The sequence below is a fragment of the Aulostomus chinensis genome, chromosome 17 (genome assembly GCF_037954235.1).
Source record: "Aulostomus chinensis isolate RoL2024-O1b breed Wild chromosome 17, RoL_Achi_v1.0, whole genome shotgun sequence".
In the NCBI taxonomy this organism is placed as follows: domain Eukaryota; kingdom Metazoa; phylum Chordata; class Actinopteri; order Syngnathiformes; family Aulostomidae; genus Aulostomus; species Aulostomus chinensis.
In genome coordinates this window covers 21,426,164-21,570,342 of record NC_141336.1, presented here as the reverse complement: position 1 = coordinate 21,570,342, position 144,179 = coordinate 21,426,164, and the positions used below count along the sequence as shown (strand labels likewise).

General features: G+C 41.5%; 4 protein-coding genes across 7 annotated transcripts in view; 2 read left to right on the top strand and 2 right to left on the bottom strand.

Annotated features, from left to right (window-relative positions):
* nkx2.2a (NK2 homeobox 2a) overlaps positions 1-57,527 on the top strand; it is a 69,193-nt gene extending 11,666 nt beyond the window's left edge. The window contains exons 2-5 of one of the 2 annotated variants that reach the window (XM_086182391.1): positions 7,675-7,796; positions 11,644-11,717; positions 55,755-56,106; positions 56,881-57,527. In XM_086182391.1, the coding sequence (XP_086038517.1) occupies positions 55,842-56,106; positions 56,881-57,437 (822 nt within the window). In that variant the 5' untranslated portion in view covers positions 7,675-7,796; positions 11,644-11,717; positions 55,755-55,841 and the 3' untranslated portion in view covers positions 57,438-57,527. Of the gene's footprint in view, positions 1-7,674; positions 7,797-11,641; positions 11,718-55,754; positions 56,107-56,880 lie in introns of those variants that run through there. The other variant, XM_086182392.1, reaches the window with a different exon arrangement.
* On the bottom strand, positions 14,814-19,369 carry pax1a (paired box 1a). The gene is made up of 5 exons (XM_086183035.1): positions 19,055-19,369; positions 17,662-18,291; positions 16,738-16,871; positions 15,957-16,173; positions 14,814-15,572 (listed from the first exon to the last, which is right to left on the bottom strand). The coding sequence occupies exons 1-5, from the start codon at positions 19,056-19,058 to the stop codon at positions 15,457-15,459; spliced, it is 1,101 nt and encodes a 366-aa protein (XP_086039161.1). The 5' UTR covers positions 19,059-19,369; the 3' UTR covers positions 14,814-15,456.
* Positions 57,528-70,283: 12,756 nt separating the features above from the next.
* Positions 70,284-130,939, bottom strand: kiz (kizuna centrosomal protein). 2 transcript variants are annotated; one of them, XM_086182576.1, is made up of 17 exons: positions 130,807-130,939; positions 130,329-130,391; positions 129,763-129,925; positions 128,826-128,900; positions 126,938-127,535; positions 126,549-126,807; positions 123,802-123,921; positions 122,909-123,073; positions 121,248-121,398; positions 118,725-118,884; positions 117,406-117,468; positions 116,066-116,167; positions 115,636-115,705; positions 108,790-108,836; positions 103,616-106,167; positions 88,776-88,883; positions 70,284-70,745 (listed from the first exon to the last, which is right to left on the bottom strand). In XM_086182576.1, exons 1-15 carry the CDS (start codon positions 130,878-130,880, stop codon positions 106,064-106,066), a joined length of 2,214 nt encoding a protein of 737 aa, XP_086038702.1. In that variant the 5' UTR covers positions 130,881-130,939; the 3' UTR covers positions 70,284-70,745; positions 88,776-88,883; positions 103,616-106,063. The 2 variants fall into 2 exon arrangements, with proteins under 2 accessions (XP_086038702.1, XP_086038701.1); XM_086182575.1 differs by lacking the exon at positions 88,776-88,883.
* nkx2.4a (NK2 homeobox 4a) lies at positions 79,475-81,212 on the top strand. Of its 2 annotated transcripts, none has more exons than XM_086182444.1 (2): positions 79,475-79,925; positions 80,476-81,212. In XM_086182444.1, exons 1-2 carry the CDS (start codon positions 79,556-79,558, stop codon positions 81,135-81,137), a joined length of 1,032 nt encoding a protein of 343 aa, XP_086038570.1. In that variant the 5' UTR covers positions 79,475-79,555; the 3' UTR covers positions 81,138-81,212. The 2 variants fall into 2 exon arrangements, with proteins under 2 accessions (XP_086038570.1, XP_086038569.1); XM_086182443.1 differs by having other exon boundaries at positions 80,449-81,212.
* Positions 130,940-144,179: the final 13,240 nt, after the last annotated feature.

Genomic DNA, 144,179 nt, shown 5'->3' with positions numbered 1-144,179 from the left:
TGTGTATATATATGTATGTGTATATATATGTATGTATGTGTATGTATATGTATGTGTATATATGTATGTGTATATATGTATGTATGTGTATATATGTATGTGTATATATGTATGTGTATATATGTATGTGTGTATATATATATATATGTATGTGTGTGTATATATATATGTATGTGTGTGTATATATGTATATATACATATATGTATATATATATGTGTATATATGTGTGTGTGTGTATATATATGTGTGTGTGTGTGTATATATATGTGTGTGTGTATATATATGTGTGTGTGTATATATATATATATGTATGTATGTGTATATATGTATATATATGTGTGTATATATGTATATATATGTGTGTATATATGTGTATATATATGTATATATATATGTGTATATATATGTGTATATATATGTATATATGTGTATGTTTTATGATCATTTCTAAAAGAGCAATAAAAACATCCAACTTATACCTTGGTACAACAAAAACATGTGCAGGCAAATTAATCTTAGGCCTGCTTTAACAACACATTATTCTGTAAAGGATGAGTGCTTAAGACAGATTTACTGGCAAGATCGATTGCTGCGATGACAACATCAGTCAGGATTACAGTGATAAATCTCTGTCTCAAATCATCAGTCTTTTTTTAGGTGAGGTGAGCATCGAAATTAGTAGAGACGAGGCTGTTACAACACCCTGTATTACGCCTGACAGCCTGTCAAAATGAGACTAATTACAGTTCTCATCTACCCTGAGGGGAAATGAAATGGCTGTAACCTCGTGTTGCCGGTTCTGATTTCTTTGACATGAAGGGATGAACAACCTTATTGCCAAGTATCCCAGATATCAGTCAGGTATGACAGCAGACGCCTGCTGACTGAGGCTTGGACTTTACTTTTGTGCGGGGGCGTGTTTTCTTTCCTGCAAGCAAATGTCTCCGCTACTGGTTATCAAAGACCACAAACGTACATTATGAAGCTTAATTGGACCTCAACAGCTATTAAACCTCATTTGCTGTATCAGTGTAGTATTTTGCAAATTATACACAGTCTCCCCTGGATCTTGCAGACGATAAGAACTCTCCCTCGAGATTGGGAAAATGAGTCAATTTGGGCTTTTCAGACGCACTCACAGGGAGGTGTGCTTGTGCCTTCAGTCGCCAGCCTCGTCATCGCGCCTTTTTATAGGGCGGTTAGCCGTGCCGTATCTCCACCTGAGATCAGAACACTCAAACAAAAAGTCAGGGTTCATATCGACAGATAGATCCTTGGGCTGGAGTTGGGTGAGAATGCCTCGTCAGTGCCAAGTTTTATTTTGGTGTAGGTCCATTGCAAGATCTCAGAGTGTGTGGCATTATGGAGGGCATCCAAATGGTTAAGATGGAATTCCCTGATTGTTATTGAGACCTGAACCCCACCGTTCCTGACATGATTTCTATCAGCCAGCTCTCCTTGAAGCACACAGCTATTCATTAAAGATGGTTATCGACGGGTCTCAGGCGAGAGCAGGGCTTTCGGGGGCAAATCGCTCGGTAGCATCTAAGACTGGCTGAGCTCGACGTTTTTCTGCGTGTTCTTTCACAATTAAATCAACTTCAAACAATCTTGATGTGTATCCTTTTAGCCTCTTTAGATGTCAGTTAGAAAAAAAGAGAGGCTAATGAGTTTGCACACATAAAGCCCACTCACAGGAATCCCACATTGCTCACTGTCCCCTGACAATAAACAAAATACCTCACAGATGCAACAAAAGATCAAGGCAGCGTTGCTAGAAGTTTGACATGTTCAAGTCCCTTTGTCTTCAGCGCAGCGTGAAACAGCTATTATCTCTGAGAATGCATACCTAGATCTTATATTTTCCATTTACTGAGTAGTCTGTGTTTGAACTGATTTGTTGAGAAACTCATGTGTCTGACTGGTTTCACTTGTTACATTCATGGCTGACTCAGTGAGTCTTTTATTTATCTTGAATGTTTTCCAAAATGTCCTTTTTGAAATCACTCTTATTACCTCATTCTTTAAAAAAACAAAACAAAACAAAACGCTCGCATATTCTTCTTGTGAAAAAGTTCTGATTTCCGAGCAGTTGATGTGCCCTTCCTGAACTACTGAAACATCTCCTGGTGCACGTCAAGACCAGCTTGTGTTCCGAGGTGCCTGGTGGCAGCACTCAGCAGCAGAGGGCTCCCTTTCCCCTCTCCTCTTTATCAGTTTGACACAGGTTGCCTCCAAAAGAAAAATCCTGCAAGTAAATCAACCTGCCGTGGGAACCTTTTAGTCCATCAATAATTGCTTCTTCATTTTCTATCTAAAATGTAGGTCGAGTTAAAAGACCAGATTCTGTAAAGAGCCAGCTCCTTCAAATGGCACGTGTAAAAGAATTGTAACAACACAGTAATCTCATTCATTTCCAGTACAAAAGAGGAAGAATTCTGCTGCACTCTTGTATTTGAGAACCTTTTTTGCACACTGGGCTATCTGTTTTGAATGAGCGGGATATTTGCCACATAGGAGTTTCCCTGCCATTAATCTTGCTGTGGGCCTGAGTGACAGGCTGGATTATCAACTAAAACTTTCAGCCACTTGAGACGGCTACTGATGTTTGGCTTTCAAGAAGAAGAAAGAGTGGGGATCCATTCTTTTGGTAGAAAAAAAGCAGTCGCTGGTGTAACCTAAGCATTGTGGAACCCCTCGGCAGCCTGTAGCATTATCTGGACAAACTAATATTTACTCCAGCACAGAGCAAACAACTGTGGCTTTATTCAGCGCCATGGCATTGTTGATGGATTAACTCTAATGATGTAATCTAACCTATGCTCAGCTCCGGCTGATCTAAAGGCTTCATTTCGGCGAGAGCGCCGTGCTTCAGTCCCACGTAAATGGAAATTAGATGTGAAGAATTAAATACCGGAAAGCAGAAAAGAATGTTAACGTTGCCGAGTTGTGTAAAACTTGGCCTTTGCTTACAAATCGGTGATCAGCTGCTTCGCCATCAATGTGCACGTTATTAAGAAGTCAAGCCTCCCACAAAGATGGAAACAAAATCAACAACCGTCTGTTTCTTTTTTTCAGCTGTGTTCAGAGGGATTGGAGATTTGCAGCAGTCTGAACATGAAAAAGGCAAATAATGACTAGGTTTGAAGTCTGACCACAGTGCGGTGAATCTCTGTTTGAGTCAGGTCTGCTTTGAATAAAAACTGATTTGCTCCCCCCCTAAATTTAGTCTCCAAAATTACACACTCTTCAGAACATTGTTGGAATGGACGAGACTTAAAGGTCCTCCTTCTCACCAGAGTGTAATGAGAAACTGCTTGTCGAGGACGCTGGTCATAAAGGCAAACACCTGCAATGGTGAGACTGAGGGAATTCATCTTCCTTTATCCCCCCATCAACACCAAAAAAAGAGGAACTAGATTGCCAGGACCTACCCGTTAGCGTCATGTGATGAAAGTAGGCTGTTATAGCCATGAGGATGGATGGATGGATGGATGTGGGGAGGACCTAGGACTCGGAAAAAGACAGAAACGAATACCAAAGACAAAAACAGCACATGCAAAGTTTATGAGCGCAAATGTAGGTCATTTATTTAACGCTGAAGTTCTCATTTAGCCACAGTTTGAGGTCTGCAGGTATAAAGATGTCCTACTTAAGAACAGTTGAGCCACTTTAAGATCCTCTGAGGTGCACATTGAATTCAAATGCTGGCGTCGCTCCACAGTTTTGGTGTTGACGATAACTTCATCTTGGATTCAGCCCAATCTCATGAGCTGTAGATGAAAATCTGTAACTCACAGAAGCTTTCATGTAAAAAAAAAAGAAAAAAGAAAAAAAAGAAAAGTTTTTCTTAGATGTGCAGTCGCTGCATAAACCAATTTTGAACAAATTTTCTCAATTTGGTTGAAAGATAGGAATTAATAGGAACAAGAAATTAGGTTTTGGAAGGGATGTGGATCCAATTGTAGATTCTTGATCCTGAAGTGATCCTCGTCCCTGGCTGGCTGGAGCTCTGTAGCATGTCTGAACATGACATAAATGAATTCAAACTCATTGAGTCCGTGTGAAATGGCTCAACATGGGTGACCCAGAAAACTTATTTTGGATGTAATGGTCGATGTTTGTGAAAATCTTGAATTTGTTGTCGTCGTTCCATTTGTCATGGTGTTGCAGGTAACGTTCTTAAACGTATGTGTGTTTCTGGTATTTTTGGCAGAAGAAACACATAATTTCCAGAATGAAATCCTTTTAAATTCCATTAAAAATGACAGATTGTATGACTATGCAATTGCTTTTCATTTCACACGTTTAACTGCTGAACACGATTTCTCAAAATTCTCTATTTAGACTTTTTTCACCGTTTAATCACTCGAGGCTTCAAATTCACTTTCTGCACAGCCGTAATTAATTCAGGAATATTTTTCACAAATCGTGTTCATAGTCCTGCCTCTTGAAAATCGGATTTTCATTTAGTGTATGTATACTTTTGTCGATAAAGTAGCAACTGCCTTTCAGAATCAGACCCTGCATTTGTACTGCATCACTGTACCCAGTGAAGTTAATACTAAAACTGTATGACAAAGATTAAAAACACATTTTGACTGGAGAGGAACAAAAAGACTTAAAATGAAATGGCTTCAACAACCCGGTAGTTTTTGATCAGTGAAATTCAGCATCATGAATATTGTTTTATTTGGAAAATAAGTGTATATTTTTGATGTTCTGCTCGACCTCCACCGCACGCCGCTGTGATTTTGGAGTAGTGTGACTCTGAGGATTTAACAGACACTCAGATGGATGTTTTTCCATCGACCAGTCAGACTGCCAGGAACCATCTTGTCTTGACTGAGTGAAACATAAGCTTTCCTTCAAGAATTTCCCTGTTTGCATTTGCAGGTGGACCCAAGATGGCACGATGGCACATTTTTAATGGACAAAGAATGCATTCTTTCACATTCACTGTCCTCCCGTAAAACCTCGACAAACTCATGTGTGTTTATTTGTTTTTTCCGTCAATGTGACAGACGGACAGCCTTGGGTTTCACTTATAAAGTCACTCAGACCTTGTTAACTCAGTAATGGATAGCCCTGGTGCACACGGAGGCATCCTCTTCATTCTAGCACCACTGAGAGCAGGAAGGAGGAGACAAGCACTTCCTCTATCACTCTGACAGTCCCCCTTTGTCTGTCTGAGTAAGCAAGGCAGCAACAGTCTGAATAATGGGGGTCGTTAATGGCCTTTCTTCGCCATTTCCCATGTCAAGATGCGAAAAGGAAGCCTCTTTGCTTTATCTTAAGATGCTCCAGAGTAAGCAAGAATGACACATCTTACTGTATATAACAATACATTTTAAAAGAATTGTAGCGCAAAACTGTAATTTTACCACAGTTATGGTTAGAAATCGATGTAAAATATCAACTTGGACGCTTAAACCCTTGCAAAAATGCTCCGGTCTACACAGATTTCACATGAGAAGCACTCGAGCTGCTTTTGACTGGGTTTTGCCAAAAACATACTACTGAAATACTCCTCAACCACAGAACAAAAAAAAAAAAGATTTTGTCTCACATTAGGGTTTCAGAGCACTGACAGACAGCACTGAAGCTGAAAGACACAAGACTCATTTGACAATTGAATGCAGTTTAAGCATTTCTGCGGGGGCCCATCTTGCTATTGTTGCCTGAAGTGTGACTAGTGGTTGACTCAGTCGGCAGCCGAGGGTGACGATTGAAAAGATCTCTAGTCAAAGAGCAGCCAGCAAAACGGCTTTGTATCTTGTCAGCAAAGGAATCCTGGACTTTTCATACAGAAATGCGTCACTTTTGTTGACCGTGTTTTCTCGCACTGGCTCATTATTGTCTCTTGTTTTGTGTGTTTAATCTATAATTTCTCCATTTAAGTAAGCATAATAATTTCAACTACACCACTTAAATTTACAGCGAAGGTGTTTTGCTTTTATTCTTGCATTATTGGATTAATTTAATCAAGCTGGCTTGCTCTCCCTGCCTCCCCTACCAGAAGCTTCCTTCTTCAACTGTTAACATTTCCGTGTTCCCCACATTTTGCATTGTAAACTGTTTTCTTGTCTGTAACAACATCTCCTGCACGTCTGTCCGTCCTGGGTGAGGGATCCCTCCTCTGTTGCTCACCCTGAGGTTTCTCAGATTTTTCCCTGTTAAAAGGGTTTTCTATGGAGTTTTTCCTCAGTCGATGTGAGGGTCTGAGGGCAGAGGATGTTGTTATGATGCCATGTGAAGCCCTTTGAGACAAACTGGTGGTGAAAACGGGCTCTACAAATAAAATTGCCTTGCCTTGCCATTTAAAATGCGTTTTTAACGGGTGTTAAATTAAGGTGAAACATTTGGCAATGGGAAGTTGTCGAAGGGAAGTTTTCAGTTTTCAAAAACTGATATTCATACACAATGTGACACTTTTTTTTTTTTTTTTGCACTGAAGTATTACTTAAGACCCCTTTTTATACCACAGACAAACCAGGAACCTTGGATGAACTACCTTCGTACTGACCGCAGGAACCAAGGTTTAAACTTAGGTCCAGGAACATTGTTTTACCCCCCAAATAGTCATTTTTTCCATTGAGCATTTCTGATTTGCTCTGTATTTACTGAAAGTCCGCAAACCAACTGTGATTGTTGTTGCTATACAACAATGACATCATGGAGCAGAATAAGACGAAAGCTTCTGGACGTTGGATCGGTGACGTGTTAGCGGCCTCACTAGCTGGTTCTGCTGGAGACAACATCCAGAGGCAATTAGAAATGACTCACAGTGTCAACTAGGTCTTTTTCATACATGTGCTGACTAATTGGCTTAGTCCTGCAGGTCTGTACTTTGTTCTTTGCTTTGGTTCAACGATGATCAGCAAAAATAAAAAAAACACAAGCAAAACTTTAGGTGGAAAAGTGGCTGTTGGACCAGAAATCACCCCTCACCTGTACACTCTCACTGTCGTCAGTGACGTGACAGGGAATGTCATTAAGAGGGCGATGATTGATTTGATATATTGATGCAGAATTTTAATTTTATGCAAAAGCAAACCTTGAAATCACTGTAGTTATGTGTTTATTTGTGAAATGTAACGTAAACCTCCCATTCCATACGAGTATTTCGAGGAAAGACCCTTCTGTAGGTGAAAAGACATTCACATGACCATGCACATGATTTTAAGTTAAGCTCTACTAAACCCAAAAAGTGCTCACAAAGTAGTTTTCACTTTTATTCATATCATGTACTTCCAGAATGCAGAAAGAGCCAGCGAGGTTCTTGGAAAGTGCCAACATTCCAATGACCTTTGATCTTTGTGAAAGATACTGGCAAGTGGCCTTGAGAAAATCTTTGAAGGTTGACGCCGGCGTAGAGCACCAGCGACCTTTCCAAGGTTTAGCGGAGAAAGAGAGAGGATCAGAGGACAGCACAGCATTGATGACACCGTTGTCTTGACACGTGCACCATCTCTTCTATGCTACTCTGGATATCAAAAAGGTGTAGAGTTGACCCCCAGCCTTGCAGACTGTCACTGTAATGCAAAGGGCGCATTTTTTTTTTTTTGCATCTATGTTTGACGACAAAGTGTCATCCTGAAGTGCCGCGCTTACGACTTACATTGGTTATGCAGTGCAGGTTTTCCTCTAACTCTGTCTTTCTTTTCTTCCAGCACCAAACTTCGGGGAATGTCCTCAGTCTCTTCGGGCGAGGCGTTTTGAGAACGACCCGTGAGTCCGCCTTCGTCGCTACGCAACACCGAGAGGAGGCTACGGTCCGTCTTGGCTTTCATCGGTTGGTATCACTGGTATACTTTACTGGCTGTACTGAACCTAAAACTATTACTTTCAAGCCCAACAAAGAAAAGGTCGAACACCTTTTTCGTGTAACACTTGACTATAAATTACAAAGAAACTCTACACGCTTACCAAGGAGGTGCAGTTAATTAATTTCCTTCTAAGTAAAGTGATGGACACAAACTAGTCCTTCATAAATTCATGATTATCTTCATCCGTAACAATCCCAGACAGCATGCTGTTTTTGGTAATCGTATCTAGACAACATTATCCATTCATGTGGTGTGAATGATGCTGGCACCTGACATAAATCTAATCACCAGATTTTCGTCTTCTTGGTTCAAGCTTAAAATTTGACAAAGGAGCCTTGCAAAGAGGCAATAAACAAAGAAGAAGTGCTTTTACTGTGTTGAGTATTTTCATATTTATAAATATAATCTGTTCATTGGCAATACACCGATGTTAGTTGGAATTGAACTTGTCTTCACTCGCCCAACAACATCTGTCAATCATAACACCTAGTATTCTCTTTCATTCTCGCCAGTGACGTGAAGCCTTTCTTTTATTTTGGTATTGGTGTGATGTCTTTTTTTTTTTTTTTTTTTTTGTCTGGCTTGTGCAGCTGTACTCCCTCCCAGTGGAGTGGCTACATTAGACCCTTCATTCAGTTTCAACCCATGTTTTCGCCATGCCAAATTAACCGCCACCCTTTGGGTCAATGCTGCGTGCGAGTGCTGAGATGGGAGAGGCGTGTCTGAGTGAAAAGCACCAATAAGAGCAACATGCATGGTTCTCCGCAACTGGCTGCACTCTGGATTCTTCAAAGGACGGAGGTCTTTTTCTCCCTCTCTTACTACGAGCTAGTTGGCAGCGCTTGTCAACTTCAGACAGATTGGGCTTCCTGGGCCTCGCTGCTCACGAACAGACCAAACAAAAATATTAAGCCTGATGACACTGTCAATATGGGAAAGGTCAGACAGTTATATGTATGTTTTATTTCATCCCGGATGTTTCTTAAGTCAATAGGTCATGTGCGTTTGTGTTGATTTAAACATGAGCTCTTCCTGGTTATTGGCCGGTTCCTTTAAAATACTGTATGACAGCGGATAGGGGCTGGCTGGCACCACTGTCACAAATGTCCATGGGGAGTGGCAGCAGCAAAACAGCTTCAAAAGGTTGATTAATGACAGTCAGCGCTGTGTACCTTTCACCTTTTGTTGCGTTATCTCTTCCATTCCCTCCTGGTACACTGCAACAACAGAGCAACAGGTTTAACGTGCTTTGGAAATGTCTGGCCAAGCAGCGTTCTCTACTTCCCGTTGTCTGAGGCGATGCCACTCGTTAAACAAAAAACAAAAACTCACCAGGCTTTATCGTTTACCTGCATTAGCAAGCAAAAATAACCCTTGTTAATGTTTTGGTTTTTTTAAGGATTCAGGCTTTACTGAGTCAGAGCTCCTCTGTAGGATCTGTAGTGCTTTTGCAAGAGTGAGCTGGGAGTAAGATTTATAAAAACAATACCACAAATACACCAATCCAAAACAAATAAATCAGAAATATAATGTTAAAAAAAACAATGTTGTGTAAAATACAAATGATGATCTCAGAAGGAAAATATTTGCATTTGTTTTGTTACACAATATGATGTTCAATGAAAGTGTGTGTGTGTGTGTGTGTGTGTGTTTCCCACAGTTGCTTTCGTTAAAAAAAAAAGAAAAAAAGAAAAACATGTCAATTCTGACAGAGCTACCAACTGTTAACATTCACAGTATTTTCTTTCATCGGTGCTTAAATTGCCACTAAACGTGGCCGTCGTACTTCCGGGACGTGGACTTTAATGTAAGAAAACAAATCTAATAACTGTAATTAAAATGATGATTTCCAGAAAAGAAATGTAACTTGCAGCCGAGTAGAAATTGAAAAAGATCTATATGAGAATAGTGGAAGTGATTCAAGTGAAAAGCTAGTGATTATTTAATATGGAGGAAAAAAATACTGCGTCGTCAAAACCAAGTACAATCATTCTGGATAAAAATGGTTTACTACATGAACATATTGCGTGGATATTTCCTCTTAATACCAGAACGTGCATTTGCTCGTTTAAGGGATCCAACTGAGTTTCAGACAGGATTTTCCTCCCCAATCCAACAGACAGTATAGTGGTTTACCACTCACATATTTGTGCGAAGCGTCATCATCTTATTATCACCTAATAAGAATCTGAGCCAAAATGAACTTGAAGGCAGCCCTAAAATCCAGCTCTGCAGAGCGTTTCGCTGGTAGCATGCGGCTTGTGTGTGGCAACGTTTAGCACAGTATATATTTCAACAAACCTTAAATAAATCACAGATGGGCAGTCGGGCAGAACATTAATTCTATAGTCTCCAGGAATTAAATAGGATCTCCTACAATGAGGACTGTCTCTCTGTCTGTGCCCAGATCTCCACTGAAAAATGCCTCTTCTACACAACTGCTGAAAAAAATGTTCCATAATTAAAGTCTGTATTTTTATATTCCATTAAAAGGCAGCACACTCCTTTTTAAATGTTGATATTTACATACTCATTACTGCAAAGAAACACAAATTACAAGCATTCTTTTAGTTTTTACGGAAATTCCTGCTTTCATGGCAGTTTTCAAAGAGCATTTTAATTGTCTTCGAAAACATAATTTCATGCTCTTTTTGTCATCTGTATATAATAATCAAAGCTGGGCTCTGCAATTCAACGTGATCCTGCGGTTGTTCTCTTAATTGCTGTATTGCTGTATCCTCCGAGGACCAAAAACAGCACCGGAATCTCCTGAGATCAAATGTAAAATGACACGTTTTCATTTGGAAAGCCAAATGTCATCATGTCATGTCTCTGCCCCGTTGCTTTTAGAGCATCTGGTTGATGTGGTGAGCTGGCAGAGCAAGTAAGAACATAGCAAAGAGACATTTATCATCCTCTAGACTACAGAACTGTAACTCTGCCTGCTTGGAAATCTTGTGGACAGTCAGCGGTGAAAAAAATTCAACGCTGATTGCATTACATGGTTGACATCGTCGCGTACCCGCTGCTTGGTGTTTCAGTTTTGGGTGGTAAAAACTAGATTCAGCACACGCAGCTTCATCCAATATCAATGTTGATGTTCTGGTCCTCTTTGTGTCATTGTGAACGCCTTGCTGACACCTGTGCAATACAACTGCCATGACTTCTATGTTTTTTACAGAGCTTCTAGCGTTTCAGCTTTTGTTGACGCTGCCAGACAGTAAAAGTCTGATAAATGAAACGGGTTCTTTCATACTTCTTGTTACATGCATGTGTAAATGCGGTGGTCAAAATATTAGAACAACACCCCTGCAAACCACAACCCCGGTAACCAACATGCAGTTGGAACATGACCATCTAGCTGAAGAGAGGATTTGAAGCAGGGCTGTTGTTTTGGGTCACATCAGACCAAATGAAGTGGCCTGAGAGTGTGCAATTATCTCGGCAGTTGCACTGTTTCACTTTCTCTTGCACATCTTTACGTGTTCTCTGAATGGAACACATTCTGTCATGAAAGGTAAACACTTGGCTGCCAGCGATGACCAGGATTTTTAACGTATTGCTTCTTCTCTCACACACTTGTCAAAAACTGTGCCAAGCACGGAGTATGTTCCAGCACGGTGCATGATTGCATGCACAGTGTTTCCATGGTGAGTCAATTCATTAAAAATTTCAGACATGAGAAGTGCTGACACCGGACTTCTTTTCAGAATTTGACACTTTGCCAGCTTGCCTCTCTCTCCTTCTCTCTCTTTTTAAAAAAAAAAAAGAGAGAGATTTCTCATGTCTTTCTCTGCTCTCTTTTTTTCCAAGACCTGTCTGGCTTGCCATGTCGCCTGTCCCGAGATGCTCTGTTGTTGACTTTGAGCGGCGCAAAGGGAAGAGTGGTGAGTGAGTGAGTGACTCCTGGCCAACCTGGAGTTGTTTTGCGTCCCTCAACACAAAAAGTAGAGATACTATAAAATGTCTAAAACCATACCCTGCGAAGCTTGAAATACATAAAGCGAAACCCTGTACACATGGTAGACGTTGATGAATCGCCAGATATGCTCATGCTTGTCACCGTTTCTCTCTGCTGTTTGGACTATTAATAGAGCTTGAATTCAAATCCATTAGGGTCAAGGAGGGCAAGTCTGTCCTTCTGTCTAAGGATTTGTTTAAGCGCGAGCTATTTGACAATCCCTCCAAGTTCGAGTTGAGTGGGTAACTCTCAGGATCTGGGAGATCAGAGCATGTTGAGTGTTTAAGTCTGGACGTCTGCACAATTTATAGTTTCGCTGGTGTGTTACAGCCGAAAAGGAAGAATTTTAATGTCCCTTTTAACCAAACTGAAGGTTCAAGAATATTTAAAAATGCAAATGACAAAAAGGAGAGTAACATTTTGAAATGTAAACATCATAAAGCCAGTTGATACGATGATTCAGGGCTTTGTTTATCTGTGTAAAACTGCCAGAAAAATAGAGAGAATTTCACACACTGAACACCAACAGCATCTCAAACGGTCATCCAAGACCAAACAAAGCAGGCTGAAAAGTAGTGTCGTATTTTTCTAAGCTTTTTCAGTACACGCACACTCAGATATTACAGAAATATTCCTCTGTGGTGCTTTGTACCAAGAGGAAACATCCATCTCAATCCAGCCCACCTGCTGCCCTTCTAACACAGAGGGTCTGCACAGGACGTGGTGGGGGGTATCACTTTGCTGTCCTGATTGATGATCATGGGTCCAGCAGGAGTTAACCCCGCCACCATGAAGGCGTGTTTTCTGAACCCCAAGTGGTATCCGGGAAAACATGAGGGACTCCAGTCAGGGAGCGTGTGTACTCATCGGCCATTTTAATGTTTGGATTTAGTGAGTCGCTTTGGGGTTTTGCCGCAAAAGAGAAAAGAAGTCAGCGGCTGCAGAAAAGAGCAGAGAGGTCAGCGGAATTGTAGGATGTGCTCCTCCATCTGTTATGAAGACCGATCGGTGAGACTGTTAATACAGAAATACATCCTCGTAGAACTGGAGAATTTGGATGGACTACTCCCCTTTCCAAAGCCCGCAGATATTTTCCTGAGCAATCCAGATTATATTAACATGTCTTTCCTTTTTAAATGTGCAGAATATTTGGGCTTTAAAAGCTGAGATGAGCAAGAATATACGTTTCTATTTCTTACAGAGAAATGTATTTGATTTATAAAGTTTTAAAAGCGGGTTTATTTCCTTTCTACTCCTCTGTTTCTTGGTGTTGCCACCATCAAGATGATTATGAAGCTTTTCCAAATAAATCCACGTCAGTCAAAGAAGTCGTGAACGACATTTGCATATTCTTCAAATAAACTTGCTCTCGATTTAGAAGGAACGGAAGTAGTATTCAGCCGAAGTAGAAATATTACACTCGGAGCAGGGCTCGTCCGAGGACTGCTTGTCAATATCACATCGAGACTCGGTCACTTGAACACCTCACGTATTCTTCAGTCAGCTTAGTGATTTAAAAACCTTCAACCAGATTCAAGTGATCAGGTTAATTACCGTGAAAACAGATGCAATCAATCAAGGTGAATTCTGCCTCATTTCAGTGGAAACCCAAAATACTGTTTATCTCCATCGGCCCACGCATGCAAACTCCAAAGCCATGTGTTTAAGGGATACGTACTTAATTAAAAAAAAAAAAAAAAAATCCAGGAGCACGACATGTCAATAAAGCAGCATTTGTATTATGTCCTGTTAAATAATGAGCCTTCGATCATTTTCAGTGGCATAAAAACGCCACCATTAAACTCCCTGATTGGGTTCTCTCTGAGGGTGATGATGCTGCACATCTTCTATGACCAAATTAACCTGAACTCATCACCACGGCAACTGTGCTCCACACACTCCTCTGTCCATTCACAATCAGGTTTTTGCAGGATCTGATCCAGTTAACTTGATTCAAGTGAGAGCCGCCTGAGTTTCAACAAAAATAGATAAATATGTAAAAAAAAAAAAAAAAAAATTGTTTTATTTTATTTTTATTTTTTGAAGCATAAATATATCATGGTATTTTTGTTTGCAGTAAGGTCTAAAAAAAAACAAACAACCTCCATTGACTAATAAGTTAAATAGAAAAAAGAAAGAAAATCAGTTAACATATTGTTGATAGCAGCTAAAGTAATAAATATATTTCCACCTTCTAAATTAACTATGAACTTAATTTTGTCAAATGAACTCCAACCTGTTTTCCAGAGATTTAAATCCTGAGGTTAATTTGTTCATTTTAGCTTGTAGTGCAATATCGTTCTGGACAAGACGTCAGTGTGACACGTCACAGGGGGACCTTTTTTTCCCTAAACTGATTAAGAAAAACAACCTCTAATAACAATAATATAACACCTTACCAATATATAAAAAAAAACTTCATTATGAAGCAGTTTACCATTATTACTGGAAAAAGCATCATTAAGAGACTAAATAAGACCTGGTCACCAAAAATAGGCCCATTACAGAAACGAGCTAAACGAGCTCAGACAACAGGCTCACATAAATGTCGAGGCAGTCTATTAAGGAAAGATGTGAGAAGGCTTTGAGTCCAGGGAGCAAACAAGCCACAGGAATAAACAGTTTAGGAGGGGGGGGGGGGGCAGAGAGAGAGGGGGGGAGAGAGAGGGAGAGCGCCTACAGGCCTTTATAGAAAAATGCTCGTAATTTATATACTGGAAAACATATTCCCGAGGCCTGATGTGGGTGGATTTAGACTGTCATCTGCTCTACTGAAGGCTACACACACACACACACACACACACACACACACACACACACACCCACCCCACTAACTGATCAAACCACTGATTTCCATCACGGCAGGTATCAATTACACACCAGATAGCATCAGCAGAGGCGCCCAGCAGGTTACACTCGAGTAAAGAGAGCAGCTCTCACTGCAGTGAGCCGCGCTGCTGGAGCTCCGGACGCGCACCCGCGCACCCGCGCTTGGCCAAACGTGGCCTGGAAATAGCCGCCATATAACTAATTAAACTCAAATTAAACATGCCACTTGGTCATTAGCCTCAGCCAGAATTAAAACTAATATAAAAAACAGAGCTGAATCTTCATCTTTCAAGCAACAATTTCTCTAAACGTGCCTGGAAAACTACAGTTTATCTCCCATTTACCAAATAATCCACTTATTACTTTTTTATGCATTCCTGCAGAAATGATATGAACTACAACACCGTGTGGCATTTAAGATAGCCTTTATTTTTTGAATATTTACAATGAAATTATAAAAATATATACTGTAATTAAAGCTTTGGCAAATATTTAACATTTAGACATTTTTTTCTCTTTGTTCACATCGTGGAGTCACAAGACGGTTCTTTTATGGTAACAGATAGGAGAGGACAACAACAACAAAAGAGGGTGTTGATGGTGATGGTAGAATATTTCAATTGAGAAAGTTTTTTTTTAAAAATGAAAACGATCAACCAATGGAGGGGAAACACCGATACATCCATGCAAGCGTACATTCATAAGGCCATAACCACTGATAACGCTGTATTTAATGCGTGTGAGGGGGTGGGGGGGGGGTGGGGGGGTGAGCCGTTCAGACTTACGGTTGGAGTTGTTGAAATGGGTTCAATTAAACGGTAAATAATAAGTCCCGGTTATGATGACGAGGTAGGAAGACTGAGTCCATGCACACTGTTCAAGTCTTCGTGTTGCTGCTGCTGCTGCTGCTGCTGCTGCTGCTTGCTCAGCGGACTGGGCGGTTTCCTTTCTCCTGAGCAACACACACACACACACACACACGCACACACGCACACAAACACAGAGAGAGTTTCAGAGGGCCTGTGAATGCAGCACCTTGTGAGATTTGTGTCAATGCAGCAAAGGTGAATTATTCCTTCAGAGCGGTGATTGTCCACCATTCTTCTTCTTCTTCTTCTTCTTCTTCTTCTTCTTGTGCAGATTTTTTTTTCTTGTCAAAGAGTACAGCAGCTTGAAGGCCTGACCGGTATTTAGTAACGGCATGTAATTAGGCCTGCTGTAGGATGCGGGCAGCCACGGGAGATTGTCTCCCGTGGGTCGGTACAGGACAAAGCCTCGCGTTAAATAAACCGCCGAGTCCAGGATCAAAGAAGTGACGTTTACTGTTGGTACGTACCTTCTCTGGCCTGGTGCTTGAAGGCGATGGGCGAGTGGATCTCCCCTGCATGCATGCTCATCCCGCTGCCTGGGTGGGACAGGGCCGGGCTCTGCGGCTGCCAGTGGTGGTGGCCCGGGGCCACGTAGCCGCCTGCTGGCCCGCTGTACACCCCACCGTACTGGTTGGTGGGGGAGTAGGCGCACGCTGAGACGTAGCTGGACAGTGTCGAGGAGGGCTGCGGGGAAAACGAGAATAAAACGCGGGACAACGTGAGTTCCAAAAACTCCCCAGACGCGCAGCATCTGACTGTCCCGCAAGGCCCGCAGCAGCTCCTCCTCTGAATCACTTCAGTATATTGAGGAGGAAGCACGTTGAGGATTAATCCCATTACGATTTAATCCATCAGAATGAAGCATAATTTGAGTTTATATATAAATATACGCTCAACTGCTTCCCTCATGCCTGTCATTTCAGTCCAGGAACAGACGCAAACATGTAACCAGCAGTAATAAATCCTTCAGGGGTGATTTTTTTTTATTTGTTTGTTTTTAATTAGAAATAGTCTGTGTGGTTTTTTTTTTCTTCGAGGGTTCCAGAGATGGAAACCTGACTTTCACGACTCTGTCACAGGCCAGGCCTCCCTCGCGAGACCACAATTTATTAAAAGGCCTGTTTCATTTTTACACTCCGTGTTTGGGTTGTTTCCCGCGGTGCTGATGCAGCAGCACACAACAAACTGTAGAACCTGTGTAGATATGTTGATATTTCATGAATCATTCGTATACAAGCGCATATTCACCTGCCCATATTTGATATCCGCGTCAATGGCCGACTTGTCAATCCCGTTGACCGTGTGAGCAGCAGGGAAAGCTGCTCTGTTCACGCTACTCCACTCCTCCATTTTTGTTGGGTATCCCTCGGTCCCAGCGATGGCTGATGTAGAAGCAGTAACACCAGTCAGAAAAACCCAGCAAGCATTAGCAGGGCGAAGCAGCAAATCAGGATTTATTATGTCCATATTCTAAAAGCGTCAGTCCAGCTGATACACACAAATATAATGAAAAACAGCACAGCTGTAACATTCTGCAGTCAGTAGTTGGTTTGCTAAACATACCCTTTTCATGCCATATTAAATAATATCATAATTGAATGATAAATATAATTTATACATAGATATATTAATTTTTAAGGAGTACAGCAGTTCCTATTATTTGAGGGAGGGATTCATTCCTCAGAAATAAGAAAAACCATCAAAAACACACGTAAAGAGTATATGTTATAATCACCTGGAGCCTACTCGAAGTTAGGATTATTCTGGAAAAATACATCTAGCAAATAGATTTGTCATAATAAATAATCAGATGTTTTAAGAAAAATGAATGTTGGCTATAATGCATGAAAAAAATGCACCGAGGGATTACAAAGTGAATGGAAACACTGGCTGGAGGACTGTGGAGGGAGGGAAACAAATGTGTGTCGTGACTCCTGGGGGGATTAAGGGGGATCGAGCAGGTGAGCAAGGTGTTTGCACACGCGTCATCCCATGAAAAGGCCCCGCGAGTGGCCTGACTGCTCCCTGGCTGACTGGCTAAATGAAGGGCCTGCAGGAACAGGTTGGGCAGAGTGATGAGGCCATGAATCAGCCGGAGCTACACACGCTCTCCTAGCAGCAATGCTAAAGGGGCCTGAGCTCCCGTGTCCTACCCGGTGGTGCTCTCCTCACCTGCGGGATCCATGAAGGCTCGTATACCCAGGATGTTGCTGACGGTGTGTGCAGACGGCCAGGCCCTGGATATGCTCATATGTCCAGCCGTCACCGGTACTCCAGGAGGGGTGCCCATTTTCGTGCCAGTGGGCGACATGGTGTTGGAGTAGGAATAGGGGTAAATGTGGTTGTAAGAGAGGCCGGCCTGCGCCGAGGCTTGCTTGCTGCTCTCATACTGGTTTGGCTGGGACAGATTTCCAATCTTGTTGCGTAAAATCCTGCTAATGGAGCTCACCGACGGGACATTGTACTTGTCACAAACTCCATCCGCCAAAAGCCTGTCACGGATCTCCCACGCAAAGATCCCGGGGTCGTTTTGTTTGTATTCCCTGATATTTTTCACCACGTTAGGCGTCGTGACGCGTGGTTTGCTTCCTCCAATGGCACCGGGTAAGATGGAGCCCGTCTCGTTGTACCTCGCCAGAATCTTGCTCACGCAGCCGTGAGAGACTCGCAGCTGTCGGCTAATGTCGCAGGGTCGGATCCCGAGCTGAGCGAGCTCCACTATTCTCAAGCGTATGGCGTTGGGCAGGGGTCTGCCGTTGACGAACACGCCGCCTAACTGGTTGACCTCTCCATAGGTTTGCTCTGCGGGAGAACACACACACACACACACACACACACACACACACACACACACACACGCGTCACACACCGGCACTGCTTTGTCTGACAGACAATAATAGAAATGATCATTTCCCCTGGCGCGTCGTCAAACTAATCGAATGTCACAAATATTTAAAAAACAAGAACAACGATAATATGTTGGGTTTTTTTTGTTATCCAAAGACAAAACCACATCAAACGTCTGCGTTCGTTTGATCCGTGCCAGCTCCTGTAATTTGAACCACAAATTGAGGTTATAAAGTTGTATATCATGTGCCTGCCAGAGGCTGATCAGCTCTGCTTGGTAACCTCTATTTTCTAACTTAACAAGTGTGTAAACCCTTTGGTTGCGTTTAACCTCCACCTCCAGCTCTTTATTTGTTGTTGTTGTTCAAAACAAAACAAAACCCCCTTTTTTAAAAAAAAAAAGCGTTAAAATGGCGAATTGACACGGGAGAGCCACGCTCGAGAGGTCATCCAAGAAAACGCGTTTTCATAGAATAATTGTTGGTGCTGCTGAATTAAAACATTTAAACACGCAACGATGCCAATCTGGAAAAAAGATTCTTGAAACAAACTGGACTAAGGCTTGATTCCCTCAATTGCACTTTTACTGAACTTGGAGGGGGAAAAAAAGAAAGAAGAAGCAAATGCTGACTTCTGTCTTTACGCAGGCGTGGTGAGTCTGGATACGCTCCCGTAAGCTCCCTGCCACTGAAGCATGCAGATGCTAACTCAAGCTTACCCATTTGCTTATATGTTTCGGGATGCTGGGAAATATAGGTGCCCCCTCAACAGGCTCAAAAGGTCCGAGCGAAGGCAGAGAGTGAAGGGGGGAAACTGGAGGAAGCAGCGCCAGAAGAGGGGGAAAAGTCGAGCTCTTGAAACCTCCTCCCGACCGCGGCAGTAACCCCCGTCTCGCTGGAAGCGGCCAGTGACTGCAAGGTACAATGGCAACAAAGTGATCTTCATCCGATAAAAGCAAATTGAAGTTATCCCGGGGAGTCCGGACTTTGCTGGAATTAATTTGACGCGTCCTCCACGTCAATCTTGGCTGATATACGCCGAGCCTCTGCTTTGGTTTCATTGGTCGTCCTGAGCTGGAAAAGCTGTCAGCCAATACAAACCCCATCCGGTTGCAGCCGTGCAGCCTCCTGAATATTTTGCATAGGGGAAGTGGCAGAAGGGGAAGCGTTTCATCCAGCATGCAGCCTCCGGGTAAGGGCTTACACATTTACGCGCGGAGGTGACAGCGGAGGCTAAACCTCAAGGGGTTTTGCGGCTCTAAAATAAAGTTCCAACTCTTCCAGGGTCCAAATATCTGCGAGGTGTATTTAGTGTCCAAATCTGACAGGTAGCAAGATCGATTTGATTCATGAGTTTAAAGAAAAACCCTGTATGAATAATAAGCTGCATTAATCAACCAAGTTAAAAATCCATCTTGTTTTTCCTTTGCAGGTTGGATCATTTTATGAACTCGTATTTTTGATTCACCTGAAATATGAATGAACTCGTGGCTTGTTCACTTGTGCGATGCAATGATTTTCAAACTCCTGCAGTATTAATATATTAATGAGAACTACATGAGCTCGTTTTTGCACGAAAGTAATACCAATACTAGTAGAAGTATCCACCTGGATGAGACTACTATTTTATATAAAGTCAATATTTGTAGCCACTGATTTATTTTAATAGTGATTTTCCTTCATAAACGTCTACATGTGATTAATTGTCCTAATAATTAGTGAGCGTGTGTGATTTTTGTCAGACGTGGACACCGTGATCACGTGATCACGGGAGCATCAGCGCAAAGGTGGACTCGCTCTCCGGGAGTCTGAGGGCTTTATTAGCCAGAGTTGGAGCATCAAACGCTGGACGGGTCTCGTGTAATCGATACGTCTGGAGGTCGCGGCGCTGCCAGACTGGCGGATCCCCGGATTCCTCAGACCTGCGTGATCTCAGCGTGTTCCCCAGCTTTCCTCTGCGAGTTTAGAAGCGATCGTTTATGTGCTCGCAAAACGTTACCCGTAAAAATCTTAACAGTCGACCCAATGGTAACAAGGTGCAGTGTACTCATCCCCCATACCCCCACCCCCTCCAACCCCTCCTTCCATGCACCTCCACCTCATCCCGGCCAAATCAGGGTCCACATCTGGGAGCAGGACACATGGAAAACATCAGGGTGGGTCAGAGGAGCGAAGTCTGGATGCTGCTGGACAAGATCAACCGAGATTTTGGTGACTTTATTCTTTAAATAATCCTTCCTCGGTGGGATTATATCACTTGCATAATCCCTGCAGGCTGCTCTCTCTCTCTCTCTCTCTCTCTCTCTCTCTCTCTCTCTCTCTCTCTCTCTGTCTCTCTCTCTCCTACCGCTGCTGTTATGGATTAATTACATTTCTTTAACGATTGTGGTTAAATTCCTGCTCAGTAGTTTCCAGTCTCAGGCTCTCCTCCGGTCTCGAGGTCCCGCTCTGTAGTCCTCCTCGCGCGGCCGGCAGGACTCCCCTCGTCTGGACAACAGAGGAACTGCAGGGTTTGCAGGTCTTCAGAGTGTCGTGGGTTGATGTTCAGATTCTCGTCGGCTCCCCCGCTGGTTGCACGTTTTAATCTCACAAAAAAATACCATTTATCCTGCTTCATCGTGGCCCTGGAAACAGATCCTGATTCATTCTTTATTGTCCTCATATTTGTCTCAGCAAATTAATTTTTTCGGAGTATCAAAAGGATATTTTGCACATCTATGTTTTATTATTTTTCTGTCCGTGTTGATTTATATAGTAAATTGAGTACCATCGTATGAGTTGTCGGGTTTTTTTTGTTGTTTTTTTTTTGTTTTTACCAAAACAATTCATACGAATCATTTCACATCAATCTGTTACGTGTCGAATATGTTGGCCTGGAATCCTGCTCATTTGGGTATAAAGATAAACACCCAAAAAAATTGTATTTGCTTCGAGGGGGTTTTCCTTCGTTTTTTTCTTTTGTTTTTTATTATTCTTATTTTTTTTCTAATTTCGGTTGGTGAATTTTGAGCGATTGATGGATTATTGATGGATTAATGGTGAAACCTGTTGTGGGTTTTTATTTCTAAACCTCAGGTGGTTTCAATGATATCCACAAAAAAACAAAAAACAAAAGTGCGCGGCTTTGCAGGTTGAATACAAATTGTGACCCAAGTCGAAGGTCTGGTTTCTATCCACCGGATTTTTTTGATTTTTTTTTTTTTTTGGTGAAAATTCTTTTCTTTTTTTTCTGTGCCTTTTTATATGATAAACGCACGAAGGTGTGCAGGTATAAAATAACGCATTCAATGGTGAAGGAAAAGGGCCCATAAAAAGAATCTCCAGGCAGACTCTGCTGTCGTTGGGGCGGTTATGAATTCTGCTTTGCAAACGTCTTTTTGAATTTTTTCATGTGTGACAAAACAAAAGCACCTTTGAACGGCTCCCCCTCAATCGCAAGGGATTCAGAGTGTGTTCATAAAATCTACCCACATAAATACATAAAGCGAAAACAAAAAACACTAAATATTCTCCTTTTTAAAATTGTCGTTTTCATGACTGCACTATATATATATATATATATATATATATATATATATATATATATATATATATATATATTTCTTTTTTTTCTTTCCCTGTTTAGCCTGATCTGTAGTTTCATCTGGACTGACGTGGTCATAATGAGGACTACAAAAACCTGGGGTCAAATTTCTGGGAGTAGAAACGATTAAGTTTTTGTATCACACCGATGAAGTGGACATCCTGGTTTGATTACAAGTGTAATTAGATAATTAAATTGTTGGAGTCGCCACCTGGGCGACTCATATTTGTGACAGATTTCTCCGGTTCAGGCGCAGATCATCACAAAGACACCAGGGTTGATTTGAGTGTCGGTATTTGTGGCGCAGAACAGTGCGCCTCATGAGCCTCCTGGAATACTTCAATTTAAAAGTGATAATCCTGCGCTCACGAGCCGGCCACAGTTCTTCACCATGTCGCAGAAAGGTGCCAGAGGCCAGCAGGTCTCGTTTGAGCCCTCGCTCCTCACCAGTGCTCCTGTGTTACGCTGAACTACTTTTTCCCTCTCCCTTAAATGGGATTTGATTCCTCTTTTTTTAAACTTTTTTATTTTTTGATTGTGTGTTCAGTTGCGCGTATAAGAAATCGAACGATGCTTAAATAGAAGGGCCCTTTAGATCAGACACGAGTAAAGTCATCCGATCAGCACCTGACGCCCGCAAGGTGCAACGACACCCCCCCCACACACACACACACACACACACGCAGACCCCCCCCCCCCCATCAGTAAATATTGATGTTGGTTTTAAGTGTCCTCAAAGGATTCACTCACTTCCTCCAGAGGGCTTTTGTTTTTAGACCAATTGCAAGTTCTATTAATCTTGGTGTGTGTGTGTGTGTGTGTGTGTGTGTGTGTCTCTCAGATACAAATACACTTTGTCATATTTATATAAACATAAAACATGATATTGTGGCTATACATAGATATCTATAGATATATATGTGTGTGTATGTATATATATATATATATATAAATATATATATAAATAGATAGATATGGATGTATATATTTTTATATATACTTATTTTTATCTATATGTAGATATATATATATATATCTATATTTATAGATATCTATAGCTATAGAAATATCTATAGATTTATAATGATAGGTCTATAGAGACAGATATTGTCAATGTCTTCACTTACCAACACCCTTTCAAATGTGGATTCTTTTTTTCTTTTTTGTGACTGGAAATGTACTTTTTTGGGTTGAGTTGAAGGGGAAACTGGCTAATTGGCTTGGCTAATGGGGATTAATTATGTCAGTGGGGGCCCTCTCAATGATACCAATGCAAACAGGCGTGCTTGTGAACCTAACCTTGGAGTGAGAAAACATTGCAGCTGTGATGCACAAAGCTTCAATTAGGGCAAATGGTGTGCAGCCCTGAGGCGTCACACTGTGCAACACCGTCTGAAGTTGAAAGTGTATTTGTAGGTTTGAGTATTTGTTCATGGTCTACATTTTGTAAAAGAGCCTTTTGTTTGTGTGTGTGCGTGTGTGAGAGATCTCACTTCATGGGCAACACGAGGTTGTACCTTTTTAAAACAAAGGGTGAAATCCCGTTGCTCTTGGTATCGCCATGACAACACCCTTACAGCTGTAGAGGGGGTGAAATCTTAACATGGAAGCTGCTGCCGTCCCTTCATGTTTTCTCTGCTGCCAACACATTTAACACCCGAACATTTACAGCAGCCGTGTTAAACTAAATATATTAAACCTTAACGTGCCCCGTTCAGTTTAATGGTGAATTCACCCTTGATGCTGGGAATCAATGTTCATCCTGTTAAGAAGCAACCAAGCCCAGCCTGTAAAGATCCACGCACCGATTCCTCAGTGGCGCAGCCCCCTCCTCTGAAGGCCTGCTATCTGATCTAGAGGTGGTGATGTGAAGTTTCTTTGTGCGCCTGCTGGTGAGGTTCTGCTAAATTGAGGCTTGGGAGACAGCGTGCTCAGTTCTTTTATAGCCACAAGACCCACTCTGGGCTGTCGAACACGCCTAATGAGGGCGTGCAGCGGTGCCATGTGAGACATGCCAGCTTTTACCAGGCTGGGTAATTGCCTGTGACCTTCAATAAACACGTCTCATGTGTCTTCGTGTCCCGAGCTTATATGTCTAATTGTTACAGGAGGGTAGATCTGGAATATACGCGCTTTTGGGAGAAAAAAGTAAAGGGCAAATAATCAAACCTGCGCTGAATTTTGTGGCAGACTGAATCTAATTTTCAGAGTATTTGTTTGTTTTTATATGTAGTTGCATGAAGAAAATGACCTTAACAGAACATACTGTGACCACATCTCAAAGATGATTTCACGTTAATGCCATTAAAATGTTTTAACAAGGCATCTCTCTGTTACTTACCCGTTACATAAGTATGCCATTCAACAAAAACTGCTCCATCTGGATGGCTGTTTTCAGTTTGTTTCAATTTATACCGTTGGCTCTCCTTGGGAATCCATAACAACTTTGTTGTGTGTTGGGGACCAGTCTGGTTTTGATTTAAGGTGGAAACATATCAGGAAAATACTAAGAATAAAGTTTTTCTCTCTGTTGCTGTGATAAAGAAATGAGGAAAATAAGCCCTAATTCAAATCTGAGTGCAGACCTCAGTCCTGGTATTTACAAGATGATTACTAATTGATCATCTTGTAAATAAATAAACGTGATTTTTCTGATTTCTAAAAGTGTCTTTCCCCAGGAGATCAGTTGCTCTCAAACTTCGTTCGGTGCTGTAATCATGTTGACCTCTAAGCGCTCTTCCTTACCGTAAACAAACATTCGTCATCGTGCACCGAGGAGGGGTTTCTTTGAATCGTGCTCGTGGTTGTTCAGGGGAAGCGATGGTGCAGGAATGAGCCCTCAAACCCAGAAGTCAGAAATGTGCGGTTCCCTCGACACAAAGTCAGTCCGTTGTTTTTTGTTTTTTTGGGGGGGGTCGTAAATACCTGAAATAAAGTCAGTGGTTCAGAGATGTTTTTTAAGTTGAGTGAGGTGACACGTGTCAGGAAATACCGCACTTGTTGTGAATTTTGAAGTTGCTTAAAAGCAGCGGTTGCCAACAAGTGACTAAACGAGACTACAGGGGTTGTCGCAGACTTTGTGGTGACCTCATTCATCTGCTGTGTTGTTGAATCTCTAACCAATGGATTCACGCTTGAAGAATTGTAAGTGGTTTAAATTAAAGTGGGGGGGGGGGCATGGCTCAGAGGTGGAGTGGCTGTCTAGCGACTGAAGGGTTGCCGGTTCGATCCTCACTTTACCCGGTGGCCTTGGGGACTGGTGACCCATCAAGGGTGAACCCCGCCTCACGCCCAATGTCAGCTAGGATAGGCTCCACCCCCCAACCCTTGACAGATAAGCAGTAGGAAAGGATGGGTGAATAAATTAAAGTGGCTATCATTTGTGAAGAGTCCCTACAGAACAAAATGTGTAAGTTTCATTAACTTGAATGAATCCGATGAGGAGGTCCCACTGGCTCCTCGTCGAGGGAACCCATGACGATGCTGCACTCTCCTGTGGTTTCACAGTCCGTAGTTACAGATTCTGCAAAAATAAAAATCTGGACTCTCTGGCTAATCCAGAAGTACATCAACAACAGACTGAAGAGACGCTGCCGTCCTTTCAAACGTACCATACTTTCTTCTCGGAAAACATGCGTCTTTTGTGCGTGCTGAGGAAATTACTGACTAGGTGTCGTGAAAGTTACTCCAAAGTTTGCAATCTCAACGTAGTCGACCCTCTTTTCTCATCAAATTGAAATGAGGCCACTCAGGAAGCCTGAAACATGTTTTGTTTCCATTTGATAATTTTTTGATTGCTCGAGAATGGTTTGTTTTTGTCTTCATTTATAAGGACCAGGACCATAATGTCGTTTTCCATAACGGCTCCAAAACTGACAAAGAAGCTCTCAACAGATATAGAATATTCACCCAAATATAAAGAGAGAGCTTACTGAGCAGAGAGGGATTTTGTGAAAATATAAAAGACTTCTGATGCATGTCAAACTACAGTAAATTGCGTAACTTTCCCCTTTTTTTTTTCCTGCTCTAAAAGTAACCCACACACTTGCTCAACCCAACCAAAGCAACACATTTTTGCAAGCGTGACGCCCCTAGATTCATTTTTACTGTTTCAGTTTGAGTCCAAACAAATTTTCCAGAGCTTTAACGGTTGCGAATTTATGTGTGAATTTATTTTTGTGTTGTCAAGGGTTTGAAACTACGACACCGGCTGTTTGAGCTCAGCTGGGGGGGGGTGGGGGGGGGTGGGATAAGGAAGAAAACTTGTATGAAATTTCGATTTCAGTGTGACTGAGCTTTTGCAACGTGCTATCATTAGCACTTGATGTTGCAGCCAGTCTGTAGAGCCAGAGAGCCTTGCTCGGCATTATCATGGTTACTTGTTGTTTGGTGGTGGAACTTTGCAAGGCTGAGTCTGTTGTCAATTAGGAGGAGGAACCTTAATTCCTTTTGGAGCACTTGAGACTCCATCCAGGGCTGCTGCTGATTCATGCTTGTCCTGCTTGGATATCAGCCCAGCGAGTTAGAAACAATGGGTCACATGTGGATCCTGACATAAACCTTGTACTTCCAATTCATAATTCTGCTGTAATGTTTATGATTAACTTCTAGCTTTGAACTTTACTTTTTCTAAATCTCATTCGCAGTGTTAGTCTCTCACATAAAACCTCACTTGGCCTTCAATTAAACTTTGACACCTGTAGTGATAATTTTTCCTTCAATGACCCTTTTTTGAATCCAGTTGTGTTTTGTGAATGTTTTTTTTTTATGGCATCTACAGTGTAATTCTCTGCTTCTAAGTTTAAGAATGCCAGATCCATTATGGAAAAGTCTGGAAAGGGCCATTCAAGGCCTTCTTTCGGAGGCAGTGTGATATTGTTTTCCGCCAAACCAGAAATCAAGGCCTTGGACAAGCCTTTTTTATGTCAGGGATAGGGGTGCTGTATTTTCTCTGACAGTTGCGCCTTTTAAGATTAATGGACTTATGAAAACCGTGTGTCTTCTTCCAAAAACCCCAAGCTCAATATCAGTCAATGTTACCAGCATGATCGTGCCGTCCTGACAAAGAACTCCATGAGACGGATTGAATATTGATGTCACAACACAGGAGAATCAGGATCAGTGTTTGCGTGTGTGTCTGTGTTTGCACAGGACTCGGAGGGCTGGTAGCCATACTGGATTTAATTTCTTACTTCTGAGACCCAAAAAAAAAAAAACCAAAACACGCCAGCTAACTAATTCAATGCTGCTTTTACACAAAGACTTTCATATTTGCAAAGTTACAAAATTATACCTTTTTATTCAACAAAGAGAATTCAGTGATTAGCCCGATGGAGAAAAAGCTTGTGATTCTTTATCAGTGCTGTGACCTTCCTGAACCAGATGCTCATAAATACGTTCCCTTGTTTCTCCCCTTGTGTGGTTGCCAGTTGGGCCGAGAAGTGGGTTTGTTTTGGGTGTCCTCAGTATATTCCAACCAAAGCCATGCTTTCTCATAAGGGGGCTGTGCAGACGTTCTCAAATGCATATGTATTCCCGCTTGTGGTCTTCTGTCACGGTGGTGTTCTGTTGAAAGCTGCATAGCCCGGGTCCAGTGTCTGCATAATGGACACTTGTTTGTCCCAGCAGCGCTGGATTAATTAACAGGACGTGTCTCCTGTTCTGTACGCGTCCAGATTCAACAGTGTAACCCTGAAAACCGACTGTTAACTGAGCGCTTCAGCCTGAGCCGACTGATGTCTCAACCCACATGATTATTTTTTGGTCAAATCTGGACACGTTGCCTTCCAGCTCTCAAAACACACATCTGTGTTTTACAGTTTGCACATATTTCAGAAATCCCTCATTTCTCTCATCACTGTTCCTTTTTTTAGTAAGAATAAGTTCATGCCTTTTAAAAGCTAATTAAGTGGCATTAATGAATCCCATGTATTGAGCACAATTCAGGCTTACACTCTTTAACCTACAGCAAAGGTATGGGGGAGCTGAGCTCACTCATGCTGGTGGTGAAATGTCTGACATGTTTGCGCTGAGTAGGGACAGACAGGCCTGCAACCAAGCCTGGACTTGCTGGCCAAGAAAAAGCCCCCTCATAGCTCCCCGGTTTTCCTTAGTATGTCCCTTCCTGAATGAACACACATGTCTGACTTTGCTTATTGGGTCCACGATAATTAACAAGTGTGTTAAAATATATTTATGTTTGTATAAATTCTATATATATATATATACACGTGAAAATGTGCTGTCTGTTGTTTGTACAGTCACTTTCTGTACTCGTGAGGACGCTCCAGCGAGGCAGGTAGTATTGTGTGTGTATTGGAGGGAGAATAGAGAAGGAGGTCAAACTGAAAGCGCGTGTCATTACAGTACAGTCATAAACATGAGAGATTAGACTCCACCAAGAACTGAACATATTTCAATACATGCCTCCTGCTTTGGTCAGAAAACGCCTTTGCAGTATATGTACATGTTGAAGTTCTCTGACGAGTCCATTCGGAAGTACCAACTACCTTCTCTAGGTTTGCGTCACTTCAGTGCTGCTTTAGCGCCATCTACCTGCGTCGGTGATCCTGATTTGTTCCAGCTGTATTGGGAATTGATCAAATTCAAGGTAACAAGCAGGGTCAGTCTGGTGCCTGATACTTCTAATACGTGATTGAAGGATATGATTTATGATCTATGGGCTCAGAAATAAAGCAAACCGTTTTTGTGGGTCTTTCGTTGTTAACAAAACAATTATGTAATCCTGCTTTTAATCCACGTGATGTCGACATCAGTATAAGCTTATCCAATATTCACAAAATATCCAAAGCTGTGCGTTGGTAGCAGCGAGCATCATTGCTCTTCTAGATTTGTTTGATATATTGTGCAAAACTAGTGAATTATTGTTTGAGATATCAGAACATTTTAATAATCTCACAGACACCAGAGCCCAAGGTCTTCGATATCAGTGAATCAAATGCGTTAAAGTTGTCGTGATGAGAGGAAAAATGAAAAATAACATGCAGCGTACGGGGCACCCTAACAATCAGGGTTTCCTGGCACTGAATTCTGTGTTTTGCGTTCTGTCTTTTGCATTCCCTTGGAATAGTTTTGCCCTCTCATGATCAAACGTCAGCTCTATTTTCAAAGTTCCACCTCTGGAGATGTCTGAAGCCTCTCCAGGATCGTAATCAGGTTCATCTTTTCTTACTCGTCGACCATCCTCCCTTCATTTAGAATACGTCCATCTGTCCCTGAGCAGTTGTCCCGAGTAACTCGTCAGTAACACCACTGACAGATGTCTGCTCTCCCCTGGAAGGAACTCTTGAAGGATTCGGTTTTTTGTTGTTGTTGTTTTTTTAATTTCATTTGTTTGTTACATAATCAAGCCCATGACAGTCGTGTTATAGCTGCCGTCTGAATGTCCAGTTCAGACTGCGAACGTGTTCATGCTAGTGCTGCATCAGAAGGCTTATAGTTCGTTTTAGCTCAAATTAAAGTGTTTGTGGATTACTGAAATGAATGAAGGGGTGTGTGTGTGTGTGTGTGTGTGTGTGTGTGTGTGTGTGAGTGTGAGTGACAGAGAGAGAGAGAGAGAGAGAGAGAGAGAGAGAGAGCGAGTGTTAGCTGCAGCTAAATATAAATAGCTGGCTTTTCCTGCATTCTGGAGTCACGACCCAAGATACCCATTTGTGACTCTTGAAAAGAAAAATAAAGAATCACTTTAAGTATGTAGTACTTCAGTAATACTGTCCTAACCCTGTCTCAGTGTTTTTAATGCTTGAACCGAATTAGATGTACACACCTTCTATCCTACTAATGACTACAATTAACATGGCGGTGATAACAAAAATGAAAATGGCTACTCAGTGTACTGATAACATCTGAAGCTTTATTACTTTTGGCAAGACTTACAAGCAAAATCATGACTCGTGGTATTACTCAGCTTTTATAAAGATGATGTATGGCTGAGCCCAGCGTGTGATTACATTCTGTGCTGGACCGTCTTATAAAAGTGTAAAATAAAAACCCAGAAGTGCTCAGTGTTGGAGGGTTGCTGTGTTATAAAAGGTCGAGGAGTTTTCCAACATCCGGTTTAATAGGACGGCGTTCCGAGCCACGAGTGAATTTCGCAACTTACGGAAATTATTCTGCCACCGCTGCTCTAAGACTTTCTTTTCATTAACTCATTACACCAAGACGATTTTCCCCAGATGATGAATGAAGTGTCATTTTATGCTGCTCCATGTTACGTTAAAAGCTTATCACGGCCGATATTCCTGTGGAAAGTCTGAAGGGGTGGAAACTTGTTGTCAACAAGTGTGTTGATAAATCAAAGCCTCTAATTCATGGTACAATTATCTCAAAGGAGAATCTTTTGTGGAGGTTTTAAAGTGAGCCCATATGCTGCAGACCACAACCTGCTGCCACATCTCCAAAACATTTACAGAGATGGAACTCTGCACTCGAGTGTTTTCCCCTACAGAAACCCATGTCTCAGATGGACCTCCTGTCCAAGACAGAGAAACAATTACAACATCAAATAGAAAGAGTGTGGCACACTTCCCAGGATCAGAGGGCTGAGTCTTTCCTTGGCAGCGAGCAGGGATTCTGCCTGAGAGCTCCTTCACTCAAACCAAGGCAAGGAGTTCCCCAGGACTTAGGTGGATGAGGCCAGTTATTGACTGAAAACGTGGGAATTCCACTTCTTTGTCATTGAAACTATAATTATTGAATAACTTATGGATATATTCCGTCTCCCCCAATTGATTCATTTTTACTTTAGCTTGCCAGATTCCTGACTTCTCTTCCCTAAAGGGAACATTACAAGTGCCTGAATTCAAGCATCGGTCCATCTAAAACCACGTTGTTCCTCAAGAAGTGATAGTGAGTCACTGGTGAAAATGAGAAATGCCTCTATTATTTCTCCCCGGAGCACTTCACATAACGACAGCTGCAGCTGGAAGAGACCCACACCTATAGAACCTGGAGCAGCGCGACTTAACTAGATCTCTCTGCAGAACTCTTCCCTCAGCAGTACTGAGACACTGCAGCAGCTCAGCACGGCCGCCTTACCCGACTTAACGTGTGTCCACAAGCACATTCCTTCAGTTACTACCCAAAGCTGGTGACCAAGCGCTCAAGAACTTGGCATTTCTGTGTTTTTCTCAGTAGGAGTGGGGCTGGAATGAGCTCTTTAACCAGTAAAAGATTGTTGAACCTCTGATTCCTTTGTCAGTAAGTCAGTGGGTTGTGGCTTAAATGTCTGAAGTACAGTAAAGTCCGTGGTTAACAGAACCTCGAGATAACTTAATGTTTTCTACTGGTCAGTAAATGCCACATTTTTGAATATCAAAGCTTCTAAATGTCTTTAAAAAGACCATCGGTAGCAAATGGCTAAACGCATCGGCAGGCTGTTGAGGTCATTAAATGTGATGTGACTTTAGCGTTTCATCTCTGATGATTTCATTGACACTTGTATGGAGGCGGTGTTCATTTGTGACAGCACCTCGTGTGAATGTGTACTTGATGATAATTATTGATCACACTCTTATGTTCGTGGCGGCGGAGGGAACCTACTGTGATACTAACTCCCCGGTCGGCTTTCAAAAACAGAAATAGGAAGAATTGTTTTTTTCCCAGTCATTTCCAGTGCTATATTACGCTAACCATCACACGTATTTTTTAGGAGAAAAATCTTACGAGATGACTTGAGACTCTTCGAGGAAGTGTTCAACCTCCAGAAAACAGGAAAAGCAAGCTTGGCTTAATCTTCTGACGAGGCTGGCAGAGCTGTTCTTATTGTCAACAAACTTCTAAGTCAACTATGTGATGGTCCATCACCCCGAAGCGTTTGCCTTCCCTGCCCTCTACTGCAGATGTTAGTCTGTAAAATGTACTGTACTTCTGCACTTGCTTTGTCTCTATTGTCTGGTGCCAGTAGTACGTTTGCCACGGACTATTAAGACCAGCACGCTCAGACGCTTCTGCGTGCCACTGAAGGAGGGAGCTAATATAAACTACAGGGCAGGTGCTGCTTGCGAGTTCTCATATTTACGTTATTAAGTTATAATAAGTAATATTTCTGCAATAAAAAAAACGAGCTATGTTTTGTACGTTAGCCGAGTTTAGCGCTCACAGTGTCTCAGATGATCCCAGCCATGTTGAAACGCTGAGTCAGTAGTTAGTCGTTTTAATCCGTAGGTTTTTAATTTGATTGGCCGTCAGTGTCGTATCGTATCTCCTGAACAGCCAGAATTTGCTCCAGCAAGCACAGAAGTCTACCACAGCTGGATTCATGGAATAATTAATAAGGTCAGGTCCACATATAGCAAAAACCTCCATGTACTTATGTATTTAAACCATTTCTAACATTGTCTTTGAAAATGCAACAATTTGAAATACTGACATTCATACAAAGCAGTACAAATATTTGTTTCTAAATGTATAATACGTCACTTTTTAAATACGTTAATTTACGTGTATATTATATAAACCATATGTACATGCAAAATATATGATGTATCTCACTGAACCATCAGCTATATATACACACACTCACTGTAGTTGATCACATTATGGTGGCTGTATATAGTTGCAGTATATAAATTACACATACATGCAACAGAAACAGTTGAGCAAATACTGTCTGTCGTATCTATCTATAAAAACTTGTAGTAGTGACATGATGTATGTCAAAGGCAGCATGTACAAAATATGTCTGCGTATTGGACTTGTAGAAATACACAGACAGTGTGTTGTATGTACAGTATCAGCACTTCTAGGTGATATGTACAACATACGTTACGCATGCATGTTATCAATGCAAAGGCTTGAATGTCAGCAGATTCCCCACACTCAGTCTGAACAGTTGCGCCTTCGGCCGACCTGCTTTATTGTTATTGGCAAACTTTTCTCAAGCATGTTGACAGGAGCCAGTGTTGCTACCGTCCATGACCCAGGAAGCAGTACTCTTGTTGATTTTAATCTGAAGTACAGGGAGGAGCTAAGGTATTGACTCATGGCTGGAAATATGAGTTCTACTCAAAGAGTACCATCTGATCCCCCCCCCCCCCCCCCCCCCCCCAGAACTTCAGCTCAACCCCCAACCCTGTACCACTTTACTGTATTGTGTGTTGACACTGGGGATACTGGTGTCAGTTGTGTTTCTTCAGCAGTGCCGCGACCTGTCAACAAAAAAGCAAACCGTCTGAAAGTGATACTCGCCTTTCAGAGGCCGCTTGACTCGACCAAGCGAGACGATATTAGCATTCTGGAGCTAAAATGTTTGAGTTAGAGCTAAAAATGGATTTGTCACTGTCTCCTTGTTTTTAAATAATTCACTCCAAGCTGTTCTCTGGCCTCTTTCTCTTCTTCTTCCTTGAGCCAAGACAAGTGCAAGCAAGTCCTGGAGGACAGGTTTGATGGGCTCCTTTTAATAGTTTTCTACACACACACACACACCCACACACACACACACACACACACACACACACACCATGAAGATAGACGATAAAAAATTCCCCCTTTGCAAATTAAGTGGATTTGATTTTTTTTGTCCAAAATACTTTTATCAATTTCATTGTACATTTAGTCACCTTAATATTTAACAGAGAAACTCAAGAGGGATTTGAACGCAGGAATTAACACTGCATTTTGGCACACACGCACAACCCGCCACTTCTTTCTTTGCTGCGTAGCACTCTGGGTCATATCAAGTTCTCAGGCAGATTGCTGACATAGTGATAGCATCGACAAGATGGTGCGAAGTGATGACAAGCGTGCAGAATCAGCCTGTCTAACAAGGCAGAGGACATGGGTGATTGGGAAAAACGTAGTTTGTTAGTCATGCCAAGGAGCCGAGGGTTAGTTACCTACACGAAGGAGGTTGTGTTTCCGTTGCTGTCTGTAAGTTAGTTTGTCTGTAATCAGTCTGTAACGGCACAATACTCATTGTTTTCACGAAACTGGGTGGAGCACCGCGCCAGAAAACACAACTGGTCGGAAACAATCATTCGGCTGAATTTCTCAGGAAATATGATGTGGACCTCTTGTGGGAAATAAAAAAAAAAAAAAAAAAAATCCAGGAAATACACACGACAAATATTTTCACTTCCTGAAGTTTTGTTTCTGGGGGATGATGATGATAATAATGATGATGATGATGAATGGGTTTTAAAGAAAAATGACCTCATATTTCGAATTGAAATGACTGATTTGAACTCATTGCGGTCGGCTATCAGGTCTCCATCATTTAAACAAGACAAAACCAAACCGGTATATTTGTTCAGCTCCTTGTAGACCTTTCAGGTTTGCTGGTGTCACTCCACATATTTGTGTATGTTCTCTCAGATCACTTTGTGAACTTATTTTAACTCGGGTTTTTTGTTGTTGTTTTTTTTTCATTTTAAACATGAACTACAAGCTTTGACACATCGGACCAATCACACTTCATGTTTAAAGTCTCTCAGTGATTTGTCGAGTTTACAGAAAACACAATTTTGCAGTAACGTGAGAGGACCAAGTTTGGATGTGATACTCTAGGTTTGTGGTTTCTGTAATGAAGTAGAAACTTTACAGTAATAGATTTACATGATTGATAGGTCGAGAGGAGGGTTGTTGTTGTTTTTTAGCCACCTTGGATCAAAACTATGAAGAGCACGTGTGTGAATATGCTTTAGAAGGACTTTGAGCCTCTTCTTCTTTTTCCCTTCACACACACACGCGCGCACACACACACACACACACACACACAGATGGTGCAGCATTAGCGAGAGCACGAGTGCGCTCTGTCGCCAGGCTGACGGAACCGAGACCTCGGAGTGAACTGTGTCTTATTCTTGGGAGTTTACATATAAACACCTTCAACATGCAGGTGGAAATATGGGCCAGTAGTTGTAAATAAATATTCCAGACCTGGAGTTCAGGACGTTTTGCAAACAGTGGAATTTTTTTGGACAAACTTGGGCTTGAATGACTTCGAACACTGAATCATCATGACTTTTGTACTTCGATGATTAAAATATTTCTGCTCCAATCACAATGGGAATTTTCGAATGTATCTCAGCGATAAAATGGAAAACAAAATTAAACTCTGAAGTTGATTTCAGCCTTGTTGTTCAACCGTGGCGTACATTCCTGAGCGTCTTGCCCTACCTGGTGCAAACACGCCACCATCAGGACTAACTTGGACATTGCTCACTTGACTGTTCACCTGGAAAAGCCAGTCACCTTGTTAGACTCTCTCGAACACTCTGACCCGGACCTGTCAGGGATGAAATCATCGGGGGGGAGGAAGAAAATGACATGAAGCATTTTAATTCAACCAGATTTTAAAGCTATGTGTGAATCTCTGAGAGGGGAAAAAAAATCAGCATCAGGAAACAGAAAATATTTTTGAGAAGTGATGGTGACATTTTCCTGAACTTTTGATTCGTAAAATGTGATTTCAAGCGATGAACTGGGACCAAAAAAAAAAAACCTCTCATGTGGGCTTGGACTTTTAAAAATTCAGTGCAAAGGGACAGTCAAACTACACATTTAATCTGTTGCCCACTAGATGGCAGCATAGGCTCACAGAAATAAACATGTAACTGCAACGAAAGAGAGTTTCATATTGGTTCCTTGTTGTCTCATTTCCTTTTTTTCAAATTGTTTTTCACGGGGGAAATGAAAAGAACCTTCCCAATCCAAGGTGGGTTTGGATAATTTGGTCAAACGGGGTTTTAAATGTTCTGACAAACCCAACACAGGAACTTTTACAGGGAAGGCTGCTCAGTGTGTGAGGTTACCAGAGGGTGGCAGTCTTTACCCATGATTCTTAGAGGTTTATCATCCATCATCATCATCATCACCTGTTCATAGGAGGAAAAACTCCAAATATCAAACACCTGATTTTCTATTTTAATTGCCTCTTGATATTGATAACTTTGCCAGGTGACACCTTCTATCATCCAGAATGTGTTTAATATACTTTACCTGTGTGTGTGTGTGTGTGTGTGTGTGTGTGTGTCTAAATAATTGTTTTCTTTGGAATACTAAGACAGTATTAATAATGATGACTAGCAATATGAATATTTAATCACTATTTTTGCTTGGATACATTAAAACAGTTCGTATTATTGTTCGGGTATCTCTATTATTATTGCTGATATTATTGCCCAGCCTACCCCTAACCCTGTTAACAGACAGTCCTTAAACATTTACGGTTATAGAGCGGCTCAGTTAAGAATGCGCCATGAGGTAACCTTTGTGTTGATTTGGAACTATATTAAATTTAATTGACTAATAATGCATTGATAATGCAAATAAATACTCTAGGCTTTTAGATTCCGCAACATTGCGGCTGTCTTGATTCTTATGTGTAGTTGCGACAGAGACGGTTCCTGCTGCGAAGGTCCTCCTCCGGTTAGACGTGATAATTCAGTGAAACGGTGTCATTGTCATTGCTGAGTTCGGGGGGGGGGGGGGGGGGGAGTCATATCTTCAGTTTGTGCACAACCGCACCAAGAAGTTGAAAAGACACCCCTTGATTGATGTGACACTTTATGAAAAAAAAATATTGACAGCGAGGCCCACATTCCTCATCGGGTTCAGCAGCGTCGGCTTCCTTTTCTCTTCATCCTTCATCCGCTCAGCCCCGTCCCCTCCACGATGAAAGTCGAACAAATCTGCTGACATTGATCCTGTCTCCACGGCTGGCCTAATTTCATTCCAGCCAGAGAGACATGGCTATCTCTAAAGATCTTGACAGACAATTGTATTTACTATTTTCTTTTCACGGGCCAATAAAGGGGGAGCAGTTATTGCATCAGATTATATGAAAAACCGTTTAATGATTCCAATTTATAACTCTAGACTGAATAATGATACAGTTAAGAGCTGACAGGCCATGATAAATGAAGGCTCATATAAAACATATTTAGTGTGAAGAATGGCTGGAGATGAATTGCACAGTGATACAAACTCATGATAAAGAACAGTAAGAGCCACTAGAAGACTTAATAATGTGCTATTCATTTTGAAGTGATTTTGCTGGTTAATAAAAGAGCACAAATTAAAAATATATTTATTGTAGAAAGACATCTGGGAATATTGCCCCCGTGTCTCCACAGGCCCATCCTCACACAATCTAACCGCTTGCTGAGATTGAACCCTCCAAGCCCTTCGCCTCATTTGCCACGGCTGCCGGCTCTCGGTGCATTCACTGTCTGTAAGTTGCTTGATTTAATACACATATATGATGGCGTGGTTTGTTTTTTTTTTTTCTTCTTCCCCTTCTCTCCCACTGAATATATATTAGCAGTCTGTGAAAGGACTTGCAGCATCATTCATGTTGATGTTGGGCTGAATTTGAAAGCTATGCCACAGATGAATTAGCCGAGCAGTGCGGTTATGTATCAAGCTGATTGTACAATGGAGTAAATACAAATTAATACGGTCATGCACACATTCTGCAGTGTTGCGACATCCTTGAGCCGTAAAAACACACAAAGAAAGAGGAATTGCGAACCTTTTAAAACCACACTCGTGCTCTCGTGCCTGAGAAGAGAATATCTATAGGATCTCTTTTCACTGAGAGGTTGCATTTACCTAATCTGAGATTATTGTTGTTGTTGTTGTTATTTTAACCTGGGGTAACAATGGCTGCCTCCATCCTCAGGTGGCTTATGACACATGTACAGACCACTTGAACACTACCCGTCTCCTCTTTGTTGCTCGGGGTGATGCACGTGGAGCGCAAGGGTGACAACAGCCATCCATCCGTCCATCTGCTTTTCTCCACAACATACAAATTTGAATAATAAAAGTGCGGCACTAATGAGAAAATGTAAATGAGAGTAAGGATAGACACACTGGCCTTCATGTGATGAAGAAGAAATGAGGAGGCGAGGTAAATTATCCCAGGATCATGTTCATACTGACACCTGGGAGACGGATGAGGCGGACACCATTGTTTTTCCTCAACGTAGATAAAGAGAGGCCAGGGGATGGTGAGAGGAAGCCTGGCAGAATTGGTGACTCCATCTGTGTTTGTGGGGAGAAGAAGAGCTGGATCAAAGAGGCGGATCCCAAAGGTTCATCAGTCTTCTTTTGACACACGTTGACACGGACCTCACAAATTAATATCAATTAAATTATCATTTAGGACAATACTGATGGTTTTACCATTCATATAAGGTTCACTCCTGTACAGGGAGGAGGCAGAAGGTTACGTATTTGACCAAATTACCAGTTTATTACCCAGGTTCCTGTGGGCGTGTCTGTATTTGATGCTGTGGGATGGGAACCTGTTGAAAAGAAAAGGTCCCTTGCATCTCCATGCCTGGTATGTTTGATGAAGCCCAGGAAAGAGTACAATGAGGGTATTTTTAGCCATGCTAGCGCCGCGTCTCAATGGATGGCATTGATGGTCAGTTAGTCTACTTTGATGCAGAATGAAATAGACAACTATTGGATAGATTGCTGTGAAATTGTGTACAGAATTCAATTATCCCCAGAGGGTATGACCACTAAATATAGTCCTGCTGAGGCACCAGCATGGCTGCAGACTCTTTGTCTTGGTGGTTTTTGAAGAACATGTTTTATTGCAGCCTGCTGAATTGTTTTAAAACAGGTTATTTAAAGTGCAACAAAGAGAAAGTTTTAATTTTGTTGTTGTTGTCGGACTTCTTAGCATGATTGAGTCTTCATATTAAGCTGCTTATAATGAGCATTAATGTGTATTAAGGCATTCATTAACTGTCAAGAATTAAACAAGAATTATTTATCAAGTTTAACAGACCTTTGAAAGCTTTGTTTGTGAGTATAGTAAACTGTTAATTAATGCATAATAATATATGTGTTCATTTAACTAAAGCAACTAAAGTGCTCAGTAAATGTTAAACAATGACACATTATTAAAAATCCAGAATAAAAAACAGACTTTTATAATCTTAATAATGCTTAATAAACAGCTAATAAGGGTCTCAATCACATTAGTTAATACTTACTACAGGCATAAAACATTACTATGGACATGGGTTTATGTAACTACTGAGTTTTGCCAAAATGTTTATTCATCTTAATCTTCTTTCAAGTTGTATTTAAAATGGTGGTGAAATGTTGTCCAGCCTAACAGTAATGGTGAATCTAGACAGTGCTTTGTTCCAAAATTAAAGTTTTGTTATCGCGCTCACGCCGCTGAAAACGAAAGGGAGGGGTGTGTAATAATGTTGGCAAAACAAACCAGGCGGAGGCCTATAAAAAAAATACAGCTTCTTCCTCTCAACAGCTCCTTGAGATGCAGATCATCCGTGATCACCTGATAGTTCCGGACACAGGGAGGGCTGAGCTCTCCTCCGGCTCTCAGAGGCCGCCTAGCAACACCCGCCGTCTTTATCCCTCTGAACACCCACACACACTCGCGCTCTGCTCTCTGTCAGCTCCCCCCACTACGGAGGATCCAAAATGTCAAAATAAGAACAAACTCAAAGCAAAAAGTTAAGTTCAATAAACGGTAGGCGTATTATGATATACGTATTTCCGTCTTATATATGAATTGAATGTGACGTAGTTTATGGGAATTCTTGGTGACATAAACGTTCCATGAGACATTGATGTTACTCACAGAAAACAGTTGCATTGCAACAGACCTGCTAGTGAATACAAGGCCCTGTGATTAGGTTTCACAAGGAGCTTCTTCTTTCTGGCTGGAAGTGTCCTCAGTTGGAAAATAAAAAGTAAGAAATTACAAACCATGACTAGAGATGGGAATTGGTTCCAGCTGAGAACGGCGTCCAAGATGCCCGATCCATCGGAATCATGCTCCCCTGGGCTAATCAATTCCTCTTATCAATGCCAGTGTGTTTTTCTGATGGTTGGGCTTGAGAATGACGTCAAATGCCGCTGCATCTGCACTGTGGTTAATAAAAAGTAGTCACGGTGGAGAGAAGAAGCACTCCAGAGCGTGCTAGATTTGTTATGTATGTAAAATCATCACTTCAAAAACATAATAAGCACAGGCTCTTCTACAAAATGCGATGTGTTCTCCATTCTATCCATGAGTGCTGCTGCCTCTCAACCAAACGTCGTGGTTCGTTACTGAGGGTAAACTATTATAGGCCCTGTAATGCCATGCTGGAAGGTTCAACAGAAAATAGATTTATCACCCATTTTATCCACTTCAAATGATGATGATAGACAAACTGCTGCCACAGTTAGCTCCGAGGCTACCGCTAACACGACTGGCTATTTTTACACGTTTCAGTACTGTCCCCTGAGAAGAATCACTTGCTCCAGTCTGCAAACAGTAAAGCTTTGGCACACTTGATGGTCTTGTTTGCTGCCCAGTTTCAAAGTGTTCGGACTCAGAGGTAATAACACGACTGCACGGACACCGAAAATCTGCATATGTTTGCATTTTCCCCGCAGGAATCGGAGCGGGCAGCACAGTCAGTAAAGGCATTGCTATCAAAATCTTCCCAATTCCCATCGCACACTACTTGTGAATGTGTGATAAAGCTGCGGTGCATCATGGTTTTCATATAAATAAATGTTCCTTAAGTTCCGAGCCCTCTCCAAATAAGCTTCCTCAATGCTCAGTAAGCTCACTGCATCCCGATTAATCTCTCAGTATACTGAGTTTGTGTCTGCAGCAACATTCCTGCTCTGTAGAACAAGCACATGGCTTAGCAGCCCTCTGCTGACTTGGATGTGGATAAATAATTTAATCGGTTGGCTCTTGCAGACATTTCAAATGTTATTGCACCAAATTGGGTCAAATTTCTGTTTGTGAAATTAGACTCTAGATTGACTGTAGGTGTGGCTGTGAGAGCCAATGGTTGTCTGTCTATATGTGTTGGCCCTGTCATGGACTGGCGACCCGTCCAGGGTGAACCCCGCCTCTCGCCTGAAAGTTTGGTTGGGGGGGGGGGGGGGGGGGGGTACAGCCAGAGTCCATACAGATGTGTCCTGGAGCCTCATGTGGAGTTAAATGTTGGGGTTGTGCAGAGGGGATCTGCAAAGCTACCTTCCTTGCTTGTATGTGATAATATTTCTATCTCCGTGTGCTCATGGCAGTTCCGGCTAAATTGTAGCTTGGGTCCCTGCTCCCCCCTGGGGAAAGCTACTCCACACCGGTAGAGCCAGTGCAGAGCGGCTTCATCATGGGTGGGCTGGCAATTGAAACAGGAATTTGAAACATTACAAATATAGAAAACATGTTGAAAGTCGCTCGTTCAGTTGTTGCATCTCTAATATGCTTACACAAGACTGATTAGCTGTTATTTAGACATGTTGAATCCTCCGTACCTCAGACCTCCCACCCTGACCCTCAGTCCTTGGAGAAGACACCAGGCCATCGGTGAACAAGGGGCTCCTGAATGGGCCCTGGACAGGCTTTTGTCTGGCTCTGCTGCAGTGTCCCTTTATTAACACACTGTTAAACGCTGTATGTTTTCTGTCTCTTAATTGCATTGACCTTTGGTGCCCCTTGGTCAATCAATACCATCTCTCCAATGACATCATCATCTCCATTCAGCCAAGCTCAGGTGATGGATGGTGCAGAGGGAGATGATGGTCACTCTAGAACCACATCTATCCATCTATCCATCTATCTATCTATCCATCTACCTATCTATCTATCTATATTTTAGGGTGTGTCCTCCTGGGCTGCATGTCAGCTGGCCGTCCTCCTAATTCGAGCTCCAGCTTGATAAATCTGTTTAATATGACAATCAGGGACATCAAAACAGTTTTGCTGACCCCTGACTCTCGCGGAGAGCAGGAGAAAGAGGGAGTTGACATGCCTTTACCACTCCCGAGTGTGTGTGACCAAGCACATTAATTATAAGAGGTCCCTCTCCTGTGTCCAATTCAGCGATGATTCTCTAGTGCTGCACCATGGCAATGTTTAGACAGAGCAGGACATAATTATCTTTTTGTGTACTTTAATAAGGAGACATCCGAGTGTTCAGACGACAGGGGCGCACAGACTACAAAACTACCATACAGTGATATTATCCCCTTCATTCAGCGTAATTAAAACATAAATAATTAAATGCCACTAACTAACGTAACTGGTATGCAAATGTGATGATTTAGTGAGTTGAAGAACACAGGCATTTTTTTTTTTTTTTTTTTTTTGCCAAATGGGGACCGTTTAAAGTTGACCTTTGGAAATGTTATTTTGAATGCAATGTGATGGTGCTGTTTAATTTGAAGAGGTACTTATCTCAAAGTCAACATCTTACTTCTGTTTTCCTGACGCACACTCAGTCACCGTATATTAGGCAGTAGCCTGGCAACCACAAGAGTAGAGCAGTACCAAATGGACATGTTTGCAATATGACAGGCCCGGTGTGCTCCTTACTGCTGACCCCGCCTGCCATTTTGTTTCTGTCCTGTGAAGGTGTCAGTGATAAACGTTACCTTGTCTCAGCAGGTGTGCCTGGATGGAGGGCCCTGTCGCACGGAGGAGGTCACAAACCCCACAGTGTTTCCCCCATTTATTTGAATAATGGCCCATTAGGACGGCTGGATATCCAATGTTAAAGTAGCTGTATGTGTCTCCTAGATAAAAGACATAATTACCTGAGAGAGGGAGGATGTGTTGGTGCACACTTTTCCTCAGCTGGGCTCCACAGCTCAGAATTAGCACATACTTTTACCAGTAGATGGCGACAGAGAGAGGGAAAGAGCTCAGGCCCTGGGTGACACACAAACCTCAACTCAGGTGCTGTATAAATAAACTTTTACTCTGCTGCCAGATTGACTGCTAAAGTCGATAGAGACGCCTTTTATAATTCATGTGAAGCTCTAACATTCTGGTTTATTTTCTGAGGCTCTGAGAACATGCATTGTGCAACTTTTAGTAAACAGACACCATCACATCTTGTCCCTTTTTAGCAGGGATGCACTTATTCATGGTTCAGTTCAAATGTATTCAAGTAGGTGACAGGAAAAGTCATTAATTTTCAACAATGAAGGTTTCTCTAAAACAACATCCGAGCTGTTTTCTGGCGGTTACTGTCCTCACCGGCTGGCATAGTATCATGATGAACAAGGAGTGGGCAATTTCTAAACCTTTGGCTTCCTGAGAGATGGAGTTGTCCTTTTTTGTCTGCATTGTCGCTCCTTTTGCCTTTCACAATTCTAGTTCAAGAGAGACTTGCCATGCAGTCAATGGAAATGTGGGTAGAAAATATGGAGTGGTATTTACAAGAACCGAAAAGATTGCCAATTAAAGATGAGTTCTTTATTATGTATTTGCCCTTGGGGTTTTATTCCTCAATTGCAATCACCTTATAAAAGCATCCTTTTAGCACAAAGAATAGAAGCCAATTTTCGTGACCTCCTCTAATGCATTTCCATCCATCCTCACCGCCTGGAAAAAAGTTTTCACCTCTTCACAAAACATGTTAATTGCCATCATGGGCCCAGTATAAAGAACATATCTGCACGTTGATTATCTAAATATGTTGGCAACCCATCTGCAGAAACCTATTGAAATTACTAGATTGTGTTTTCTCCTTTCATTTTGGACACATTGTTAGTCAAAAGGCTTAAGAAATGTGCAGATGGGTAATCCTTGTGTCTGCAAGGAGCAGCCTGGTTCAAGGTGAATGTTTCATGCCCCTAAGCCCTTCTGTTTCGCTCTATTGTGTTGTTTAAGTTACATATCCTAATGGGGTGTTCACCAAATCCAAATAGAGACTTTCCTTCCAAACACACACACACACACACACACACACACACACACACACACAGAGCCATGAATGTGCATGCACACGCTCATAGTAAAGCTTAGCCTTCAATGTGTCGTGATTATTTCAATAGGCATCTGAATCCAGTAAAATAGTTCGTACCCAACACTGTTAAGGTCGAGGCGTACCACCTACTGTAGCGTTTGAAGATGCCGTTCAGTTTTATTTTCAGAAATTCTGTGAAAAAGGAGCTTGTTTTCCACCATAAAGTCATTCATATTTCTTTTCCTGCATCAATCATTGTTCTACTTTTATTGCAGTACACCCACTTTCATAATTAAAGTCTTTGTATGCACTCAAACATCAACCAAGAATAGCATCAGGCAGCAGTGGGGCCACGTGAGACCCATTGGTGTCAGTTATTTAACCCTTTTGTAATTCTTCAGATCTCACCACACGAGCGCTGCCATCAATGCCAATAAATATTAAAGTAACATCTTACCCAAGAGGTGTATTCTGCCTTTCAGGTACTCACAAATAGGTGTCCGTATTTCAGGAAGATGCAATTTCTCTCCTGCGTTTCTTCTTTGTGACTCCAGAATGCAGAGAGTCAGCCACCTGCGTGCTAAGCTTGATGCTAATGGTGTCCAAACGTGTCTGCTCACCAACTCTCACCTGCATCATTCACCGCAGCACCGTGCAAAGCCGGGTGGCACATTTACTTGGACCAACTCATGAACGCTCAGCCCTTGTAGAGCAGAAGCAGAAGTGGTACGGTGTGTGCCTCCAATCAAAGTTTTTGTGGATTACTGAGCATACAGCTGGATAAAGAAGACAGATTATACTGGATGATGAGCTTGAGAGTTTGTAAACTGACTGTTGGACAAATTTGCTGTCCTTTGCCATCCGTCACCATTAGCTTCAAGCTAAATATGCGTGGGTGGCTCTTTCTGCATTGTAGATTGTCAAAGAAGTGATGCAGAAGGAAAAAAACACATCTTTGTTAGACCAAGATAGATATTTGTGAGTACTCGAAAGGCGAAATACACCTTTTGGCTCAAGTAAGAGAAGAAGTTTGCGAAGTAATTAAATAAACAGTTTGGAGAATGCCAAATTAATTCCGTTTTTCAAGTCTGCAAATCTTTAAAGTGGTGCACAAAACCTAATTCTGGTTACGCAGTTTTTCTCAGGTGCTTTGGCCTCATTCTTCAAATAAAACGAAATTACAAAACATGAAAACCTCCACAGCGGTGATCACTTATTCAAAATGGATTTGAATTTTCCGTTCTTTTTGAAAATTTTAGCTCATGTGAAAGCCGAGTGCTTGGGCATCATTTTCAAATGTGTACATTGCTTCCCAAATTAATGTTTGCAGTCCTCAAGACATGTAGGTATTCTGTCGTTGTGGAAGCCATCGCATTCCGTCCCACTGTAAAATATATTCCAAAAGTAGCATCGGTAGGAGTTTTTTTATGAAATCGAATGCGTTTTTGTCTCATTTGTCCATCTCGTTTCTTGAAATAGTTTGAAGAGCCTGAAAGCCTCAGGTGCATTTGACAGCACGACATCAGAGTTCACCTGCTAAACGTCCTGACTCACCAAACGCGCGTTCCATTCTTTCAAACCAGTTAATTCAGTGTGTTCAGATTATTCTGTTATACCACAGGGAGGGTCTGAATTTGGGTTGAGTCTGGCTTCTGACTGAAAGCTTAACATGTCAGTCGCAGCCCAGGGGCATGGAAATACTTGTATGGAAGAATCAGATGAAAGAACTGGAAGGCGCATGTCTTTCTTACAATATTCTAAATGTATTGTGGGGGAAAAAGAAAGATAGAAGTTGGGACAGGGTCCGTTTGTGATATTATAATCATCTTGGGAGAAAAGAATTCGATCTATGCTGTGATGTGCTCACTTGCCTTTTTGGAAACGTCCGACAACGATGTGGCGTTTTTTTTTTTTTAGTTCCAACTGAGTTTGGACTGACTAAGTTTGTCTAACTCCTTTTTGTCAAGTTTCGAACGGACAAACTGTCTATTCACAGACACTTGGAGCTAAAAACAAAAACTACATCCCTTGTGTTTGGGCACAGTCACGAGTGAGCATGAGCGAGTAGGTTCAGCTGAAGGCTCCAGCCGCTCACGCTCTCTGCAACAGCAGAGAACCGAGGGGTTTACAGTTTATTAGTTCCTCCCTCAAATCAAAGTGTATGTGGATCACTGACGATAAGTTTGAAGAAAGACAACGTTGATATTACCCGATGATACCGTTGAGAGTCTGTAAACACACCTTTTGCTGAATTTGACTGTTGCTTTTGGGTCATCCTTAATTTCAAGCTAATATACGTGGCCGGTTCTTCCCGCAGTCTGGAGTGTAAAAACAAAGAGATCAAGAGACCTATTCAAAGTTTTAGAGGAGTTACGACGTTTTGCGTGCCGGCCCCGAAGTTGTGCTGGAGCTAAGCTGCTCTGACAAATACGCTCTGAACTTTGAGAATGCTAAGCTGTCATGAATCGACCCGAAAGAACAGAACTCTTGACATTTACCGTCGTAGCCTAGAGTCGACGCGTGCGACTCATCGTCTTAAACAAATTGATGCGTTCAGTTTTCTCTCAAGAAATCAGGTGGAATATCCTCTCAGCAGAAAGTTGTTCCACAAAAGCCTATCCTGAAGCTCTCGGTTGCATCCTCAGTGTTGCGGTGAAATGAACTGCAGCGGTGAAGTGTATATTTGTACTGGGAGCAGATCGGTTGTCTTGAGGAGGCTGACAGGGAAACCTCACGAAACATGACTCCTTCTGTGGAGTGCTTTGGTTCTGACGTCACTCACTGCATCTCTTTGAGGAGTGTGGAGATATCCATCTGTGGAGGGTATAAAAAAAGGTCTAATGCACTTTGACATTAATTTGTCCATTGTTTGGTCCTCTCAGTAAAGGTGTAAGTGTTCTTGAATAGAGACTACCAGAGAGCTATTATGTACAGCCTGTAGTTTTTTTCAGAAACATACATTTGTGAAGAAGTGGCCTTGAGACACCCCTATTCTAATTCAACACGTTTTGTCCATGCAGTACTATTCAAATACGAGAGTTATATTCTTCCTTCTGTACTTTACTGTGGACCTACTGTTGAAGGTTACAGTCGATATCCTCGCAATGCTTTTGATTTCCAAAGCTGAAGGCAAGGACGAGCTCACCCATCTTGCAGTGACCCATCCTTGACTCAGTCATTGTTTTAGAAATGTAGGATGTCTTGGGAGACTAAAGCAACCCAACTATTACTCTCTACATTTCTTAAGTTCTCTTTTCAGAATTTCACCATGTAATCAATTCACTTCTGCGCGCTGACATTGCTGGGCTACCTTGAGAGACTGTCACAGCCCTTCCATTTTAGCTTTGCCACTCTTCACTTCTAGGTTTTATTTACCACTTGATTTGGTTCTCCAGCCGTTTCAAAGACCTCTCCAATGGAGATTGTTCAGGTGGTCATAACTATGATTTGATACAGCTCTTACCGCTTTCACCTTGGAAGATGGCTATTGTCCACATGTTGGAGCTGACCCTGCCAGGTGACCTTCTTGATTTTCACAGAGAACTATACAGTGCTCCCTGCACATACAGTATTTGGCTATTGAACAAGAAAGGTGCCTGGCAGCCACATATCTGGTCCCTGCTATACAACCAACTTGTTTGCAGCGATGCAGCTTTCATGTGTGAAGAATATGTCCGGTTTATTTATCTCTGCCTTCACGTAAGCGACTGGAATATCAGGGTAGATGCCTTTCTAATGGTGGGAGACTCAAAAAAAAAAAAAACGTGAAAGACATTTGCGATCTGATCAATTTTCCATTATTATTTCATGCTCGTATGGCTTCCAAAGCCTCTTGACAGGAACATTTGATGTGTGTTCACATGCCAGAGGAGACTAACATGCTTATAGAAAGTGTCAGCTAAGTACTGTAGTTTTAGCTCTCTAACCGCGAGGTTTGCAAACGGCCATATGGCTCTCCAGCTGAGGTCGAACCCTCGCCTCACAGCAGATGTTTACTGGAAACACAGGTATTCCAGCTGAAGTTATTTATGTGTGCTGCCAACACTGTAAGTCAGATACGTTAATAGAAATACCAAACATGTCACAAGGAACTTCTTCTTCTTTTTTTTCCTTTAGCTACTGACCCAGCTCACCACTTTCACACCCCCCCCCCCCACACACACACACACACACACACACACACACACACACAACCCTCTTCTCCTCAGCCGCAGGGCAAAAATGTTAAGACCCGATCACCCTGCACTCCACAGCTCCTCAAATTCACAATGTCCTGTTGTCATATAAGAATATTCACAGCTCTGGAGCAGTGGACACTTTTCTTTTACTTCTCTTTTTTTGGGGGGGGCGGGGGGGGGGTTGGTTGGTAAAATAGCTCATCTCCTCTACTTTGCTTCACATCTCTTGAAGGGCTAAAAACACCCATTCACACGCCTTAACACCGAGGGCTTGCTGATCTGATGCTAAACCTCTCTAAGTGCATGTATTTGTGAAGAAAAATTGCTAAGCCTTTCAAATTGATAGGAGCGGCTATCATCATGTATGAGTCTCGACCGCACAAGTGAGCCCTCAGGTTTAATTAAACTTTTTTTTTTTTTTTTTTTTGAAAGTGTATCTTCCATGAAAATCAAGCCAGTCTCTTGGCATTTGTGTGTCGAGAAGCTCTCTCTCTCTCTCTTTCCCGTTCCCCTCGAGTGGTCGATACATTAAAACTTGAACTGATTGATTTCAGAATGCCATGCCATCAGTGTCCTCATGCGGCCATTAACTATATTTGAAGTATCTTAGTCATCAAGCTTTAGGCCAGGGATTGATAATAGCTTGACCGGCAGGGCCTATCTTACCCATCCTTTTTCAGGAGGTCTTGTATTTAGCACCCAGAGCACTTGTGGCAAATCTCAAACAGCACAAGAGTATTCACAGAGCGGCTGAGTGGAGAGCTGTGAACCCCCATGAATACATTCCAACCCTAACTAACTACTTTGCCTTAATGTGGAATTTCAAACGAGGTGTGAGGCCAATTTATTTATTTGTATTCTCAGCGCCTTAGTGATACCCTTGAACACACTGATGGCAGAGAGAATAATCTCTGTCTTTCATCAGCAAAGTGGCTCTGCACAAAACCCCATCAGTAATGTATTCGCTATTGATTGATGGTCGCTCCTGCACAACCAGGCAACACCATTATTATCATGCATAGATTCCAGGCTGCCCACAATAAAATCATTGTCTTGATTTAAGTTATACACCCCCAAGGTGTCATAATAGCACAACTGGTGTTTGCCTCATATTGCTTTCTTCCTCAACAATTACTGGCATCCCCTGTCATCATCTTCACAACCAGACGCATAACTCATTCCACCTTTTGATGCAGGAAAGCACGTCTTCCCGCACGGAAGCGTGGCGTCAGAATACGCGCAACAGGTGGAACGAGATGTGCCGAGGAGATTCCGGACACTTTCAGGAGAACCGGTCGCTCCTCTTTTACTGGTTTGATGCTGATATTAAAAAAAGAAGCACGTAGATATTCATTATGTAATTTACATGCGCTTTTTAATTATGAATCAGGTCTTGTACAGTGGCAAAACAAAACAAATATTTCCACGTCACGACTCGTCAGCTGAAGTTCTGACGTTTCCTCCTGACGTGTGTAATGCGAGTGTTTATTGCCCTCGTGAAAACTGAGATGTGCTGAAGCTCAATAACTCGAGAATGTTTAAACGAAGCTTTTAGATGAGAGTAATTAACGCCAGGATTTGTAAAATATATCAAACAGGTGTATGTGTTTGAATTCATTTGTGGCAGGCGGATCGGGTATTTTTGGAAGTAGCAGTGGCAGTAGTATTTGAAATATTGTTTTGGAAGATTACACATTTAGTAGTTTTTAGCTAAGTGACATTAACTTGAATGTGCGGTTTGTGCGTGATTGACGCCATTTGTGGCCTGGCCGGCTCAAGCTCGTGCCACCAGCGTTGGCCCCTGGCGGTCCCGCGTCTCCGTGAATCCGCGTGACCTTGGTTTATCAATCATTGTATCAGGGTATCTAATGTAAACGCAACTGCGGCGCGGATAACATGCCACATCTGCTCTTTGGTCAGCGTCGCTTCTTGGTTACCAAGCGATTTATTAGCGAGCTGTGTGAGGAATAATAGGCGGCGGTGTAAAGATCAACCGGCGGCTCCTCCACACCGCCACAATTATCTCTTCAGCTGGTTTTTCCAACATTATCACCCGGCGACACCTCACACACACACACACACACACACACACACACACACACACACAAACACACACACACACACCAGGTAGTTTCTTGTGCCAAAAAACACCCCACGCAGAGAAAACCAACATGGTTGGTGAACACGCCGAGCTCAGGGAGCTCTGTTTGCGCTCGGGACCGATTTATTGCCGATGAACATATGGCCAATATTTTGTCTCACGTCATAGCGAAGGCAAAACAAACACCATGCGATGTTAGCGAGTCAGCAAGAGCAGAGCCACTTGGGCAGCTATGCAAACGCTCTTGGACAATATGAGAAGAGGCACTTGCTTTCTGGGTATATAAACCACATCAGGCTTATCTTTGCACGCACTCCTGACTCCCATTTGGAGATATTTCATTAACTCCGCGCGCCGTCTTGACGCTGGCAACACATTCAGCCCCCACCCACCCCCCTCTGGTCTAGGTAAGCGCTCTGCATGCTCCACACAGTTTGAAGACTGTATTTGTTTTTTGTTTTGTTTTGTTTTTGTTTTAATTGCTTTATAGACGCGGTGATATCTTGGTTTGCTGCTGTTCAGCGAGCGCCAGAGCGCGTCTCGGTCCTTCAGGGTGAGCTGACCCTGATCCTCGTGCTTTAAACTTAAACAGGACGGGTGTTCAGACTGTCGGGGCCCGCAGTGATCATTGCACACAGCTCACACACACACACACACACACACACACACACACACACACACACACACACACACACACACACACACACGCTTAGCCATTAACATGGCCTTAGAAATAACTAGGATTTTTGCAATCATTTGTGGACAAATATTTTCACAACTCTGCACCTCATTGACGACAACGACAAAAACATCTGATAGATAATCAATCATTTCCAGAGGCTCCAGCGCTGTGGCAATTTTTTTGGGATCCATTAACTTCAATTACTGGGGGGAAAAATGTACAACACATCAGGTGTGTCTTAGGAGTATTAATATCTCTTAATATGTAAAAGTCAGAGGATGAAGATGGGTGTTTGTCTGCAGTGAAAGTATCCTGAGAGTTCATCTGTGTTTCCATTTCAACAACGACAACAACAACAGAGATTACCGGCGGTTTTTAAGATGTCTAATTGGTTCGCCACCGTCATCACCCCCTGTTGTTTCTGAACTGTGCCGGTAGAGACCGCTAGAGCTCTACAGATGTCAACAGCTGGTCCTGTTATTACCGCACTCACACACAGGCTGCCTGACAGGGAGGACAAGTGTGGTGTCTGTACTTGTGCCATCCAGAGCGGGCCGGATCGCGTGGAAGTTTATTTATTTATTTATTTATTTATTTATTCGTCAACGCTTCGCTAACAGTTTTCTGTATCAAATAATGTATCTGAAGACGAGATCCAAGCCCCCACCTACACCGCCATCTCCACCCAGCCCCCCCCCCCAGTTAGTGTCAACGCAATAGTAAAATGGGAAGTGATTAAAAAATAATAAACCCCTTTTTAACAGTTCCTCTTACACACTCACACACTCACACACACACACAGAAAGAAATAAACACACACACGATCAAGGCGAATGGCACAGCGTGGCATGAAATTCACCGTTACAAATAAACTGGTGGTTTAACAAATGAAGGCAACCCCCCCGGGGGCCTGGGCGCACTGCTATAATCTCCCCGTGACATGTTTAATTATTAGAGCAAAAGAGACGAATAAAGACTTTTTTGCCCGGAAGGGAAACGTGGATGATTTTTTTTTTTTTTTAGGGTGGGGGGGGGGCTAAAATGATTTCTCCCCTCCAGCCAAGAGTCCTCGGGCCGCGGCTTAGCCCACATAAATAAACCGGACCCGGCTTTACCTGCATATTATATGTAGTCTTTTAATCAGGGAGGGAGGAAATCGCTGTTGTCACCCAGTCGGTTTCTCCCCGGCGCCCCGGGGCGGGCGGGTTACCTTTATCAAAGCCCAACTCCCCGCCTCAGGCAGCCCAAGGCGCTGAAATTCAGCGATTAAGAGGAGGGAATGATCAACATGATCACGCTTCTCCCGCGGCTCTCTTATTTGTGCATTCAATCGAAAGGTTTATTTAATCAAGAATATAAAGCTCTTTCTTCACTTATTTGGGAACAATCGTGGGCATGAATTTTTAGGAGGGAATTATAATTAATCAAACAGGGCCTGTTTTTTTTTTCTTCTTTTGGAAGGGGGGGTGGTGATGTTGGTGGTGGTGGTGGTTGGGATTCATCCGAAAAATTAATTGTTTTTGGATGAGTCCACTCTGCTGTACGTTTGATTGCAAAGCTGGAAGCAGGAAGGGAAAAAAATGTAACGAGTTTTAATAATGAGCCAGTCAGCTCCGTTGCTTATAATAATACAATTGGTGGCGTAATTATTGCGATGATCATATATGAAACAAGCTTGCGTTTTGTTTTGTTTTTTTTTACGCACAGGAGGTGAAAGAGCCCAATGAAAAGTCCAACAAGAAATCGAATGTCAGAGCTGGAGGTTTAGAGTCAACTGGACTCGAATAATGACGCAAAACAGCGGCTCTGCCTTTTTCTTGTTCTTTTTTTTTTGTCCTTTAAATCCTGATGCATCTGCAGCGCGGAGGCCCGTCTTTATCACATCTGCTCAGCGGTTTAACACACCCCGCCACACACACACACACACACACACACACACACACACACACACACACACATTTCACAGCGATTCGCAGTCTTAAGTCAAGACTGAGGAGGATCTGTCAACGGAAATGGAAGATGATAGGAGAGTTGATCCAAAAACATGTTTGCGACAGGGTCTCAACTTTCATGTGAGGAGGTGCGTTTTTAATTCAATTTTGAAAATTAAAATGATTTAACAAAATATAAAATATCCCAAATAAATTCACAGAATCCTTCTTATTTATCCTAATAATCGAATTTTGCACAAGTGCCCTTAAATGCAGCCTGAGAAGGTTCCGATCAAACGCGCTGTGTCCCAGAGTGAAGTCGCCTTGTGCTGTGTGTGTGTGTGTGTGTGTGTGAGAGAGAGAGAGAGAGAGTTTCTGTGTATGTGTGTGTGCGTGAGAGTGAAAAGGGCGCGCAGCCTGTTTGAACTACCTGTGAGAGTAAACAGGTAAACACACACCAATGGGCTCTCCAGGTGGAGTAAGTCCACTCAGCCTGGACACGTTCACCTCGTTCTGCCGACACCCCACGAGGCTCAAGTGATCAAATAGTTGACTCAACCCCCCCCCCCCCCCCCAAAAAAAAAAAATCTGGCCACAGTCTGCACCCCGGTGATGCTCCCCTGCACCGTCGCCAAACCCACTGTGACTCCCCCCTTGTCACTGTGCCATAGCCAGCCAAAGCAAAGCGACACGGGTGGTGAACCTCTAACAAACCCTACTTTGGCTCCACATACTTTTAAGGCACTAAATAAGTACGAGCGTCCCGCACGGGCCAAGGGAGGAGCTGCGCGTAAAGGGCCGTTCCTCCGCGGCGGTGCGTAAAGCTCTCTGGGTGTCTGCTGCGGGCTGGATGTCCCCTCACATGTCGGATTTAGATGTGCAGCATTACTTGGTGGATCAGGTCAGTCACCTCTCTCTCTCTCGCTCTCTCTCGCTCTCTCTCTCCCCCTCTCTCTCTCCCTCTCTCGTATAGAGGCTCAGGCGCGGCTCCAGTTTGTCCATATAGTCCGTTCAGCTGAATGGAGCCTTTGTGGGACGCTGAGTGATTAATTCTGCCAGTTGAGTCTGGTGAGATATCAGGCCTGCATGTCAGGTGTCCTTGTATGTAGAGCAGCAACCTCGGGTCATCCGCAACTTCTTCACCTCTGTCGAGACCTGCGTTTCATCTTTAATGCTTTTTAGAATTAACAATAATAATGACAATAAAATAATAGTAATAATTTAATTCACACAGGCTGGGAAAATCCATTTGACTACGTTTATATTTTTTTAAGTAATTTACTCTAAAATACAGGCACGATGTTGACTTTTCATTGGAGGAAAAAAAGGAAAGTGTGTGTGTGTGTGTGTGTGTGTGTGTGTGTGTTTGAGAGAGAGAGACACATGAAGGACTTTCCTTAATATTGTGGAGGGGTCCAGGAATTGAATGAAGAGATAGTCCATTGAAAGCAGTTGAATACCATGACAACTAGGAACAACCTCAGATTTATTCCAAACAGTTAGAAAGCATTGTGCGCGGGGCGTCAATCATCTATTATTTCGTGCCTGAAATAAATGCAAAAACTGCGGCCGGACAAAAGCTTCCAACAGGAGCCGGACATTTGTCTACATTTCCCTCATTGTCTGCAGCTTAGCAATCGGTTTGTATTTGTGTTTGCCCGGGTCCGACCACCCAGGATGCGCAGAGGACTCGCTCAAAAAAAAAAAAAAAAAAAAAAAAAACCCAAAAACGTGCAACATTGTCACCCACATCACATACTGGATAGGGAGGCCGAGGGAGGAGAACGAAAGGGAAAGTCTTGGAAGGGGAGAAAAATAAAAGTAAGCAACAATGATACTCGGGTTTCACCAAGGAGGAGGAGGAGGAGGAGGAGAGGGGGGGGGGGGAAGAAAAGGAGAGATGGAGCACTTTAAAGGAGGCTCCACACAAGCAGAAAACAAATATTAGGATGTGATGATGAAAGTGGCTCCGAGCTGAAGAGATGTATTTAGAAATAATAAAATAAATGTTCATATGCTGGCCTGTAAATGCATGCTCAATTATGCGGAAGGATAACAATAAAACCGACTGGACCTATATATATTTATATATATATATACATGTATATATACACACACACACACAAAAACAGACACACACACACATATATATATATTTATGTAATATTTCTTTATCCGGATAGTGACTTTAATATTCAGTTGGTGTTATTCTAATTATTATTCTCATGATTATGATTGGTGCTGTGATTTTCTTAGCCTCAGCAGCAGCAGCAGCTCGTTCGTGCAGGCCAACTGTTTTAAGCACTTGCTCAGCGTTTTTCAAACAAACAAAGTCCCGCTTCGGTTTCTGCTCAGCCCTCTTGTGCTTAAGCTTTGGCAAAAATATTGACACAAAAGGTTTACATAAATTATCCCGGAATATTTGTACAATAGCCGCTCCTTCTCGCGGTTACCGTCGACAGACAGACAGAGATGGAGGGGAAGGAAGAGAAGAAAGGAAGGACGGAAGGAAGGAAGAAAAAACTCCACGCACCAAAGGCTGTACAATTCAATTTTTATTTATTTTGTTGGTGTTAATTAGGATACGCGAGGAAAGGCAGAAAGCTTCCGTGTGAGCAATTTGTTAAAACGGGCTTTTAAAGTATTGTGAGTATAAAGCTACTTGGAGGTTCTTTGTATGTAAATAGGGTGTAAAAAAGGCCCTCCCCGTCTTTGTAATTAATTGACACGTTATACCACTCATCATGCTCTGAAGCACCAATGGTAGAGGCTCGGATCTCCCCAAAACCCACAATTTCACATCTGCAAACACTGTCTTCATCCACTTGACTCCTAAGACCCGCCCACACGTGGCCAACCTTTCGCGTTTTTTTTTTGTTTTTTTTTTTAATGCTTTTTCACTGCAGGTTCATGTGTTGAGACCAACCTTATATGGACCGATCGGTACAAGGTAATGGCTTATTTCCCTCTAGCACCCAGCAGTAGCGCAGTATCCATGAGCCACATATAGCACTTGAGCCGCTTTGGCATCCTTCCTGGACTTACCAGAGACTGACTCCTCAGCTACTTGCTCAGGCGATGGTTATCCCCGGTGGCTGCCTGCACTGAGCCTCACTTACTCGTCCTATTTTTTTCTTCTTCACCCCCCTGAAACATCGCTTCTGCTTTTTTTTCTCTCTCTCTCTCTTCTTCCTCTTCTTTTTTTGTTTTAAAAAAAAAACAAAAAAAAAACAGCGGATTGTCCGAAAAGCTGGTGCTGGTGCTGGTGCTGGTGCTGCAACTTTTCCCTGCATATCAACCCCCCTCCCACCCCACCAGAATATGTCGTTGACCAACACAAAGACGGGCTTCTCTGTAAAGGACATTTTGGACCTTCCTGACACAAATGACGAAGAAGGGTCTATCACCGGAGCGGAGGAAGACACGGAGGGATCGGAGACCACGTCCACGACGAAAAACGCTGGAGTTTTGGTGAAAAGTCCCTTAGAAAACGTTCAAAATCTGCCTTTAAAGAACCCTTTTTATGACAGTAGTGACAATCCTTACACGCGATGGCTCGCTACCACGGACACTATTCAATATTCATGTAAGTAGAGTCCAAGAATCCTTCACTGCCTTGTTCCTTGTGCCTTGTTCGTGTTGACTTGTGTGCTATTTTATTTCCAAGCTATGCGGTTACGTTAAGCCCTAAATGGACGGCGTGCAGCCTCCCTATCCCAGCCCGACGATGCCCTTGGGTGGCATGCAGCATTCGTGTCCATGCACCGCTGCGCTCGTCTTGAGGCGCTGCAGCTGGAAAAAGAGATGCACGCAGCGTCCGTCTTGATTTGTGTTTTATTTGCGCTTTGTGCAGAATTTGGGTGATAAAACAAGAAGCTGTAAGTTTATTAGAGTCGAAACAACGCGTGCTGAACGCGAGGCGGCATCTGTGGGGATTTACAGGCAAACAAAGCTCGTTTTAATGCTTCACCGGGTGAGGAGGTTTAGCCCGGAGGAGAAAAAATGACTAGATTTCCCCCCCCCCACCTCCACCTCCACCTCCACCCCACCGCCCCCGCACCCACCACCACCACCGCCGCCGCCGCCAGAGTTGAAAATAGCCAACAGGCCGGTGAGTTGCGTGCTGCAGCCTCCGTCCCGCACCGACACCTCCCGATGCTCTCCGTTTCCGAACGCCTGAGGTGATTGGCAGGTTGTTTATTTGTTTGTTTGTTTACGCACGAGCGCCGTGCGTTTACCAAACGCGTGAAAAAAATTAAAAAAGTTTTCACGTATCTTGTGATTGTGACTGTGATTACGTGCCCTTTTTTTAAAACTTTACATAACATTTTGACAGTGTTTCTCCCGTTCCTCGCTGCAGTGCACGGTCTCTCCGCCAGCTCTCAGGACTCCGCCAAGTCCCCGGAGCCTTCTGCGGACGACGAGTCGCCGGACAACGACAAGGAAACTTCCAGCAGCGGCGGCAGCGACTCCGGCAAGAAGCGGAAACGGAGGGTGTTGTTTTCCAAGGCTCAAACCTACGAGCTGGAGCGCCGCTTCAGGCAGCAGAGGTACCTGTCCGCCCCGGAGAGGGAGCACCTGGCCAGCCTGATCCGCCTCACTCCGACCCAAGTGAAGATCTGGTTCCAGAACCACCGGTATAAGATGAAGCGAGCCCGGGCCGAGAAAGGTATGGAAGTGACCCATCTCCCTTCTCCCAGGCGGGTGGCCGTGCCCGTCTTAGTCAGGGATGGAAAGCCGTGTCACACTCTTAAAGCTCAGGACTTGGCGGCCACTTTTCAGGCCGGGATCCCCTTCTCGGCGTATAGCGCCCAGTCACTCCAACACATGCAGTATAACGCGCAGTACAGCGCCGCGGCCACGCCGCAGTTCCCCACAGCACATCACTTGGTGCAAACGCAACAGTGGACTTGGTGAGAAGCAATTCTAGAGACTTGTCGTGGAGGCACGGTAGGGAGCATCACCACAAAGCAAGAGAAAAGAAAGAAACACACACACACACACACACACACACAACAAAAAAAGACTTCATTTTTGCAGCTTGACTCATATACATACTACCATTTTTATTCGGGGCTCATGTGTGCACCGTGTTTACATGTTTTCGTTATGAGAACTGGGTCCAGACCTCCCCTATAGATTTTATTGAGATTGTCAATGCTCTTCTTGTGAAAAAATCTTTTGTAAAGTTTGTGTGTTGGTTGTAGAGATGTTTTTTTTTCCCTCTGTTGTTTTTTTTTTTTTTGGTTTATTTTTTTTTTTTGTTCTTTTGTCCCCTTCGTGTTATTATCAGCACGTGCGAACCACTTTATAATTATAGAAATTTTAATTTCTTGCTTCTTTTATGGACCGAAAAAAACCCCAACCTATTTATGGCCATGAATAAACACTGGCAACTTTTCAGCTTTTTTCCCATTCTGATTTTATTTCTTGTAAATATTTTGTGGCAAATGTTTTTTGCAAGATGGATTAAAAAAAAAAAGGGAGGAGGTGTGGTGGGGGGGGCGATAGGATATAAATATCTATATCTATATATATCTATAGATATCTATACATCTATATATCTGTATATCTATAGATATATATAGATATATACATATCTATAGATATCTATATATCTATAGATATCTATATATCTATAGATATGTATATATCTATAGATATATAGATATCTATAGATATATACATATCTATAGATATATACATATCTATATATCCAAATTAAAATAAAAAAGAAATTTTGGACAAAAACGACGATGTAAATAATCTTGCGGTGATGGCTAAAAAATTGCAAACTTTGATAAAGAGATTAAAATTTTCCCCCCCAAAAATCCCAAATTTTGATAAACAGATTAACCCCCCCCCCCCCAAAAAAAATCCGTGTTTCTGAAATTGGAGTTTGGTTCATTTAAATGCTTTATTTGATTTGAGGAAAGAAACCCGAGTGAACCACCATTGTAGCACAAAATGGAGCTTGAATAGAGAATAAACCCTCCGGAACTCTTCACCTCTTTGCTTTTTGAAGACAAATTTAATCCCGGGGAATATTTATCTGAGGTCCGAACACCTCACTGACTCATAAAGAGCCTAAAGTCACTTGTGAAATGGGACTAAAATCCACTCACTTAATATAAGAGGGCTCCTCCACACAAGAAGCTTTTGAATCCAAAAGCTCTCCTTTCAGGCAGCGTCCGCGACCACCCTCGGCCTTGGGTGCAGGGTGCAGGGTGCAGGGTGCTCGACTGCGGAGGGAAGGAGAAGAGAAGAAGAAGAAGAAGAAGAAAATCGTTTAATGCAATAAATGTTTTGTTATCTTGTTAAGCGCTAAACTGCAAATACACCAGGAATCAATGACTCGACTGCTGCCTTTTGTTTAACCGCAGCCAACAGGAGCTTAAAGACGCAGGTCCACCAAGTTATTTTGATCAGCAGCAACGCTCCGCGACGTGATCCCCCCAACCAAAGCGATCCACTGCGGATTATCTGCCTCCAGTCAATATCTTGGGTAAATACGATAACCTGGTAGAGAGGGGAAAAACCTATGCATTTTTTTTTGTTTGTCCCGGGACCAAAAATCTCCCAACAGATGTTGGAGTCGCCCCTATCATCACTGAACAAACAGCTAAATTGAGGCAGACTTGCTAATTATTTACAGACGCGGGTCTCAGGGGAGGCTGCTGCTTTTGTAGGCGACACAGACTCAATTTGGCCTGACAGGACGGCTTTTTGTGTGCGCGTGTGTTTCACCACCGGTTGAGCTTGTAGGTCAAACCCGTGTGCGTTTTCTTTTCTTTTTTTTTAAATTCTTTTTTTTTTTTTAATCCCTTCATTTCTTGCGTGTTGATAAAGAAGACGCGAGCCTGCGGTCGCCGGCTCAGTGAGCGGGATGTGGTGGGAGAACATACGAGCAGCTGATAAAACCTTGAATTTTCTGGTAGCTTCCAAGTTGTTTTTCTTTTTGTTTATGTTTTTTTTTTTTAATGGAGCTGTTCAAACAACAATAATAACATTGGAAGAAAAAAAAGTTGCTTGTAAAAGAAACATGTTGACTTTTACGCGACAGAGAACATTTCGCCCTCCGGCTTTGGCTCTCTAAAGAGGCGTTATTCGTGTGTGTGTGTGTGTGTGTGTGTGTGTGTGTGTGTGTGTGTGTGTGTGTGTGTGTGTGTGTGTGTGTGAGAGAGAGAGAGAGTGTGTGACTCCATCATTGCATAATACAGTACACGACCGAGCCCAGAAACAAAAGGCCAGGCCTGGTTTTCCTGGATGTGAGAGGCGTGCATGTTAAGAAGCAGCATCAGCGCGGATGCAGCGCAAACAGAGAGGCTGACAGTCGCCTGGTGCTGCTCAGAGTCAGGGGGACGCGTCCTGAGGCTTCCTCTTCTTCTTCGTCTTCTTCTTCTTCTTTTTGTGCGCCCTGCCTGTCACTCGGTGTCATTGTGATCTTTGCTGCACACGTTGTGTCCCATATGGGCAGCTGGGCTCGGGACAAGGAGAAAAGGATCTCTGACAAACCCCAAATTGTATTAAGCTTTCAAATAAAGCATTGTTGTCTCTGAAAGAAAAACGAATTAAAAATTCGCGCTATATCTATTCTGGTCAAGAGAAGAAGCTCTATTCAGAGATAACAGGGAGTCCTTCTTCTTTGATAGAGCTATGCCAACAACAGCCTTCTCATTTCTCTTCTCCCTCGATCCCCCCGTCCCCCCAAAGTGAAAGGCTGATTATTGTCTGTCCCCCCCTCCCCCCCCCCCCCAAAAAAAAGTGGCTCATCACTGCGCAAAAAACGATTCTTAATACCAGACAGTGTTCTTCCTTGTTTGCTTTGACTCCCGCTGGTATGCGTGTATTTCCAAAATAGACCCGTGGAAAAATATTCCTCACATTTTGACCACCCCCCCCCCCAACCCCCCACCCTCCCTTAACATTTGAGAAACTTCCGTATTAGGTGCAACTTCATCTACTAATAAATTAAAGACACATTCCTGGATTTAGTTCTACAGAAATCTGGATTTTACGCCACCATGAGTGGGATTTTTCATGCTGGCGTTGACGCATCAATAGAACCATTGATTACTCTAAAATGAAACAACAAAAGCTGCCATTCTGGTTTTTGTTTTATTGAAGTGATACTGTAAAAAAACAAATTATGTTTTACAAGAAAAACTATTAATACTGTCTGAGGGGAATAATGCGCAAAAAAGTGGTGCGGATGGAACAAATCACGGCATAAACATGGTTCTTGTTTTTTGAATTCTATTTTTTTTTTGCAGCGCATTCCCATTTCTATGTTTTTTTTCTATTTTATTATACATTTTTTTGTTGTAATTTTTTTTCATTTTTTTGTTTACCAGAGCCACCGATTCCTCTCCCGGTGTGTGTTCTAGTTTCAGACGTCACTGCGCATCCTTTGCTCTGCTCTGTTACCTAAATTGGACTCCCAGCCATAAACGTCACTCCTGCAGGAGTCGTTAGGATAAAAGTTTTACGGTGAGCAATATTCACTTTGCACCCCGTTTATTGTCATTAACGCACCGGGGGAAAAAAATTCAAACAGCCCTGAAGCGGCTCAGCAACACGCACAGATTTATTGGAAATGGCTTTGAGTTGCTTGAAGGGAGAAAGCAGGAGACATTAAACCGAGCAGCATAGTTCAGCCTGCGTGGATTACACCATTACATACCTCGGAATACAATACTGGAGGAAATATGCACTTACTGGGACACCATGGATCTTCGTCATGCTGCCCATTTGAACCTCGACATGAATCTTTTTTTCCTCTCTCTTTTTTCCTATCATGCACATCGCCAAATAAACGAGGATTTCAAAGCTATAATAAGCGGTGCTTTTCATTGAAAGGAAGCTATCTGGGTTTTATTGCCTTAAAGGAGATCCAGATTAGATTCGCCACAGTGCTGATATTAAAGTAAAAGGGAGTGATGGAGGGAGTGATGGAGAGAGGGAGGGAGGGAGGGAGGGAGGGAGGGAGAGAAGCAACGCACAGTTGTTGCGTTGAGCTGCCACACGGTGGCAGCAGAGCTCTTCGTTTGGCAGCTTCTACCTGCAAATGTCTGGTATGTAATTCCACCACTGGAAGGGACTGCAACAAAATTATCTTCCTTCTGCTGTCATGAACTTTTTTCTTTTTTTTCAGTTTAATGAACAGACTTTGTGGCAAACTTGACAGTCTCTTTAAGTGCATGATTGCAGTTTATGACACTGTTAAGGATCTTGAGAGCATAATCATACCGCTCTCCAAGAGAGAAACTATGTTAGACGTAAACAAAACAGTCCCATCACAGGCAATTAGCACAGTCTACATTTCAACTTAGAGTGTGTGTGCATATGTGTGTGTAAGTGTGTGTGTGTGAGAGAGAGAGAGCGGTAGGGAGGGAGCTTCCACAGCGTGGCGCAATAGGATAGGAGGACAAATGGGGTGCAGATTAATTCACTTCAGAGAAAGTGGGGATGAACAATGGAGCTGAAGTGAGGTTTTTCTTTCACTCAAAACTGAGCCAAAAGTTAAAAGAAAAACAAAAAAAACAAAACTGGGAACAAACCCGAATGATATTGACGGTATGGGGGTTGGGTTAAATCATTTGTCCCTCATCAGTGACATTATTTTGCAACATCTGTGATATCTTACGTCTCCACCTTGGAGCAGCCGAGGATTAAGACCAACAGGAGATCTGATTCGTTTTGATAAGATGCAGAAACAAACAAACAAACACCGCCGGGAACATGCGGACTATCTTGTAAATCTTGTTTAACAACAACAGAATTTCTCCTTGAAAGAATATTCTCGCTGTAAAAAAAAAAAAAAAAGCGCCAACGTGCCCTCATGAAGAGAAGAAACCTGCAAAACACTGCAAAAATGGGTCAAATGACGTCAAAAACCAGCCATCTATCTGTGCACCTGCTCAGTTCAGCAGCAGTGAGCTTGTACCTGTAGGGGGCCTCCTCGGGTAAGAAAGACAGCAGCAGCAGCTGGGGGGGTGGAGGAGGGATGCCAAACACCACGAAGGAGGGGTGGGGAGATCGGCCAGCATGGAGGGAGAAAGACACAACGAAGCACATCTAGATTTTAAAACCTAAAAACCCTGGTATTTGCTTCCATGTTTGAGGGGACACAGAAATGGACAAAGACCGTAACTTCTGGATTATCTCCAAGTTTCTCATCCTGGTGAGATCAGTGTGTGTGTGTGTGTGTGTGTATGTGAGGGAGTATATTTATGCAGGTGGCAGGGAGGAGCCAGAGTGAATTTCTTTTCAGTAAATGCACAAGTTTACTTCTAGTGCACGGGCACCCACAAGTGTTGATCCAAGAAGAAGAAGAAGAAGAAGATGCAAGCTGGCGCTCCTGCTGTTTGAGAGTTAAACCAGGACGATTCTGAAGAGACGCAACTTGATGTCCTCCGCAGCTTCGCTCATCATCCCCTGCTTTTATCATCCATCACGTGAATGATAACAATATTAATAAAGATCCAAATGGTTTTCTGTCTCCTTTGGATTTGGTTAAAATTCACTGCAACTGTAGTTCAAAATTGAGAGAAACTGAGAATAAATGCAACAAAATGTTACTGCAGGGTATCAAAATGAGAGGAGTTTATGTTCCTAGCTGTAAAATATGATACTCAAATGACAGCACAAGTATTTGTGTTGGTGTTGTGACACAACTTCACTCTGTGTAGTCAGTCAATAAACTTTCAATCCCTCACAAATTTAAAGCTGTACTTCAAGGCAACTTTTCCATTGACCCCTGGATGTTTGGGGCGAGCGCCAGGGTCAGAGTTCTACATCCGGGTGGAAAACTCCTCCACTGCTAATAAGAGTCGCACACGTTTGCCTGATTTCGCCACAGTAATCACGTGAGTCAGCAGCATCTTTAGCTTCAGCCGGTCGCCACACGATAGCTTGAGACATTTTAGTTTTCGCAGCATGGAACTACACGCGTGTTTTCAGCTTCCCTTCTTTACACGAGGCAGCAGTGTTGGAGACGCTGATGGTGCACTTCTTAAATCCGCTATTATGCAAGGTTGAGTTGAAAGTGCTACAGTTGACCAGCTGCTAGCTTAGAGGCTGGCGGGGCTGAGTGTCAAGGTTCTTGACTTTGCTAAATGTTGGGATCAGGAAAAACGGCCGAGTCTGCAGGCGCGGTCGAGGGGCTCGGACGCACAGCACTTCTCCCTCACACCATCTGTTTATTCTACTGGTGCTAGAAATGTAAGGAAGATTTAAGATCTTATTGGACTTTTATTTGTTTGCTGGTCGGTGGGTGACAATGTAAAAAGGTCATAATAAACAGAGTGTAGGTGGTAAAGCTGCAGCACAGGAGGCCTAGAAGGTTACTGAAGGGCACCGTGCTCTGCATTCATCATGGACTCCTGCAGGTTCGGCTCCATCTCTTTCTCCGACAACTGCGACGTCACAACCGCTTAAGAAAACCATTAAGAAGCACAATTTTATTCAGCTTCCTCCTGTTCTCACCGATATATTCCAGGGAAAAGGGGGGGGGGGGATCATTCATTGCATTTACAGCCAGTTAAATAATATAAAGTCCATTAATTTGTTGTCATGAGGCCAGAGGTCAGCCAAGATTGGTTGGTAATTTCATGCAATCACTCAGCGCTGTCTCACAATCGGTCCACGTGATGCTCGTGGTTTTATATGGAAATACTGAAACGGGGATATTCATAACATCCATGGAGGTTGTTTTTCACTCAGCGATGAAGTCAGGCCTGATAAACATGCTTATAGTGAGCTCATGACAGTCTTATAAGCTCTCCCAAATGATCAGAATATTTTATAACAATAATCACACTGTACTACAAAGTGTGTCAAGTACCATTCCACCAAAAAAAAAAAAAAAAGTAGGTCAGCAAGCGAGCAGGTCTGATGAAGTGTTATGATCTTGGAAGTCACAGTAGAATACGAGAATACGTGGGCTCCGTCGACAGTTGTGGGAAAAAGTTCCAGAACAGAGAGATACTGTGTTTGATGGCTCACGGCGGCAAAAGCAGGTAATCAAGCAAATGCTGCTCTTAATAAGATTCAAGTTAGAGAACTCAGAACAGACCAACAACAGTAAGGAAGCATTTCTGGAGCCATTTTTGCTTTTGGGAGACGTTCAAATGCTTTTGTTTGTGATTTCTGTGGCATTTCTGTGCCGACGTCAAGGATGCACGTTCATATCAGCCGACTTTGGCCATTTTTAAATACATAACATGAGTGGCTGATGGCGGCCATGTTTGGTTCAAGTCTGCTGATCTTTGCTCGTCATCACTGATGAGAAACATCAGATATGTATTTGGAAACTGAAGATCATCTTTCCCCCTTCACAAAGTTTAGATGAGCTTTACACAAAATGTGAATATCATATGAACTTATTCCTGTACCAAAGCCATCAACGTTGGTGAATGACGACTAAATCAAATGCCGAATCAGTTATGAAGCATCAGCATATCAGATATCGGCAAAAATATCCAATACTGTGCATCCGCATCTGATGTACGTAGAACGATTTCTATTTTCAAATTCGTGGTTTCTTTTAAAATTGTACCTTTATTGAACCAGGCAAAATGCTAAGAGCACCGTCCCACATTCCAAGGACAGCCTGGCTGGTTTTAAAAAGAGATTTGTGCAACTAAGTGTAACTGAGTGAAGAAAGAAAAATCAATGTGATGTATAAACCTGTGCATCCGTCCATTCATGCACATGATCAGATATATAATTGTTCTTCTTTGGAGTTATTGAATTAGTCTGTGGAGCTCCAGCAACACATAAACATACGCCAACCCTAAGCAAACAATGCATGATAATCAATATTCAGAGACAAATCTGACATCTGTGGGTTTTTCTAATAAAACCTGGACGGTTAAGCGCCACAACAAATTAGCTCAAGGTGTTGTTCCTCTTCGTCTTCTTTTCCTCACTCTTTGAACTCTTTTGTTCTAACGCCACAGTTGTTTGTGATCAGGTGTTGTGGATGAAGTGGCATCGCCGACAATCGGGTTTCCTGCTATGAGTGTTTATGCCTGATACTCAACGGACCGCCTCAGCTTCTCCAGAGGACCAACATGCACTGCAAATGTGGGGGAGGGGCTTCCAGTCTGGCAGTGACCAGCTGGTCAAAGCGAATCAAGTCGCCTTCTTATGTTGAAAGTTGATGCAACGCGATGTGTGTGTTTTTATCAGTGACCATCAGAGACGAGACGATGGATCGCCGGGTGACATTAAGCGCTTCTCTGATATTTCTTCACTGTTTAAAATCAATAATAGCATTTCATTGTTTGTTGGATTCGTTCGATCTCAAGTCTGGCAAAGCCAATGGTTCAAGATTCGAGTACACTTAATATAAGACAGACGAGTTTAACTGCTATCACTTCAGTGAGATGAAGGGATTTTTAAGAGAAGATGGTTTTATTTGGGGGGGGGGGGTGCTCCCCCCAAAATAAACACCCTATTTAGGAAGTTTGGCTTATAATTAGTAAAACCAAGGTTGTCTTAAACTCACATTTCACCCAAAAAAGAGTTTTATTTGTCTTTAAGTGTCTCACCTTAGGTCATGTTAAGTTCTCTTCCCTGTATGACTTCTCGGTGACTCAAGAAATAAAAAAAAAAACAAAGAAAAAAGCCAGTCACAAATTATTAGCTTGAAGCTAATGGAGCCCAATGACGAATGAGAAGCTCTCGAATGAACAGCCATGTGCTGTCTTCTTAACCAGCCGTATGCTCAGTAATCCACAAATGCTTTAATTGAAGTTAAAAACTAGAACACCAGATCAGCGGGACCATGAAGGAGCACGTTCACGGTCAGTGGTTCCAGACCTCTCATGCGAACACTTGAAAAGCAAATTATACTTTTGGGTTTCAGTGTCCCTTTAAGCGCAACACAAAATTTGACTGGAAATAAGACATAAATACTTGGCAAGTCTCAGTTTTGCACTGTGACAGAGATCAAATCAAATGACACTAAAGGAAATAGCCGCTAATTATTTATGTGTATTTATTACTCAGTCTGATCATCCAACTGTTAATAGGGCTACAGAGGGGCTACGGGGGCTACAGAGGGGCTACAGGGGCCATAGAGGGGCTATGGGGGGCTGCAAGGAGCTACAGAGGAGTGCAGAGAGGCTACATGGCGATGCAGAGAGGCTACATGGCGATGCAGAGAGGCTACAGGGGGTTGCAAGGGGCTACAGAGGACTGCAGAGAGGCTACAGGGGGATGCAGAGGCTACAGGGGGTTGCAGAGAGGCTGTGGTGCTGCAAGGGGCTGCAGAGGGGATACAAGGGGCTGCAAGGAGCTATGGGGGGCTACAAGGGGCTTCAGAGAGCTGCAGAGAGGCTGGGGTGCTACAAAGGGCTACAGGGGGCTAAAAGGGGGCTATGAGGGACTACATAGAGGCTACAGGGGGCAACAAGGGGCTATGAGGGGCTAAACAGGAGCAACAGGGGGTAACAGCAAAGATGGTAAGAACAAGAACTACCAAGTTGATGATTGCTCCTCCCAAGCATGACAAGGCCAGAGAAACAGAGAAAGCTACTGTGAGTGCTGCAAGGCTCTCCTACTTTCATATTAAGCGCAGAAAGAAATGTGGCGACTGCTACACTTTCTTATTTCTGTCTCTGAGGATTTCTGCTTCTGTGGGAGTCTGCTCGATTACCTCGCCTGACTCACAGTCTCTCCTCACTCGTGTCTCACCACATTATATTACCGGCCTCTCCACTCAACCTCCTCTGACCTCTTTATTCCTTTATCTCATTTAAAATCCACTGATGTGGTCAAACTTCCACTGGCACTTTGTACTAGAATTTATACTTCTATATTCCTTCCAAGCATTTTTCACCGGGTCTATTTCTGTTTCTCTCTGAAACAAAATTATTGCATGTTAGTTTTTCGATATTTTTTTGAACGTGAATACATGATTGCTGTTGTATTGTGTAGTCGCTTATACTCACAAATCTTTTGTATAGAAAGGGAATAGTGGTAATAATATTTTATGATGAGTTGTTGAAGGAGTCTGAATAAATGTAGTCTTTTTCAAACACCTTGAATTAAAATTTCGGATTGAATTTATTCTGTGAATTTATTTATTTGGCTTTTTCCATTCTTGTTTGTATTGCATCATCATCCTATAATGTATTTGTGTGTACTGTTTTTGTTGTGGTATTTATTATCAAATTAATTTGGTCGTTCCGGCATCTCAGTAAACATTTGCTGTTATATTTGCTCAGAAATTACAATTAATCGAACTTCAGATATGACTGAAACTTAATTTACCAATTTAAACTGCTAATTAGCAATACATTTTATTATTATATTTACATTTACTTAACTTCTAATTTTGTGAGCTATTGATTCCTTTCAAAGTCACATAACTAATTTTTCTGACAACTCTTGTTACAGTACACCTATGGGTGCTCCTGGACACGTCTCCACTAATACACCTGTTGTCCAAAGGTGTCACGGCTTTAATAATTCTACTAATCAGCCAGCCGGCTTCCAAATGCAACATCTGAATGATGTCAGGAAAAAAACCCACTCTGGTTAACTTGTATTTCTGAGAGACAGTCATACAGTCTGTGCTGCGCTGAGTCTGGGATGCAGCAACGGTGCCCTGCAAAATAAAAGTGGAGGGGAAACTTTTTCTATCACCGGTGGGCGAAGATGCAAGAATTCTCCTGTTCAGCAGCAAATATCATAAAACCACCAATATCAGTGTGCTGCTAGCTAGCGAGCGAGCTAGCGAGCGAGCTAGCTAGCGAGCGAGCTAGCGATGTTGTTCTTGTGGCGAGGTCACCGTTGAAAACAGCAGCCCACTGGCAGAGGAAGGCCACCTTCTGTCGTCAGATGTCAAGCTCATAGCTGCTGTGTTGGACCTCTTCATAAACTACCATCCACTGGATGAGAGTGACTGGAGACTCATCAACACTGTCACATGCTGTCATCATGACACAACATCTGAAATGAGCAGAGACAAGAACGGTGACAGATACACTCTAGAAGAACGTTCCCTCAGAGGTACATTTATTTCCTCTAAAGTCCAGTATCGGCCACAAGTGTTCCTTTTACTAACAGGATGGGAACAGAGTGACCTGGACGGTGAACAGTCGTCTACCGAAAGGGTGCCATGTGGTTCTCCTGGATCGTGATCATTTGGATCATTTTGTGTCATCTACAAGTCCGGGCTGAAGAGTTGTGCTGGTTTATGGTGGTTTCAGTCTTCCTTCACCGCCGAGGCAAGAAGCCCTCCTGAGGCTGATGTTGTCTCACCCCCACGAAGGTGATGACATCACATCTGGTTTTGGCAGCTTATTTGTCTGTATGAGTATCAAACTGCATCAGATCTCAAACAGACTTTGCTACAGTGTCGTCTAGGAAAGCCATCCAGTCCTTCACACCACCACAGAGCTCATCAAGATCTCGGGCCTTCGCTCCGCTGAGAACTTGTGGTGTCTGTCGGCTCCTGCCGCTCTTTCCAATGTTTCCTGATGACGTGGACTTCTCTGACAGGCCCCTGATGGGGAGCTGCAGTTTAGTGGAATCCCCAAACAGGACAGTGCTTCTTTTGGTGTGGTGCAGCACAGACCACCTGCAGAGAAACTAGACCTGGACTTGGCTGGTTTAGAACTCTGTCTTACCACTGAGACCAGCTGTTCCAGCCTTAAAGGGACACACACGCATGCAGGAACCCATGCGACCAGTAACACTGGGGCGTCCATGCATGCTCTCGAGTGGAAACTCCAGATCTTGAGCTGTCACACTCGTCCCTCTTAGGCTGATTGTGTCTTCAAAGAAACATCTCAACTTTATTGAAAGCAGGCGAGATAAAGAGAATTCTTTACAGATTAAAAAAAACAGTAAAACCCTGAAAAACAATTCAAACAGCAAAAGACCAAAGTACCAATCGGTGGAATCATCGACCTTCTAATTTGTGTCAACGGAAGATTTGATGAGGGAAAAAAACAGTGCATAGTTAAAGTAGTTAAGGCAAAGTTAAGTAATATCACATTGTGTTTATACACTAAAAAGAACGAATTTCCTTGTTACTAAATCTGATTAAGTACAATTTCAGCAATTCCGTCACTCAGCATTTCTCCAGATGCAGCCATATTACGTAACACTAGTTTCATGTTTTCTTGAAATGTCTGTTCTCAGTATATTCCTATTATCATATCATATTTCAACCTAATTCTTAATACTGCATTTTTATATGAAATAAAGTATAAAAAAAAATCCTCCTTTAGTAAAGATGATAACAAAAAGACCATCAAAATTCATGCAGACATACAGAGTTGTTATGACTTGATTGTTTATGTCTGTAAGTGCAAGTGAAGAGTTTTTGAACAGTCAGCAGACACTCAAGTTCACCCCATCAGTATTTTGATGAACGGCAGTTGCGGTGTAGTTTGGTCGTGTCCGTCATCCTGCAGGAGCTGATGTCAGCGTGTCCGTCAGTAGGGAATCTGACTAGACTTGATGGACAGGTGAGTATGGGTCATGACGCTTAGGATTTCCATTTTTATAATTTTTTTTTATGTCTAAGTGGTTAATATCTGCTCTCCCCTACACTCACAGTTTTAACTTCAGTTCCGTGCTGCACATTTAGTGCAGCTCTTCTTCACAGCAGACATTTTGACTTCTCTCAGCAGGACAAGCAGGTTACTAATGACACTAATGACGGCTCTCCCACTAAGTCACGGCAGCGTGACACCGAGCCACCGTGAACAATAGCAGGACCACGGAAACAAACCAGCCAAATGGAACTCATCCCCCCTTCCTTTAATTATGCTCAAGTGTGATCAGCAAAAAGCTTTCGAAGGCCATTTATACAGCAAAAATAAATAAAACTTTGCTGATAGAGAGTGTCTGGGTGTGTTTTTTTTCCTTTTACAAATTGTAAAACTTAAACTGGAGTAAAATGAGAGCACTAAAGAACGTTTTGTGTATTTTTCCCCTCGAGTGAGCAGCAGCGGTGCAAGTGAAGGAATCTTTTTCCGGCTCCTGCACGCCTGGCTGGAACAGTCTGCATCATTTTTGCACACAATTTCATGATGGTTTCAGAGAAGAGGCCAGCCAAGCATTTCAAGTGGTGGAGCAGCGAGAGGGCAGTATTGTGGAGGAGAGCAGGTAGTGTAATGATCAGTCAGACAAGATGGCATCAAGCGTCCTCAGGGATGGCCAGGCACAGAGAGCTGACGTCCTTCCAGAGAACAAGAACCACTGAAACAGGACAAGACAAAACCAACAAACAAGAGAGCCATTAGCCTCCGACTCCGACTTGTGATTACTGTACAGCAGCGACACACGCAGGAGCTCAGACAAAGACATTTACATGCTGCAGGAAACCTAGAAAAAGGACACTTTCAGAGACTATTCCTCTACTGCTCAGGTTTAAAGAAGAACAGGGGAATTATGGGGATTGTAGGATGAGTAGTTTCAACAAAACAAAAAATAATTACACAAGAACAGCTCAGACTATATTCAAATGTAAATTTTACACAGCGATAAAGACAGAGTATATAACTTATTTACTTGAATACAGACGTTAATGTCAAATTGAAATGCATACATTGGATATTAAACTACCAGGATGGCACAAATATTCTTCTTTTATCAGACATTCACCTGTAACCTACTTAAGCCTTTGGTTAAGGCTTAAGTAGAAAATATAAGGTTGTGTTTAAGGGATTATTATGAAGGGAAAATAACCCTTCATGCATGTTCTTGAAGAAGGGTTTCTGAACACCGCGCAAAAGTTCAACACCTTTTACTCTTTGTGGAACATCATAGTCTGCACAAATGGCTTCTTTTCCACGAACAGTGAGCATAATTAAGATATTACAGTTTTTTTAATCACAAAAGGAGGTAAGAAACATGACAATGGAAGTTGGAAAATGAGCTTGATTCGAAGTAATAATTACCAACGTCACTTCAGTTCACTGCAGTACACAGATTTATTCTGAGACTAAAGATGGACTCAGTCTTATAAATGATCTGCTGTGATTAGGGACTAAGCCGGCACAGGCAGGAGAGGAGAGGGGACAACTAGATGAGGGATTCCAAACTGTGTAATGAAAAGAAATAAATATGCAAATTAGAGGCCACAGATAGCAATGACAATAATAGATATTGAATGTAAAATCACACCAACAAGTCAATTCCATGTTTTAAGAAAAAAAAAATCTGGAATTATACTATTAATTATTCAAAAATGTTAATTTATCGTTGTCTTTTTTTTTTTATAACCATAATAAAAATGAAGCCTCAGTCAATTACAAAAACTGCTACAAACTCAATCCATGCACAGCAGATACATCGTTCAATTCAGTCCACTGTTGCTGTTAGCAGACACGTGAACACTGAGGAACCGAACTTTACTTTGTGGGGGTTTTTTCTGCTGTAGTTCCTCAGATGGCCACCACAGAAAGATTCATTTCTTCACAATAGAAGAAGAAGAAGAAGAAGAAGAAGAAGAAGAAGAAGAAGAAGAGAGTAAACTATCCATGTACCAGCTGGAAATGTTCAAATCAAAGTTGTTGTTTTTTTTACTTGCACTGGCAACATCATTGAAATTAAAGGAGCATCTACTTTGTAAACTGTCTGAATGAGTGCTGGAGTTAAACTCTGCTGCTGAGGGAACAGCTAAGTGGCCTCAAGCAGCTCAATCACTGGAGACGCTGATGGTTTTATTCTGCTCTGTGAATAGAATCCAAATCTGACAAATAAAACTATGTTCCCCATCTTTGTGTTGCTTTATCTTCTCTTGGTTACCAGGTAAAATGTGATTTAAAAAAAAAAATCCATCCATAATAAATGAGTTTTTCAAAATGAAAAGTAAGAAGAAAAAATTATACCATGATCTCCAAGCAAGGAAATTACACGACTGGCATTGAAGAAAATGTACTATTTCGAAATAATGCTGGTACGAAACATTGTTTTTATTTAAAACAGGTTATTCAAACAGAATTAATGGACTTCCAAATATATTCATCTATTCTACAAAAGCAGATCTAATTTCTCACAATAAAAGATTCTTGCTTCAAACATTGTATTTGGCAAAATTTACATTTTATTTAGCAGCTAAATGCATTTTTTGCTCCGGTATGTACACAAAGATGTTTTTATTCCTCACGCTCGTCTACTCAGCCTGTATTTTTTCTCATTCATACAAATTAATTCTGCTTTCTACTTGTGTTCCTCAAATTTAAAGCAGCATTCAGTTTCTGGAAAGAAACCAACATTATTTTTTTTAAATCTCTTCTACACTATTCAGGAAAAAAAAAAAAGGGTTTGACTTATTATCCTAAATTGTAGCACCAGCTATGTGCTCGTATCTGCCGGGATCAATACATTCAGAATTTAAAGCAGTTTTGTGATGTGTTTTCATGGGTTAATCAAAAATAATGGTAGGCTATCAGGTGGCCTACTGGGTAAAAGCAGCCCAAAGTGGTAACAAACAGGTAAAAATATGCAGCTTCTGCTCACATTTCCATCGTCGAGTTGTGGGGCCGTTTTAAAAGTTTCCGTCTCCAAAATGCGACACTCAAAGAGCTTTGAGACTTCTGCTTAGAAGATGCATCTCTTCACTGCTCCAACGAAAACATGAAAGTGAGTTTCTGGCGTAAATGGACATCAGCTAACACTTGATACAGATTACAGATATTTGCATGTGTTTCAAGTGTGAGAGCACACGTTTGAGCTGTATTATTTCTGTTAGCACAGCTAATAGGGTGGTATAGGCTAGAGCGTCTGCTCTCACTTTTTTTTTTTTATTATTATTATTATTATTATTTCAGTAGCATCAAAACTTCCCCGCAGAACAATTGGGAAACAAAAACAGAGCAGGAAGAAATACTGACAAAAGGCCACAACAATGGCCACCCCCCCCCCCCAACAAAAAAAAAGGTTGACTACATTTCATATTAAATCATGAATTTAAATCAATAAATGGCTGGAAGAAAAACAGCACACTCTTCTATTTATGTTCGAAAAAAATGTCAATATTATACAAATACCCTAAATATTAAAAACATCAGCCCGTGTCTTTTACTTCAATGATCCCTGATGGTACACACAAGTGTGTTTTCCAGTTAAGTGTCCTTAATTTTGTTACATAAAACATTCAAATTGCTTCGATTAAAAAATAAAAAAAAAAAATGGAAGGGATCATTTCAGGACATGTCATCAAAAAGATTTCATCTTCTCACAACAATTGGCTGCCAAGTGCAACTAGACAGACAGAGAGGGAGAGAGATTGGCAGAGACATTTAGCCACACGAGCTGCTGTGGGGGACAAAGCTCGGCTGAGCTGCGGCTGAGTCACAGCCGAACCCTCTAACAGCTTTGTTTACCTGCCCTCGCTGCTGCCACAATTAATGCAGCACAGAAGAGGACCGACCAGGTACGTTTGGACCCAAGCACCCATCCAAGTACACCGTCTGCTTTGTCCTGCCATGCATTTGGTCATCTGAACTGATCTTCTGCTGCTGCTGCTGCTGCTGCTGCTGCTACTGCTGTGTGTGTGTGTGTGTGTGTGTGTGTGCGCGCGCGTGCGTTTTAATTGTTGTTACAAAAGAGAACAGCTATGCTGAAACACTCCAAACATTACAGAGGACGGCAGCACTCACCGAGCCCTGACCTACAATTCCACCAGGCAAAATGTTTCATCCTGTGAAAAGATGGATTGCCAGGCTTGGTGGACGAATATGGAATCAGAGAATATGTGTTTTCGTTCATGTGTTTGATAGATTATGATATACAGCGAACACCTGACACGGTGGAAGAGTCGGCCTTTCAAGGACCGATCAGATGTTTATGTCGTTTTTTTGTTTTTACTAACTGATTTCTTTTAAAATAGTTAATGAACAGCAGGGAGAATACAAGGCACTGCACACAGAAGCCACAAATTTGAGCTTTTTTTTGGGGGGGGTCTTGCACATTTGTGTTTGCTACACGGTCTTACAAAAACAGGTTATAATGGATAAAGAGAATTCTGTCTTTTACTTTGACATCAAAAATTCACAAAACTGCCCTGTGATTTTAAGGGTTTCTTTGGCCTAAAAGGCTTAAATGTTAGAATTTATTCACAGATAAACTGATAGTAAAATAACAGACAGAAAAGTACATATATATGTATATATACACACACATATATATGCGTGTATATACATACATATAAACATATATATGCGTATATATAAACATATATACGCATAGATGTGTGTGTGTGTGTGTGTATATATATATATATATATATATATATATATATATATATACACACACACACACACACACACACACACACACACACACGTATCTTTTCAGACATATTGAGGACAGACATCTTGTGCCTGCACCAGTTCGTTTGTGACGTACACACTGATTTGTGATGTTTGATTGACGCCAACATCATCCATCCTGTCACTAAAAGGGCAAATAATCTCAAGTGTGCTTCCTCCATCAGTCAGTTGGCGACCTCAGCTAGTCAACAAGACCACACACTGTTCGAATGTGTGAAGATTCACCTTTAACTTGTTTTCTCAGGATGGCACAACTCTGGTAGTTTTCAAAGCAGCTGAACGATACAGTAGGAGAAGATTATTGTGCTTTTATAACCTTCAGAAAGAGCAAACAACCACTTGATATTGTCAGAGAAAGTTTTGTGTTTTGCTGTTTGCGCTGATGTATTACACTTCTATCTGAAGGCTTCAGTTTGAGTGGATTAAGAGCTATAAGAAAATAGTTCCTTGCAGGTAGCACACAGATAAACTCTCCCACGCTTGCTGGCCTCCATGCAACATGAAGTTGCGCTGGAGTTCCTGACTATAACCTTAACAAACTTAGCTAAATCAAGTAAATGAAGTGCCACACACCCACAAGAACCTCTGCACTATAATCCCATTACAGCATCTTGAATTCTCCAGCTCTCCATTTCCCCTGAAACTGTCATATTACGGTCAGCATCCCCTACCCGTCCATATTCTGTTTTTGGCGCCCTATTAGCATCATTTCGTCCATCAAGCCACATTAATTGTGAATGAATACAAACTCCTGCAGAAGAATACGCTCCTCAAGAGGCCTGTCATATACTTTCTCCACTTGGGAGGACCTTTAACCTACTTAGCTGAGGAACCGCACCGTTTCAAGTAGTGCTGCTGAATGATATGCACCTGCCTGCTTTTTACTCTCACACTGCTCAGTGATTTAAGAGGAGAGAAAGTATTTGAGCTAAATAGTTCTGGCTGCAGATGTGGAATTTCCTTCCACGTTTCCTTCCAAATCCGGCCGGTGCACAGACGAAGCACGACACAGGTGTTGGTTTGAAGGGAGGGATGTCAGTGTTTTGAGGCGTTCAAGAGTCAGCGTTCAAAGTTTAGAGGGAGGTGAACCTGCCAAACCTGCAAATATTCGGAACGTGTTTACTACATTTCGTGCGTAATTAATCCTTAAATCAGTTGGGAGCAGCGCAAATGACGTTTCTGTCGCTGATAAACTGATCATGTTAAACGAAAAAAAAATATTTCGGTTGCCGGATGCCTATCAATCCGTAAAGTAGGACCTAAAAGACTTAATATACACTGGGCTAACGTCATTCTGTATTTCTTAATAATAAATCGGAGATCCGCCGCTGTAGAGCGACGTCTTGTGCGTAATCATGTTTTTATATCAAAGCCGTCTAAAGATGGTTTTAGTGCATCTCTTTACCTAGAACACCCCCCCCCCCCACACACACACACACACGTACACAAGACGCACCATTTTGTTTCAACAGAAATGATGAACTGATATGTAAACCACATGAATCTAATCAGGGGAGACAGAGAGGCCGAGGGAGAGTGTTGACGGGTCATGCGTAATTTACGCACGACATGCCTCATCTAACCTGTGAAAATGTTTACCAAACACGTTTAATAATTGCATTGGGAACTGGGATTTTATTTTATTTTGTAGGTAAAGTTACGTCACTTTCCCCAAATAGGAATAAAAAAAGACGATTGCATCCTCGTCTACATCCTTGGTGTTTGAGTAAATTTTGCTTATATCCCGAAAAAAATGTTCGTCAAAAAAATAAACGGAATTGGGAGATTTGAAGTCTGCGAGACCAAATAAGGTTTTCTGCGCTTTTTGCTCGGCCGGTTTGTGGTTCAGGTGGCAGGTCAGGACCCGGGCCCTTCAGCCATCTCTCCACATCTCTCAGGGTATTGAACTAACAACGATGGAGAAAGGCACTTGAGGCGCTTTGGTCCATCTGCTGAGCTGAGCTGATCTCAGCTGAGGGGGCTGATATCCAGTAAAGGTTGTTTCCATGACATAAACAACATAAATACGTTCTTCTTCTCTGTTCCGGTTAACAACACTGAGATCCTCCAGCGACCTGACGTATGGGAAAATATGTTATAAAATGTCAAATATCCACGAGTAAAGACGGCACGCTGTAATAAGAACAGATGCATTTATGTCTTTGATACACAGGCAACTTCACTACACTGGAATAATTAAGAAATGCTAGAAATAGCAGAGTGACACTTGGCTCCTTTTTTGTCTGTAAGAATATAATATGGTAGAAATATGCAATTTAAAAAATGCTTGTTAAATAGTTCCAAATATTTCACTCTAAATTAAAAGAGTTTTATACAATAAAAAAATTAAAGTCCAGAAAAAAGAGGAGAATTGGAAAAAGGCGGGTATCTGCAGAAGCAAGACAAAAAAAGCACCTTACGCGTAACAAGAAGAATAAAAATAAGCGTGATCCCTCGCAATGTCTCCCACCAGAAACATTCATTTTTTATTCCTCGCGGCAACAAGAATCAGTGCAGGCTTGCCAACAACAAAATAAAGCGGAATTAGATGGTATGAGCCCGCAGCTACGGGCTCTAGCCCGCAAACACAGCAGCTACTCCTCTCAAAACTCCAATCTTCATCATTTAACGGTTTCTCCTGGTTAACAAACCTTGAACCGGGCCTTTCCTCGTGCCTCCTCGGCCGCGTCCTTTTTGTCCTACAGCCTGCTGCCTCGGCCACGTCAGGTGCTTCTGGATGCAGAAAGTTAACTTACATTGACAACTATATTAATGTGCACCATTGCTCTCATAAGCCTTTGCATGCAGCCAACCAGCTCCAGATTTTTATGGGATCCTAATGTGGAGGGTCTGTGGACCAGGGTCCTGCTCTCTGACTCAGTAATCCACAAGGTTGAGAGGTTTGCCTCATTTACATAATGTTAGAGGTCTGAGCTGAGGCCTCGCTTCCCTCTCGCCCTGGAGGGACACCATGATGCCGCGGCCAGAGCACTGGAACAGACCCAGGAAAATAAATATGGATATAAACAAGTAAGAATCCAGTTTATCGATACTTAAGGAGAATTTATTCATGAGAGGATTATATTCCCACCTGCACCACCAACAGATTTTTTTTTAAATCCTCCCTCTCTCACTCTAAAAATGGTTTTTCGTCTTCTCTGTTTTCTGACAACTCCAGCTGACTTCAGAATACGCGCTCACTGTTTTGTTTTCCACAACAACAATAAAATCCAACCACTTCACATTATATCCGCTGCGAGTTCATGCAGGCATCTGAGGAGGAGGAGGAGGAGGAGGAGGAGGAGGAAGGGGGGAGGAAGGAGAACTTCGTCTGCTGAAATATGCATAGGAACAATGATTTATTACAATCAGCCACCGGAGATTGGTGTTCTTGATATGTGACTATAATTGATGGCTGACCATGTCACATCTTCATTTGCTCAATTAGGCTGGGTAGCTCCTTGCTGACATGCCATGCTAAATTACATTAGTGGCTTTCCTGCAGACGAGTGTTTTCCTCCACAAATGAATGAAGATGGTAAACACAATTCTGCAAAAAAAAAACAACCAAACAACAGAAACCAAAAAAAATCTCCTCCGAGCAGCACACCTGCTGCTTTAGCTGGAAACCCTTGAATACATCTAGAACTTCCTTGAAAAAAAAAAATACTACTACTTGAATCCGTGAGTTTCGTGGGCCTGATATTTACCCATAAAAGTGACACAATAGGGAGCCACATGAGCTGATTTTAATTATTGCATGAAGACGAGCTTTTCTATGCTGACCCCCCCTACACACTCACCCCCCACCCCCCACCCTCTTCTGCTGTGTCTCGCGTGCTCTGGTTCTTCTCCCCTGGCGCCAGGCGGTTTGCTGAGAGATTATAATGTCAGGTCAAGACTGCAAAGTGTCATTAATGCATGTTGACCAGACTTGAGGGTTCCAGCTTTATATTGTGCCTAAATTGCATCCAAACTAATGAAGATTAGAAGATCCGCTCTGCTCTGCTCGTAATGAGGAGAGCTGCGTGTTTGCGAGATCAGCTTTTTTTTGGCAAATATTTGGATAAATCTTCACAAATGCGTGGTAATGATATACTCACTGCTCGGCTCCCCGGTGCCGTTCCCCTTTCAGCATTTTGTCAGTTTCAGTTTATTGGGCTTGTTCCTCTCTGCTGGGGCAAAATGAGGCTTAAGAAGCATAAATGAGCCGGTCATACAACTTCATTGTGCCTCTTTGATGATACTCGGTGGCCCTTGTGTTTGTTCAAAGTGCTCTCAAAGTTTCCAGAAAAAGTGGAATTCCCTACTGACGCAAAATAGTCATATGTGGCCAAACCAGCTGATGCGCTGCGCCTAATGGGCTGTTCTTCCCTGTATAGATGTCAGACAGGACAGAGGAAGAAATATCAGGTGTCCTTTTATTCATACATGCAACCTAATATAAAGCAAAGTTTATTTTTTTCATGAATTATTTCCCTAAAATGTCAATGACTATTGTTTGCTGGTTTAGGAGTTTTGCTCCGCCCCCTGTGTTTGTCATAAACCTGGCTCCTGGCTCCAATAAACCCGGGCTAAGAGCGCCCAGGGCTCGCCTCCTTCTCCAAGGCGATCAATAGGATCTCAGGCGCACTAGAGGCACTCTCTTACGTAGACATCCACCAAGGAGAGAGCCGATACAACAACACGGTTGATCTGCTCCAACACAAAAATCTACCTGCTCTCTGAATCATGTCGTTGAGCCCAAAGCACACAACGCCTTTTTCAGTGACAGATATTTTGAGTCCAATCGAGGAGACCTACAAGAAGTTTAGTGGCATGGACGGCGCAGGAAACCTAACCTCTCCACTGGGAGCCTACCGACAGCCTCAGGTGTCTCAGACCGGCATGCAACAGCACTCCATGGGCCACAACGCGACCGTGGCCACCACTTACCACATGCCGCACGGCGTCTCCCAGTTCTCCCACAGCGCAATGGGGGGATACTGCAATGGAAGCATTGGCAACATGGGAGACCTGCCGTCGTACCAGGAAAGCATGCGGAATAGTGCAGCAGCAACAGGGTGGTACAGCGCCAACCCTGATCCAAGATACTCCACAAGTAGGTTCTTTACACACTTTACCGGGCTGTTGATTTGTTCACTGTAAATGATTAAAAAAATATGTTGATTTTCACAAAGCAAAAAAAAAAAAAAAGAAAAGAAAAGAAAAGTCCAGGATTTAAAAACTGCATCGCTTTTGCTGTAATTATTTGATTCATATCAATAGACTGTTGATGAAAAGTTTACACTTTTTTCACGTTACTTGAGCAAACCTTAAATCCTAATTTACGTTTTTTTTGACGGTTAAACTGAAAAGGAGATCATTATTTCAAGTCTGGCTCGAGGGTTTTGTTTTTGACAACAAAGGCAACATCTATTATTATTATTATTATTATTGTTATTATTTATGATCAAATACATATTATTCTATTATTATTATTAGATTGTTAGAACAACATTCTAATTCTTGCCAAGAATTAACGGACACCATTTCAATCCATTTTCAGTAAAGACTATTTCAGGCGAAACAGTGTTCTCCTCTTCTGTTTATTGAAAGCATGTATATGTATGTATATTTTTAAGTTTCTAGATTCATGGGACCTTCCACAGGTATGAACATGACCGGCATGGGGAGCCTCACAGGAATGGCGGACGCCACCAAGTCCATGCCAGCTCTCCACGCTGCGCCCAGGAGGAAACGGCGCGTCCTGTTCTCGCAGGCTCAGGTCTACGAGCTGGAGAGACGGTTTAAGCAGCAGAAATACCTGTCGGCGCCGGAGAGGGAGCACCTGGCTAGCATGATCCACCTAACGCCGACCCAGGTGAAGATCTGGTTTCAGAACCACCGGTACAAGATGAAGCGCCAGGCTAAGGACAAGGCGGCGCAGCAGCTGCAGCAGCAGCAACAGGACGGTAACCTGTGCCAACAGCAGGCGCAGTCCCCGCGGCGCGTAGCCGTGCCAGTTCTGGTGAAGGACGGTAAACCGTGCCAGAACGGCTCCAACACGCCGACACCGAACCAGCAACAGGTACAGCAGAACCAACAACCAAGCCAACAACAGAACGGAGCCGGAGTCGTGCTCGCATCCTCAACCAGCAGCCTCGCACAGCATCAGAACCAGCAGCAGGTGAACGCTTTGGAGCTGGACGACATGTCGCCCAGCCCCCCCTCGCTGCACAGCCAGCTCAACATGGCCCAGATAGACACGTCTGCTGTAGATTACACCAGTAACATGGTCAGCTCAAACCTCCTCTACGGCAGAACGTGGTAGGACCTCATACTACAGTACAGTACTGTCACTTTTTCTATGTGAACCTGCGGATGAGCCCATGCAAACAACACACACAGCACCCACACAAATTCATATATATATATATATATATATATATATATATATATATATATATATATATATATATATATATATATATATTTTACACACACACACACACCACACACACACACACACTCACGCTGAAATTGGGCCCTTCTGAGGGGGGATGAGGCGCACAGAGATGTACCAGCTGATCAGGGCACATTTTCTTGACATCTCTGAGAGGGGAGTCTATTTTTGAACATTACGGGCCATGGCTGCCCCCCGAAAAGCAATTATGTCGTTTCTGGACCTTTTGTAATCCATGTTTTGGACCTTCCTCATGCTGTTTTAAACGTAGCTAGTCTATGTTGTTGAAACAAACAGGAATGCTGCTTCACTTGGGACAGGGGGCAGAGGTGGGATCAGGTTTGGAAGTCCACTTAGACCACCACTCCTCTTTGCGGTGATAACCTGGGATTTTGTCATATTAATATTGTAAACTAATGTATTCATTTAGACTTATTAAATGAAGTAGGGACTTGTATATTTGGCTAACACACAAGAATGCGTTTAACTGTATAATAATCGTTATTGCGTCCACTTTTATGTTTTCTTTATTCTTTTGTAAGTTAAAAAGGAACACATGCGTGATGGCTGCTGTATATGTTTCCAAACCAAGTGAACGTTAACAATAAATAACTTGAAGTGTGAGAGCTATTCCTGAAGAAGTAATTTTTTTCTTTTTTTTTTCTTTTTTTAAAGGAATCTGTTTTGAAGTGCATTTTCATTATGCTGACTGAGACCAAATTGAGCTGGAAAGCAAGGTCGATGAGGGAGCCAGCATTGTTCAGGTGACATTTTGGAGGGCTGCCTTTCATGGAGGACGTCTGCAGTCGTCTCAGACCGGCAAATCCCTCCTTTAAAAAAATAATTAACACATCAACTATCGAAATAAGCTTAGTTTTTACGCATTATTTTTTTTTTAAAAAAATTCTTACTTCCCCCCCTTTTTTTTTTAAAAAAAAACAAACTCTTTTAAAGGTATTGACCTTGTCCTGTTTAAAAGGCCCAGACTTAATTTCGACAGTAATATAATTGGTCCACTTCGTTGTACGTGCGAGCTTAAATAAGAGACTGCAACAGGAAAAAGTCATACGTCAATTATCACCACATTATTGCTGGCCTGAATTAAATAGAACCACAATGTAACTGTTGATTATTATTATCTTTATTATTACATAATTATTATTACTCAAATCTCATTCGTTTTTCTAATTTTTTTTTTTAGGGTTTTAGGGGGGAGGTTAATCACATCAACTTTTTAAAATAATAAACAAACGATAAAAAAATCTATTCTTTCTATTTTCTGTGTTTGTAACTCATTATTTTACAGTTCAAAGTCGTGGCCCCCTGCAAATTTTAGCATTCATAATAGTCAGTGTTATTAATGTCCTCATTCAAACGTGAATATTATTTTTTAAAGGGTTAATATTGGAGATTTGAGAACGAAATAGTGTGTCAATTTAGAAAAAAATAAATCCTCTAATTGTTGCATTTTCTAGTTTGTGCTAGAATATTGTCTGCCTATGAATAGCAAACATAATGACAGCACTTCCAAGACATCATTGCTCGAAATGTTGTGCAAATTTTGCAGGAGCTGTAGTATTTGTGATTATTGTCAGTTTTCTTTTAAATAACCCTGACGCCCATTTTTCTCCCTGATTTTAAAAAAAGTAGGCACTGTAGTCAAATTTTAAAAAAATAACCAGCAGCACATGTAACTGTTTCTTTTTCATTTACCCCCCCCCCCCCCCACACACACACACACACGCTGAGGATGTGAAAGATCTCTTTAAAAAGATAAATGATTTGTGCAAACAAACTCCAAAGTATTTAAGCTGGTCACTTAACACCAGTGTTGCTTCCTCTTTGCTCGTCTCCTCCAAAGCGTTCATTACAGCAGCAGCGGTTGATAATAGCACCTAACGTTTCATTTCCTGTGGTCATTTAAACATGTTTGAAAATTACTTCTCAGCCCCCTTGGCGATGACACCCTGTGATGATGATGATGGCTATCAGTGTGTCTCAATGGAGACCTTGAAGAGCCTCCATTTTCAACCCCTTCACATACCTGGCAGCTGTATGTATATGTGCTATCATCCCTGCACTCGAAGGAAGCACCAGAGCCAATATGCTCCTGACATTTGGAATTGGGCGCAACAACTCCCATCAGATGGGAGTTTGATAAGAGTATTAACAGGAGAAATGCATTCCACAATGTACACTTTGATGCCGCAAGATGTTTCCGACAGATTTTGTCTCTAAATTGAGGGCACGAATGAATTGTCAACAAAGCTTTTGATGGTGGACCACATGAAATGAAAGTGGAGGTGAAGCCATTCTTTTCTCCTTTCAATAGCTATAGTTATGGCGCACTAATAGGCTATGCTTGGTAATCACTGGCTATTGTGCCTGTTGCTTCTTTCAGTTTATTGGGGGGGGCACCTCTCTTTGTAAGGATATATGAGCCTGGCTGGGCACTGTAATTGGTGCTGGACTCATCATTTCTATCTGGAAAGTTTTTTGGGCGGCTGCAGCTGCTACAGTGTTACCTCTGCTGTATGTCTGGTTATATTCATGCAAATAGCCGTAAAGTTAGACATAAAATTGCCTCTAGTAAAGCAAATATTTCCATCAAGGCTAGCAGGGCGACTGCCATACACCATATACAGTTGGTATAGCTCTACTATAGCCTTTTCATGTATGCAAAGCATTTTTTGAGACTATTCTTCCCAGGTAATTGCAGGTTGCGCTGTATAATGTGAATGTGGAAGGAAGCCTTGCCTCAGTTTCTGCCCCCCTCTCCTCCCAACTCCCTTCCTCCCCATTATTCTACTTAATATGTCAGAAGGTCTGATCGCAGAGAAACCTTTTCAAGTCCTATTGATGGGTTCCTCAATTGACCATGGTGACCTAGCAACCTAGAGAGTGCTAATTGGGAAGGGCTTAGCATTACTGGCTGCAAAGTTTACACACAAACATATCAGTCAATCATATAACCCCCATCAGCTGTAACATGGTCACTCTGATCCAATAGAAAGAGTTTTTTTTTGTGTTTTTTTTTTACTGGTATTGATGTTAAAAAAATGAGAAAATAGAAAGCTAAAAGCACGTTTTTCATCTGTGATGGATAAATGCAGCTCTGTATATTTTATTCATGTTGTGTGAAAGTAAAAATGCACACACAATTTAAATATGGACTCATATGACACACACACACAAAAAAAATACATGTACATGAACTAACAAAATACAATGAGTGGCATGCAGGGACAGTGGGGGGAGGGGAAGGGGAGGAAGGGCCCTGCACTGACAGGGGCCCTCAAAACACATTATAGCACAATATTGAATTGTTTAAGGGGTCCAGTTTTATGTCTTTTCATGGGGCCCAAAATCTCTAGCTGCACCCCTGGTGGCACTTTCTCTTTCCTTCCTCTTTTGCTTGAGATTGCCCCCAAATCTATGTGAAATGATTAAGAGAGGCGAGCGGCGCTTTTCATTTCACTACGCCAATGAATGCTCTGAATTGGCGAGTTCTCCCAGAGATTTTAATTAGTGTAATGTCCTCGTGTTCTGCCAAGGAGAGACAATCTTTCTCTCCTCTATGACAAACCCGTGTCTGATGGATTTGTTTAGCTGAATGAGTCACTGCAAGTCTTTGCCCCAGGAAGCAAAAAGTTTCAGTCATTTCCACATAGCCTGCAAATAATCATCTTCCTACAGAGTGGAGGAAACATTTCGAGAAGGTCATAGGACTCGGAAAGCAATTCTCACTCTAATAGATTTCCATGAAATTAAATACATGAAACCACATTTTTACCGTTGCTTTTGGTTTGACGGTAACACTTTCATACTCTCGCTCACTCACACACGTACAGGTGCGCGTGCACACACACACACACAAAATATATAATTTCAGGGACTTGTGAGGCATACGGTAATTCGATTGCTTACTATGAATACTATTTTTGCAACATGAAGCATTGCAGGGCCAAAGCAACCTTTTCAAGACTATTCACTACTGTCTGTAGCTACTAGAAGGGGGCAGAGGATGAAGGATAGGAGGACCAGGTTAGGAGTGTGTGTGTGTGGGAGGAGGGGGAGGTGAAGGAGGAGGGGGGGGGGGGGGGAGCAGCATCCCTGATTAGAAAACCATGTCACATTCTCTCCTGCGCCAGCCGAACTGGCTGCGCTGCCAGTAATCCTCCCTCCAAGTCCCCCTATGCATGTTATTCAGTTGGCTCATAAGTGGTTAGAGAAACTGTTTTCAGTTGCCACTAATAACTACTGACCTCCAGTGACACAGGCCCACAATAGGTTTGTCAGGCCTGAAACGCACAACCAAAGAAGCTGATTAGGAACTCAAGAGGTCTGAAGCAAGAATCAATGGCTGCTCTGTCCTGCCATGGTGCTTCCAGCATGGCGCTGATGATTGTGGGACCTCCATTAGTTATGCCTCATTAAGTCCCACAAACTCTTTTTTAAGAAAATGAGTTTAGCCAAATTCTAGAAGCAGCAGCAGCCCCTGCTGAGGTGCCACTGTATTTAGACTGCATGACAGCCCATGTTTTAGTAACACACAAACCTGGTTTGGTGTGTGAAAACTTTTCAGAGATTTGTCAAATTTTCTCAGCTTTTAAAAATGTATTTCGTTCTTTCATTTTTTACAAAAAGGTGAAAATACATCAGGAGCTCTTTGTGCATTTAGGTGGTATTGTGGTTACGACGATACAGCTCCTGCAAAGAAGGTATACAAACTACCTGCGTGAAGTGAGAGCACACCTCTTGTAAAGAGAGAGTGAAGGACATTTGTCAGACAGTTTTGTAAAATGCGTATTATTCGTCAGCGTTTAAGAAAACCTGTCTTTTAGAACGTCCACCGTGAAAAAAAAAAGCAAAACAAAATGAGAAAGCGACTGAAATGGCTAGACTGTAACCATAGTTTTCATGACATGAAGGACAAGCATCTCTGGATGAGATTTGTAAGCCATTCAGAAATTCTTCCTTCAGTCTGCCTCTTATATTAGCAGAGCTACACATGATCTAACTATTCTCCATACTTGACAGACCTTTAATCCACCCAAAACAACAATAAAATAATCAAAGCAAGCATGAAAGCCTTTTTCTATCTTCACCTCTAAAAAAAAGTAAAGTGGTGTCTTGAAAGTGAGTAAGAAATTGAGTTTTTGTATCCGGAAATATGAAAACGACACATTTACAAGATAAAAGAGTTTATCTCTGTCCTCACAACACTCCCCTTTACTTTTGAACCAGCAAGCAGTTTTCTCCCAGCTCACCGTTGCCACGGTAATGGCCAGCTGCCAGTCTGCAGATTACTGGTTAATAGGCCTGGGATGGAGAGCAGTTCAATGAAGGTAGGCAATGGATGAGATCAGCGTCCATGTAGGTGTGCCTTTAAGGAAGTGTTGATTTAAAGCATTTTATTTCTTTAAATAGACACAACTGAATTTCAGTCATATATTTAGGGAATCCTAATTTGTGATAAACACACACGAGGGAGTCAGAAATAAGTAAAAACTCTGTCGAGTGTTTAAGGACAATCCTGTAAACAGGCTTGTAAAAATGAAACACACTCTCGGAACTGGTTAATGGGGGGCAATGATCCAACAGCAAACACACAGAAATAAACATGAATGGCAAGAGACAACAGAAACAGCCGCCACTCAAAAGCTACGCCTGTCAAATTAAGCCCAGAAGGACATAATCATTTCTTCAAATATAACATTTGCCCCCTTCAAAACAAGCAGCAGTCTCAATATGACTGTCCCACAGGGCCAAAGAGGACCACCCACTTTCTTTTCAATTATCATCTTGCAGCAACCTGTCTCCTCTCCAGCATTCAGCAGGAGACACTGACTGCTCTCCAGAGGGAATTACAATTAGAGCCCCCCCCCCCCCCCTCCCCCAAAAACCCCATCCCCGAATAAACTTCCAGACTGTAGCGGACAATCTCAACTGGTTAGAGCATGTGACCCCCAAGACAAACAGGATTACGTCCAAATCCCACGTTCCTTTACTCTCTTCCTCTGCAGGAGCTGTGATCAGGGTCCTGAGGCCGAGGCAGACAGGGGACGAGCAGGGGACCGAATTCTGCAAATACATAGATTAGCTTGACATGCGCAATACTTCCATGTACGGAGAGCGGTTCCAGCCTGTGTTTGAACCGTCTGCGGTGCATTTTTACTGAAGAGAATTTGACCCCCCCAAAAAAAGCTTTATTTTTGACAGTTTTTCACTCATTTGGGTCATCTTTGGATGGATTAGAGTCCACAGGCTGTTTGTCGTTTATTAAGATGACTACGTTTTTCTTTTCATAGAGACAATTACACATTCCTGGTGAGGCATGACGACTGTTGCCGTCAATACACAAATGACCTGGTATCAATGTGACAAGTATTATGTTGTCATCTTAAGTTTTTACATTTCCAAATGTGAATTACTTGTACACATCGTGCGTCTTTTGTTATCATCAGTTTCCATGGTGCACGTGTTTTTGTTTTATTAAAACATTTCCTCCCAGTCAGACAAGGCCTGAACATTTTCGCTTTAATTATTAACCGTACACAATTTCATGGAACCCGCTGACATAAAATAAAAGTAATTGAAGTCAATGTTATTTCACAAGTGGAAAAGGGAAAAGATGGCTTGGCTCACTTGGCGCAGAAGGTATTAGTTTTTCTTGTCAAAAACATTGCCAGGAAGGATTTGTTCAGAATACACACTTTCTCAAGTTAGATTTTTCTGACATGGTTATGTTTATGTCCGAAAACCTTTTTCAGTTTCCCCAAAAAGTTTGTTTTCTAATCAAAAGCTTTCATTCACTTTACATAATCTGTGGTGAATTTTGGATGTTTGTGGTTTCTAGCAATCTGTTAGTTGGAATAGAGAAGACGAGGAGCGTTCCCCTCTAATCCTCTTGCAACTCAGCCAACATTCTTATTTACTTGTAACTTGTATTATTTGTGTATTATCTGTCCATTAAAACCTCATCAGTGCAAATAACAATCACAGTAAGAATTTGTCTCGGGTACACCAATTAGAGCCCAATCCACATGGGACAAAGGCTCTGTTTCAGATGGGAGTCACACTGGCCAGAGGATCTGGAGTGTTTATTTGCCCCTCTGTAGCCAGCTGGTCATACGAAGGCACAGAAAGGCTACATTGACTCCACCCTGCAGGGGGTAGTGGCACAGCAAAAGGGAAATTGGGCTCTTTTTCAACTCCCCTCTCCATAATGCAGCAGACCCAATCAAAGAGCCCCAGACCCTTTTGTGGGGGCGGTGAGTGGACAAGGGAGGGAGGGAGTTTGGGCTGGCAACCCCTCCTCCTGTGGCTGTCCTGTCTGTGCGGCCAGCCACACTTCAGAGCTAATTAGCGGTCAGATCCACCGGGCCCTAATCAGCAGGACATGTTAAAACTGCCCTAATCAGGCCTAATCCTGGCTTTTTATCACACACACACACACACACACACACACACACACACACACACACTTTTTCCCTGTCTACTTACACTGCTCTATTGATCACTCCGGGATTTGGTGGTCAATACACTACAATCGACAGCGGCATCAACGTGGCTCCTGGAACAATGCTGGATGATGTCATCTTTCAAACTTCCCTGCAAGTCATTCAGATGATCTTGTTCATAATGATACGTTACAACTGCTCTAAAAAGGACTAACATGGAGAATTAGAATATTATAAAAATAAAATGGAATATACAGATTGAAAATACACAAATACAAATATAAACTACATACACCTTTTACAGACATAGTTATCCTGCACAAGAAAAAAAAAAAACGTTAGAAAAACAAGTCATAATTATATCATTATAATGCCAACAAAGTAGATAAATAGAACAACCATACCTCTAACTCGCTGCTTTATATTTAGAAAATGTATGTGTTGATTGTTATGCTATTATGTTACTAATTCACTGTTCAGACTACAGTTCATAGCCTTGGCCCATTTTGGCACCTGTTTTTTCATGTGCTAGTTGTGTATAGTTGCAGCATCCTTCCGTACATGAGAGATAATTGCGTTTCCTTTTTAAACAGCACATTTGTTTGACTTGAATACGAACAAAAGAAAACTTTTTTTTTTCATCTTTACAGGTGAACTCGGTTTTATAATAGATGGAGGGAGGTAGGTGTGTGTGCGTGCGTGCGTGCGTATGATTTATTTTGACAGTATATTGAAAATGACATCAAAATTGTCCTCAATAAATTTTTAAAAGGGTGAAATGTGTCACTTTTTTTCCACTGCAGTGTCTACTGTGCCTGGTCGCTTCTGAAATCTGCTCCACTATCAGTTCCTCCATTTGTCCTTCTGATACATTATAGATCCTTATTTAACGTTCATGATGTTCTTGAACTGAATGTAATTTTGTTGCTTAAGAAGCGTTCTAATACATCACTAACTGCAGTCTTTTGGTCATTAACTGCTCTGTAGTGTTAATTAGGATTTAATGCACAGACACTCAAAGATGGGTGTGAATATTAATGTTTTTTTTTTTCACTTACGTAGATTATTCCGATCATTCATGTGTGATGAGCCGATTTCCTGAGGTAAAAACAACCGTGATCAAGTGGAATAAACCAAAGCATTGTTCAGAACCTACATATTTAATTAATACATGATTTTGACTACTCTTTTCCCCCCGTTTTCACGACCAATGACATCATTGCAGTCCATCTGCGCCTAAATAGCGGATATTCCTATTAACATAGATGATACAGAGGCTACTTTTAAAGGGGAAAAAAACATGAGGTCGTCAACACTGACAGTATGGATGAATTTTAATCCAAGTGCTGAACTGTAGAGAATGGATTAGGTAATTACCATACTTTTCAGCGATATAAGGCCATAAATTAAAATCTCCAACAACTTCTCAAGTGACAACTTATCTAATCAGGGGTACAATCATGGAGAGGCCTTGCTGTTTACTGATTGCTCTAATCAAAAATGGCTTCTTCAAACACAGCTAATTGGTCAGTTTACTCACGGAACAGGGAGGCAAATGTGGAGGGGCTACTGTCGTGATTTGAAGGACCCAAATATCTCCCATTTGCATTGAGTGCCACAGGAATACTCTTGACTCCCACAAGTTATCAGCAAAGCAGACAATTATTCATCAGGCACAAATTGGCACACCAAAGTCAAATCAGAGAATTATTGTCGGGAAGACCCCAAAGCAAGGGCTGAGAGAAGAAAGGTGGCCTTTGATTGACCGTGTTGCCCTTCGCTCAATCTTTTGCTTCAAGACAGATTCACAAGTAAAACTAAACAACACTTGAAATCAGGAAGAAAAAAACTGGAGAAGAAGAAAGTACTTGTGTTTAGACATATAAACATTCTTACTTTTATCAACCATAAAAATGACTGCATTTCTGCACTGCAGCACATTTCTATTGCTGGTCATTCGTGGACATAAATGTAATGTTTAATCTGAAGAGGAAGTGGATAGTGTTAATAAAACCAAATAAATAGTCATCGAACAAAACAAGCTGCAGAGATTCAAACACTGGACATCAATATTTGTTGGTTTGTGAGATAATATTAGTTTAAGCTGGCTAGTATCAACCTACACACTGAAAATAGCAGGTTTTGATGACTACCTGGACGCTAAAATAAAAACAGGAATGTAGGGTTATTTCACTGAATAGCTGTAGAGATGTAGGTATGAATACATCAACACCTGTCCCATGTAGTCATCACTGCACAGGTGTTCCTTATGATGGGTCAGTAAAAGGTCACCCCCCAGATCTGCTGCTGCTGCTGTAAATGTTCACTCTCAACTAGGGCTGCAACTAATGACTATTCTAATAGTCGACTAGTCACCGACTATTGAAACGATTAGTCGACTAATCGGATAATTAATTTTTTTCTTAAATTTAACATTAAGTTGATTTAATTATGTGGCAAATGATAATAAACACAATAAAGATGGGTACAACGAAAAATACATCTTTTATTGAACATACTGCCGATTCGTACAAAAATTTAATAAAAATGTCCTATCTAAAACCAATTAGGCACAGTGCTCGGTCAGTAGAGACATCAATCCATAAATAAAGAAACCTCTGTCCATTTTTTTTAGGGACAGGCAAATAAATAAATCAAAATCAAGTAAACTTTTTATAGCGAAAATACGCTGATAAAATGTACAATGAATGTCATAAAAACCGTATTGGCTTGAACGTTACTTGAATCTCCGGAGGCGAGTCAGACTCCGCTTCGTTCAACTGCCCGACGGGCTTCTTCAAATGTTCCTGCATCACCGAGGTCCTGCCATGACACCAAGGTCTGCATTGCAAACTTTGAAAGTAGTCTTTTTATTCACGGTATCCAGGCAACCATTTCCCCAAACTTTAGAAGTTTTGGTACGCGTACCTGATGTTGACGCCGCCATTTCTGTATGTTACCACTCAGCGAAGAGACGGTATTGCGCATGCGCGAGTCTCGGCAGAGATCATAATAAAGTGAGATGCCTCACTCTGTTGGAAAAACACGTCTGGCGACAATAGTCGACGATGGAATTCATTGTCGACTATTTCCATTGTCGATTTTTGTCGACAACGTCGACTAATCGTTGCAGCCCTACTCTCAACAATAAGAAGTCTGTTCCAGCAGTTTGGTGTCAGAGTCAATCCGCAACACAAGAGCCCACAGAGGATGAGGCAAAACACTGACTCAGCATCCGCACGAACGCTTAAGACATCTGGATATGCTTGTGTTGTTATTTTTTTATTTTTGTCAAGGGTTGTGAAATAAGCTTATCTAATGATGCCATTGACTCCCAGTAAGCGGAGGTGAAAAATGAGCTAAGTGTGTCCTCTGGAAACACTTAAGTTTTTGTCAAATTACATTTTTTGCAGCTTTTCTGTAATGTGTTTGAGTGCGAGTTCGCAGGAGCTTGAGCTATAAATGTGTACCAAGCTGAGGAGAGCTGTTGAGGTGAAAGACTCTTGACTTTTACAGTCATCTGACCAGCATGTGATCAAAATGACCTATATTCATGTACACAGTATGTGACAGATACCATCTAGTGGCCATAGGATTTATGACCACATGAAAGTAGGAAGTCATGGGACGTCTCCGTCACTGGTTTGTTGTAAAGTAAGATCTGTGGGTCATACTAACTGCAGATATTTTCATGTTTGGTTAAAAAGGATAAAACACTAAGACACACTAAGAAATGTTGAAATGAAGTAAAATTTTATGCCCTCTTATTGTGATAGAGGGTATCCCAGCATGCTTTGTGCAGCTAATCAGTCCCTTTACACAAACAATCAACTTGTTCAACTGTTGCAGCAGCCAGCTCATGTACAGCAGACCTGCAATGTCAGTACCAATATGTAACTGTGGTTCAAAACGCCAAAATTATTTGCCACATTTCAGCCGCCATTCTTTGAAGTTCTCAGGGAAACTCCGCATCTTGGCAGACAGACTTCCTGTCATCGTCACATTTGTACAGAAATAATTACTGTATGAAGAACATTGTAACCATGTAATTTTCTTGCACTAATGCAGAGAAGCGTGGTTTATTAAATCCAGGCAATTCACAGGCCGGCTTGTCTAATGCTGACATTCCTCTGTTCTTATCCCATAGTGATGGAAAGACTAATGAAATACCTTCTTTCAAAGACAGAAAATCCATGTCACTTTTTAGAAACGAGACAGAGGAGTGAATTTTTGAAGATGGCTTGAGGGATGTTCTATAGTCTATTTTTATGTCACATAATACAATTAGAAGTAGTAATTCATACCCTGCGGTCCCACATTCTATTCTATTCTGACCCGTGCTTATTTATTTCAGATGTTTTCATTTTACTCATACTTCATTTTAGGTTTTAATAGATCTCTACTTGACATTCTAAGCTGAGAGCTGCCCTAATTATATCCTTACTCACTCAACAATCTTTGTACAATTTGCTGCTGCAACTTCTTAACCAGGATATTTTGGCCCCTTGGTCAAAGCCTCTGTGGTCTTCTTCCTCAGTCGTAGGTGTGAATGTTTGAGTGACTGACAGGAAAAAAAAGGACTGTCCTTAGATATTTTACTGCCTCCAGTATGAGAGACTATTTTTGTGTTAATTCAAAATGTGTAGCTGAGCAGTTCTTTTTTTTTCCTTTACAGAAAGCTTGTTGAGTGACTGAACACATTCGCTGTTTTTCACCTAAGAATAATCAACTTGGGCATCTGGACTCACGTCTTGTAAGTGAAGACGTTCCGCCTCTCATTCAAGACGCTTCTTCAGTTCTAAATTTCTGGTGGGAAGTATCAGGTATATATCCCCGCAGGTCGGCGGGGGCAAAAAACAAGTGGTTGTAAGGCCAGAACAATAGGCTCGTTAGGTGGTCATGTGGGTTGTTGGCCTCAGTTTCGGGTTGTTACCCCTCCCAGCCCTCTTGGGGGGGTTGCTCAGGTCACCTGAGTGAAGGCGTGCACGCTGGCTGCCCCTCCTTGGAAGGGCTCTAAGGACAGCATTGTAGGTGGGTCACACCTATCCTATACCCGATTCTTCCCACCAGAAATTTAGAACTGAAGAAGGTTCTTGGACGAGAGGCGAAACGTCTTCACTTAGAAGAGGTGAGTCCAGTTGCCTAAATTGATTATTCTTGAGAATTACGATGACTGAGAATATACACAAATACACATTAGCTGGTGTGACCGTCCAACCCACTCAAGACAACACAATACCTCACAAACATCGAGAGAGAATTTCTTCAAATTTGCCACAAACATCCACTGGGACTTGAAGATGAAGTGAAACGATTTAGGTGGTCGAAGGTCAAAAGCAACTGTTGCCTCACATGTCTGTAATATCTCAGGAAGCCTTTAGAAAATTGAAAACAATTTGTTGGCCAATGGTCAAGGTCAAATTGACAGGTGCATATCAAGGACACAAACAACTGCAATGCTGTATTTCTAGTCTTGGTTTGCCGCCACCAGCCCTGCATCAGTTCTTGGACTCTCCCTGGTTCCTCCTGTTCTGATCCTTGTTCTATCATCAGTATTTTACTATCTAGTCCTGTTGATTTTTTTTTTCTTGTGTGTTTTGATTACTTGCTTCGTTCACTGATTTTCTGTTGTGTGAAGGAATTAAGTGTATACACACACATACACACACACACACACACACTAGTGCCACAGAAAATAAAGTGATGACAAACAATTCAACACAAACATTTCTACTCAAATGCATACTTTTATCCTAGCGAAAGCTCCAATCAGGTGCTTGCTGACCCCACACTGAGTTACTAAAGGAAACAGACATCAGCCTTGAAAGAGCAGGAGTGTCTTGTATAACAAATGGTGCTTGTGTTTACATGCAGAGGGGAACCAAATTCATAGGGCTAATTGTCAAAATATCTTTTCAAACGCTGGAAGACTTGAGGGCACTTGTTTGCCTCTTCTGCTCTGATGATACAATAACTCCAAACAAGTTTACAGCCTCGGGAGTGACGGCTCTCATACCTGAGGTTGCACTTCCTTTTATCACCTTGAGAGCCGAGGGGATGCGTGAAGCTCTCAGCAATGCTGCAGCTATTTCACACTCACAGCTGGATGTTTTTAGGGTAAATGTGTCACGTGAGTGGCTGGTTTTGCAGTGTATGATAAAAGTCCATCTCTTAAGGTTGAAGAGACCTGCAAGAGCGTCCGATAGGCAGTGATGACTGGTCATTTGAATCAAAGCGAATGGCTGACTTGGTATCCCCCGGATGAGAGTCAGCGTTCATCACAGGGATTGCTACCAACCCCCCAGCTCTAATATGCTGTGATCACCTTTGTTGACATCTCTGTCATCAACAGGTTGTATGCATCAAAAAGACATTACATTAATTCTACCTCCTGCAGCTGCAGCAAGCATGAACACGTGTGTTAAAGTATGTTTTCTCTGGGGTGGACAGATGAACAGATTTGATGGGATTGTAGATTTGAAAATGCAATAAAACATCTCTTGCCTGACATTATTGTCACACTGTCTTCATTTCTCATCCACAGAGCAGAGGCGACTCACCCACCCAGAGATCACCAGGTCTCTGTATGGACACGAATACAAGACACTGTAACAACTCCCTCAGATCATTTAGTATTATTTGTGCATTCGGGGAAAGATGCAGAGCAGGAAATCTGTGGATGTGTGGCAGGCGGACGCAGACACGTCTCTAGCGGCTGTGGGAGAGCGCACCATGAATAAATTTAGTCTCGTCCCCTGGAGATTGCCTTCAATCACAAGGCATAAGGTGTCAATGCTGCGCCCTGTGTGCATGGAGCACCAAATTATCTTGCAGCAGATTGCTGAGCTGGGTCTACTAGGAACAGGGAATGGACTGAAGAGGAGTGAGTGCTAATTAATCTGGCCAAAGTCAGAGCTCTGCTGACAGCTGGCCGAGTTTAGGCCAGAGATGCTGTCAAAAGAGCTCATGTTTCAAACATTGGATTTTCCAAAAAGTAAGATCTGAGTGCATAACTAGATAGCATTGGTTGTAGCTACATTCAAATCAAACCTGCAGGAGCTGGTCTGTGGCAATAAACAACTAAAACAGTCTCCTAGCAAACATTATACTATATATTTAACTGAATCAAATATATACAGCCTCCATCAAAACCTATGAAGCTGCAATGATCTGTAATCAAAACATTTGATGTCAAATAACATCGTAAAATGTTGCCGGTGAATCCTATGGTGTATGAGCCGCAACATTAAAGGCCATATCCAGTGTTCAGCACAAGCTAAAATGTGAACGTCTCCATTTACATACAAATTTCCATGCATCTAAAAGCAAAACTCTTTACAAAACCATTTTTCATTATGAATAATAGGTGGTTTTCTGAGATGCAGTTGATTGACTAAACAAAGACTAGTGCATTAAAGCAATTGTTTATTGCCAGTGAATCATGGCGTATGTATAATTTTGCTGTAAATGGTTATTAACGGAAACAGAAACCCTGGATTTATATAATAGCTGGTAATCATTGTACCTCAGGATGTGTTTTCTACCTCATACACGGGGTTAAAGAATTAGAGTGTAGTCAATTACATTTAGCAGGTCACAGAAATTGATTTACTGCCTCAGGATTTTTTTTTTCTGCTGGGCTTTCGGCTCTGTGGTGGCATTCTGCTCACATAATCAAGAATGAGCATTGCCTGTCTACCCAATCTACTACTTGGTCCCACAGGGAAAAATGACTTGCAACAGGAAAACCTGCATGAATACTAATTTGCCTACTTGGCTTTAACAGCTTTTGCAAGCCAATCTCATAGGAATTTGTAGAATATGATGTCTTTCCATCTTTCCATATTAATTACCCCAACTGAAAACAGGGACATGGAAAGATGTGCATGGAGGAAGGCATTGAGAGAGAGAGAGAGAGAGAGAGAGAGAGAGAATGTGTGAGAGAGAGAGAGAGAGAGAGAGAGAGAGAATCATGGGAATACTCTTTGCTCTCAATCCTAAATGTGGTTAATTATAATGTGATTTCAAGCATCTCGAACAGGAATCTGGCAATCTAGATTTGGAGCTCTCTGACCACAGCTTCAGTTTGGGTCTCTTCATTATGGCTCAGCCGTGGTGGTCCTCCTCATCCTCTCAGCCGGCACGCTCACAGAAACCCACTTAACTGAGGCAGATCATGGTTATGTCCTCATGCTGACTTGTGAACTTAAGGCTTAAAACTTAAACTTATCACTTCCTTATCAGATAGCAGGTGATTCATAAAAGTATTAATTTTGTTATCTATTTTCTTCTTGGTCTAAATCTAAACTAGACTTAACTATGTTTTAAGTTTTCTGACTGAAATGCATGTTGTTTGAGTCAATAACATGTCAAAAGTTTTTAGTCTCATTTTAGCCATAATTTGGTTTTAGTCCAGTTTCCTTCCATGACATTGACAGATTCCAATTCAATACAATGTTCTTAGAGAACATTGTATTGAACATCATGTTTTATGCTACTGAAGAGGGCAGTTAGTGGAGCATTCCCCTCCGCCGTGTCCTCCTGCAGGATAGGAGGAGTTGTCCTCTGAGGTGCTGCTGTGTTCACGTGTGAAAGCTACAGCTGGTATGTAGACCAACAGTGGTTATTTAGAGATAAACAGCTTAGATTCAATATTTTGATTTGATGGACACTAAACTGTAGAAATAGAACATTTTCTCATAAACCTGCTTGAACAGCCAATGCTGCAGTTTAGTAATGAAATGGCTAAAAGCTGCACACGCATGGTGCAATCAAAACTGGACAAATGGATTGGCGTTTTTCCTGTCTTATTAAGCGGGAATGAATGTTAGCAGTAAATATCCATGTTTCCATTATAAGTAACATGTCTGGCTGCTGTGTTTTAGTGTCACAGAAATCCCTGATATTAACTTTAAATGAGCCTATGTGAGGTTATTCCAGAGTATGGAATTCTAATAACACATCCAGTATATCCTGCGTACACAATATTAACCTAAATGACATGAAAACGAGCAGCACTGACATTCATAGTATCAGCAGATAATCGAGAATATTTTCATTTCAGGTGCATTTTTTGAGTCTGAGTGAAGTTTATTGCCATTTGTAACTGACAACTGAACAGTACAAAAACAAAAACTGTTCCTAAGAATGACTAGACAAATAAAAAAAAAGTACGTACACGTTTGTGACTCGTTCTGGAAAATGTTTCATCTTTACATGCGGATTCATACCTGTTCGATAAGCACGAAGGGAAAAAAATGCATAATTGAGATGTTCTGGCAGAAAGAGAGCAGGATTAAAAAAACGGAACTATTGTGAAATGCACTAGAAAAGAGGGGCTGCAGGCTTTATCTTGCTTCGATGACATCGAATTTTAAAATAGCAAAAAATATAGTCTTGTAATCAAAAGATCAAAGCTCTATGGACATGTGTAACATCAATACACCAAGATCCAGATGTAGATGGGAGCAACTCAACCCTTTTATACGTCCACTGAAATCCTCCCTAAGCATCACCATAATAAGGTTTTTAGGCATCCATGCTGAACACATTTTCACTTGGCCCTTTGTGTCAGAGAATCTCACCTGGTCGACGGAGTGGGGGCAGAGGGGAATGAACCTTCCTGGCTTGGCTATGGAGAGACAGCCTTCCTATGTAACCCACTCTCATTCACAGACGTCATTCATGTGCAAATCATCCCTGGAACCATTGTTCACCCGCTGCACTTCCAGATACTTGCTGAATCAAGTGATAAATGTAATGGCACCGCTGGAGATATGTTCCATATAAGATGAATAACAAGAGCGCTCCCATTTGTTCCAAATGGAAAACAAACTCGCTAAAAAAAGAAAAATTTAAAAAAGGATATATTTTATTTTGGAGATGAATATGTTTCTTTGTTGATAAACATAAATGTTTATTTGACACAAATTGCAGTTCATCTGTTTTGCTTAACCAATCAAAAATGCCAACTGGTCAATTAAGATGTCTCGTATGGCTGCTTGAGCTCCAGAGACAACTGTCGTACATAACCCCCTCTGGCTATGGGGCTGGAGGCTTGGTGGTATGATCACACATATCCCCTATCTTTTCAAATCAAGATGTAAATGGATCCAAGATACAAAAGTTTAATGCCCCCCAATTTTACCAATCAAGATGTCATTTGTAAAGAATATACAGAATATCATGCCAATTTTTTGAAAAGAATTACCAGTAGTCCTGCTGGAAATAACTTTATGCTTTTTCTACTTCTGTAACTGTAAAAGCCATGGTGTTACTAATGAAACTGGAGTTAGCTGGATTTTATGTAAAGCTTCTATTTCAATGTCCAATGAATGTGTCAAAACTTCCATCTACTACTCCCTACAGCCGCCCTTGTATAACATTTACAGCACTGTTAACAGAGTTGAATACATGCAGCAGATATCACATTTTTTGTTCTGTTTTAAATGTGACTAGTCAGCTACCACATAATGAACCAGAGAGCACAAAACCTCTACCCAAGAATTCAAAATATCACAATCCATTCATTAATTTGTTTCTTAATGGCCAGAATTTGCTCTTCTGGATCAGCAGTCACGATGGGTTCCATCTCCAGGAACCTCCTCAAAATATGCAAATGGTCAACCGTTATGTTAGTATTATCCAGTACACACAATATTATTGCTGATATTTCCACCAAATTTCATCAAAATACATGAATTTGAGATATCAAACAAACGCACACACGCGCTGGAGGTCACCTTACCTCTTTGACGGAGATAATAAAGTTACACACTTGATATGAATACTCCAACATAATGCTGAAGGGTATGTAGGCTACTGCTATCTGCAGCATAGGAAGTGATGTTGATCAGAGCCTGCCATGTCCTACTGGCGTCAGATCAATGATCCATCTCTGCAGGAGGTAGCACGACACATTCATTTATACAGCACACAGTCGGCGAGCCTGCACTGACATGTACTTAAATAGAAGGAATAATTCAACGGGAGAATAAGATACGGTTTTAGAAAGACACTCGTTACCTGAAGTGAACAGAACCCATTGTACATGTTCAGACATTTGCTACTATGAGGAATCAAAACAGTAATAAAAAAAACTCAGCAAGTGATGAGAGTGGCTGAAGGGTTACACGCGTTGCTATCAACTGTTTATCATTTTTACAATTCTATCAATGTTGTTATTTCATGTTTGATACGTATTTTTTGATTATTCTATTTTTGTGACACTTCGTTTGTCACTTTTCCTGAAAATAAAAGGCTGCATTCTTTAAAAGGTGGCAACTCAATGGGGTTGATAAATAGCTGGAACTCAAACTGCGGCAGTACAACATGAAACAGAAGCCATGTAGATTACCGCATTAGGCTTTGCAATCTGAATTAATTGTTTTTGTTCCAACATTCAAGGACAAAATCACTCATCCTCGCCAAAGTAAACATTTTACGAACAACTCATCAGTGGAAAAGATTGTTTAACTGTGTATAATGGCAGCGGATCTATTTGAAAAAGCCCAAGCTTGTGTAATCAAAAGCACAGCCTTTTGTCTCTTTACCACACATACCAAAGAAACTGCCGAAGAGGCCACATGAGAATGAATGAATATTTAATTGAGGCCTATTGAGGTAGAAGATCAAAATGACCTTGCTTTAAATGATTATTCACTGATGAAAATAAAAGTAGGCTCGGGAAGAATGGAAGGTGTGCGCTACAGGTTTGTCCGGGGGGCAGGAATATTTTACACAATCACATGGCCATTGTTCATGAATATGTTTAACTTTGCCACTAGTACTGTAAACATTACACTGACATCCAAACACAGCACCTTCAATAATGATTCTGTTCCACAATGTTGAAATCTGCGGTCATGAAGGAAGACAGTCCTTCACACCGGTGTCACAAATGTCTCAGGAAGCATCAGAAAGCGCACCTGTGTTAGTGGAGGCAGTCTGAACGACGGGCAGGTCACTCTGGCTTGTGACGGAGCCAAGAGTACGGATAATAAAAGATATTGTGAAACGAACATGAATGGTTTTTCACTCTTGGCAGCATCTTGGATTGAAAGAAATAACCGTCACACAAAGGCGGCTGTTGGAAACTTGTCCTCTGGTTTTTCTGTTACTCTGCTGGGCTGGGTACAAAAAAGTACATAAGCTCTGAATAAATGGAAAAACTTGGATTTAATGTGATCGCAGACATTTTTTTTTTTTAGTTAAATTCAGCTCTAGTATGAATGAATCATGGACAGTATGTCTTTGAAACACCTCTCAGCTAGCAAACCCTGAGCCAAGGATAGGGGCTCATCATGCAAACACACACTTTTTGGCTGATACCAATGACTGATAATAACACTGATACTTAAATAGCGGATATTGATGGAACTAAAATAGGTTTAAATGAAATGAATATTTTTACATGATGAAAAAACAACACACAAATTTTATATTTACCACAGTGTTTCTAAGTTGCAGAGCCACTGGAACACAACAGTGTTAGCCTCAGGGCTAATTTAAACTTGTATTAATATTATGAGTTAAATGAAGTTCAGTATAACTCCCATCTCTGGGAAAAATTGCAATCATAAATATCATGACAATATTACATGACTGTAAAACAGCATGTTCCATTTGTAGCTACAGTGAGAATATACGGTGGGGGGAGTTTTGAAGGTTTTACAGACGAGCCAATATTCATGACAAGTTTTGGCAAAAGTACCAAGAAGATGGCTCGGAGGTAGAACGTTCTTCTGGTAACCGACGGGTCACTGGTTCGATCCTCGCGACCCCCCTGTATCAAACTACCCTTGAGGAAGATACAGAACGCCCAAATGTTAACGATGGGTAGATGCATTGCAGCCTCCACCGTCAGTGTGTGAAGCACTCTGAGTTCTGCTATAAATAAATATACCCCAGTACAGTGGTATCAGTATCACACCAATGTTGCCAATTTGTCCCCCATATACTAAAAACTGACTGTCATCAACAGATACTGATTAAAATACAATTTTGAAATAATGTGCTAAAAGAATACACGCATATTAGACTGGGCAGGATGAGATGAAACTCAAACTGTTTCTTTATAAATGGCTGAATGATCACACTATTTGTTTTTTGCATTGTTATCAATACAATCCTGCAGGGTACACTTGCAAACAATGTATTATTAGGTTGTATAGCATCAGACCTTGACCTTTGTCTTGTGCGGTAGACGCGGTGCTCTACCGGCAAATAAAGAATGATTCACAGCATTCAGCCGAAACAGATTCACACACGTCGAACTTATTTGGTTGACATGTATCAGTCCACTGCTACTGAAGGCTCCAAACCCATCACAATAAAACCAAAACATATTTTCATTCAGCTATGAGCTCTGGCCAACTCAAAACACATGTTCAACTGTTAAGAAGAAAGGGCTCTCTGCGGACTCCAAGCACATGTGGCTGCTAAGATATGTTAAGTTTGACAGTCACAATAACAAAACCTCCTCAAAGAAAGAAAATATGAGCATCTGTGGCTAAGATGACTCCCTCCCTCCACACCAACAGTGCTTTTAATTTCAGTCTGAAAAGAAAAAAACTCTTTCAGTTGTACTTCTGCAGTTTAGTTTCACATTGAACTATTTGTGCGACGAAAGACTGCTCCCTTTCAGATCAAGTACGGTAGATTTTATGTCTGTGTTATAATCTCGTGTGACACAAAAACAAACACTTTAACCTCTAAACTAGACACACAGTTTTACTCTAATTTGAGTTTGTCGTGTTAACTTCCGTGTCAGATTGTGCAAAATCTTATTACATGACAACAGGGACAAAAGGGCCGTCTAACACTTCCTGAGAACCCTGAAAACACCCGACACTGACGTGTGTATTAGTCAAATCAGGGTAAACACTGGTGTGGTATACATAACATTATTTACAGCTGTGTTCCATTTAGGTAAGCCCCAGTACTGCTATTGAAATTAGCCCGCTAACAAAGGAGAAGAATTTGGACTTGTTGGTGAACAGTTTAATAGCACTTGCGAAACATTTTATTCATAGATGCAAACACCTCAAGGCAGATGGAAGAACGATCCATTGTAAAATCCTTGTACGACATGACAAGCAGTGATGCCCAGAGACTGTTTTCTTTAATGGACCTTTTTGCTCTTCTAGAATGAGACCCTCACAGTGTTGTTTTCTTTGTGTTCTCCTTTTTATCTATTTTTTTCCTTTTATTTCTTGAAGCTGCTTCAACATGTCCAATTTTCATATGACAAAATATGCCTTTATTGTTGTATTTAGAACAATTTGAAGTAAAAACTAACAAACAAACAAACAAAAACCCCTGGTATCAGCTGCAATAGAGCAAGCTAAACTCTTGTAGTTCAGCTCATCACAGCTCTGATTTGTATATAGATACTCTGGTTGGACATTAAGAGATTAAAAACAACAACAAAATGCAACCCACATGTCTGTCAGCATTCTTTAGACCAAAATCTAATGAAGCGTTTGAAATATAACAAAAAAATAGCCCGCTGACTGGAATGGTTGAGTCACTGAACAGACCGGGACCATAATAAATCTGCTCATTCACACCTGTGTTTACCTTGCTGGTACCTGTCAAAATGGCTGCCGGGAAAACTCAGTTACTGTCAGCCTACAGCGACGCACAGCGGATGAAAGTAACTTTGCAAGCGCTGACACAACATTCACACACAATCCGCTTTTCCCACACCTTTAAGCTAAATATTCACGGCCACGCAGACTCAAAAACGTCAGTTACCACAGGATTAATGAAAAGAAGTCGATGTTTAAATAAAAAAAATACAAGTCTTTTTCTAAAAGTAATGTAAAAGCAATGCGGTTTCATTGGATATTAAGACGTGTATTTTTAATTTTAAGTACTCACAAATAGATGTCCCGAGCTCACAAAGACGTTTCCCCCAGCGGCATCACTTGTTTGACTGCAGAACACAGAGACTGCTAGCCAGGTGTATTCAGCTACAAGCTAACGGCGAATGACAGCTAGCACCAGAGAAGCTGCCCAAAAAAAAAAGTTGCGTTTTCAAAATTTCAAGGGTTGGGTTTAGAATAATCCAGGTCTCCTTGATCCGGCTTTATGATTAATAAACCACAAACGCTTTCATTTACGTTAAAACAAATTAAATTGAACCCTTCCTGTTTGGGGGTACCGTGAGCGAGCGAGTTCAGCTGGTGGCGCTCAAAATTCGTTTACAGGAAAATGACACACAGGAAGTAAAGCAACACTAAGAGGGAAGTGATTACAAAATAAAAGCACATATAATTTAAACATGAAAACTGAAAAAAACAAACACATAAGACAGATGCATTAACAGACACACAAGGGATAAACAATGAACAATATAAATATCAAAAGACAAGGATTTCAATTGGACAATCCATGATAAGAACAAGGATACAGACTCAAAACCAACAGTCCAGATGAGACCAATGATATTAAACACTAGATTTTTATCTGTTGATCACATCTGAACCACTTACATTCAAATATGCAGGTATTTGTGCAAAATGACAGTGACTTTTCTGGCTTCATGTAGTTTTTAGAAAATGCTTTTTTCAAATTCTATCACTGGTCCAGGTTTTTCATGACCATGTGAACCCTGCAGTTTGTTTTGTCCTAAAAAAAAAAAAAAAAAAAAGGAAAAAAAAGCAATTTAGCTGAATACCAACCTAAAAGTGTGAGCCAATCAACCCCTTAAAACATTCTAACAGATAATGGGATAAACTCTTTTTCTGGTTATAAGAGTTTAGTGATTGAATCACTCAAAGACGTAGATGTGGCTTGAAGAGAAGATCTCACATATATTTCAATATTTGGATTACGACCGTTCCCTCACATTGACTGATCTGTTAAAAAAAAGCTTCTATATTTTCATGTAAAACACTTTAAACAGGGAATTCTTTATTTTTGAAAAATGCCATCACAATCTTTTTATTCTCTACAAAGAAAATGGCTATATCAGGAGATATTATATATTCAGTCATCAAGAACATCTTTCCACGAGACCACGGCATTATAGTATGAGTGCAGCTCGTCTAATGTCGATCTAATGATTGCAGATCAAGTAATGTGACAGCTGATACGATAATTGAGTCCCCACGTGGATAAAAAACCCTTCTAACTGCAAGATAAAACACTTTCTCCCATGAAACTACACACTCTAAAAAGAATGAGCTGAATATCATCATCATCATCATTGTCTCTTCGGCACAGAATAAAAGTTCTTTGTCAAAAAATGTTGTGTTAGTACACATTAATATAACTCCACTTCCAACATGAGCTAACTGTCGCACACAAGTATCTGTTGACATGCTCCTTAACATAGATATTATGTTAGGGAGCCTTTTAGCAAACTCCAAATTATTCTGCCACAGTCCCTTTTCTGTGGTGGGTCAGGGCTGTCTGAAGCCATTATTGGTAATGAATGTGGAGTCCTACTTTAAAAGGTTCAGGCATGTAAAGTCACCTAAAGCTTACTAATGGAATCCTGCTGACACTGAACGACAGCAGCTTTTACAGCATAGCAGAATTGGCAGATTTGGAGATTTACACTGCAGACATAACGAACAATAAATGTAAACTTGGATATGTAGCCTCCCACACAGTTGGTTCCAGTTATTAATAGATCCAGAATGTTCAATGTGCAAATTGCAAAAGACTCCATTGTGTGCTTTCAGCAACAATCCTGCTGCTCCCAACTCATTTGCACAATAATACACTGCAAATTAGACAGATGTGTTTGTAATTCTGTAGCATGAGCGCAATTATAAGGAGCAGCTGTAAAAATATGGTAGTGCATTTGCTGGAGCTTCTAAACATTGTGACTTTGTTAGCGGCGCAACACTTTGTGCCCCGGGAGATGGGCCTCTTCAGGAGGTTCACAGGTCGCCCAGCAGCGTGCAGAGTGGCCATTGTGCTTTGTCGTTTCACAGGTGACTCACATCACTACACTCGAGCAGGCTGGAGGTAGAGCACTCGGAGATGCTTGCAGCATTCAAAATGCATGATTTTCAGCCTAGTGCAAACAAATCACTTTAAAAGATCAGTTTAATCTATTTCGAGCTGCTATTATGAGCCGGGAGAGTTGTTCAGATAAAGAGACTGAAGCAGGGTTAACATCAGAGTGTTGGACAACTCTTCACATACTTTACCCAGCGTGAGAGCTGTCAACTTTATTATTTGTTTTTACGATACAGTGTGCATATGATTTACAAAGCAGGCCACTAAAATAATGGTCAAGAGGTGAATTACGAGGTGCCTGAAATCGTGCTGTGATATAATGCGGCACATTTAAAAAATATCTCCAGGAGACTGTCAGTCATAGAAGTCGTCGATGTCGTCGTTGTTTGTGTTGAAAGGTTGAGGACGCAGGGCTGCTTCAATCTCAGAGTTACTGTCATCTGACTCCCCCCAGAGAGCTACACAAAAAGATAGAAGAAGAAAAAACTGATTACATGACAGCATGTTTATGCTTCCACGCTTAAATAAAGTTTAACCTTTGACATCATCTACATAATTTCTTTATCCAGCTGATTCGGCGCTCTTTGTAAGCATTCCAGGTTTGAATGCGCTGAATCTAACGCTTACCTTGAGTCTGATCTCACAATGAAAATCTTAGTGTTCTCCCTTTTATACAGGCTAATAGTTATTAAAATCAGCCCTCTTCAGCTACGCAAATAACTGCTATATAATATTAAATACAGATGTGAGAGAATAGTGGCACCCAAAAGTATTTAAAGTGGATCCCATGGCTTGAATTCTGATAAGATGTATGCATTTACTTGAACAAAAACAAAGATGTATTTGACACCAGTTGTCCTCACTGGGTCTAGGATTTTTGGCGGTATAAATTATGACATGTAATATATAAGGGTTTTTGCAGAGATTGAATATGTGACCTCCAAAAACACTTTTTTTGGGGTTCAAAATGAGAACACATAATATTGGTTAAAATGAGACTGATACTGTTATTTACTGGAGGATTATTTAGTGCTTGTTAAGAACAAAAATCTCAGCACCAAGAATTTAGCTCCAAGGTCAACTATTCATTCACGCATCCTCAAAAGGTATCGCTATGGTGACACATAAATTTAATCAAATAATTACTGTTGTCGTGACGCTTGACATTTTTACAATGATTTAACACATTAACCTCTTTGTAGTGATCTGTTCGGTACAATTAACCTTGTTTGACACTGCGTCTTTACAAGCCATTCAAATGATTCTGGATGTGCTGCACTCTTAAGCACCAACGCTGCTACACAGGTGGCAGAGCGGAACTGAACACACTGATGCAGGGAAAGCAGAGTTTTGAGGTAAAGTTAGCTTCAGTTGTAAAACACTAAATAGGTTATGACACAGCCTCTGGTGGTGGTGAATAAAACCTTTATTTCTACTTATTTGTTGGCTTATTTGTATTTTGAAATATAAGGAGTTGTTAAAAACACAATCAGGAAACATATTTAAAATCGTACTAAACATACTGAAAACCGGAAAATCAATCCAATACTTCTACGAAACTAGCAAGAGATCAATGATGGCTACGTGTAGCATCCCTCAATCTTTAGCAGTCTGTATGATAATTTTTTAAGGATTCCGTTTAGATTTATGGAGCAGATACCAGGGGTGGAACTAATGATGGGTTCAGAGATGCATCATAGTAAATATTTTCACTGCTCATCACTATTTTCAGCTTTATTGAGGGACCGGTCACGGAAGTGGCAGGAGTGGAAGCTGTCCGAGTGATCTGATGTCTGTGTTTCAGTGAGTTCTGGACTTAAGCAGCTGCTTCACTCGTACTCAGCCAGAGTGGAGGGTGTGTGCTTTAGATTGAAACCAGATAAAGTGAGAGGTAAAGGTTTATCTTAGTCAACCACATCCCGCCACTTATTGTGAGAGCAATATGCAAACATCAATACGAGGAATTCATAAAAACACCTGTTAGAGAAGCAGAATCATATAAAACACGACTGTTTCAAAAGCTTTGTCCGAAGCAAATTGTGTCACTGCAGTCCAGCATTTGTAAATGCAGCGACTGGATGAAACAAAAGCTTCTCGTCTCTCAACCAGCAACGTAGCAAGACCATGTCTTGTTTCCTCACTCAGTAGTTTGACGTCATGAATATAATTTCACTGACACTTCAAATTTGTTTTAAGTCCTAATGCTTATATTCTACTACAACTATTTAGTTAAATGCACTGATTCATTGAAATTCAATATATTACAACATCCATACTCCTTTAATGAACTGAACTCATCACTTACTGATGCCAAAATGTGTTTAAATTGTAAAAACAGAACTCAGGAATACTTAAACTGGAAAAATTAGAATAAAACAGAGTCTGAATAAAAATCAAGTGGATTCAACAGCTGAATATATTTAATTTTATTCAGAAAAAAAAATACTAAACATCACATACATCCTATATTAAGGAAAATTCCAATACTATTTTAAGACCATTCATCATGGATGTTTTAAATCCTGGCTAATGCTAATGTAACGTTTCCCAAGCTCACACGCGAGTTGTATTATTGTATGCAACTCAAATTTTTTGACACTTTGCTAACCTTGACATCCAGCATATCTGGATATTGCCAAATTTAGATGTGTCCATACTTGATTATTAATCAATTTCTGTCTCTCAAAACTGAAATGAAATGAAACTGTATGACGCCAGAATTGTCCCACCCCTAGCAAATGCTTGAAGCTTTTATTTTTCATTTTTTTCCACAATTGAAGTGTGGTGTTCGAGAAGCAGATAACAGCTCCGCCCTGAACAGACCTCAAGTTGGATGTTCACTCTAGACCAACTTCCCCTTGTACGTTGAGTTTAGTGGAATAAAATCATTATGTTAGAACATTGTTGTTCATATATTCAACACACAATATAAATTGTTCAGGAAGAACAGGATTCCCGGTCCATTCTTCAGGCAAAGCATTTAGAAACAGAGATCCTTTACACACATTGTGTGCTCCACACAGGTCTTTAAGTGAGGTGGTTTGTTTACTTGTGCCTACAGCTTGGATTCATCGACTCACCTTTTGACTGTAGAGCAGAATAAACCTTGGATGTAGTTTTCTCTTTCCTAGAAATAAAACACAGCTATTATTTTTTCTTTTCTTTTTTTTTTGAGAAATAGCTAGCTAGAGTTATTTTAGAAAAAAATAAATTGAGGTGCAACATGGTATTCATGAGCAGAAATCCCTCAGCAAAGCAGAACACATAAATAACAATATATGAAGCAATAGTGTCATGTCAGAACTTAGAGAGCAATTCAATAAGAAATCACAATCCTATGACTTACATCAGTGTGAAAAACATAAAGCAGAACTCTCATTTCTCTCCAGAGAAGATGTGGTAGCTAAGCTTCATCTGTAAAGCAAAGGGAACTTCCTTGACTCCTGTTCTAATTGTGCCAGAGGACTTCCACAAGGTCCTCTATTCAAAAATAGTCCAAAGACGGGGTCGCCAGGTTCCCATAGCTCCGCTGATATCACTATGTAAATGTGTGACCTCCGCAGAGGCTTTGATCTACCTCAATGCATATGCAATAAGGCCCCCTGTTCCACTTTTAAAGGCCTCCTCTTTAATTTACATCATCACAGAGCCCATTCAAAACCTTACAATATATCCTCATCATCTCCCAGGTTAGCATACACATCCATATAGGAACCTTCGATATCTGTTGATGCTTTTTCCTGTAGGCAGGAGGAGAAAAGATGGCGAGTTTTTAAGCAGATGAGCTGGAGCAAAAACAGGAACATGGCATGCTGCTCCATCTGCATCAATTCAAACCCGTGACCTCTTTGATTGTCATCCTCTCAATCACGCTCATCTTCTCATCTGTCCCTCAGCTAAGTCTTGGCACATGTGATTGTACATTGAGAATGAGGACCAAATTACTCTGGCTGAGGTCCAATTGCTCTTGTCCAAACCATATATTGCTGCTTTCCACCACTCAAGATGTAATGAGAGAAAAAAGATGCACATCTCATTCTTAACTGTGAGCAGATTGCCTTGTGCTGTACAAAATATACCATACTGACAGTATAGTATTCAGACTGGGATATGGCTTCCTACAGGACATTCGGGCAATTTCTGCTTTTGCTCAGCAGACTTGATGAATATCAAGCACTTAAAATGTGAGCAAAACAAAACACAGGAAGAATAGAAGTCTATCACCTTGCAAACAGAATGAGCAATGCATACCAGGGTGTTTTGTTGAAAATACTCTTTATTATACTGTGTATCCTATCTCAAGTCCAGAATTATGGTGTTTTGTTTGAAATATTCTCCAGTGCGATGTTATGTTTAATCACGTCAGCTTTGCTAAGACTAATCGTGGCAGTCTGACAGGTGGGAAATGCACAACATTATTTAGATGAAAGAAAATAGCTTAACGTTCATGTTCTCATTTTATTTGTCAAAGCAACAGAGCAGACTCGACGATGGGAAAGTTATCGACATGTCTACATAAAAGGAGCCATCCACACTCGCGGCAGAACAGATGTTGAAAACTAAACTACCAGGGCTGGAATGTCTATTTACACCTGTTAGGAAACACATCTTGACCAGCTGCAGCAAAAAATACAGCAATAACCTAACGATTACTTTTTCTTCTTTGCCACAATAATAACGGTTACGGTGAGTAAATTGGGGTTTTCTTGTCTCAAACCCCCCCCACACCACCCCCAGGATGGGAATGGTCTATCAGCTGTTCCACTTCAATGAGGGACAGGGCTGATTTCAAGACAGGGCTATTACCATAGAGAGCTCAGCCTGGATCTGACCCCACCAATCTAATATTCCGTTTCCATAAACATTTATGCCTGTTCATTTTCTGCAGTTTTCCCTTAATTGAGGCAATGATCTGAATATGTAAGACTGGGCTGGCCAGTGTACTACAAGCTCCGTTAGACAGAGGTGAATCTAATGTGTAAAATGATGCAAATTACAGCTATTGTAATGTTCTCTTTTTTCCAACATCTCTCTCACTCTCTTCCCCTGGTCTTTGCAATTGTTTGATATTGTTGTTTACCACTATTTTTTGACTCAACGATGACCTATAATGATACGTTTGAAACAGATTACACAGAGTTTGAAGAAAAATGGTATTTTTAGTGTTGTCAGTGAATTCCCTTCATCAAACCTGTGTTAGCAATTTAAACAGAATTTCTATGAGCTGTTTTAAAGCTCCTAATTCATACATTTTCAAATCCGTGAGTAATCAAAAAATCAGATATGCTTATAAGTGCATTAATGTACTGCATACCAAAAAAATAATATAATCTGGGACAAACCTAGTACCATTGTTCTGGTATGTTTTTTTTTTTAAGAGAACAGTAAGAGAATGATGTATAATACGATTACACACGCTAAAGACTTCCAAAGACATGCAAGCCTCGCCTTACTACTCTCTCCATTTTTGTTCTTGATAATATTTTTGCTTCATTTGGATCTCTCCTTTTCTGCCCTACAGAGGATATAAATGTTACTTCTGTAAAATATAAGATTTGAGTAATGTGAATAGTAAGGAGTCAATAAAGATTTATTTTGTGCAAACAATCTTAAGTATATTTGTTGTCTGAACAGTTATATACTGACTATATATATATATATATATATATATATATATATATATATATTTTTTTTAGAAAGGCATAAATCTATCATTCTTGCAGTCCCAAGACTGATGTTAGTTGAAGTCCTTAATTAGCGAAAGTGAAGACTGACAGCAGAAATAATGCTTACAAAGCATTAAATACTGGCTTGAACACACCAATAGGTAGGAAACTGCTTTTGTTTACCCAGGCTTTTTTTAAGCTACTGCCACCCACACACAAATGCTAATAGCTCAACAGCACTTTTGCACAGCGGTGCTTGTCTAAAGGTAAAGGGAGACCCATCACCTCATCATTCCCATCAACTCCTACTCCCATCCCAGCTCTGACCCCACAGAAACATTGTTTAGGCTGCGTTTAGATGTACTCTAACAGGCCTGAATGGTCACAGGATGTAGCCCTCAGAGGGGGCAAACAGTGAAATGCAACTGTGAGTGCATGGTGAGTGGGCACTCTCTAAGATGTGAGTGCTCTCTGCTGGCCATGTGTGAGTACTGCAGCTCACAGGAAGAGGCATTTGGCCAGTGACTCCAACACAGGCACTCTCCTGACTGTTGGCCGTCTAGTGGAGACAGCCAGTGCATGGAACAGAAGAAGAAAAGGTCCATCCATCCATCTATTTTCTATACCGCTTATCTGTTAAGGGTCATAAGGTGCTGGAGCCTTTCCCAGCTGACATTGGGCGAAAGGCTGGGCTCACCCTGGATGGGCTGCCAGTTCATCACAGGGCCATCAGGAGCAATAAGGGTTCAGTATCTTGCTCAAGGATACTTGGACATGGTCACTGGGGGAAGTGAGATTCGAACCAGCAACGCTTCGGCTGCTGGACACCCACTCTACCTCTGAGCCATGCTGCCCAGAAGAGAAGACCATTTATGATTATTTCTGTTAATGCAAATTTGCTGTGATATACGCACATCACATATGAGTGCACAAAATACAATGACCACCTTATATAAAGCAAGTCATTAATAAAATAACACAAACCACCGTGTCAAAAGCTTAGTTTTTTTTTTGCTTACAATCAACACAACAATGTGATGTTTGTGAGACTATTTCATTGAAACACATATGACTAAAGCAAAGAAAGCATTAATTATGAAAAAGAATGTGTGAATTCAAACTTCTTTATTGAAGGCAACAAGGCACTCTTTTCTGGTTTGAGACAGTGACCTCCTCTGGTTGGAAGCTCTAAATGCTGCCTTCATCTTGTTTGTCCTGTTTTGACCTGGTTTAGGTCTTTCTTTCTATTCTAGACTAAATTGAGGGAAAATAACACATTTCCAGTGTAAACAACACAATAAAGACATTCAAGGTTTTTCAGCTCTTTTGATTCAAGAACTAATTTTAAACCAAAGCCATCACAATCATGTAGTGATGCTTCCTGCCCTTTGCAAATACACTGTCAAAAACCTCACTCAGCAAGTTATAATATGAGTTGTTTACATGTAAATCATGAATAAATGGCTTTTCACTACGTCTTTGTCCATTACCGTCTCTCTGTCTCCCTCTACCTCCTGCTCTCTCTGTCTACGTACCCTCCCCTCCGCTCCTTTCTCTCAGCTCATGTCCCTCTCACCCCTCCTCCCAGAGAGCTGTCAGAGATCCGCACACATTGCCTCGCCATGAGAGGGAGAGAGAGGGAGAGGGAGAGAAAGGGAGATAGAAAGAGAGAGAGATAGAGAGAGAGAGAGAGAAAAAGAGAGGGAGAGCTTCTGATTTTGACACTCTGAGTGATTCGAGGTCGAATGCTTGAGCACATCCTGTTGTCCAAGGCAAAGCTGTAAACCACTAATTGTTGAGTCAAGGTTTTTGTCAAGCAGGCACTAGGCACAACAATCACAACACCAACTGATGGCTACAGGATTTTGTTTTGTGTGTATATGTGTGTGTGTTCTGCACATGTGTTAAAGCATTTTAAGATTCAAAAAAGGGAGGTGGGGGGGGGATGAAAAGGTATTAAAAATCCCAAAATAAAAATAAGAAAAGAGTTGCATCTGAAATGCCTACAGTAGAAAGGAGCACAATGTGTCTTTGCACGAGAGGAAGCAGTGGCATGCACTCGCATACAAAAGGGAACAAGTGGTCTTTACATGGAGTGCAGCTGCTTATTAAGACTCACTCCTTCGTGTATTATTCCTTTCATCCTCACTCAACCAAAAAGTGATTTTACTTTACCATTCACAAAGGCCGCAAAAGATTTCTAATGGACAAATCCTTAATAAATGTTGCAGATCAGTCGCTTCCCCACGAGTTATAATACAATCAACACATTCTATAAAAGTAGCTGACTGAAAAACACTGTGTGGGAGAGAGCAAGGAAGAGTTCGAGAGAGAGAGAGAGCGAGAGAGAAAAAAGAATATGAAAGACCTCAGTTCTCTCAAACTCCATAATAGTGAAATGAGCACATATAAATGTGTTAAGAGTATCTCTTTGCATCTTGTATAGACTGCATGTATTTAATCTGTAAAGCTTATTAAGGCCCTAGTCATTGCTATGCAAAGCAGCACCCAGTGCTTTTCTCTCGCTTTTCATCCGAGTGCAGTGTTTGGCCAATAGGACTGGCCCCCCGCCTCTCATTCTGCATTCATAACATGCAACATTTGCACAATGTATCTCTCAAAGGCCCTGAATAGAAGGCCTTAATACTCATGTAAACAACTGCAAACCAATTACTTAATGAATCAGGCCCACACATAATGAGGAGCCTCACAAAGGGCTATAAATGCATTTTTTGCACCAAAGCCTCTGCTTTAAACTACAATCCCTCTGCTGTAGTCTAGGCTTAACTGGCAAATCATAATTATTGTCTAAGACAACAGAGAGGAAGCCATTTTTGTATTTTGAGTCCAGCTCCATCCTCCTTTTGATGTCACTCATCAGCTCGCTGACAAAATAAAGCAAATAATTAGCAAGTAGGATGGAGACGGAGGAGAGGAAAAACACAGGGAGAAGGAGGAAGAGGGGCAGGGAGATAGAAAAAGGGCAGGAGCGTAAGAGAGTGAGACAGACAGACAGGAGAGAAGCAAGGCAAGAGCGTTCAGTGGTGTTATGCTGCTGCTTAAGAGCATGGCTTGCAGACCACTTGTGGACGCAATAAACCGCAAGAAGTGACTGTGGTAAGTGGAATGCTTAAATCTAAGCATCCAGGAGACATGGAGAAAAGACAGGGGAAATTGTATGACCAGAGAGAGGATGATGGTCATGGTGACTAGCACCTCTTGGCGCTGCCACCTAACCCCAGTGAGATTAGAGTGGCAGGCATGTGGGCATGCATAAACACCCATTTGACCAAATTTACTTGTGTACACAACTTCTGTATCACCACTACTCACAGCATTCTGTTTGGATCTAATTTTTGCACTGCAAATTTTGTTTAATCACATATATTTTGGGCTTCCCATGCACATTAATGACAGGGAGACAGGCAACATCTGAGAGGGTCTGGGCTTGAAATTGGCTCATGTTTATTAAAGAGGGTGGTCACTGGGGCTGGCAGCAGCAGACATCAGCAGCTATGAGGATCACAATAGCGGCAGCCCATTAGGCCCTTTCCCTGGGCTAATAGGCAGACTGGGAGCGCCTGCTTGCCAGGCCAGGGAGATACAGACTTCAGCCCTTGTGTCAGCGTGGTGCCCAGTAATCACATGAAATCACAGAAGATTATTCCTCATAACGTTTACGCAGCCATTACAGGAGCCCAAATGGGTTCGCAGTGAAGAGGCGCTCTGAGGACCTGATATGCAATTGCAGATTTGATGAAGTCGTGTTGATATTCAAATGCAAGTGTGATGGCGTTAGCATCCGCAAAACTATTTATCATTAGATGTTCTTTTCCAACCCACTTAGGACTCTGATTTGAGCAGCCTAAATGCATTTGAAGGGTGAAAAATGAAAGGACATTTGTCCTTGTCAACACTTAAGTCCCCTCCTTGGGAAATGGTTGTCCCTGTTTCTCTTCTTGACATGATCTGTTTGCATTCTGACAACAAGCCTGAAGACAGTGAGATTACGACTCCCAATTTATTTTTGTGGTTGCTGTTGTGCTTTTGATTTCTAAAACCTGGTTGAACCCTACCAACAGTGAGTGAGAGGGGCTTTAGGGTCCTTTTGTCTTTGTAAGCGAGTTAATGGGTGGCACCCCCTTGATCTTATGGAAATGAACTGGGAATTATGAGAGCGGCCATGCAAATGTACATCAACCACTTTGGTGTCTGGTGGCCCATTTCCTGTGGCCCGTTGAATAATAACAATGTTCTTACCGGGGGTAAGGGTCTTGATGTGAGGAGCGTTTGGCCCTCCCAAGGTCCACTTCACGGCCATGATTTATTCCTTAAAAGAGCAAACAGGGCCAGATAAAAACGTTTAATTTGGATATGTCATCACAAGCTAATCTCCTATGCATATTTACATAGAAACACTGAAATTAGTAGCTCAGACAGAGTTGCTTAACCTTGCTGCCAGAACCCCACATGTGGTCCCAGTGATGGGAGATATCTAAGACTAATATTCATCTTCAATGCAACAAAAGTATGCAATAATGAAATTCACAAAATCATTAAAACTTGCGATTGTTAAGGTGTATTTAATTTTTGAGAGTCCAAAATAAGTAAAGAAGCTTGAAATATGTTGACCACAGTCAAGTCTGTAGTTGTTCACTGCTTTCCAAGTGCAGTGGACAGCATTTCTTACCTGAGAGGCCATCCTCTCCTTCCTCCTCCTCCTCCTCTTCCTCTGAACTCTGCAGCCTTTTCTGCATGGCTGATTGTTTAAGTAACTGATATGCTTTTGTCTCTATTCGGGGACACATGCACATACACACATACACACAAGAAGGAACTATTAAATATTTGCTTAAAACCCAGGTTTCCAACTTTCAGAGGTTTCCGTGTTTGATGAGACAACACGCTTCAGTGGCTGTGTCTTGTGGTCTCAGCGCTGAGAAGAGTGGATGACGCTGTGCTCAATCAGCTAAGCTGTTGATTCAAGCCTACGGTATGTAGCAACAGTTTCCATGAGAAAGCAATCAACATCTCACATTAACTCTGCATCCCCTACCGAGATGGCAGTGATTGATTTTCTGTTTTAAAAACACTCATAATTACATTCCGGTGCACTAAAGAAGATATCACACTTAAGGGGGCTGCACTGGCGAAAATCAACACTGGAATTATCCAACACATATCAAAGGAAAGAGTCATTGCTATCTTGTATGACCTGGATGATTTCATCAGGAAAGTACCACTTTTAATAATTTTCTGAAACCATGTGACATTTATAGTGAATGGTAATAGACTGTGTTATTCCACCCAAAGTTCTTTATACAGCTTACGCTTGTATATGTTATCTTAAAAGACCCCACAAGGTCTACAGATGCACATGTCTTACCAATTACTATCAGTTCCAAGGTCATGGTCTTTGATTGTGACACTGATGTTGTGCACCGCAGCCAACTCCTTTCTTAAAAAAACAAAACCCTTTAGTCATGTTTTTCTTACTCGTTATGTCTCTTTTGATTAAATCCCAAAACTGGACTCATTTCGCTGGCTACGCACCTTAGGGATGCACACACATGAAACACCCAGTTGGAAACCCGATAGCCATGGAGAGCACAGAATTGCTTTGCATTTCACAGAAGCAGCAGAGGGATGGCCACACCACCTGCTTCCAGGATGCCTTCACATCTAGTATATTTCAAGTCCAGCCTTGGCAGAGCATTGTTTAGAAGATAATGAGAACCTATGACAGATCTCTCACAGTTCCTATCCTGGCATCCTGACAATTAAAGCAGCAGCATTATGCCAGAATAATGAATGATACATTTTTCCAGAATCCAGCGTGGCTAGTGTTTTCTCTGAGATAATTAGAGAGAACTTGCACAGCTCTTCAGGTGGGACTTTGACCCTGGATTCACCTTGATCATTGTGCCTCAGCCATTGCGTAAAAGAGCCCATTATTCACTGCAGTGGGAAGAAAACAAACCACAACATAAGGACAGTGTGAATGCTGGGACACCAGCACTGCCTTTTTACCTCTAATAGGAACACTTTCCGCAGGGCTTTCGTCTGGGCTGTCCTCTTCAGTACTTTGTAGTCCTGTAAGAAATGGAGGTGCATAGTGAGAGGCAGTGGTGGGGAGGAAGGGAGACTCAGGATAGAAATGGGAATTGTTTTGAATAGAAGACTTTATGAAAACCAGGCTGTGGGGGAATCATAACAAAGCTCTAGGGTGAAATTGGTCCTGTTCAGACCTGGTATTGACATGCGTCCTGAGTGATCCATTCACAAGTGGACAACTCGAAGTATGTGCATTAACACTTAGCTCTATAGAATGCGTCTCCACATGCCTTTCGAGTGAGCACCTGTGTTTAAGTCTCAATTCCCTTCTCTATATGCAAATAAACATCTACATTATTTCCATTTGTAAAGACTTAATGCCATTCCCCCCCCCCCCGATATATTTATCTGTGACAGTTTGTATTTATCACTAGCAGCACACACATAGGCACAGTGTAGCACATTGTGCGAAAATGAAACACAATATATCTTTTATTATTATTATTTATTATGTCTATTTACACATCCATTTATTTAAAATACAGACATTTTCATCCTATATCAGGAAATCTTGTTTAGCGGTTGGCTGTATTGTTATTTAAGTTAATTACAGATTAGAAAGATGGACTGCTGAGTGAGCGTCACATTGTGCTGTCAACTTACTCTTTTGTTTCAACAGAAACAAAACCATAGGTGATGAGGTAATACTTTTCACTCATGAAGTTGGATGGATAATGCAAGGAGAGAGGACATAATATCCTTTCCCTTGACTTGCTCCACCAAATAAAACAAAACATTTGTAATATAGCTCTATGGGCTTTTTGAAATTATAAGCCATTGTGTCATTATTGTCCTCGTGACGGTATTTGTATTTACCTCTTTGTAAAGTGACATTGGTTCTTTAAAAGGTGTAATATAAATCCAAGTTATCATTAAAGAGAAGAAAGAACATTTGTGAACTAAATTAGATTGACGTCCCATTTCAGGACCAAGTGTGCAGGTGAACACTAGCTCACTGGTAATGCTGGTGGTAGAGCAGCACTGAATCAATTTCTTTACGCACAAGGTGAAAAGTAGCCTGTTGAGGGACATTTGTACCAGCTGTTCCATACAAAGCTAACTGAAGCACGTATAACAGGTTTGGACTTGGGTTACTATGAACATAATTAACAGCCAAAGCATCTACAAATAGTTGCGCAACAAAATGTTTACCCCTGTGTATAATGATATCCTATTTTGATTTGTTTTGCCTCACATGCACAACAACTTATTTGTTATCAGCAATATTCAGTGACCTTGGACTGGCTGCTTTTGCACCAGCCTGGCAGGCTTCTCATCTCCACCATCAACCAGGAGAGACGAAGGACCACACGAAGAAGACAAGTCACTCTGGTCCTCTGCTGAGGGGCACTCCTCGCTGGACCGGGACAGAAGTGTCCTCAGCAGCACTTTGGCCTGCGAGCAGCACAAATTAAAACCACATTCTTAATTGTTCTCATTTTGGGAAGGAAGTGTCAAATTGAACACTCAGCGATTAGACATTTCATTTACTTTGGCCAGGCTCACACAGAGGTTTAGCTGTAGAGCGTGTTCAAACGCCAAAAGAAAATAACTTCAAATTCTCTCACTCGTTTAACTAAAAAAGATTATTTTGCACACTTTCGCTCTCACTCTTCCTCTCAATCACACTTTTTCCCCCTCTCCCTCTCTTCTCATCCATGAGATTAGAGAAGCGCCTAAAGAATGCAATCACCCTGGCGTTAATGTGCAACACGTTCCACATATCTCCCCTCTTGGCTGAGAGGATTGAGACAAACTGCTCTCTTCCTCCCTCTCCAGCTCATTTTTATCTCTGGGGAGATGAGGATACACAATTAAGAGGAGCTGTTCCAGGAGATGAGGAGCAGGGAGATGCCACACTCCGATTTCCTTTCTCTCCTTTTTCCCTCCCCCATATCAAATTCTCCATCATCATCTCTCTTTTGTGATCAAAGACTGCCTCTCAGCCTCAGATGGCCATTTGCAACTTTTAATGAGCACTAATATGGAGGGGATGATCAGGAGGATTCTGACGGTGACAAACTTTAAGTACATTGTATGTTGTTATCAGTAGGTCGCAGTGAAGATTGTCAATGTACATGCTTTCATTTTCTTAGAGGGGAAGAGACGCAAACACATGCCAATCTAAGCTTGCCACTTGGTATTTGATGCTGCTGCACAATAAAAACTGTCCTGATCCTTGTCCCCGATATCTGCCTTTGTTCTTTTTTTAGATTTAGTCAAATGTACTGTGGGTTGAGGGCTCTTGCAGACCCGCTGCATTTTAAATATCAATGAATGCAACTGTTAGCACTTGAATATTCAAAGAGCCTCTTTGAGTGTGTGCATGCGAGCTGCATGCTCCCATTTGCCAGAGTAGCCAGGCTGTGTGGTAAGACGTGAATGGAAATTTCTGTTTGCTCTTGTGTGTGGAGAGTAAGCTGTTGTAAGAGAGGACATAGAAGGGAAAGAAAAAGGGAGAAATAAAGTGTAAGAGAGAGAAATAGATAGATGAGACAGAGGGGGAGAGAGAGAGCGAGAGAGAGAGAGAGAGAGAGAGAGAGAGAGCTAAAGGGGGAGAAAGATTTTCACTCAGGCTTTTCCTAATGCACTTGGACACAATGATGTAGATGGCGGTACCTCTCTTACTTTTGTCAGTTCATATTTTCAAGAGGCTCTACAGTCTCCCTCTTTGCCTTTCTCATCGTGTCGGAGACACTGGAGCAACATCTCCAAGCCACAAGAACCCCCACAATATCAATCCGCAAAAATCAATAACACAAAAGCCTGTAAGTATATAGGATCATTCCAGAAGACAGAGAAGTACATTCAGGGATGAACCACTAATTGGTCCACAGCTGATACCAATGTGTAGTAGGTTGTTTTTAGTCTTTTTGTTATTCAACCCCTCCTTTTGTGCCAGGGAAACAAAGAAATCTTAATAATGAATAAATACAGCTTCTAGCCCTTAGTCACAATGTCTTTGCACGAGCACAATGTAAATCATACAAATATAGTAAACAAGCTTTCACTTAACATTTTTTTGCATCAAAAAAATACACGAAATCTTCATCAATAATCAACAAAGCAAATATTGGCCACCACATAATAAATGGCTAATACATTTGTGCATCCTTGATATATTTTCTAAAAAAGTAAGATGCCAAATATAATACAGTGTAAAAATGTGAATATTCATAATAATTTCTTCTTGTTTAATTGAGCATGATTCACACAAGGTCAATGAGTGGGAAGTTTGAAATAATTCTACGTCTTGTGGAGAAGTACCAAATGGCTCTCTCATAAATCTGGCCCAGCTGATGGCTATACTTTTGGCTAATACCAAATTAAAAGCAAGTGTTTCTCAGATGAATACGCTACATGAGATGAAAGAAGCCAAGCAGGGGCTGTAATTTGCGATTAGTACATGGGTCAGGGTTTCCCTTTTGTCTAGGTCAACGTGTGGAGCAATCTGATGAGTAGGCAGCTAGGGCTTGGTTTCAAACAGCAGACACAAAGAAGGCTCTCACTACCAACTCCAGCTCTCTTCACTAAACATCCAAAGAAAAAAAAAGAAAAGCTAAAAAAAAAATACAAAAACAGTACTAGCCTTTTTGGAGAGAAGATAAAGTAGAAGCCATTTCACTCTTGTGTTCATATGTGTGTGTTAATGTCTGCAAAATGTCCATGAGTGTAAGCGTGTACACCCCCCCCCCCCCCCCCCCACACCACCTCTGCTTGTGGGTATGTACAGCCAGTGTATGTGACTCCGACGCTACCTGGTGGCTGTATGTGGCATGGCGCTCCAGGAGCAACGGCGTGAAAAGCTCGACCAAGCGCTCAGTGGTGAGGACACGGCGCTCCTTGAGCAGAAGGGCATGCTTGAACCAGCGATCCCACAGCCAAGCAGCATCAGGAGGGAGGCTGGTGCTGTGGTGAGGGTGGGGGTTGAGATATTTGTGAGGTATAAAGAGAGGCTTTCTTATTGAACACACAGAAAAGAGTCATTTCACTTCCAGGACTGGATTTTGATTATCAAATAAAGAGGCAGGAAGGTGGAGCGTGTTTAACTGTGGGACAAAAATCTAAAACAATAAACTGTCACCATTTCTTATTTTAAAGCATTCTCTAAAGAGAACTTCTATTCCACCTTAAGCACTTAAAAGATTCATTAATAATCTCCAGTTAACACCAAAAAGACTCATAAAGTATTATAGCTCCTGGTTCAAATGGGATAAAAGGTCAAAGAGCCAATAGGTACAGTATCTCCACAGGAAGGAGAGGGACAATGAAAGATGCTTCTCTTTAGATTGAAAATGTAGCCGCAAAGGTCTCTGCAAAATCAATAGGGTAGTGAAGCAGAGCAAGGATTTGGCTCAGAGTGTAACTACTCATTATCCAAAGGACTGGAAGTCACAGATAGGGCATTTTAATTTACTCATGACATTCACCCATACAGTGTTACAGCAGAAAGTGACACCAAAAATGACCTTTACATTTGTGGACAAGGGAGACTGTGTTGAATTGTAGCATCTGCTGGAAGTGTGTGCTTCCTTCACCACTGTCAGGTGAAAAACACTCTTTGTCTTACAGTGGAATTCATATTCACTCAAAGTCTACGCAGTTTGCCAATGAAAAAGTGATTCTGTTTTAGTTGCAGTTTTCTCATTGTAGGGACGTGTTTTTTTTGTTTTGTTGCCAGTTTACATACTCTAAAACGAATGTAAAATAGGATTTGATAGCGTCTCTATAAAATATATACTATATTATCTCATAATACCCTTACCTACAGTGTCTCAGGAGTTTCAGTTCATGGCAACACAACGATATTTAAAACAATACAAGACTATAAAACCAAACCATTGACTGAACCATTTTAGTGATGGGGGGGGGGGGGGGGGGAGAGACCGCTTTAGTTATTCCTGAATTCATATCGAAGCTGAAATGGAGCAATTACTGAATTGCATGGTCATGGCCTCTTCAGTACTTGTTTTATATTCTTTTTACCAGCAGAAAAAAAAAAAATTATAGTTTCTGGTTTGTTTACTTCAAAAAATAATTGTACATTTTATTTACCACATTCAGATGATGTCCAGGTTTGTTTTCAGTTTCCAGGTTCAGGTTTATTTAAAGGACATTCAGTGCTCAATCAGTGCTATTTTAAAAGTCTACAATGATTCAGTATGTCATTCGACTTTTATGAATTGCCTTGTGTTGAAAAGCAAACATCAGTCAAAATAAATTGTAATAATGTAACACAATTGGCAAGATACTGTAAATGGCACTCAAACTGAGATACCATCGAATAACAGTATGTGTATCCCCCCCCCCCCCGATCTAATGATGACTATTTTTTAGAGAATCTGGGTGGGATAAATACATGTTCAAATTAACTAAGGGACTAAAGCACTGATATCGGTCTTTGGTGTTGGACCCTTACCTTATTTCACTAGGCTCCGTGCTGGACTGATGCGCAATCACTATATCCTGTGGTAGTACGCAGCCCTTTCCTGTGCTCCATGACAACCTCTGAAGCTCATGAAGGATGACTGCCCCACATGCTTCAAGGTCCTCGTCATTCAAGCCCGCTTCACTGTGACAAAGGCTGTCCAATATATAGAGAGCAGTCAGCTATTGCCATGGAGCCCTAGGTCTGCAGGTCAGGAGTACATGAAGCACATGCAACAGCTGCTAACACTTCACACACGCACGCACACACACACACACACACACACACACACACACAAGTACAATCATACACATCAATGCACATACACACTTATTTACATAATATCCTAGCAAGACCCAACACCACACTGAAGGCCATGACACAAGATGGCCACTCACTTTGCCATTGAAAATCTTGTTGACATCATTTACAACCCTCATGGATGGGAAATAAGTATATAGTGTTGTTATTTTTTTAAAAGAGTAACAAAGCTCTCCTTTGAAAGACATTTATCCATACTTTACAATAACAACTCCAATTATAGTAAATTAATCATGCTATGAAATGTGAAAGGCTTACAAAAAAACTAAGCCCCCGTCTAATGAAACACATTCTCCATCCTCTATCTCCCTGACTCCCAATAGCAATTCAACAGGGTGGTTAATATAACAATCCTGTGTGTTTGAAACCCCCTCAGAAATAAAGACGTGAGCATGCTAGTGAGTGATGACACTTCATTTAAAGTGAGAGCCCTTGGGCGAATGGATAATATGTTTTTCTCATCTGTACAAACTGCCACATGACCATCACGTAAATATATGCGGGATTTAATTTAGAGTGACAGAAAAGACTGTAAAGTTTAAAGGCGAACAGAAAAAGTATACCTGGTAATTCTAATGAGTTGCCTTTCATCAATAGATGAATCCCTGTACAAGCTTGTCTTTTCACCAAGTAGCCGGCCTTCGATGCTGTCTAGCAGATTAAAGAGTCCTTCCTGTGAGAGTCTGAAAAAAAGATTAATGTGTTGAATTTAAAAATGTGATCAATAGGCTCTCTCTCTCTCTCTCTATATATATATATATAGTTAAAAAAACAAAAAAAGAAAATGCCTTTTAATTAAAATGCTTGCTAAAATATATGCTAAATATTTCTGGGAGACTTCCTTCAGGTTCTCAGGTCTGTAGGAAGAGTACAGTCATTTGATTGCTATTGTAACAGATTTCAAAAATTCACAATATGTCTTGAAATTATACACACATAAATGCCTGGAAAAAAAATATCATCAAATATGTGATGATTTATTTTAAGTACCAACATAACCCATAACATTACCCTTTCCATCATTTTACCCACAAAAGTGTAAGAATGAAAGAAAAAAGGGGGCTCAAAATGATTTCTTTTGGTGAGAGATTTACACTTTAATCTGGTACTGTGTGAGGCTGCAAAATGAGAAATGGATGCCTAATGCATGTGGATATTGGGAATCCATCTCTTTTTTGAGCATTAAGCTCTGGGTGGCCCTCATTGAATTCTCCCAGAAACCCCAAGCCGAGAGATCCTGAGCCCCGCTGCATAAAACAGGCCAAAAAAGAATTTATGACAATCTGTAATGGGCTCCTGGGTTAGAGGTCAGCAAACAATTGCTCCCTCTTTTTTGCAGGTTGTTTCCTGGTAACATCCTGATTAAGATGGCAGATTGAATTATATCCATGACATTCTGTAGTGTGCGATCCGTCTGTGCTAAGTCCTCTTCAGTGTGGCTGAAGTAGCATAGGCAAAAGCTGTCTTTTTTCTCCCTTATCGTGAGCGTGGGCCTTGAAATAGTCATCTTTCTCTTACCACTTTACTTGTCAAAGCTCTTCAAAAAGAGACCTTTAGAGAGGGAGACAGTGAATAAGTTGTGTTTTCTACAAACCTCTCTCTCTCATTGTATTGTTGCCAGCCAAGGTCTCCAACCTCACTTTAGATGCTGCTGTTGTCTGCATGTCAACATCATCATGTACGTATGGTTAGGTAGGAGGGAGAGGTCGGGCTCCGTGTTGCGATATTGCTCTACAGTGTACTGTACATACTCGGGGAGATTAATCACATGGAAAGACCTGATGATTAAGTGATTGGTGTCACGGGAATCTCACTGTGCTGGCACAGACTGCGAATACAACTCACAAAGAGATGGAAAAACATACCACAAGAAATAACAGCACACTGAGTGGACCTGCCCAACTAAATTTGGAATATTTTTCACCTCCCTGTCAACACACAGTTTAGAAAGCACTGTGTAATCATGTGAAATAACAAATAATTCAAACCAAAAAGGACACAACAAACAAAAATATATACAGTGCCATGTTTATCGCAAACGTAATTTTCAAATTGTATCGTATGCTGTCACCAATCGAGCAAACCCATCATGCAGTTCAGGGACGACATTTCTGAGAGCCATGAGGCCATTATGATTCTTGAAGAAACCTGGAGGATATTTCAGGCGTATACTCTCACTCACCCCAGCCATGCTGGAGGAGAAATATAATGGGATAATCTAATGAATTGCCCAGGCTTGTTTTTCCTGCCTGCGAGTTGAATGGAGGGAGCGATATAAACTCTAACCTTAAGAGAGAGAGAGAACGAGAGGGAAAGAGGGAGAGGATAGAGACTGGATGCTCTCTGAGCTTTACATCAAAGCCTTCGGTTTTCTCCTCATACACAGAAGCCCTCCGTGTTAACAATGAAAGCTGCAGCCCCCACCATCGTCTCCCCGGCACAGGCTAACTGCGGCTCCTCTTGAGGTCACAATATAAAAAGTATAGAAGACCACACAGAAACGGTCTTGCAGGAATATATTCTACAGTCTCAGACAGAAAATATAATAATAAAACGTTCAACTGCGTATTCAATTTTTTTAAGCATATTGTGAGAAACCCAAGGACAAACACAACACAAACATAAACACAGTATGTCCCTGAGAACATGATAGAGAGGAAAAATTATGTTAAAAACTTTTCTTTTTCAAGAGCATAAGACGTCCTGCTTAAATTCTGTGTGATATAGAGAAATGCAGAGGCTCTGGGTGCAAACATTCACGTAGGATTTTCTGTGGCTCTAAACCCATCCAAAATGATCCTTCAACTCAGAGGCCATCATCACACTAAGGATTTGTGGCTGTAAGTGCTGTCCACATACCCACCCTCCAGAACACTCTATGGTGCCACAAATTTCCTCCTCCACTGGGGACTTCCTGAGGTCTCTCAAGCAGAAAATTGCTCTGTTACAGCATTATCATGGATTATGGCAATATTGTTGGTGACAGGTCCTGAGCTCTCCGTGTAAGATGCATCACTGCCACCACCACTGCTGCTGAGCTACAGAGAGCACGGTGGCATGTACCGTGACTCCCACAATCCTCTCTGTCAGTCTCAGATGTAATGGTGGTGACTGCACGCCGTATTCTCCTGCTCCTATCATGAACAGCCAACTGTGGTTCAGCATGGCCATGCAGAACATTCCCCCCCTAGCTTGCTTAGCTCCAAATCTTGGAATAACATACTGACTGAACTGTACACAATTTAAAACAGGCTCAAACAATCTGAATCTTATTTAGCAAATTCTAGACTGCAAGAAATACAAACAGTACCTTTCAAAGTTCCCTGCTGGAAATGTGGCTTCACAGTTTAACTGAGGAGTTTTCTTGGATCCATCAGAGTGCAGACATGATTCAGGACTGTGCTGATTTTGATCGTCTATCCTGTCAAGAGTGTAATTACTGTCAGGTGTCACATTATCAGGTAGATCATCCTCAACGTCAGATTGAGTCAGAGAAATGGAAAGGTCACTCGCACTGCTCTCTGACAACTGTATGTCGGAACTTGGTGAGCTGATGCTCTCACGTCCACCTGAGTATAAGCACAGATATAGCTTTTCTTCAAAAAGATAAAATAACTGCTTTCGACTGTGAATTTTACGAGGAGAACATAAAATCAACAAAACCATACTAAAATGTTATTATCAAGGAATAATTCATACCTGGTGTATCTTGAGGTTCTTTTCCAAAAGTGGGTTCAGGCATCAAACAGCTGGGACCTCTCCCTGCATCTTCCCTTATGGGTGCAGGCTCACTGTGTTCTGCAGGGGAATTCTCCAGCCTCATAAGGCCACTGCTGCTGCTGGGAGATGGATTCCTCTCAAGACTTGTCAAGGTCACAAGAGGTGGAGGTTCTTGTTCATCATCACTTACAAAAGGCACATCACCAGCTACTCCCGTGAAGGATCGAACAGATGGGAGCACCGCCAACGTTCTTTCATGTTTGTCACTCAAATTACAGCTGTCAGGAGAATCGTTTGAGCCTGAATTTTCATCTGATAAATGCGCTCGGTTGCTGGCGGCATCCTCTCCGCCAACTCTGAAGTCCTTCAAAAGGCCACTTGGTAGACGTTCGCGGGAGTGCATGCTGCGATTGGGTGAACGGTGCAATGCTTGGTGTGAGTGTACACTTGTGGTTCCAGTTTCAGCATTAGACCCTCTGGAGGTCTGGCAGCCCATAAAATCTACGACTGGTGCTTGTGTTAAGTCCTTAGCTATGTGGACGGAGCTGTCCTGGTGCTGACTATGAGCAGATTTAACCTGAAAATATATAAAAAAAAATTATTTGTAAACTTATTTCATGAAATATATATATATATATATATATATTTTTTTTTTTAAAGATATGAAGGTATATCAGTTCAAAATTTCAAATGAATCTCTTTTGACAGAATTTGTCAGCTCAAGTGTGTTAACTATCTTCTTATTAATTCTGAATAACTGTAGAGTATTTGGGCCAAGGTCAGAATTCTTTCCACATCTTTCAGAAGAACGTCTCAGGATCAATGTTTTAACTTTTAATCTTATTAGAAATCCTTTAGACAAGTTTTGATTCATGTCTCCAAAGTCACCAAGGAGGGGGTAGAGAGATCCAGAGAGAGAGAGAGAGAGAGAGCGAGAGAAGGAAAAAAATCCTCCCTCTAAACATAATAACAAAAAGCATGGCTTCTGTTTCTTTTCTGATAAGCGTCTTAAATACCAAACAGTTAGCTGCTTAATAACATTCACTGTAAACCATGCAGCCCGCCCAGCAGATCCACAAAGTAGGTAAAAAAAAGAGGAAAAGTTAATTTCTTGGCTGAGTGATTCCATCGGTAGCTGCAGGGCAAAGTAGAAAGTGTTTCACTAAAGTAGCAATTGATTCTTCTATCAATCTGCGGCACGCGTGTGCTCTTCCAAGGAATGTATTAAATATGAAAATCATATCCCGTTATCATCTGTCTCCAGCTTTCAGCCCGGTAAGCTTTCCTTAATGAATGCTGCAGCCTGAGGGACATGCACACTGCCAGCCAATGGCTTGTATGCATAATGGAGTAACGGTACCATTTTGCTCATTACAATATCGACAGACTGAGGGGGGTTTTGCACACAGTTACAAGTGACTGCTCTAGACAGCATGCTCCAAGTTATTATGAGATGTCTTAGACATTTCATCTAAAAGAGCTTTAACTGCTTTAAGTGAAGGGAGAAAGCAGCTATGGGCTTGAACTACATCGCTCGTACAGATGCACCAGCTAGGATTAGACACCTGTGCTATTACAGATACACAGTTTAAATGCAGACTCCTCTACAGATTTACCCGGCATAATGTGTACTTTTCTTTGTTATTCTAAACCTGAGACGCAGCTTGATAGAACTGAGATTTGCATAAACCTTGTAAACATTTCAAAAAAAGAAGGATCCAACATAAAAAAACAAGTGCCATTTTTTTAAATCTTACAACAAAATGTGTAACCTACAGGATGTTAAGATACATTATTTCGACAGCATGCGTGCTAATCTTTTTACTATATTAGTAGTCTGAATGATACAGTATATTGCATAAATTACCTTGGCTGCTTCAACCCCTTGCTCTAATTTCTTCTTTTGTTCTATAAATCCGGAAATCTTTTTCAAAAACTCTGCCTGTAAGAGATAAAAAGACAGAATAATACTATTGCAGATAGGTAGATAGATAGATAGATAGATAGCTAGATAGATAGATAGATATTGAATCAATTGAATACACATCTTTGTGTCTGAGCATGTGCATGTGCAACAGCAGATTATCTTTTACACATGCCCAAATTTAAGTTTTTCATTTTACCAAAAAAGTCATAATCAAACTATAGGAACACAAAGGACGACAGACAACCAAAATAACAATAAACATATCGGACTCATAAAGCATCAAGAGGAAATAAAGCAACTGCTTGAGGGGAGAGAATGACTAAACCTCTGGAGCACTTCAGAGTCTCTATATTGGGCAATTAACTCAGTGAGTCATAATTAGCCAATTTTGTTAATTTGATATTAAATTGTCAAGCACTGTCGTTGAGTTTTAAGTGATAATCTGACTGGCTCATTGTTTTCTCCCTCGTTCATTTGCTTGTCATGATAAATTGCACACTTTTGAGTGTTTACTATTGTCACATCAAGCAGTTGCAAGCAAATATTTCTACTCTGTAAAAAAGACAGCATGACATTATTGCATAAAACAGCTTCATAAATGTACACATAGTGCTTATAAAAAATGACTCTCTTATACTGAAAGTCAATTTGATTATCATTATTTCAAAGACAAACTACATTTGATAACCCATAAGTGTTTTTCAAAAGATACGGTAGTCTAAAAAATTGAATTATTTATTATTTTTATCAAATGTCAGAAAATAGAGCAGTAAAGTAAACCTGGATCATCCTTAGTATGTGATTTATTTCTTTTTTTACTTTAAGTCCATAATGTGAGACCCTACTCCACTAAACAAATTATATTGTGAGGGTTTACCTTTTGTTGTTGTAGGGGGCCATGGTCAGGCCTATACTCCTGCATGCTAATTTCAAGGCACTCCACATCTCTCAGAAGCTCAAGGTTTCTCATTTTCGCTCTTGCTTCCCTGTCACAGATTTGCTTGAGATAACTGTGCAGTTTGGAACTCTTTATCTGTGAGCTGTAGGCATTGGAGAACCATTATTCGAACAAAGTATTATCTAGTAGCCTTGTCAAAAAAAATAAGAGACTCACAAGGAAAGATGACGCACAATATGTTTCACATTCAAATCTTATTTTCTACTCTTGTATCAAGTTTGACCTGTCATCTTAATATTTATGAGAATCAATGATAACATTCTGCTCTGCAAAGGGGCACTGTAACACACTTGAGTACAAAGGTAATTGTTTGTCACTATTATTATTTTTAACTGAAAACTAAGGAGGGGGAAAATGTATGGTAAACTTACGTAGTGCTCAGACTAACCTTTGCTATCACAGTAGGGACAGTGTAATTTAATTTTTTTGTTAAATGATATACTTAACAAATATATCTAACGTTGCATATATCCGGTGTAACTTACATCCTTTTATCAGATCTGGAGTGAGCAAACAGTTCCCTCTCCAGCTCCAGCCTTCGTTTCTCACTACACACACACACACACACACACACACACACACATTACTACAGTATCTGCATGCGAATTACTGACGCGTTAGCTACAAACACAAAGCCTAAGCTAACTCAGCTAATTCGTGGATAATGTGCTAAGCTACGGCAAGCTAGCGTGTCACGTTACGTCAGGTTCGCCGTTTATTTACCTAACTATTTACAGAATACATCACCACGTTAGCGCTCTTGCAATGTTGAATAATGAATTCTCCCTCTAGCTTAATGACGACAACCCATGTACCCCAGCTTGCCTTATTAGCTTAGTAGCTAGTAGCCGGTTTTCTCCCTGTAGAAGCGGCAGGAGAAGGCTCCCGGCCGGCTGACTGAACAACTCGAGCCCGAGGTCTACAGCGGGGTCTTACTTGCGGTAAAGAAGAGAGACACCTCACCTTTTATGCATGCTTTCTTGAATAGACGTTATCTTTTCTAAATACCGGTCCTCGCTACGAGACATACTGGCCATCCCCCCCCCCCCCCTGGTTTTTGAGCTCAAGCAGGGCTGAGGCGTTGAGGAGGAGGCGCGTCGCCGGTATTTACCATGGTTACCATGAGCACCACTTCCCAGAAACCCCTGTTGATAAACAGAGAGAGCACGTGGTCTCAGCACGGGCGCGAGACCTCTAGAAAATTTAGCTAGTAAATGAATTGTTACGTTTCTTAGGTAAAATCGTCTCAAAAGTTGTATTAAGTGCCAGGTAAGAAAAACTGTATTTATTTAAAACGTTTTTTTTTTTAAATATTTACTTTAACAACCCGTTTTTTTAAAATAAAAGGTAAAGCAACCGTATGTGTGTTTTTGAGGTTCAAGATAACAGGAGATGAAAAGCTGGTAACTCATAAATCCGCACCAAATTAAATGTGCACGCCTGTAACCTGACTGGTCGAAATACCACCTATCAAAGGCTTTACTCTCCATCAGATACACATGTGCGTGTCATTTTCTCAGATGCTGCCTTTTTCATCACATCGTCTCATCTCGCATTATCAAAGTTCACCACTGACAGTTGTCATAATGTCATGTTTTGACTGCAGCAGCACGTTATTTTCTCCAACACTACACATCCTCGCTGGGAATTCAGGAATTGACAGCCCCTCCAAATGCACCCTAATCAAGCAATTTGCCCCAATTCCAGTTCCATCAAATTGCTCTTTAGCTGTTGAACTGAGGAGTTTTGTTGTCCCTTTCTAATGCTAATCTACCCTATTCAGCATCTCTCTATGAGGCTATTTGTTGTGAAATAAATCCACTTGTTTGCCTCCTGCATGTATAATTGATATTGTTGCCAGTCTTTTTGTTTGTGCTGTGGAGAGCTGGAAGGCGGCACTTTGGATGTGATGAAGAAAATCGGACTTGTAACATTTTGCTGTTCCAGCTGAGCTCAGCTGAGGTTGATGCCAGTGGTCACATGATTATTTTTCAGCCAATTATGCTCCACGATCTAGACAAGATTCAGTAACATCATGTATTATGCATGTCTTTTTTTGTTTGCTTGTTTGTCAGGCAGGAAATCATCAAGATGCACTGGAACCAAAATGACCCTCCACTTGACAGCCTTCCTGCAACATGAGCTTGTACTGTAAGTACACACTGTAAGGCACTTTTCATTGATGAGGGGATACAAAACTACAGTGGCCACAAATTATTCTTACATCATGCACAATGTTTTCCTATTTACATATATCTTAAGCCTGATTATTGAATATGAATTGATACATTTTAACATTCATGCTCTGCAATAAAATGTCACCAGTGTATTTCCCCCACAATTAAAAAAAACTTAATTCATGATTTACAGTCTTCATAAGCGTTTATCGGTCTGAAATATATTGTCCGTGTCTTAGTATTGGCAGATATTTGGCTGGTTGAATACTCATAAGATGGCATTCACAGATGGTGTTGGCCAAATTTGGTTTACCGATGTAAAAAGGCTATATTAAACATGAATGTAGGGTTGAATATGTCCTCAAATATGGCGTAATAAAGAGCTGTAAGACTTTTGAATTGGAGGGTAATTTCTTTTAACATTTTTGCTCACCACTCACCTACTCCGGGACAAAAGGAGGAAGAAGGATAAACAAATTTAACATAAACACCAAAGAAAAAAACACCTGTATAGATCCCCCCCCCCCAAAAAAAACAACCTTTGTTATGAGCATCAGCCAAGTTATTAATAAAGAGAATGGTTATTTGATATTAATAACAAAAATACACACAGGAAAATTGTTGCTCTGCAGTATAATTTCATCAGAATACTTATTCCACCGTTAAAACAAAAACAACCCAAAAAAACAAGTTTGATGGTCAAATTATTGTTTGATCAATATCAGCTTAGAATTCCATCATTGGTGTATCTCTAGTAAAAACAATACATTTTACCAACCTTCCTATACTAATAAGTTCAGCAAAATATGATTTTCCTTGTTTGTAGATTTTTTTTTTTTTTTTTTTTTACTGTCTTTATGCACTGTTTCTCTCTGCTGCTTCTGGTAAGACAGACAATGCGTACGGCCATTGATATGCCCTAACAGAGGTCACAATTTGCATGAGAATTAACAGCTAGTAAATTAAATTGATATTCTGTGCACATCTCCGTTGAATCCTTCAGACCTTTGTTCCCCTGCCTGGCAGAGCCCATTTTCAGCCCCTAGCTAGTCAGAAACATCTGTGCAGTTAATAATTTGATAAACAGCTTACACAAATGCTAAATTATCTCGCCCCCCTCCCTTTCTTCCTCCCCTTGTGTGAGACTTGGAACAGTTGGCTCACCTCTCTGTGGTGTTGGATTTATCTGTCTTTTGTGACCGCTCTAGTTTTCATTGCGCTCCCTTTTCACTAGCATGTCTATCTGAGGCAGTGTTAATGCAAATCCTCAATTCTCCTCGAAGAAGAAAAACGATGCAGGAGTTGGCTATTGTGGCTATTTTTAACTTTTTTTGTCTGTTATTCATTCATACTCCTGTCTGGATAGCATTTGCAAAAAAAAAAAAAAAAAAGTAGAACAGGAGCTGTGGCATTTATCATCACATTTTAACATTTATTATATGCCATTGTACTTCCCTTGAGTTGAAGCCTATTGTTTGCCCAGACCTTAGGTGACTCCCTGTGAAATTGCAAATTAAGGTCTGACATACCCCCCCGTGCGCATTCTACATCAGAGTGCAAAAGCTTTCAAGTTGCATGTGTTAATTCAATGGTCACTTGTTTCTATAATTGGCTGATACCACTAGCAAAAGAGATTTGACCGGGCTTTTATAATCGTTTCAAAAAGTAGGCACTTGTAGTTGGCACAAGTATAGCTTGATTTTCACAAAGTTATATTAAAAAGATCAAACACGTCCAGGTGATGATATTACTGGTACCTGGTTAAGTTTTATGTGATGGTGTGTGCGTACACTTGTCTGCATGCCTTCACAGGGTTTATTTGTGTGTCTATGTGTTATGAGTACGTTTTTGTCTATGAGAGGACAGCAATTAGTTAAGTTCTATCAAGTGGATGAAAAGCTGCAACAAATCCCCTTTATAATTTAATGGAAACGAAAGCTGACAGAATAGAAGAGGATGGAGAGGGAGCTGGTTTCCAGTGCTTGCCTTTTCCGTTGCGAGTTAAGAAGAAATTGAAGGCCAAGAGGCTGATTAGCTATATTAAGACACAATAGTAAAATTGTCTTTGTCTGTTTAAAACTGAAATATCTTTCATGAGTGAGGCTAGCAGAGGAAAATCAGGAAATCAGATTCACTATGATGCTGCACTTGTTTGTTATTTGAATAAACATCAGGGCAGTCTCGAGTGGCGTCTGAGAGCACAATGCTTCAGTGTGGTTTTGAACAAAGACTCTCAGGTCTAATGACAGTGGCCTGTTGTTAACACATGCACAGCTTGTGATGTCGTAGTTTGCAGAGTGGATTCATTCTTCACTTTCTTGATTTTTTTTTTTAAATTCGTCCCTCTTAGACATCTGCTGGTGTCATCCATACTCTTCCTATTTTTTTCCTGTCAGCGGGTGACAGCAGAAGCAGAGGCTCATATCTGAGTTTGACTTGAGTCTGTGAGTTCGACCGGTATCTGATAGCGGGCTGGTGTGGCGTACAGCCGTGAGAGAGGGCAGTGTGTGTGGCTGTGAGATGATGAGATATATGTGGGCTGTGTTGTTTGGGTCAGGCCTGGTTGCTTACACTGATCTCCGGCCTTCATAGACCGTGTCCATCATCCACCCCCATGTTTACCAGCTCAGGCGCTGTAGTCGGAGCCAGCTGTCGAGCAGTAGGTGACTGCACTGAAGTAAACCTCTTACTGAGCTAGCAGGTAAACTGTATTGTGTCACCGTGCATTGTGATGATTTATGTCTTCCTCAGCTTTGAACATGTGATAATTTCAAATGAAAAGCATGTAGATTCATCATGAAACCAACTAATATGCATACAAACTGCAAGCGTGGCTTGTGAACAACCAGTCATATCCCTGAAAATGAGACACGCCATGAGTGTCACACAAACCGCAACTAATTTACACAATGTACAGTTAGGTTGCACCATCAGTGTGACAAAACAGAATATTGTGGAAGGATACAATTTGTGGAGATTCAACAGTTTAGTGCTGATCTTGGTTAGATATTTGTCATTATAAATGATAAATAAATTCAATATCTGTACGGCTGTGTGTGGATGTCTGTATGCGTCCATTCATGCTATTCTCATTAATACAATAACTCCTGTGTACAAGTTTGGTAAAAATGTTCACTCGGACTCAAGGAATTTCAAATATTTTACTGGTGAAAGGTCAAAGTCACTGTCACCTCACATGTTGTGATGTCATAGGAACACCTTGAAGGAATGTCTTCATGGCACAAATGTCCATTTGAACTCAACGTTGAACTGAAAAGACTGTCGCGGTCAAAATGACTTTGAGTGGATGTGAATCTGATATCTCAGGATTGATGGAGGAACATTTAATTACATCTGGTACAGATATCCTCTCTAAGTCCTCACAAGAGAGTAAGTTTGGCATCAACAACAAGAAAGAAAATTTGCTAAAAAGGTTAATTAATAGACTGATGTTGAAACCAATATCAACTGAGCTTTTGCCTATTAAGGTGAAGTACAGACACATTTTAATCAGTAAGGCACAGATGAAGGAAACATGCAACCCTGATGCTGTATTTAGTTTTTTATTATCTTAATTTTAATGTTTGTTCTACCCAATCTTTTTTTTTCTGTGTGAAACCAGAATAGCCGAACAGCCAAGAGTAAATAGTTTCTTATAGAAGCACCTATTCCTGCACCCAAAGAGCCCATTTGACCCCATCCTCCAGGAGAGGCCCACGGGGCACATGTCACATCCACATTAAGGCATTAGGGAATGCTTTATTTGTTTGTCTGAGGGGCATCCTCTCCTGACTCTCAGAGGGTCACACTTGGTTGACACTGCTACAGGATGTCATTGCGCTTATGTGGGTTTAGTCTTCCAGGTCAAATTATCCTTCAATTTGAGCTGAAATTGGGAACAGTAGAGGCAAGGATCAGCTCAGGCCCAGGCCTGGCCTCTGTATTAAGCCGTCACAGTGTTGTAAGGCGAACTCATATAATGAACCCCGTCACCGCTCCCAATGCACCAATATCCCCACAGCACAGCGTGCATATTGATTGCAGATTGTTAGAGCATGTGTGTGTGTGTGTGTGTGTGTGTGTGTGTGTGTAGGTTATGTATGTGTGCATGTTTTCTAGCAAGGAGCAAGGGAATCGTGTTACTCTCTGACTGATTAGAAAGCTCATGCATAGGAAATCACGACAGAGACACTGCTCCCCATCTGCCCGCAGTGCAGGTGAAAACAATTTACACATCGGCAGGCTAATGGACACATTCATAGGGAGCACAGACAGAGAGACGGAGGGATCGAGGGGGAGAGAAAAAGTGAGGGGTTGTAATGGGTCCAGGCCAATGCAGGCCAGTGGCCCTGCTCATGCAGCCAAGCCAGATAGCCGCGTATCAGATAACACATAATCACTGAGGTCAGGGTCTAATGAATGCGGTCGTGGCCCATGAGGGCAGGCTTTTGCCCGCGCTAAAGACACTTGTAAACAATTCGGCTGGGTGAAACATGGCAATAATATGTTGATTCAGCAGGTAATGAGGTTCTCCCTGAATCAATACCCCCGGCTAACCCTTCTCCCATGTGGGCCAGAGAAGAGCCAGGTTGGTGAGTACACACCTCTGCCGATGACCTTTCCATGGCTGTAAGGACACGAGGCAGTCTGAAGAGGACTATTCTCGCATTGCACAAGGCGCCGAGTGTCAGAACTTTCATTCGCAGCAAGCAAATGAACAGGCAGGCACTGCATGCTAATGAGCGGCAGCCTATTTTCCACCTTTTTTATCTGCACATTATGCTCTTGACTTTGGAGAAGGTGGGAATTAGGTTGGACCTCAGTGTCAGGCTGCCTGATGGCTCTGCTCAGGAAAAACTGGTAATTGAAGCCGATGGCTGCCGCGGAGGAGGTCTGAATTTGGAAATAAACAGTTTCAAGCACTGCACGTCATTTCTAGAGAGATGACAGGGGGAATGGAAATGAGCTGTCTGGATCTAATGTGCTTTCGCAGCAGGGAAAAAAGGGGGCCATCTTTCAGATAACAATTCCACTCATTAGGACTTCAGTGGCACTGTAATGATGAGAGACTAAGTTGCTAAATTCAGAGAGGACAATTAGGAAATGCTGGCACCCAGACAAACTGAGTAAACAAGGACACATGGCCCTGATCTACATATCCTGTGGCTTGATTTTGTGAGATACATCAAATTGCTTTCAAGGGGAGTTAAAAAAAAAAGAAAACCAATAAGGAGTTTCATACCAGCTGATGTTTGTGACAGTGGCAATTGTTTTTTTTATTTGGGAAGAAGATGAGTTCCCCTTATTGATGAAGTGAATTATTTTTTTATTCCAGGCTGATGAAAAGAAAACAATACACATTAAAAGAATCCATGTTTTTTGTATCCAAAGAGCTTTTGCAAAGCAAAGAATTTGTGTACAGTCAAGGAAAAATGCAAAAGCTTATTACTGTCACACCCATTCATGTGTGTAAAGTAGAGCTGCAATGAATAATCATCAATATCTATCTATCTATCTGTCTATCTATCTGTCTATATATGCTGTTTTATTAAGCACAAATGTGCACAAATTGTTTTTTGGGGTGGGGGGTTTATGACAGAAAATGTAGAACCTTTGGGTTTGGAGTGTTAGAGGGACAACAAAAGCAGATTGAACATGTCACTCTGGCTGGAAAACTGTGGCGAGTGTTATGAACTAAAATTTGCAGATAAATCAGCGATGAAAATAATCATGAGTTCAAGTGTAAAGTCCCCACACACAACGTTTGAACAAGCACGTATTGTGTGTGTGGACTGTTTTCAGTGTAACACTGTACTACTACTACTACTACTACTACTACTATAACTTCAGTTATATAACATGCAATTATAAGACAACAAGATTGCACTGGTCATTTGAAAGCTCATTTTCTTAGCTCCTCTGCAGTTTTGGCAAATGTGGCCTCCTCCTCACTTTCCCCTCACTTGGCCCCCATCTACTGTTCACCCTGTAGCCACCACCAGCTTGTCAGGCTCTCCAGTACCCTTGTGTGGTGCTGCCATGTGTGCGTCCATCCTTCTCCCTGAGGAACTTCTCCCAGTTTTGAAAAGGATTATCAAAAACAGTGCATTTCCTCATCTGTCTTGCACTCACTCCCCTTTGACACCCTTGTTTCCCCCAAACAACCCTGCCTGCACTCCAAAATGTAAGTTCATGGACATTTTAGTGAGTCTCCATGTGCTCATTAAAAGTTTCAACATGGCTGCTGGGTTGACCTCTTTCTCCCGCTCACTGCATTAGAGTAAGTAATATGTTTATATTCTGTCAAATGACAGCAGCAGGTAATCCAACTCTTTTTAATGTGACGTGTAAAAAAATTGCAACCCTCCGTTGACGTGGCATGCAACCTTGATGTGATGTAGCGGGCAAGACCACAGGGGTTTCTTAGACTCTGATAGCCTTCATGCTCATGAATAAAACAGGGGGTTTAGGGGCTTCCTGTGCAGCTAATTCACAGTGCCGAGCTTCCAATCTGTTTTTATGGTACTTTGCGGAACAATTTCTCTTTCCTTGCTTCGGGGCTGCATATAGTACAGCAAGCGGATTCCCTGCAACTCATACAGGGATAGTAATTTGCCATAATCATTCATTGTGCACTGGTGAGTTCAACACAAGCTGAGACACACGATACTTTGTGGTATTTCTTCAATTTTATGCAAATAAACAAAGCAGAACAGCTTCCAAAATTGCCTGTCATTTCTAGCATGATGCTGCTACATGTCGCTGTAAAGTAGGAGTGATTTAGTCTACGCATTGACTAAGCTCACCCTAACGCTCTTGTGTTTTTCATTTGTTATGGTGCTCTTACATAACTAATCAATGATTACATGACAGTAACATTTTACTCTGGACCTCTTGCTAAAATACTTAGCAACAGATTGCCATCACTCACTGTAATTAGCAATGAGGGACGTGGTTCTCTTCCTTGTGAGTCCTGTTTGCAGACTCATTACCAGGCCCCGCTGGTTTCTCCAGCACTGAGAGGAAGTTAAACAAAGCGCCACTCACACGCAGCCCCTCCATGGCGACAACAGGCTCCAGACCCATCGCCAAATGCTGAGAAGTGAAGGGCCTGCGAAAACAAACCACTGCGACACCCTTCACTCTTTCTTCCACTCAACCGCACCCTGTCACCGCCTGAGCCAATCACTGATACCTCAAGCTATGTTAAGAACTGAGACAACAAACCACCATGCAATAAAGCCCTCTCCATCTTAATTCCATCAGGAATGTTGTCGTGTCACAGATAGCTCACAAAGTTTAACCACCTCCCTTACGCTCTTTTCTTCACTGTAAAATGACGCCCGTCATTGTAATCAGATAATAAATTGTACATTTTTTTGCTGACAACTTGTACAAACAAGTACAAGCAGAGTGGTTGCAAACACAGATGAGATGTACATATTGATATATGGCATGTGCACTCACATATATACACAAACAAGAGGCAGAGGGGACCTAATTAAATGCAGGCAGTGGCTGTGTGGACTGCTGTACAGTGGAGCTGAGCCCCAAGCTGCCACAGCAACAGTTCATCTCGGCCAATTAGATGTTGCATCAAAGCCGGGGCAGCCATAAAGCAGTGGGTTCACAGGCGATATTGTTGTGTGCGTGGTCAGCAATCAGCAACGTCCCCTGCTGGGATCTGTCGCTGCTCAGAGTCACCTGACGACAGAGAGTACAGCAGAGGTCTGCCTAACCGCTGTGTGATCCTCTTCTCATGTGTGTGACTGGACCACAGGCCTCAGGGATGGAAGGCATGTGATGTAAAAATATATTTATATACATCTGAACCCCCAGTGAGTTTAGTATTTTTGGTCCACTTTCAATCAGAATACGTTTCGTGTTTGATCCTCACAGTTCCATGGAACAAAAGTGACGCTGAAAAGTAACTACTTTTGCACAAGTAATTAATAATACAGAACTGTTGAGTCCTGTTCCAGTTTTGCGGTGTGCTCTGTTTGCCCGGGCCTCGAGCGAGACTTCCAGCAGTGATTACTTTCTGCCATGCTTGAGGTTTTCTGATACAACAGACCTAATTTGTGTGGTTAATTTTCATATTGACTTCTGTGAGAAAATTGGCTCCGAAATTTAGAAAGCTGTAGATTCCGTCTTCTAACAAATGAATATCTCACCTCAATAAATGAACAAGGATGCACAATGTTTTTTCCCTGTAAAATGAAATGAGCTGGTATATCTCAGCAGTGGATCCTGTCTGACGGAGGCACAAGTGACCTTGCAGGAGCCAGAAGCAGAGGGAGTGTAGTCAAGAATAAGTCAAATGTTTAAGCTGTTCAGTTCCATGGCATCTCCTCAGCCTGTGAGTGAGGCAGGAGGCAGCCCAGGATAGGTTTCCCAGGATGAGGAGGGGGGTCAGGGCTGGAGTGCTGCCACTCTCCCTCTCAGCAGCCAAGCTGCAGCTCTCTCATTATACCTGAGGAGTCAAAACATTACCCATGGTGCACTTGGGCCTCTGGGACAGGCCCACCTCTTACACCATACAGGGTGGGGTGGGCTATTGCAGGGAGGGGGAGTAAGAGGCAGTTTTTCTTGTATGATTGTTATCAGTGCATATTAATATCATAAAAAATAATTTCCAAGCGCAGGAAATGTTTTTAATATTGATTGAAATTGACTTCAGTATTTAAATCTGACCACTTGAGAACATTCTGTCTTCTTACACTGCCTCTTTGACCTACTTGTGAATGTTTCTATTGTAGGGAAGGAAATTTAACCTTGTCTTTGTGACACGTAAAGGCATCCATTAACCAATAACATCAATATGCTTTTGTTAATTTATGTATATTAATTAATATATTTCTTATTTTCACTCAGCGAATCGTAATTACAGATTATGTAATATTTAGGCCCGACATGTTGATTACTGTCCAGTGTTTGAAAGGCTGCAGTTCGTAGTGAAGTAGAGAATGATTAGTGCACAGCAAATCAACTTCATTTTAAATATGTTAATTAACAGCCTATGCAGTGAAAGCACTAGTAACCTCACAGAAGCTTCAAATGTAACCGCACTCTAAATGGCTTGCTGTGGGTTTCTTTGAAAAGCTATATTAAATTAAATGCCATACAGTAGCTATTTGGTGGTAATGGAAGTTATATTATATGTAAGAGATCTGGTGAGGACGCACTTCATCCAGTACGACAGCAGCTCTGCACCACCGTTTTCTAGGAGGATTGAGATTAAACCAGCATTCTTTTACGGATTAGACAAGAGTTTTGTAGCAGTGGGTCCCCAGAATTATATTAGGGACAGTACACACACACACACATATATATATATATATATATATATATATATATATATATATATATATATATATATATATGTATTAAAAAATAAAATCATAGTGTCAAAATGACACAAACTCCAGCACAAAACTGTTGAAATGAATAGAGGAACATATTAAATCATAAGATTACTTTTCACCATTGACCTAAAACTTGAAAGGGGCTCACAGCTGTATTTCTTGCAAAGTCAACTGAAAATTTTAATGATAAATACGAATATCAGCTCCCTGAAGACATATAAATGAAACAAAATATATTAAAACAGAATAAAATAGATAAAGCTAATTTTAAATTGTGGTGAAGAAAAATGAAAAATGAAGAATTTTAGAATTTATTTTATTACAGACCAGATGAAAAGAAAATACAACTCCATCAAAATGCTCCAATGACCAGTCAACACCTAATATTATTGTTACAACAATCAATATGATTCCATGCATTTACATTGTGATTCATTACAACATGCGTTCGTTGATTTCAGTAAAAATATACTTTTATTTCTTTCATATTTGATGTCACATTTGGACAATCTACTGTATAGTAACACAAGACCAGTTTTGGACTAAGCGGCTCCTCAGGACCTCTAACAGAGCCACCTAGTGTTAATACGCAACACACTATAGACTCCTCCGGTCACCTCACACACATCCACACTCACACTGCTGATACTCAAGAAGCCAGAAAACACACTGACGAATATATTCAAGTGAATATTAGCTCATTTTAAACCAACTTTCGCAGTATTCATATATACACACACACACACACATACATATATGTGTATGTGTGTGTGTGTGTGTATATATATATATGTGTGTGTGTGTGTGTGTGTGTGTGTGTGTATATTTATATATCTTTGTTTTTGGAAAAAAAAGTATAAATATATAAAATAATATAAATACATATAGCTTAGAAAACATTCAGCATACAGGAAATCGCTCTTGCCCACAACGTTGTTGTATTTTAGATTAAGAATATAGTTGGAGGCATAACAACACACCTGCTCAGTCCTATAGAATCCCTCTGGTATTGTGGCACGCTGGGCTGCTGGTGCAGCAGGGTTTCATAACTTGGTTAAGGTTGCCCCCATCTGGCCAACAGCTCTCTAATATCCTCATGGATAGTGTGCATGCTGCTCCTGTGTTCCTCTGCTTGTTCTTTCTCTACTATATGACAGATATTATGGATTTTTTAGTTTTGAATTTACACGAGATGATATAAATAATTTTCTCTCTAACTCACATTTGTGGTACAGGCAGCAACAGTTGTTTTGGGGCAGTCATGGTGTGTGTGTGTGTGTGTGTGTGTGTGTGTGTGTGTAGGGTGAAATAAGGGTAGTGGATGTGCGGTGGTGGTGTAATTTGCAGTCTTGCCGTTGGAGCCCATTTTCTTGGCCACAAGGACGTTAGCTGCTGTTCATCAATATGAAAGTCTATGAGGTGAGGAAAAATTGTAATGATGGACACTGAGCGGCGGGAATCAGCTGCTCAATAAGCCCCCCTAATTGCTTAGCAACGGTGTTCCAGGGTCTCTCATTTAAGATCAAGAGTTTAGTGGACTGAAGGCTCCGCTTTGGAGAAATAGAGCTTGTGCCATTCGATAAGACGGTTGAGAAATGGGCTCTATCTTCGACTTCCTCTGCACCCTCCCTCCAATTCCTCCAACCAAACCCACCCCCCCCCCTTCCTCGCTCTCCTCTCTTTCTTTTGCTTTCTCTCTCTGTCTCTCTACCAACCGCCCCTCCACCCCAACCCTTTCCTACCAGGATGATTATGTTACCTTTCAACTGCATGATGTATTCAGTTCACTAGATTATTTTCTGTCATCTCAGTTAATTGAATTCTGTCCATCACATATAGATGTTTTCACATTTGCATAAAGGTTAGAGTGGTGAAGAGTGTCAAACTTCAATTTAGACAATGTCACTCAAATAAATATACTGGCCGCTCCCACCAGCCCACCCCCTTTTCCCGTCTCTCTCCGAGGTTGGTATTTACGGATTCTGTCTGAATTTAAATAGATCTGTATTCCTGGGATGTGCTGGCTCTCATATACATGTAAATATGAATATGAAAATGACCGGATGGCTCTGTGATACAGGGTGTGTAACCATGTGTGCTTCGTGTGTGAATCTCCTCGATAATCTTCTTTCTTGATCCAGCTTGTTAGATTAGATGTGTGTCCACACGGTCGCCCTCGTGGCCTCACGGTTTGTGACACAGACAGTATATGTAGGCATCACTAGCCTTCACTCCCACTGAGCACTTTCTCCTACTCCCCTACTCATTGTCAAGTGCCTACAAGTGAAAAGCCATCGTGGGAGGGGGTAAGGAAAGGACCTACCTGAGTATAATGTGTAAATTTATCTGTGCATTCACATACGCTCATGCACATAAAAGCATTTGGTTGCACACACACACACACACACACACACACACACACACACTTCCATTGAGATTTTTAAAGCATGTCAGGCAATCTGTTAAATGGATGTAAGTGACAGAGGGAAACGGAGCATAATAACATGCCACACAAGGAAACAGAGACTTTGCTGACAGTCAAGAAAACCCGTGCCATTTAATAAGCGTCCCGGAATATCCAATTATGTTTGCTTTTGAAAATTGATTCATGTGTCTTTAGCGGCAATTTTCATATTAGCCTCTTTCAAATAAACATCTATTAGGTTTATGTATCACATTGGCGTGTGGTGACAGCGTGCAGCCCGGGCTAAAATAAGTCTGTGTCAGTTAGTCAATAAATGGGAGTGCGAAGGCGACGGACAGATTAGAGTGCTTATCTCTTTTCATCAACTCT

Bases quoted from the DNA above. Each gene is read 5' to 3' on its own strand.
- pax1a (XM_086183035.1), bottom strand. The intron at 16,872-17,661 runs GTGAGGAGAGCA...CTTCTACATCAG, and splicing joins AGCCTTCATGGATCCCGCAG to CCATCGCTGGGACCGAGGGA. The intron at 16,174-16,737 runs GTGAATATGCGC...TTTTCCCCGCAG, and splicing joins CGGATATCAAATATGGGCAG to CCCTCCTCGACACTGTCCAG.
- nkx2.4a (XM_086182443.1), top strand. From the start codon at position 79,556: ATGTCGTTGAGCCCAAAGCACACAACGCCTTTTTCAGTGACAGATATT. The intron at 79,926-80,448 runs GTAGGTTCTTTA...TATATTTTTAAG, and splicing joins TGATCCAAGATACTCCACAA to TTTCTAGATTCATGGGACCT.
- kiz (XM_086182576.1), bottom strand. From the start codon at position 130,880: ATGGCCAGTATGTCTCGTAGCGAGGACCGGTATTTAGAAAAGATAACG. The intron at 129,926-130,328 runs GTAAGTTACACC...CAATGCCTACAG, and splicing joins TCCAGATCTGATAAAAGGAT to CTCACAGATAAAGAGTTCCA. The intron at 121,399-122,908 runs GTAAGGGTCCAA...CCCTCACCACAG, and splicing joins ACGGAGCCTAGTGAAATAAG to CACCAGCCTCCCTCCTGATG.